The sequence below is a fragment of the Rhipicephalus sanguineus genome, chromosome 8, assembly GCF_013339695.2.
Source record: "Rhipicephalus sanguineus isolate Rsan-2018 chromosome 8, BIME_Rsan_1.4, whole genome shotgun sequence".
Classification (NCBI taxonomy): domain Eukaryota; kingdom Metazoa; phylum Arthropoda; class Arachnida; order Ixodida; family Ixodidae; genus Rhipicephalus; species Rhipicephalus sanguineus.
This window is the reverse complement of record NC_051183.1, coordinates 116630625-116774803: the sequence shown is the minus strand read 5'-3', so window position 1 is coordinate 116774803 and position 144179 is coordinate 116630625. Positions and strand designations below refer to the sequence as shown.

Here is a 144179-nt window from a genome sequence, read left to right as displayed (position 1 = left end):
GTTTATTCAACAGCCAGCAAATGCAGAGTCTCAATATGACGTGTCTCCGAGAAAATGCCGCAACGGCTTTATCGCGACTCGTGCTGATACTCCGTGTTGGCCAGTGCCCGACAATAGTTGAGACGAAAGACTTAATTATATGTCTCACGAGTCGACTTTCCGAGCCAATAGTTGTGACGACATCATGATGTCACATGGTGATGTCTTCACACGACACCAGCGCTTGCTCGAAGGCGGGCGAATATACTGGAGGTAGTGCGAAACAGTGTTGCCTGCAGGAAGATTAAGGGCAGGGGGAGGGATGGAGGATCAATAAAATCGAATAAAATGATGAAGAAGATGGTGGTCTTCGCCTTCGATAATGCTAAAACTTTAGCGCAAAACGAGCACAGCGGACAAAGAAACGACGAAGACAACCGCTAACTTCCAACTATCGTTTATTACAGCAACACACACATATATACCTGTCTCATGTGACAGGTACATATCGTCGTTTCTTTGTCCGCTGTGCTCGTTTTGCGCTAAAGTTTTAGCATTATGGAATACCAACTATACTCGCGGACAACATTTCTTGGCAATGAAGGGAAAGCTACGGGGGCGGAGCGTCTGCACATGTACTGCTACGCGAAGTAGTCCGGTTTGGCGCGCGTCTCGTAACGCCGTGGAAAGTGATGGCTAGCGTTGCATTTCGACGCAAACGCTGCTGAGCGTCTAACTTACGGGTAAAAGGCGCGACTTTTTCACGCACGCAAAAACGCAAAGCGACAACGTATAAAGTAAAACAAATACAAATATCTCGCTCGTGTGCGCTGCGTTCCGTCTCAAAAAAGCTACATGTAGAAAATGAAGGAGTATTTTATATATCCCACGCAGAAAATACGGACGCAATTGTGGGACTACATTCAATAGCGGTAGGATACGTGCATTGTGGCTCTGTAGCCTTCGCTTCATTGCCAAGAAAAGTTCCCACACCTTGCGTCGCCTTGGAGCTGTCTTAGGCGAATGCATAAACGGCGGCGTGAACATACACTCAGTGTGTGGATGAAAAAAACGCAAGTTTCGTTCAGCCGGATTGTGTTCAGATTCTTTTTTTTTTGTAGCTTTAGTTCCTGAGATTTTCTTGTCTAACGAATTTTATGGGTGGGTCAGCGCATCGCCATCTTCCACAAAGTTCAATGCATATCGCAAAAAACGTGCCGTTCTGTGCTATCTATATTGCTTCTGCACTTGTGCCACACATGTAGGCACGTTTCCCAAAGAAGCGTGGTTGCGATGGCGTTGTATAGGATGTCATGGTGACTCAAACTTTTCTGGTCCTCATTCGCTCGCTGGTTTCGCGCACGCCTGAAACTAGGGGCGTCTTGCTGCTCTCCCATAGGAGAGGACGTAGAGTACTATAAATCTTTCACTGTTTGTACTAAAAAGAGCATCCAATTTTTGACGTGTAATAAGTATAAAGGAATGCTTTGCGCTCTCCCGTAGTAGAGTGCACAGTGCTCTAATTCATGATGATGAAAGAACTTTATTTATAAAGTCCAGCGAATTTGATTCGGGGTGCGACTCAGCCCCGGTCTAGGCACATGCTACGAGCTCTTGGGCTGGGGCGGCTTCCTCGGCTCGCTGGACAGCCCACAGTTGTTATTCTAATGTGGAGCTGAGCAGAGCCTCCTCCCAGCGCGCCATGCAGTTCGATAATGCCTCCTCGTGGTTTCTGTGTGCTTTGACGTCAAGCGCGAGCACTCCCATAGTATGTGGCATAGTGCTGCCCTTGCGTCGCACATCTAACATTTGTTTGTCAAATTGAGATGAGGGTAACAAGGACGAAAGGTAAATAGGTTTGGGTAAGTGTGTGTTTGCAGCTGCCTCCACGCAACTGCCTGCTTTTTATTTATTCTGTTGCGTGGTGGTGGGTATTTGCGTCTTCCTAGCTTGTGGTACTCCGTCATTTCATTGTAGCTAGTCATGCGTTCCTCCACCTCCCTCTCTTCCTCTCGTGGGACCTCGGTTGAAGCGGCGTCGGCATTCGCAACAGCTCGGTTCGTGAGCTCTCGAGCAGCCGCGTATGGCGTCTCGTGGCAGGCCAGGGGGGTTTGTGTGCGTGCGGGGGTCCATATAACAAAAGTGTCATTTTGGCTTCCAACGTTTTGCTCGTTATTCGTGAGGATTTGCAGCGCCTCTTGGGAGCCTTGGCCGTTATTATAGTTGCGTATCACCGCTTGCGAGTCGCTAGTTACTACTTCGGCCTCGGTGGCGGCCACTTCGAGGGCGCTGGCCAACTCCACCGCCTTATCGGTGAATGGGGTTTGCACCAAAAAGCTCGTCTTGCATCTTCCTTCACAGTTTACTCTAAATCGTCAAAAATTATTGTAAGGCGAAAGCCGTAGATGAATAATCAAACACGAAAGGTAACAGTCAGCGTCAACAACAGTCAGGTGAAAATTATCACCACGTGATGGCGTAGCCATCAAAAACTAATCATGACTGCAAAGACCGCCAAACTTGTGGGGTCATCACGACGTCAATATTAAGTCACATAACGTGATACCACATGATGGCGCCATCACATGACATCGTCGCTCGTTCAAAGGTAGGCAGATCATGGAGGCATCGCAAAAGCAGGCGAGGTGCGCGAAGCTTCCAATACCTCTGATCCCTGGGGGATCAGAGGCATTTCAAGCTTCGTGAACCCTGAGGGATCAGAGGCATTGCAAACTTCTGCATCCAACATGGTTTTGCATACCCCCAGAGAGTGCGGAACCACGTTGGATGCAGAATGCTTATGACCAGGAAGAAGGAAGAAGAGGGCTTTCGCCTTCGAGTCGTCTTAGGCAAATGACCATGCAACCTTTAGCGACCGCTTACCGTCCTCTCATAGTCGATTACATATCACTCTAAATCTTCAGACATTTTTTTTTAATTTTAAATGCGAAGCATTCCTTAGCGAACCTCAGGTACTTTGGCCGTTTCTATCTACGTATCTATCTATCTATCTATCTGGCCGCCTACGTCTGGGCGCTCTCCAGGTCGTGTTCATAACTTGTAGTATACCAAATTTGGCATAGCAGGGGATTAGTGTATGACGAACACGGTTCACTGGTCATGACATGAATAACGCAAAATACCTGTCGCGTACGTCATGAAACCCTTTCTCTCAGTCACGTGTGGCACATACCCGCATACCAGAGTTTATGTTTTATGGGTATGTGCCACAGGTGATACATAGTCTCGACTAACACAGTAACCGCGAACACACACACATGCACACGCATAGAAAGTGATAATAATAATAATTGTTGGCTTTTCCGTCCGAAAACCTGGATATGATTGTGAGAGATGTCGTAGCGAAGGGCTCCGGAAATTTTGACCACCTGGTATTCTTTAACGTGTACCGAGATCACACAGTACACGGGCATCTAGCATTCGGCCTCCATCGAACTTTGATCGCCGCGGCCGGGATCGAACCCGCGACCTTCGGGTCAGCAGCCGAGCACCGTAACCGCTACACCACCACGGCGGACGCAAGGAAACTGAGGAAACTTAAGACAGAACAGTCCTGGAGGACGCTCAACTACCATTCACTCGTCCACATGATGCACGTGGTCCGCAACGTGGACGACGGGAATTACGCAAAAACCGGGATCAATGATCAAATAAATTTTCCGAGAGATTCAGACCTCTCATCATTACCGGTGACTTCAACATTGAATTATCAAGACCGCTCAACGCCTGGTCCTTATACTGCGTGAAAGACGGCTTGGATGTGGACAGGGCATCAAAAGACATCGCTGCCACGTCCAGGACAGGAGGCGTCATATACCATTTCATCGTAAGAGGCATCCGGGATTTCCACCAGCTGTACTCGCACCTAACTGCACTTCGACCGCTCTCAGCCGCGATCACGAACGGATGCGAATAACAAGTCCGGTCCATCTGCTGGGGCTCACTGATCACGGTAATGACGACCTTGTTCAAGAACTGTCAAGAACCCCTTCCACACATGCACACCGGTTCGTGCGTGCGTGTGTGCGATCTCCTTGCGTGCTTACTTTCTCCGTCCTAACGGACAAGTATAAGCATTACAACTGTAACAACTGCAACTGTGACTGTAGGGTGCATGCAGTGCGCCTGCGCTTGCCACTCGGCTGTGTATATATCTAGGGAAACTTTCCTGAATGAAGCTTAGTTGCGAGTAACGCCTGTGCTGCGCATCTCTGTTCGTTCTTTGTCTTTTCGGATTCGTGATATCCAGTATTGAAGAATATAAGCACTACATATCAGCTTACCGCTTCTGGTGTTGGTAGCACTCATGTTGCTCTTGGCATCGTTACGCAACTGTAAACAACTGGTTATATAATACGTATGAAACTCTTCGACATATAAATGTGCGTATACCACTTCCACATTTCTCTAGCGCCATTCCGTAACGTTTCGCTCAATGTGAAAAATTACGCCACAGTCACCATCCCACGCATGCTTCGCATATCATCGATTCCGACGGTACGTGTGATCTGCCGAATTTTTTAAACACTACAATATCGTGAATGTGACGTCGATAAAATATGTATTTACTGACAAAATCAAGGTGGGAATTTAGTGTTAGTGCGACATTCTCCTCCCTGTGATCGTTTCTTTGGAACTTGTTTCAGAGGAGTGCCCTAAGCAGCCCGTTCCTGCATTGAGCATCGGCGGGCCTCGCCTTAGCCAAAAGAAAGAGCACATTGAAAGATAAAAGGGTGAGGAGAAATGCCTCATGTCATGCGTAACATGCGCATCCACCAATTAGAATTCAGAACGCAGTCACGTGACGTAGCATAGTGCTTTCTTCCGACACCACCGAATGGCTCCGCCCTACGCGCATCTCGGCGGTGGAGGAGGAGAGCAAAGGACGCTATTTCTGCAACCCTAAATGCGAGCACGTCTCAGCGTCTGCAGGGAAGGAGGAGAGGGAATTGAAGCTGGAAGGAGGAAGGAAGAGGATAAGGACAGTGGCGTCTATGGATGAAGGCGTGGCGGGCGGGTCTTACAGCCGCTTGTGCAGTCCTATGCGCCTAGGCTGGAGTTGGAGGTAGCTTCATCTGAACCATTCAAAGACGCGTCGAAATATAAAACGCAAAACATTTGCTCGCGCATTACAGCTGTATTCATCACGCAGAGTCATTACATAAAATTTACTCGTCTCTGTAAAAGAACTATACACACGAGCAAGATCCTGCTTGGTATTAATTGGTTTACTGATATTTACGTCAGCAGATAAAGGACGGATTAGCCAATGATTCTTAATTCGTGTAGTTGTCTGATACACTGCTATTACTATCAATGGTAAGCCTGTCACAAAAAAATTAGGACGTAATTTCCAGTTCTTCACACCTCTTTGCACCTTGGGCTTCAAATTGCAGTTCTTCTGTTGCAGAAGAAAAAAGATTGCAGCCTCTTAGCCTGCCTAAATGGGGAAAGGGAGGGGGTCGGTGCTTGAGGGGTGGGGGATTGATACAGGTATGAAATATGGGCTTTGAACACTTGGTATAGAGATGTTAAAACTGTTCAGAGTTGTAAGCAAGGAAATGCGTCCTGTTTCTCTACCTCTATTTACCATACATTTTCTTGAAATTGGTGTTTGTATGCAACATAATTTTAATGATACAGAGAAATGAAATGAACGCACTTTCAGAAACAAAACACCACCTTAGCATAATATGGGACAGATGTCATTTTACTCGATGTGGAGGCATCTACCACTGGACTGTATTAACTTACGCAAGCAAGCTACTGTTAAGAACAACAATTATCCGGGTGAGACTGTCGATGACCCAAAATTTTGCCAACAGCTACACCCAGACATCTCCGACGTATGGCCTGAAGACGTGCGTACAACTGCATTTTTTTCAATGACTCCGATAATCTGATTTTATTAATCATATACACATTTTCGTGAACGTGCGGTTAACATACATTTTTACATTTTTTCCTTATGCCATTTTTGTTATTCTTGTATACAGTAGCTGGCTTTAGGCCGAGGTCTAGTCATTCAAACAAAACGATTTTTTTTCACGGTTTTGAAATAGTGTCTTCTTTATTGGTACTTATTACATATTGGCCTCGAGGCCCACCACTGGAAGCGCCGGCGCCACCGTCGGCGTGACGTACTTGGCAGGATCACGTGGTCTCCGCGGCCGCGTCGGCTGCTTGTGGCGCACTGCCGCGTGCTTTGAAAACGAGTTTCAAGTCCCACATGCGCTGCGGTCTGTTCAAATTCGGAAGTTTTTTCTCATTTTCTACTCAATTGAAACCATTTTAATAGAGTGGCTGCCTCCGAAGGCGACGAACATGGGGCTCTACCGCTCGGTGCCGCAGCGCCGCGCTTACGCAAAGGAGCCTAGTGTCAGCCTGCACTGGTAACCGCGGGACAAGAAACAGCGTGAAGCATGGGTTGTAAAGCTAAGAACCGGCAAGTAGCCATCCGCTACGAGTCCTGTGTGCAACAAGCACTTCCGCGACGAAGACATTTGTTACTGCGTCGGGCCTGCGATGTTCGGTGAGTAGCAGACAGCGCGCACTGAGATGATGGCTCGCGCGCGCTTCCCGCCGGCAAATGATGCTTATCTGCCACAGGATGGTAAAAGCGCTGCCTTTTACCACGTGCGATGCCATCTCAGAACCCTCCAATGCGACCTTGATCGTCGGCCCCGTGCTCAGCGTCCACAAAATCGGCTGCAGATGCGCAAGTCATTGTTTAGATATGTTGAATTAAAAAACGCACAGGGTCCCTTATGCATTCGTTAAAGATGACTAGAAGGCGAAAGCCATCTTCTTCTCGTCAGTCGATGCACTGATTCTCCCGCGTTACTGTATTTTCTTTCTTTTCCTAGGCGTCGCATGCTACTACATGCTCGGTCTCGTAGACTGGTTCTCCTTCCACCAGCAATCTCGAAGTGGTGAAACTTTGGTCTATGAATTTGTTGATCACAGAGAGCGGCAAGTTCACTGGAATGCAAACGGAACGATAATAAGGAGCATTAAAAAAAGGCGTCGCATTTGCTCACGTTTTGTGTGAGCACCAAACGAAACTAATGCGCTGAATAAAGAAACAGAAGCAGCGGCATTTGCCCGCTGAGAAGGCCGATCAATACGCAGTGCGAGACAACTTGTCAAATGACATTGAAACGTACCCGAATTTAGACCGAAAAAGAAAAAAAAAACACTGAATCGTCGGGACGGCAGATCACAAAGTTGTCATGCGCACCGAAGCCGCAGTTGTAAGGAAATTGTTTTTGAACTGCTCTGATAGCGTCCGCGCAACAGTAGTTGTTTGTTTACTCACAAATTCTCATGTTTTGAGGCCTAAAGTTCACAGCGCGGTGCCAAAACGCGCTCGTAGCAAAAGCGAAACCATCAGTACGAATATACATGCAGACGCTCATACATGTAGAGGCACCGTCAGTCGTCGCGAACCCGTGCGATCGCTGGCTTGAGGCTTCTTTCTGTTATGCTCCGTTTGGTTATACAGGCAGTCTACTCTAACGAGATATTAACACGAAAGTGTTTTATGCCGGGGTCCACCAAGTACATCCGTCACGGATATGACGTTGATAAAATGGACGCCAACGGGTAAGGAAGAAAAAACCAAGAAAAAGATACCCCGCTGGGAATCGAACTCACGACGTTGTGGCCGCGACGGAAAGCGCCCGACTCCTTACCGACCGAGCTAACTCGGGAGATGCTTGACACGGCGCGAACGCGCCTTATATCTTTCACACGTTCTCTTTCGCGGCGGGCGAAGCGGGGAGGTGCCGCCGTCTGTGAGATGTGAAAAGAAGTAATGCTTCACGATCGACACTTACTAGCGCTTACTCCAAGACTGCGCGCGATATTGGAGGCCATGGTTAAAGCGTCTCGATACCAGAGAGGTAGACTGGCCGCGCTGGCGTCGCCGAGGCACTGTTGACGCAGTTACGTTCTTTGCCTTTGGCTTCGTGTTAGCCTGCGTCGGCTCATCGTAGTAGTGGAGCTTCCGCGTGCACCAACGGGATTTCTCCGCCGCCGACTGCTTCAATTGCGAGAGCACCGACTAACGAAACCGCTGCAATATGCGTTGCAGAAAGCACGCGATTTCGACGGGCGAATGTCGTGCCTTGGTGGAGCGAGAGCAGCGCCTGCGAGACAGAGGCCAGCGGGACGCACGCGTTTGCGGCTCAGGCTACGAACCTCTACCTCCCTTGTTGCTGAAGCGCAGTGTGTGTTATGTATGCACGAGCACAGGCGTCGGCTACCCATTGCAAGAAAGCGCACACCGTGCCGTTTCTCTCCTTAATTGACGACGCGTTGAAGAAGTGCATACCGGGTACCACTGTTGATTATGAGCTTGTTGATATCATCCTTACGCGGGATTCACGATTCGCTGTGTCCAAATATATGTTCACACCGTCAGCTACCACAACAGTTTAATCATGATCATGGGCGTTAGTCGTCGCGATAGAGACATGCTGTCAACATGGGTGCATCCACGTCAAAACGGTGCTATAGCTGCCAAACACGAATAGACATTGCACAAGCTCTCATATATCACTACACAATAAGCACTACTACTGTGAAGACACGTTTCACTTTCGTGTTATACCGATTCCTATGACGGAGGGATCAGCCATGTTTTTTTTACATAGTTTGCACTCAGCAAGTGACTACCTTTCACGCAAGAAGCCGGTTCGGGGTCTCCAACGCGGTGACAGTGTGAAGCGGGTGCTCGGTTTTCTGCAAAGAGACAGCGACTGTAGGCTATCTTGTGCTTTCAGTTCGTCGAAAATGATTATATTGACAGTAAAGAACACAGTTCATTTCGAAAGTACTTACAGAAATGCCCTGGAGGGCTTCCGCGAGGTGTTTTTGTAGAGCGCCGACAGCAAAACCTATGGGGAGCGCGCCGGCGGCATCCTGCCTAGCACGCAATCGAGGCGCGTCCGATAGAGGGCGACTCCGTAACTCCTCGAGGCCAATAGTATGCCGAATGTGCAACATATGCACATATTTGGAAAACAAATGATAAGTCATTACTATGTTTTAGTTAGCTTACGTTGCATTAACCCTCAAGTTATTCTTTCTTCACAAAATGCAATGATGCGGAATTCATCTTGGCGCTTCATTCTACGCATTAAACAATGATCTCTCTACGTGCATGCGTTAAATCATGCCATTATTCAGTTGAGCACATGAAAGCCTGCAATTTCTTCGTAACAAACGCAGTACTCTGTGCCAACGGTCCAAACAGGAGCGCGATTTACCAGCAATATATTATTACAGAAGCAAGGTCTACATTCGCCGCTTTCATCGATGAAATGCTCCTTAAATTTCTGAACACAATCATGCCCATTAAAAAGCTCGTTAACTGAAACCTTTTGTAGCTACATTGAAACGATATCAAAGGAGGAAATTTATGTTATTCACACATACGTGAAACAACTAATGATTGTTTTTTGCGCGTACACAGACTCCTGGTGATGGCTATCAAAAGTGTACGATTCACTGCTGCTGGAATGAATATTACGAAGAATACGATTACCCATTAACGCACTGTGAAGCGCATAGTATGTTGGATGCAATGCCGTGCGGCCACAATAAGGTAAGCGCCCTTTCAATTATTAACATGTCATGATACCTTCTTGTCCTCATTATCAACATGCATCAAGTGCATGATGCACGCCTTTGACCGTGCAAAGATTTTGTGTGGTGACGTCATTACGTGACGTCCTCACGATGTGCAAGATAACGTGACGTCGATGGTTACGTGACGTCATAGTGACATCACGATGGCGTACTACTGATATGGCAAATATAGGCTAGCTATGTCGCAACGAGCCCGCTCTGATGGGTTTCCTCGACGTGACTGCTGTTTATAATAATTTTTACCTATCATACGAATGAAGTTTAATTTATGGCATACCTTAATGTCAGTATTATTATATACAACCTCTAGCATGACCATTCCATCCTTTATGTTTTTTTTGTTTTTATTTTTTATTACAGTTTTTAGACAACTTGCACCGGCGCTTGACAGGGTGGTCTGAAAAATACCTACGTGTCACTCAGTACTCGTGCAAAAAACAACAACAAAAAAACCCGCCAGGCTTGCGCGGAGCACAATCAGAGTGAAAGCTGGAAGAGCGCCCTCTGTAAACTCTTGGGAAAACTAATACAAGTGCACACGCAAGGTATCCACTAATCCACAAATCATAATTTTTTGTGAAGTAGGGAAGCGCCCACTGTGCCACTATTCGTCTTTGTGCGGATAAGCGAGGTAACCGCTACATATCTGTAAGGCATCTTGTGCATTTCGTTGATGCTTCATGTGGCTGATGACGTAGAAGAATTATGGTTGGCCACTTTGTAGTGGATGGGAAGCTTTAAACCACACACTTGTTGCTCAATTAGCGTTGTGTGACGCCGGGTTTGTATTTTACTCTTCTGCCACGCTATATTACACATGGTAACACGATTTCTTGCCCGAGACGACGTCTGTATAGGGTCGTGGAGTGCCTGTATAGATCCGTATAGACCGCGTAGATCTGTGGTAGAATACTCGACTGCCACGCAGAAGGCCTGGGTTCAAATGCCATCCAATCCTGGATACATTTTATTTAGTTCAGTCTTTTTTCTTATTTCGCACGATAGCGGTTACGGAGACCGGCAGCGGAGGACAACTGTCCCACTGCCGTTGTGATCTGATAAGAGCTTTCGCTGTAAGAAAGCATTTGTCGAGCCATTGTTGTAGTGCATCCAACATATAAGTTTAAATGGCAAGTTTCACTATTGTTTTTCAGGCGGGTGAGCCGCCAAAAAAAATCGCGAACAGAGAAAGGGGAGAAGCATACAAAGCGTTACTCACAAAACTGCTTTTATTGCACGAGAAGAGAAGCATATATAGTTTCACATTTCAAGCCACTGCGCATGCCTGAGAATAGGTGCGAAATGGTGCCCAATGTTCACCGCTTCACTGTTCTTAGTTATGTCATCACGTATTATTTTACTCTGATATCATGGTTTGTTGCTGCTTGTGTTGGCTTGTTTGTATTTTGCGTGCAGTAACGTCGTCCCCTCAAATCGCCTTGATGTCAGTCAGCAATCAAAATTGGGCACACTTTCTATTCTGCCCTCCCTCTGCGTGTGTTCTTGAGCTTCGCTTGCCTGAAAATGCTGCCGTGCCAACTGTGCTTGACCACAACGGTTGTAAACCCACTGCTGTTAGTTAACCGAAATATTTATTGGGAATACACTGGTTGTTATGCTTGCTCATATTTTTTACAACCCTTTGTTTATTTTACAGACATGCAGGTGGGGTGTTTGCGGAGCACACAAGTGGAATGACGTGTACAAGACATGGCGCACTTTTAACGCAACAACATAATGCCCTCATTTAAGGCGTACTGAGGAACAAAGAAGGTCACAAGTTTGGTGAAGATATGCTTCGGGCATCGGATATATTGTGATATAGAGAACGCCGTTCGAAGCTAAGCCTTACGGCTAGGCCGGGTGGATACTTTTAAGGAAAATTGTGCATATTCAGCAACTTTGAACCATCAGTTGTTGGTGCTAAGTTACTTTTTGACCTAATCAAAACACTAACAGAAATACGAGATCACATCAGCTTACAGACCGCCTGCAGGGCGGGTCGTTCTGGTGGTTGGAGAAAAATAAGTAAAATTAATAACCAAGAATATCTTGCGTGGTTCCGAATGGGCAAAATGTTGCTGGCGCTGTGTGTTTGCTGTGTATGCGATGGCCAGAACAACCGAAGAATCAATCAAACCAAACCTTTAGCAGTGCTGGTGAAATAGCGATAGAAGTGACTAACCCTACCGCAATTGCCGCCGGCGCTAGCAAGCACACGTTTTGCTGCAAGATGGGTTAATGTGGATAATCAGCCGCCGCCGTAGCATATCAGCTAAGTTGATGGGCTGCTAAGCTTGAGGGTGATAGGGGCTTTTAGTGCCTGATTTTGTGTGCGTGACTACCTTTGCTCACTATCTCCATCTTATCCCAACCGCGGCAATCGGTTCTTGCTTTTCTGAATAAAGCAAGTGATCATTATCACGATCGCCATTTCGGGCCTCGGTAGCTGCATTTAGATGTGGGCGCATAAGGAAAATCCTGTACACTTATATTTCGGTGGATACAAGCAAAGCGAAATTATTCAATATTATTGCGGGATCCCGCACTACGGCGTGTCTCAGAATCATATCAAGGTTGTGACACTTAAAACAACAGGAGTTTAATGTCGATAATGTAGTACTAGAAACGAGATGAGGCAAGATGAAGGAAACACAACAATATCCCTTGCTATCATCTGAAGGTTTCTTCTGAGCGGTATATATCAAGTGAAAAAACTCGAGATTCTTTTAGGTGATGGTCGGCGACCAAAAGTGCCGACAGGCGTTTTGTTCTGCGACCTTTCCGCGCACCTTTTACAAAATTTGCATATTTATGAACAAGCCTCCCTAGAAAGTTTTTCGAACATTCATGTACCTTCCCTGAAAAACTATTCGGCTGATTACGCTGAAGATTCGTTACATTATACTGCAACGCCCTCCAAAAAATATAAAAACTTTGAAAAACTATTTCAGTGATAACTCGGGAAAAGCAAGGTTGATTGGGAAGTCCCTCTTCCGCGTAACAAGGGAGGGCAATAGATTTTTTTCTTTTTTACGAAGCAGATGCAGCAGCAAAGTCTCTTTTTTAGGGCTTAAACCCACTGTTATGTGGAGTGTGCGAAATTTCACAATATTCTGTATTTTCTGAGAAACGGTACAATAAATATTACACCCGAGCCAAAAGTCTGGGTCTCTTCTACAATATGTTTCCTGACTCTGATATTAGCTGGGAACAATGCTGCATAAAATTCAGTTCCAAAACAGTACTAGAGTGTACTAGAACAGGGGAATGCTCGGAACGGCCGCAGCAGCAATGTACAGAAAGTGAAGCCCAAACAGGGTCAATCCACCTGCGGTGCTGCGATCGGTAGTCTGGAATGTGTCGTCGTTTAAGAGTTTCGCGCGGCTCTGCCAAGTGGTGCAGAGGTAGAATGTTCTCTTCCCACTCAAAAGGCCCGGGTTCGAATCGCAGCTGTAGATGGTGGGTTTTATTTTTAGTGTCACCTTTTATAGCTGTGTTGGTTTTCCATTGTTTCTTAAAACTAGCTTCTGTTGCTACGTATTGCTACAAAAAGTAACGTAAAGTGTGAAATCTCTTTTCAAATCTTGCATTCGCGAAAATCTCGGAGGCCATACATTACGTTTTTGTTCAATTCCGGGCGGTGGCGCTGCAAATAACTGCGCTCACTGTCAAATTTCTTCTTTTGTACTTCACATTTTGCGTTACTTTTTCAACTAACACGTAGCAACTGAAGCTGGCTTTAAGAAAGAAAGGAAAACCAATACCGCTATACAAGGTGACACTAAGAATAAAACCCGCCATCTACAGCTGTGATTCGAACCCGGGCCTTTTGAGTGGGAAGCGAGCATTCTGCCCCTGCACCACTTCGGCGGAGCAGCGCGCAACTCTTAAACGACGACACATAGCAGACTACCGATCGCAGCGCTGCAAGCGGATTAACCCTGTTTGGGCTTCACTTTTCGAAGCTCGTTCCGAGCACTCCCTGTTCTAGTACGCTCGAACAGTATCTAGGGAGCCTATGATTCAAATAGCTACCACCTTACGACAGTGGATTTAATCACTGCATTGATTTTGTGAGAGCAGTTACCTGCTCTACGGATAGGTGCCACCCGGCATCTGCCGTGCTATCGAACTCAGCGCGACCAAAGTTGTGAAATGGGACTGTGAAATAACTGGTCACGGCACTTGAAGAAACATGACTATATTTACATTATTTACACATAGCATTTCGAACAGTCCATGGCGGATGCTTTCTTCCTTCTCTTCTTTCTTGAGAGCTCACGCGTTCTTCTCGACAGCTTCTTCTTCTTCTTTATCTTCTCAACGAAAGGCAAATATTCAATATCCTCCGCCCACCGCAAAGCCGCGCACTTTGAATTCATTACAGCGAAGACAGTTCCATCGGGTAGAGAAGCTGGACAGGTCGTCGTATTACACAGCCTGTCGGCTAGTAGCTTTGGTCCCTTCTCGAGATGCTCATTAAGGGATGAGGAATCAGAATTGTGAGAGGATGCGTCAAAAACTACTCTTACCCGAGTTGTCGTGGACTCGGTTCGCACAACTGCATGATGTGGCATGTAGTATATCCGACCTGCTTGCTCCACAACTTGATGAGGTACTCTCTCGGCACGCGCCATCTTCATATAGTTCCTGATGGTGGCATCATGTTCCACAGCAAACTCCGGATTGTTCTTCATTCTTTTCCCCAGATACTTCAGCCGATTCATTGCTTGTATTCGGTTATCATCTAGTTGTCCACAACTTTCTTTCCACGGAAGCGCGACTTGGTAGCGACCATTGAAGAAAGTAACCTCCTGTTCAAATCTTTCCATCACCCTATTCTTTTCTTTGGTCGGAGTGTTCTCGGCTGGCATAATCCCGATGCTCTCCAAGTCCCAGAACCCCCGTAGAATCTCGTCAGTAGAGTCAGCAGACGTACTTAGTCGCAAGACGCATACGTTGAGAGCTGATTCCAAAGAGGTGTCAAAAGAAAGTGGCCCTTGCAACATCCATCCAAAGGCAGAACCCATCGCCACCAAGCTTTTCTGTCCATGGTATCGCTTCGTCTCTCCCGACATGAATTGCCCAAGCTGATCAGCACCGATTAACAGGCTGATTCCTGGAACTGCAGCCATGCCAGGTATCACCAACTTGTCAGCAAGGAGATGGCCTTCGATTTCGATGTCTCTGACAAAGTCATGGTCGACTGGTACTTGCACAACATCCTTGCAGACGAATGGTACTTCAATGGCGGTTAACAGGTACTCCTTGGTGTCATACTGACTGTGAAGTTTTAGTTCGACCACACGATGTTGTCTCGGAACGGAACTTGTCTGTCCAAATACATTTAGCTGTATATTGACCGATCCAAGTTCTTTCAATCCAAGCGTCTTGGATACATCTTCACGAATAAATGTACGCTGGCTTCCGCTGTCCACAATGCCACGAATATAGGCCTTTTGTGTTTTCCCCATGACCCATGCCCTAAATGTTTGCAATGAGACTTCAGAGTCCATGTACGAATGAGAGCTGGTATGCAGACTGTTTGCAGTTACTGAGCCTTCGTGTTCTTTCTTCTTAGGTCTCCACTTGGGATCGTACACTGAAGAAACGTGTCTACCTCCACATGTTCCGCACTTGACCTTTCTGTAACAGTCCTTGGCTAGATGCCCCCTTACGTTGCATCGATAACATCGCTTCTCGGCAGCCAATTTCTGCAACTTTTCTTCATGGGTAATACTGCTGTCACAAACTGGAGTCGCGTGCTTTGCAGACCCACAAAACAGACAGTCTTTATCCTTGGCTTTCAAGGAAGACTGCAAGACCGCTGCTGTTGGTAGAGTGGCCTTCAAGTTCCTTTTCTCTTCGGGTGGACGGGCGCCTTTCTTTCCTTTCAATTCATGAGCTTCACTTCTTTCGCGGCTTTCAACTTCCACGCGAAGATACTTCAGGAGTTCTTGCAACTCCTTCTCGGCTGTGTCTGTCGATGATGAGTCATGCTCTTGTTGTCCCGAGCTTGCATTATCTGTCGTAGACGGTGGTGACCTTAGGTTGGCTTCTTTCCGGTAATAGCCAACGACGATGTCTGTTGGCAATGCCTTCAACAAAATATCCGTCATCATAGTTGCATAGCTGGCCGGACTGACGTTTAATCCTTTCAGACCTCGGATGTGACACTGCACATAATCCAACAGCTTTCGAAGGTTGTAGACGTCTTCCGAAGAATCAATTGCTGGTAGAGCGCGCAGTCGGCGTAGATGGTCCTGTACGATACGCCGGTTATCTCCGAAACGACTCTTCAGAATCTCGATGGCATCGTCGAAGCACTCGGCCGTCGCTTGCAGACCAGAAATTGCGGCGGCTGCGTCCCCTTTCAGTAGAGTCTTTAGATATTGAAACTTTTCTCCTTTTGTCAGGTTTTCGTTTTCCTCCACAGAGGTCTTAAACTGCTCCCAAAAGGAAGGCCAGTGGCAGAGCTCTCCGTCAAATGTCTGCAGCTGGAGTGTGGGAAGCTTGCTTGCCTTGCGCGGTGTGCGATCCTCGGGCGTCTGGGATGGCCTTTCAGATAGAGACTGGGTTGTCGTAGAACAAGGGTTTTGACGCAATTGCCACTCCCGAGCCTTCAGCTGTCCCAGCATTTCTAGCGCAGCGTCTTGATATGTCAACACAGCTTCAAACTCTGTAGCGAACTCGTCCTCTGGAATAAGCTCTTCCAGCTCGGCGTTAACTTTATCCAGCTCTGCGTTGTTGCCTTGTAGCCGTTCAATCAAAGATGAAATCTTTGCACTGTCAGCACTTTCCATCACGGCTTTCGCTTCATTGATGAGACGCGTATTCATCTGTCGTCGCGCCGCTCGCTTCTCTTTCAGCGCTCTGACGCGATTCATGTTGCTTCAACAATGCGTGACCATGCTCACCTCAATCGACTGGTCAGTTTGCTGTCACGGCGAAAAGCAGCGGCATATGTCCCTTCAGGATTTCCTTTCTGGCTTTCTTCTAAGGTTGCCGCTGTCCTCACGACGTGCTGTCTTCCGTTCAAAAGTTCCCGATGAGCACTGGTAGCATGTATTGTCCCGGCGAGTACTCCGGATGGGTTTCGGCACCACTTTGTGAAATAACTGGCCACGGCACTTGAAGAAACATGACTATATTTACATTATTTACACATAGCAGTTCGAACAGTCCATGGCGGATGCTTTCTTCCTTCTCTTCTTTCTTGAGAGCTCACGCGTTCTTCTCGACAGCTTCTTCTTCTTCTTTATCTTCTCAACGAAAGGCAAATATTCAATAGGGACAACACTACCCTGCATCATAGGATTGCTTGGGCAGCGCTACAAAACGATGACAGATTAAAACGAGTACTTTGGCATCTGTGCGTTGCACACAGTTTTGGCTTTTCTTTATTCTTTTTCTGCGGCTGTTTGTTAACACGACAGCGTTAAGAGCCAGTGTCAGCAAGGAACAGAACGGAACAGAAAGCCTAGCAAGGAACAGAAAGCCATGATCATCTGATGTCCAATATGACGTCGATAGTTGTAAGAGCTAGGGCCGCAGGCATCGTGGTATTTCAATAATTAAAACAATAAAAATGACCCCTACTGTTTAGACGTTTGGCCCTCAAGGTGTTTTCTCGGCAGTTTTCATTATTTTAAAAAGTATTCTGTATTTCGAATGTGCATTTATCCATTCGTCATTAGAAATTTTCAAATATTCTCCCACCCCGAGCGATTTTTCTCTTGTACTGATTCAGTTTCAGATATCCAAAATATGGCTGTACTTCATAAGCACAGTATAGTTCAGGCTCCTAAAAACGTTCGTTTGTGTAACAATAAAGCTCACATAATCTTTAAGCAGTCATCGAAAGCTCTTCTCCCCATCAACACTTTTTAGAAATTTACGTCTGATCATTCAATCGGATACCCACTCCAGCATTTTTCAAGTAATATTGAATACGCTTGAGTACGTAAGGGCTAGGTGGCCCAATGCCTGGGCTCGCCAAACTATAGATATTCTATTTAGGAATTACTTGTTCAAATCACGCTTTTGCTTTTGTCGGTAATAGGCATGTATAGTATGAATAACTTTATTGATGTCCTGAGGATTCAGTCTGGGACTGATGCGGGCAGCTCCCACGTCGGGACAGAGAGGCCAATCTCCTCTGCCGCCACACGGGCGCTCTGGGCAGCCCTGAGTTGGTCCGCCAGCGCGTCACTGTGCAGCATTCGCTGCCACATCTGTTCACCTTGAGAACTATCACCAGCCAACACCGAGCAGTGTCAGAGCATGTGATCTAAATTGACCAAACCCCCACACTTACTACAATAGACTGAAATTCCACAGTCCGGATTAATTTTATTCATGACGACCGGGTTAGGGTACGTCCGTGTCTGCAGAAGCCTTAATGTAACCTTCTGTGGCCTGTTTAATCAAGAATGTGGCAAGGGGAATGCCCTGCGCCCTAGGTATTAGTGTTTGGTGATCTCGTTGTAGTGTTTACAGCTGGTCCCTAAACTCATGAGCGGGAGATCCGGCCTCCTCAGGGAGCGAACGGCACTCTGATCCTCGTACCTCTCTGTGCGCCACCTCGCTGAGGTTACGCGGGGCTCCCTCCACTGACCCCATGTGCGCCGGAAACCAAGTAACTGTATGCGAAGTGATGTCTCTACCCTGCAGCAGTCTGTAAGCTGGTTCTGCAACAACCCCCCTCGAGAAGGCTTTAATCGCAGATCGCGATCACTCAAGACTAACACTCTGCCTGAATCAATAAGTGCAAGAGCAATAGCCACCTGCTCAGCGACCCCCGGATTTTTTGTGTAAACGGAAGCACCATTGCAAGCGCTCCCTTTGCCATCTGTCATCACCACCGAGTAAATATCTTTAGCATTATTTCACGCCGCGTCAACAAACGCAGACTCCTCCTCCTGATCCTTTGCCTCTCGCAATAAAGCCCTATAGCTCTCGCCATTCGCCTCCCTACATTGTGCACAGGGTGCACATGCCACGGAAACGGACAAACCATGATATTAGCCCTAAGATTCACGTTCAACTCGTATAGCCGCGCCCAATCGCGCAACACAACCACCGATTCTCCAATGGACTCTAAGATATACCTACCCGCCGGTGCACCTAACAACCGCTCTTTCTGTGGCGTACGCTGAGCCTCGGCATAGGCATGACCTGCAAATATGACCGATAATCGAAACGCCAACAATATATTTGCTTAGCTTGATTATTTGTTAAAAGAAGATAATAAAAATTCTGGGGGTTTTCTTTCCCAAAACCACTATATGAATATGGGAGAAGCCGTAATGAAGGGCCCCGGAATAATCTAATAAGTTAAATGACAGTCTTCGACGCACATAAACTAAAGCTACGACACTGTGCAATTTTTTTAAAATTTACTCATACTGTTGGCTTGTAGGCCGTTACAGGGTAGGTGAAAAGCAGCATTTCTGCAAGTAGTACCTTACATGAAGTGCTTTGAACCCTATAATTAAATACGTGCATGTCCGGTCAAAACAGACATAACATTTACTTCTGCTACAATTTCCGTCTGAGGTGATCAATTTACGCTTCATGCGAAAATAACCAGCCTTTAATTACCTTGTTTCTACAAAAGTAATAAAAGCATTGAAAAATGGCGGCGGCAAACAGAAACTGAAGTACCTAGAGGCCTATATAAACGTGCCGCCAACAAAATTTGAGAAGCAATTCCATCAGTGGTTTACAAAACGAAGAACAACATCTGTAAACTCGACAATCGTAATGATATTAGCAAAGAATTAACGTTAGAAAATGGGCAAAACCTTCACGCCACTCGGCAGCTCATTGCTGAAGAGCTTTCACTGAACCCAAAGGCAGCATAAGATGATACGCATGAACCAACGCAAACTCTGAAAAATGGGGGTGACCCTGGACTGCGTGCTAGCTACCTTTAGAACAACAACCAAAGAACAAAACACTTCCGTTTACATGTGGGTTCTACCCTTTGTATTGCTTCGGGCGCAGCTTCACACACGCACGTTACGATGATAGTCACTAACACACCGAACCGTCGACCTTGCTGGACTCGCAACCCAACATTTTCTATAAAAAATATTTGCTGCAAACAGGAACTCCCAAACAGGATTTCATACTGAACAACAGTTTATAGCAGGGGTCTCAAACACGAGGCCCGCGGACCATTCACAGGTGGCCCGATCCGAACATGACTGCGTTCGTACCCATGCGATCACCATGTGTGAGAAAAATAACCGTGGAACACAAACTCTACTTCAGAATAGGCGTCGAGATTATAGTCATTGAATATAGGTGTCGATATTTTTCTCCAATTCTGACGCGAAATCTACTTCAGAAATGACCAGTACATGAGATATGCGAAAGGCCATCTTCCAAAAAGCAGCGTGACTTGACATTTTATTCAAACCCTCGCCCCTCCCCAATTTTTTCTTATAATTCCTTGCGTGTTTTGTGCATCCAAGAAGGAGGAGGAAGGAAAGGAATGAAAGGCTGGCCATCCAATTGAAATAATAATAATAGTACCATAAAACGGGCTGTCATGTACAGTCTTAGAACAAAGGGAGTGCCCAGACGCCCTTTGCGAGAGGTTTCGCTTGTCGCGCTGGGCGCTCCTTTTTCCAGGGTGAAACAACTCTCTTAGACAGAGAGTTCCCAGTTGCTTTTATGCACAATTTCTTCTCTTTTGTACCTGACTCCTCCTCTCCCGATGTAGGGTAGCAAACCGGACATTCGTCTGCTTGACATCTTTGTCTTTCCTTCTCGTCTTCTATCTTTCTCTTCTAATAGATTACAGTAATCTGTGCGAGAAACTGTGACCGTGTGGCACCGCGCGGCGCACCTAAGGGTTTTGTAGGTTGTCACTACAGTGTATATCGCAAAGTACCGCATTGACAGACCATATGTGACAGTGACGACAAAAAAAAATAACTGATAATTGCTCTTGTCAGCTTTCGAACTCACGTTCTCCAATTCAGGGTATAGCCAAGAGTATCGGCTTTCACTGTCGCTCTTGCTTTTCAGTTGTTTTTTAAATTTCTATTTCCCTGAGCACAGGGCTACGAAGTAGTGTCTTGGCCGTCTGGCACGTGGTCTGTCACGGAATGTTGTAGTCACGTTGCTCCTGAAGCAGGAGTTCTACGCTTGATTCCAAAGTTATCTCCCTCATCTCTCCATTCCTCGTTACCCTCTTGCAGATGAAGGGTGACAAACCTCGCTTCCTTGTCGTTCAGATCCGTGCCTTTCCTTCCGCGTTGTCTCTCTCTTCCTAAACGCAGCGCGACATTTTTAAAAGCGAAGGCTGCAGCGTAGACATAGGCATGGCGCTTTGATGACGTACCTCTATGCTGCACTAAATCTGTCTCTTGAGGCGTTTGCTTGAATCCAGAAAAAAAATGAGGTACACGAGCAGCTTGTCCGCCTTCGGGAAAGCGTCAACGAGGCAGTTAACGATTAAAAGATTTACTATTCAGCACACGAAGTACCATGAACATTAAAATACTAATTACAAAGGCCACGAACAAAGCGTTCGTGGGCTCTGTTGTTGAGTGTCTGAGGAGTAAGCTTTCGCTCCCAAGTCTAAGATTCCTACGGTTCAATTTAGCTCAAGATTATGCTGCCTTGGCGGGGATGTCTTGGACTTCGCAAGCATAGGCTCTCGTCCGCGGGCTTATAAGGCTTTCGCAAATAGTATTGCTTTTCTTTTCTCTCAAGCGCAACAGCGAGGCACAATTAATTTCTACAGGGAACCTGTATATGGCTAGAAGGTAGAAAATTGTGGCGGTCCGACAGTCCGTGAGTGCGCAGAAACTATTGTGAAGAAGCAATGGTAGCACATGCTGGCATGAAGAATCTGTGCGCTCGCAATAATTTCTCTTCACATTTTGTCGGCATATATAGCTAGACACGCTACCTGCCGCTGGACGAATACCTACCCACAAAGTCCTTTAGATGTTGTCAACATCCTTTAAGTTAACATCCGGAAACGCAAAGTTTGAATCGTCCATCTCTTAAATTTGGTGATTGCGAAATCGAAAGCCCCAGTAGAAAACATTCAGAGAGATCCTAGCTCGTGATAAACGCCAGGACCGGAAGTGTCAGTTTCGCTGGTGTACGGAGTGCTTGGTCGCGTTTTTTCTTCTATTTTAGTCGTCTAACAATAATCCTTCACCGTTTTAGCCATTAATCGGTGAGTCGTTAACGATTAGAGTTTTTTTGTTGGTTATTTGCCTTTTTTTGCCGCGCATTATTAAGAAGGGTGAGACAGCTTATACTCCAAAACTGTTTGCAAAGCTGCGACTTAAAAACAAGAAATTGGGGCAGTGTTCCATATATTTGTATGAAAGATGTGACTGAAATGAAAACAGACGTGCCTAACGGTTCGATAAATCATATTTATCTCGTTAATTAATAAATGGAATTTGTCCTAATGAATAGTCAAGCGATAAACAACCTATAATGTAAAACCAGACAAGATAAGACTTCAAGAAATGATGGGGATATCGAATTATAAAAATTCATCGACCGAGCAGTGCTGCTAGCGCAGTGGTTCTCAAATGGGGGCCCGCGGAACCCATCGGCGAAAAAGAAACCTAGTTTTTTGGAGGCACAGTGCCCCGTGACAGCGGCCCCTTCTGATTTTTCCTATGCTTCACCGCATACCGTTTTCGCACTACGGCGGAGCTGACTCATGTTTCCCCTCTCCATGGCATGGCTGTAAAGGTTTTGTTGCAGTTTTCTACGACATATGCATCCAAGCACACTTTTTCTAGGCTTGCATATTTGAAAAAAAAACATATCTAGAAATAGGTTGAATGAGGCTGCAGAATACACCACAACGTACTGACATGCCATTGATATTGAAATGGCGTGACACTTTAGTTCGACCATTCTTTGCCAGGGTTCATCCCGTGAAACCATCCGTCCTTCCCGGTGTTAACACCGGGATAGACGGATGGTTTTCACGTTGTGTTCTCGTAGGAAAGCTCGTGTATTTAAAATCCCTCTTTAGCAAACGATGGAAAGCCGACATGACGGAATGTATACATATATCAAAATGTCGTACTCTGCCAAACTTTAATGCCAAACATTCTTTCCGGTGGTAGCGAGATGCGGCTGTTGTGGGGCTCTTGAAGACGCTGACGAAGGCTGGGAAGAGGAGGAAAGACGCCATGCCGATGTCCCTCATTTTAGGGAAGGCTGCAACCTGCAATAAAGCTCTACGCGTACGTACCACTTAGAGAACTTGAAAATAGGAATATGCGTGGATTCTTTATGCATTCATTCATATCTTCAACTGTCGGTGATTCTTTTGATTGAATTCGGTGCTTGATTGGAGAGAAATCCATCGCAGATATTTAACCACATTATTTGAAGCAGCTGCTTTGTCTTCTAGGCGCTTGCTTACAGTATAGAAAGGAAAGTTGATTTCCTTTTCGCGATAATTCTTATTGCACAGCTGACTAGGAAACATATTGAGATAGGCACACAAGCTTCGAAATAATACCAGATCAAGCGCAGTGGTTTTAAAGGTTGACTTAAGTTAGGTATGCCTTTGTGTATTTGACTCCATCAGAAGTACTCGGACGTGGTTGCTGCCATTTTAGGCGTCCTATGTTATACTCGCGGAACACTTTTTTGGCAACCAAGCGAAGCCTACCGCTAATGAATGTAGCCCCCTCTCCCACTTGGTCCGTGTTTTCTGCGTGAGATATAAAAAATTATCCTTCATTTTCTACATGTAGCTCTTTGGGACTGGCCGCAGCTCACACCAGTGAGATATTTGTATTTGTTTTACTTCATTCGTTGTCACTTTGCGTTTTGGACGCGTGCGAAAATCGCGCTTTTACCAGCGAAGCTGTTTAGCAAATCGTTGCTTCTGAGTCGATCGCAGAAAACTGTCATTACCTTAACGGCTACGTGCCACTGTGCGGCCTACCGTAAATGAAGAAGGCGACAAAGCGACGGCGTGCTCAATAATAAGCGCTAGTGTATAGCTCGCGCCTAAATATACTCAGCTGTGGGTCATCCGAAGCCTAATCGCACTCCTGAGGAAGAAGCCGCAATACGAGAAGCGAGGCTTGCCGCTGCATGAGCATGAAATAGACGGCGCCCACCAGACCCGGAAAACATTTCCAGGGAATTGGAACAAAAGAGACTGCGTCGGCAAGATCTACAACACGGGGATCGTATACGCGATCACCGCTGGTTACATACGTGCTCCACGCAAGATCCAGCCTAGCGTGAAGAGAAGCGCGCCCGTGCTTCTACCGGTGGCGCCGCCGCAATGTTTCAGCGTGAGTTCCTGTCGTGGGAATTTGGTCATTCTTGCAAGTCTTTGGTGCAAGAGAAACTTGTCCACTCTTGGGATTGTGCGGTCAGCGGAGAAGCGTGGCCATGGCTCGCGTCTGCTTTAGGAGCTCTTCCTTGACAATTCGACCGAGCAGCTAGAAGATGCGCGGCTCTGTAGAACTTGCTGCGAGACCGTCCTTCGGTGGAGAGCGCCACAGTTCAACGTGAGCAACGGGTTCAAGCATTTCCCGAAGCCTGCGCACCTCCATCGCTTAAACGAGGTCGAGGAGCCTATGTTTTTTTTTACATACGATCTGGGGAAGGCAGCAATTAGCCGACGAAATTGCTATCATCACGGGTATGTGCCACAAAAATTGCGCAAATCATAGTACTTGCCACTGGGTCACTATAGGAGCGATAGTGAGAAAGGTATAGAAAGAGAGAGGAGGACAAAATAGGGAGAAATAATGGCAGTAAACACAAAAAAATAGAAAGACAGATAAAGATGTAGAAACAGAGAGAAAGACAAAGAAAAAGAGAGAAAGAAGCAGACAGAGAAAAGTATTGAGAATAAATGGAAAGATCAAGAGAGAAATAAAGAAAAAGAAACAGAGAAAAACAGCAGAGAGAAGCAAATGGAAAAAAGAGAAATAAACATAAAGATAGTGAGACAGAGAAAAAAAGAGAAACAAACAGATACACAATAGAGATACAAGAAACAAAGCTAAAGAAACAGAAAAAATCACGAATAAAAACGCCAGGCCTGCGCGGAAAGCGCAGCACAAACACAGCGAAAGCTGGAAGAGTGGCATTTCTAGAGCCTGTTCTAAACTCTCTTGGTGCTACTCATACAAGTACACTAGCAAGGTGCCCCTTACGCCATAAATCATAATATTTGTGAGCTCGGGAAGCACCCACTACCCCATTATTCGTCACTCTGCGGAGAAGCATGGTACCATGTACACATCTGCAATGCATTATGTACACTTTGTTGATGCGACGGCTGACGACAATGAAGAATTCGGGCTGAGCGTTTTGTAATGGGTTGGAATGCTTAAACGACCCTCTAGTTACGTAATTCGCATTCTATGACGCCCGGTTTATATCATATGTTAACGTGAGAAGAAGAGAGACAGAGAAAGAACTTTATTGAGACCCTGAGGAAATGGATCAAGGGAGCCTTAGGGGCTTCCTTCGCAAAAAATAGAAGTGCACTTGCGAGGAACCCACTACGCTATAAATCAGCATAATTTCTGTGAAGTAGGCAAGCAGTCACTGCAATTTTTCGTCATTCTGCAGAGAACCTGTAACCTGTAAGGCATTATGTGCACTTTGTTGATGCTGTGCCTGATGAGGATGACAAATTATAGCAGAGCCCTTTGCAATGGGTTGGATGCATTCAACAACCAACTTGTTCCGCAATTCGCAATGTGTGACGCGTGGTTACAGAATTCGCATTTTGTGACGCCTGGTTGGTATTTTACTCTGCTACCACGCCCCATTACATACGTTAATGTGGTTTCTTCCCGTCATGAAGCTTGCATAGGCTCTTTTTGCAAAGCAGATTCAAGCACCAGCATGGCTCTGAGATAGAATACTGGGCTCCCACGTAGAGGGCCCAGGTTCGAACCTCGCTCCATCCTTCTTATTTCGCGCGATGGCGGTTACGGACAGCGGCGGCGGCGGACAACTACTACGCAAAAACGGCTTTTGTTGTGCTCTCATAAGAGCTTTCACTGTCAAATGGGAAACAAAGAAGGCCATCCAGCGGCTCTTTTCCTTCAGACTTGGCACGAGTAGTGCGAAGCTGCCATACTAGGGAAATGGAACGGCTACTGTGAGAAGTTCTCGAATCGATGGAAGCCCTCCGCCAACGACGACGTGCCCGTAGATCTCTGAGTGGTGCGAACCGTCGGTTCTGAAGATTGGGCATCCGTGTCGTGGCTAACCTAGCTAAAACACACCAACAACCTAGCAGCAACGCGAGCAGACTTCAGAATCACCAAGTTTCTCTGTTTCAAGCCTTGCAGGACTTAGTGCAAGCTTCGACAATTTGAACACGGAAGTGTTTTATGCCGGGGTCCACCAAGACTTTGGTGACGTATCTCCGTGACGGATATGACGTTGATAAAATGGACGCTAACGAATGAGAGAAAAGAAATTGCAAGAAAAAGTTCCCCCGCCAGTTACCCCGCCGCAACGATAAGCGCCCGGCGCTCTACCGACAAAGCTACCGAGGCAGTTGCACGCCACTCCACAAACGCGCCTTTTATCTCTCACACATTCTCTCCCGCGCGGTGCTCTCTGTTGGCGGGGCTAGGCGGGGCAGGGTTTTGCCGTCTGTGAGCGGGGAAGTGAAGTAATGTGCCATGACACATACTATCGCCGATAGAGAACAATTCGGTGATGACGCAGTTAAAGCATGGCCTCGGATATTGCGCGCCGGCGTGCAATCTCACAGGCCATGCCTTAAGGGTCTCGATGCCAGCGGAAAACACTGGCCGCGCTAGCATCGGGGAGTCGCCCTAAACGCAGTTACGTTCTTTACCTTTCGCTTTGTGTAGTGTGTGAAGGCTCGTTATCGGAGTAGTGCAGCTTACACATGCACCAATGTGCTTCGCCGCCGACCGCTTCGAGTGCGCTGCGACCAAGTAATAAAACTGCTGCAATAAGCGCTGTAGAGAGGCAACGATGTCAACGACGAATGTCGTGCCTTGGTAGAGCGAGACAGAGGCCAGCGGGGCGTGCAACGCCTGCGCGTTTTCGCGGCTCAAGCTACGAATCTCTGCCTCCCGTTTCCTGAAGCGCAATGTGGTAGTGAATACATGAGCACAGGCGTGGTTGCCCTATTACTCGGGAGGGCACACCGTGCCGTTTCTCTCTATTGACCACGCTTTCAAGAAGTGCATATCGTGTATCAACCTTTAATATGTGCTTGTAGATGTAATCTTCGCGCGGGATTCACCATACGCTGTGTCCAGGTATGTGTTAAAAACTTGAAGTACCACAACAGTTAAATCATCATTATGGGTGCTAGTCGTCGCGACGGAGGTATGCCGCTGGGCGTCAGCGTGGGTGCATTCACGTGAAACGATGCTATAGCTGCGAATAGACACCAATAGACAGCGCACAAGCTCTCATATATCACTACACAATAAGCACTACTTCTGTGAAGACACCCCTTACTTTCATGTTATACCGGCTTCTATGACGGAGGGATCGCCATGTTTTTGTTTACGTAGTACCTCGAACTTAGGCGTCGATATGAAACACTGACGGCGCGCAGCTATCATTTTCCACACCGGTGCGAAACGCGCGCCATACCGGAATACTTTGCATAGGAGTGCATGAGCAGAAGCTCCGCCCCCATAGCTTTCCCTTCATTACCAAGAAAAGTTGTCCGAGAGTGAAGCAGGTGTAAGGATAAGCCAAGGGAATTACTTTTTGAACTGTCCTGGGAATACCTCTCATGGTTCCTTTTGGATCTGCCTCCAACTTTCACCAAAGGACAATGTCATACGGCGACGTGTCTAGTTTTGGGGATCTGTGACGCATAATGATGTCATCACGAGATGCTGATTTTTTGCATCAATCGTGTTGACGCCGACGGTCACCTTTTGCGGTTGACGAGGCGTCTAATACGTCGCCTTCAAATCACACATTCATTTGAAGCTTTGAGGCCCCTATGATGTAAGCCCTGTGTGGCATCAAATATGTTTGCCACATGTTCGACTAGGCATGTACCATCAAGTGCCATTGATTATAAGTTTAGGTCTTTAAGTTTGGTTGGTGTGTTTTTCCTACAGGTAAACTCATAAAGTACTATTAAGTGTTCCAAGTTGAGCATCGTTTTAATAAATACTGATATAGCAAATTATCGGCTATAGTCAACTAAATTTGAACTTTTCTTGTTAACTCTTCATTTCTGTGAGTTTTATTATTCTTTTATCGTAACCGAAAAGGCCAATGGTCTCGTGATACTCGCTAATACGAAGAAATATTTGTTTTGCGGGGTGCTCGCAACACTAGTATAAAAAGGAAAAGTGAATCCTAAAAGGCAATTCGCCACCACATTTATTTTGAGATTGTAACATAAAGAATTTCTTTGAAAACGTGGTGAAAAATGTTGCAAACATTGTGATGTCTCATGGACCTCACTCTCATAGAGGTGTTTATATTCTTGTTTATTTAGTTTGAAGTGGCAAAAGCAAGCACGTAGGAATAACCTCATTTGAAAGTCATGATACGCATATCATGACATTCAAGTTACCACCTGTCATTTATGTTTGCCATAGAGTCACGTCGCGCAATACCAGTTTTGGTGTATATCAATTGAGCTAAACGGCCGCGAATACGCCATGAGCGTGGAATGTAAATCATGCCATACATGACTTGCATGTCCTGATTTTCATGTTACCGCCTCCTATTTACGATCGTGATGCTGTCGTGTCGGGCAATACCTATTTTGGTGCATATCACGCGAGCGCAACGGCAGAGATCGGAAAATAAGCGTGGCACGTAAATCATGCCGTAAAATATATGCATATCATGATTTTCAAGTTACCACCACCGATTTACGTTCATCATACAGTATTGTCACACAAAACCAATTTTTTATGTACATCAAGCGAGCCAAATGGCTGCGAGGGCACCAAGAGCGTGGCATGTAAATTATGTCGTACATGACTTGCATGTCATGGTTTTCCAGTTATCACCACTGCTTCACGTTCATCACACATTATCGTCACGCAATACCAATGTTAGTGCATATCAAGCGAACCAAACGGTCTCGAGGGCACCATGAGCGTGGCGCGTCAATCATGTCGTACATGACTTGCATGTCATGATTTTCCCGTTACCACCAGTGTACATTCATCACACAGTATCGTCGCGCAATACCAATTTTGGTGTATATCAAGCGAGCGAAACGGCACCAATCGGACAATGAGCGCGGCATGTAAATCATGTCGTACATAACTTGCATGACATGCATGTCATGTTTTTTATCATTTATGTTCCTAATACGGTCATATTGTTTCGTACCAATTTTGGTATACATCCCGTTAACGAAACGGCCAGGAGAACACAAAGTTGTAAGCGGCTAGATAGATAGATAGATAGATAGATAGATAGATAGATAGATAGATAGATAGATAGATAGATAGATAGATAGATAGATAGATAGATAGATAGATAGATAGATAGATAGATAGATAGATAGATAGATAGCTGCGACGCAGCAAATCAACCCCGACCGACTGCTCCGTGCTTTGCGAGATACGTACTGAGTACGTATTTACCTTGAATATTGCTGGTATTATGAACAAGAACTTTAAAAATAATTTCTTCACGCTGAAAAAAGGGAGTTTTATAGTTCGCGTTTCGATCGCTTGGGCAGACTGAAATTTTGCAGCGATCACGCTATAAGTGTCAAGCGTGATGTGTTGCGTTTACTTAATTTATCGCGCGTTCTGAGCACGAGCTTGGGATGTTACCGTGATGTTGTGAGGGGAAGATTTATTTCGATATCGCAGGTTCGTGCCGCCGCGCCTCAGCTGCGGCAGTTACCTGGCATGTGTTGTACGTTATGTGGTCTGCGTTTCTGTGGCTGTCAACCTATGGTGTCATTTACCGCTGTGTTGCCGCTTGTGTACATGCTACAAGTTTCACGTTTATTCGCGCATGTAGGTTAATCCGCGCCTCTGTGCTAAGCGAATGTGCCTAGCGCTTTTTAGTCATGCACGTATAGTGCACGATGTCTGTGCTCGTGCAGGAAGTTCTTCCACTATAGCAAGGGGCCCTTATGTGCTCGATGAAGTTTCGTAATTAGGAAGTATAGAGCGCAAAGAAGTTGAGCAGAAAAATGATTTTGGTAAGTAAACCAACAGGATGTCCGCTATCAGAGTAGCCGAACGAGGTATTGTTTTTATTTAACACGCGCCTACTGGGGGCCCTGCACCTGCTCTGACGAAAACCTTAGACGCCTCAGCAAACGCGAAAATTGACCGCCGGCGTCCGCGGCGTCGGCGTCCCGCGTCGGCGGCGTCAACACGAGGGATGTCAAAAATCATCACGTAATGACGTGCCCATACGACCAAAGATTGTGACGTCATCATGACGTCGAATAACGTGACTTCACGCGACAGCACATGACCAGATGTGGTGTAGAAAGATCGCAGTGCCTGCGATGCAGTGCAAAACAATGTTAGGTCACAAAGCTTTCGAGGGGGGGTGGCGTGAGGAACAATACATCGACTGAAGAAAAGGAAGACGGCTTTCGCCTTCGAGTGGTCTTAGGCGAATGCATAAGGGACCCTGCGAGTTTTTAAAGACGATAGTCTTTCTTGGGGAACTTATACGCAGAAATTTTGGTCTGTCTGTCTTTCTGTCTGTCTTTCTGTTTGTCGGCACGTCCCTCAATTCAGCCACTCGGCCAAAGTTGAACCACTTGCCCAAGGGCCAGCCGTCTTGAACTGGTACGGCTGTTCATACTTGTGAACGTTGTCGATCAAAAAGTAAATATCATACATATCTGAGGTGCAACATCACTAGGTAAGTATTAGGTGGCGTATTCCTTTAATAGAAAATGCATACATACGTAATTTTAAGGACCCTAGTTTCTTAAGCTGCGCTGAAAATGCATAAGAATGGAAGCTTGCGCGAGTTGGTATGCGTTCACCTTTGTTGAAACAGCGCTCACTAGACGACGACGAAGTAAAAGAAGGCACAGGACAGGCAGCGCCTGTGCTGTGCCTTCTTTTACTTCGTCGTCGTCTAGTGAGCGCTGTTTCAACAAAGCTGAAAATGCGACTGCGCTGAAATTTGCCTTCCTCCGTGCCCTTCGCACGAGCTCATTGTTGTGTTTCGGTTTCGGTTCTGTTGCACTGTACGAATGCCATGGGTTGGTGTTGAAAAACTTTAGTTTTGAGAAGGCCAACAAGGTGAAAAAAAATATTTAAAAAATGACAAAGCAGTGTTGTGGGCGGCCTTCAGGCTGCCGGTTGTGGGCGCCGCTCTGTCGTTCCTGTTTTACCCAGGCGACGTGTAAATAAAAGAGCGTGTGGAGAGTACTCGTTGAGTGCGGACGTTTCTCTGCTTGAGCGCTTCGCGCCAAACCGCGTTTTCGGGCTGGCTGGCGTCCCCGCCGATCGCGTTGGTCACCGCCGGTCTTCGCCTGCTGCTGCGCCGGGACTACCAGCACGCAACACAGCACTCATGTTTCCCGACGTATTGCCAGATGGCGTCCATATCTCACACAGCGCCTCTTCTATCGTCTTTACACGACATTTGCCGCGAAGCACGCAGATATTTTTCTCTCTTATTAGAGAGTTTAGTGCCGGGGACTCCAAGCCGCTTCCTTATTCACCCTCTCACGTTCCCTTGTTCTCTCAGCCGCATCCATGGACTATACAAAGGAACGTAAGGGGCTTACGTACGCAAGGCACTTTGGGGTCCCGGCACTACAATTCTCTAAGAGGGAATTTTAGGGCTCGAGATCCCCAAGCCGCTTGTGTACGCCCGCTTTTGCGCTTTTGTGGCCTTAATACAATTACGTGCGCTGGCATCTCTGTTTCTTTTAAAAGCAGAGCTGTTTAAGCTTGGAGAATCCCCGTTAGTTTCGAATAAAAATTTTCATCATCATGAACCGGCACGCAATCCGTTCTCTTCTTTATCTTCTGCTTTGCTGCCGGAACACGTGCACATACTTTTCCGGCGTAGTATGCAATGATTGTCTCGTAACACTTGTCACGTGACATGTTCCAAAAATCACACCTGTTGTATATGCTCGTCACATAGTCACATCACGAAATACCAATTTTGGTGTATATCAATCTGGCGGAACGGCGGCCATCGCATCATGAGCCTGGCACGTAAGTTATTCTGTACGCGACACGCGTGTCATGATATTCACTTGAACTCCCGTTATTTATGTTCGTCATACTGTCATGTCACGCAATACCAATTTTGGTGTATATCAAGCTAGCGAAACGTCCGCCAGCGCACCATGAGCGTGGCACGTAAGTCATGCTGTACATGACACGGGTGTCATGATTTTCATACTAACTCCTGTTATTTATGTTCGCCATACACTCTTGTCGAGCCATACCAATTTTGGTATATATCAAATCAACGAAACGGCCGCAAGAGCACCAAGACTGGCATGTAAATCATGCTGTACGTGACATGCATATCATGATTTTCATGTTATGACCAGTCATTTTTGTTTGTCATACAGTCACATTATGCCATACCAATTTTGGTATACACCCCATTAAAGAAACTGCCAGGAGAGCACAAATTCGTAGGCGGCTAGATAGGTAGATAGACAGATACGCTCAAAGTGGCAGAAGTTCGCTAAGAAATGCTTCGCATTAAAAAAAAAACCAAGATAGACGCAAACCCACAGGCCTTCATAGCTCGAAAAGTCACCGATGGTCACGATACTCCCTCATGCGAATTCTGAGCGCAGCTTTGTGTTGAGGCAACGCGAACTGTGTTTGAATTTCTGGCTATCCGCATTGCAACATTCGTTACATATTGCCACAGAAACTGCCAGTGCTCGAGTGCGACGCACGCCACTCTGTGCATTGTAGGCGTCATCGACATCCCCGTCACGACAAGCGAGACAGTAGCAGCGCACCCACCAGCCCTGCATGTGCACGAGCTCCGACCGAAGGGCGAGCACGCATGGCGGAGAAAGAAAGCGATGTTAGTGGCCAGTGGCTCGTGATATCGACAGAATTCACGTCCGCTGTCTTTCGTCCTCGTTCGCTCTATCGGTTACGCCGACTACGCCAACGGCAATGCCGAACAACGCAGGAACAGACGCCTAAGAGCTGCGCTCTAAAAGCACAGCGCGTATCAAAGAACGTCGTGGACTCGAATCGGCGTGCACAACTCACTTTCACGTTGATTCGGACACGCCTAATTCACTCCATATTCTTCATTAAGTTTGTATAACAACGTTCTTGCACAATTTCGCTTTCGCAATTTGTTTAGGAGCGCTAGATTTCACGAATGAACAGCGCGTGAATAGCCTCAGCAGTGCGCCCGTCGCGCGGAAAGACTATTCGTAATGCCCCCGAACTATAGGTGGCGCGCCGTGCTTTTCAATATGGCGCCAGGAGGAGGGTCAACCCGTTTGTTAGCATAGGAACAGATAGGACGTGCGGACGTACGGACCATGCCACTTTCACCGGATGAAGTCATGAGCTGTGCTGAAATGGATATGAGACAAATACTTTCCCAAACCATGGAAAGTGCTAAGTACTCACCACCTAATTATTTGCTGCGAAGTGAAAGGTTATATTTCAGCTCCGTTACCGTGCATAACGATGCATTGCGAAATCCTGTGCGTGCTACATAAACCATGACATAAACCCGTATGAACTAGAATTGACGTATGAGCTGAACGGCACTCCGAGGTAGTCAAGGGAGGCGCCAGTGGGGGGTTTGGGGGGGGCCCCAGCCCCCCCCCCCCAAAATTTCCGCCTGCCCCCCCTTTGCCCCCCAAGAGCAAACATAGCCAAAATACAATGCATATGTTTCCAGCCTCTCTGCCCCCCCCCCCTGAAGGAACCCACTTGTCGTGGGTGCCCCCCCAGTAAAAAAATCCTGGCGCCGCCCCTGGAGGTAGTACGTACCGAGCCTGCCTGACGGATGTGCCGCAGTAGTAGGCCGCCAGCGAGTAGCGCCATCGCTGCTGCGCGTGATGATGGCTTGCAAACATAAAAGTGTTCTGTTATAATACCCCTTCGTCATTACTTGCACAGTCGGAAACGCGGAGTTACGTCTTCAACGGAACACAAGCATTTAACATGCCATTCAGTAGCGCTTGTGTCACAGCCATGCTGAGACTCTAGCCGTGTGTACTTCACTTGCATGTTGCAGGTTCGATCAGCACGATCGAAACATGAATATCGAAAAGAATGCACACGTATGCTTTTCGCAACGTCGAAGAAGTTCGCCGAGAGGCGTGGATTGTGACAGTGATTGCACGTTCCATCGCTCTAACCATTTCGCTTCGCTGGTCGAGCTCGAGCGTGTTGGCGGCATGCGGCGCTCCATAATATCCACAATTGTGATACATGCAATGCACAAGAGGAACTATGCTTTTATTTTGATCTCACTCAAGGATATTATACATTAAATACAATCAAAGTGACTTACGAGTTACGAGCGTGAAAGAACATTAACACACGAGGGGACGTGAAGTGCAACTCGCTCGTCGTGAGTTAGCAGCTGGTAGTTCATCGTCGCTATCACTCTCGGTGCTTTCACAGTCTTCTACGTCCAGTGAAAAATCCTCGTCGTCAAGATGGTTTCAACATCACTGCTGAAAGCAATCTGAAGAATTTCCTCCGCCGAACGACTTCGACCACTCCGCGTCACCACGTTGGGCGCGGAGAACGTTTTGCTCTCAGACCGGACAACAAGCAAATCGCTTGCAGTGTGCTGCCACCTATCAACAAACGTACAAAAACAAGCGGCGCAGCGGTGGCTATGAAACCCAACACACTGGCGAAGGACGGCGTGGATGGAAAGCGTTCGCTCCACGAAAGGCGTCGAGCAGACGCGTCCTCGAATGATTGAAACGTCGCTCGCACGATTCGTAACAGCGCTTTGCGGACAAAGGATAGAGGCCCTATTTTAATGTATCGCCAGCTTGAGATAGCTCAGTTGTACATGAGCACATCGCGAGCCCGCGCGACCTCCCTCCCGCGTACAGTGTTATGGGACTCATGCACTACAAGAAACATTGACCAATTATATATGCAAGTAAAACAGGGTGAGCTTGAACTGAATATGTCAGACGATAACATTTAACTTACCTACATGGCTACACAAAGCCTCGCGAAGCTGATAGTATGTGTACACTGTGGGCTAGCATTGAAAGCGCGAGTTGCCACGTATTTTCACGAAAACTTCGCGTCTCGCAAGAACGAATTAGATTTCTCGTGTCACGGAGGGCCCGGTTTGTTCACTGATGCAGGGAACATGCAAAGTAGTAGTGTTCCTTTCTTGCCAACGCGTTAACACTGAGGCTAGCGCAGCCGAACACGGGAGCGACTGCATAGTGCCGCCATTTTGTCGTCTACTAACCCTCCTCGAGAGGACGCTCCTGAATTCCGCTCGGTGGCGCGACAGTCTATGGGCATTGCGAATATACGGCGGACGCCGCCGGAGCGGAGGCGGGGCGGTGACGTGAACAGCGTGATCGCCGCGCCGCGGCGTCACTGCCCCGCCCATTCGCCAGGCTCTCCCCATCGACCGATCTGCTCCAGTGGCGCTCCTCGCGCCATATCGCTGGTAATGAAGAAACGCTTTTAAGCGCCTGCCGTCTCTGAGTCCTGCCAGCGGTGAAGGGTGTGTATACAGGGTGTTTCAAGAAATGTGTCCAACCTTCTAAAAAAATCAGGAAAATGCGATATTTGCTCGGGGCTTTCAGAATTGCTTTTTCTGTAGCGGCAGTAATCTTAAGGTAGTTAAGGACATCATTTAGGACAGTATTTGGAAAGTTATATTAATTAACTTTTTAATTAGTGGAGTTAGGTGATTGTGTCAAATGGGAAAATTAAAGTTCTTCATGCGAGGAATCCATCCGAGCTTTGAGATTTCGAAAAAGCGTCCTATAGTAATTGTTGCGGCGTAATGAAATTCAACCAAATGCAACGGCTTTCAATAGCGAAAGCCATCGAATTCGGTTGAATTTCATTACTTCGTGATTATTACTAGAGGCCGCTTTTTCGAAATCTCAATGTTGGAATGGGTTTCTGGCACGAAGAACTTCAATTCCCCAATTTGACATAGTCACCTAACTCCACTAATTAAAAAGCTCATTAATTTAACTTTTTTTATTACTGTATCAAGTCATGTCTCTAACCATCTTAAGATGCCCAGCGCTACAAAAAATGTCATTCCCTCATTTTGGACGTCTCAGAAGAATATGGTCGTTGCTTTCTTCCATGTTTCTGTTTAGGTTTCGCCATTGAATTTGGTTGAATTTCATTACTTCGTAACTATTACTAGAAGCCACTTTTTCAAAATCTCAAAGTTGGGTTGGTTTTCTGGTATGAAGAACTTCGATTCTCCCCTTTGACAAAACCACCTAACTCCAATAATTAAAAACTTAATTAATTTAACTTTTTTAATTACAGTCCCAAATAATTTCTTTAACCATCTTAAAATCCCTGCCACTACAGAAAAACCAATTCTGAAGGCAGCAATTAAATATCGCATTTTCCTGATTTTTTGAGAAGGCTGGACACATTTCTTGAAACACCCTGTATAACACTCGCCGTTAGCTAGCTGAGGATCTGCGCTTTCTGGCATAGTGGTTAGCGCCACGCGCTGCGGAACGAGAGGTCGCTTGTTCGATTCCGCGCTTATATACATACCTATATATACATACATATACGGTGCATGACGGCGGCGACGGCACAATCCAGCCGAGACTGTCCATATAATTGTTATCGCCATAAAGATTATCCTGCGGCCGCTCGCTCGTCAGCGCACCGCTTTAAACTCGGCCAAGAGCCACCGGATCTAAGAGGTGCTTCCGCGTGTGCGGTATCATCCGCGAGGTTGCTCGCTGGGTGCGCTTTAAAGCAATGATAGATTCTGCTTCTGTTGAAAACCCCTTGAGACGAGCACTAAAAAGTGGCCCATTTCTGTATCCACACGCGATGTGGAACATCGGGTAAACAATGCGTCGAACGCCACCGCGCGGCAGGTGACGCGGAGGGGCCACTCCACGCGCCGCAGTTTTCAAGAAAACAAAAATATCAAGAGCATTGGGTTGTAGCGCGCCGCTCAAACACGAATAACTAACTGGGCCAGTTGTTGGTTCGCGCTCGTTCTGTGTATACCTGCGCGCTTTTTTTTCGAGCGTCCTTCGTTGTGTTCGAGCAGCGCAGCGCGCTGCAAGTACCGAGCTATTACCGTTGTTAGTTCTTGGTCATCCTGTGCGTGATTTTTTCGTGAATCGTTTGCGATTGATGGGCGTGCTGCGAGTATCGAGTGGCTTGGCTTTCTTGTGACTTTGTAATTTGTTGCTATCGCATTCATTGCTTAGGCTTTGCGGCAAAACTGACTTTTTGTGCTATTGTAAGTGGCACGCATATCGAAAACTAAGGGTTTGGTATTCCTACCTAAAGTATGACTTTTGTCTAAGCAGCTACGTCACAATCTCGGATGAAATTCGCCAGCACATTTAAGTTTTCGACGTGAAACCAGCGAGACGAACACGAATTTGCATGGGAACACCAACTATCTGGAACGTGCGAAAGTGCTTGACGTAGCAAAACAGCCATTTGGGCTAGCTTGCTGGGGCCGTTCCTGACATCCAGTTTCGGAAATAAATGGATCGTTGTTACCGACTACCTCACCCGTTACGCCGAGACAAGGGCCCTGCCCGAAGGCAATGCTGCTGAGGTAGCCGGGTTCTCGGTTGATAACATCGTCCTGCGTCACGGCGCCCTAGATGTCCTCATTACTGACAGAGGTACGGCCTTTACTGCGGACCTAACTCAGGCTATCTTGGGATACAGCCAGACAAAGCACCGCCGGACCACCGCCTACCACCCATAGACCAATGGCCTCACCGAGTGTCTAAATAAGACCATCGCCGACATGCTGGCCATGTACGTCGACGACGCCCACGAGATGTGGGAATGCGTTTTTCCGTACGCGACCTTCGCATACAACACGGCCGTACAAGAAATGACGAAGATGACGCAATACAAGTTGGTATACGGAAGGAGCCCAGCAACGATGTTCGACGCAATGCTGTCAACTACCACCCACGATGACAATCTCGACGTTGCCGCTTATTTGCAACACGCCGAAGAAGCTCGAACGCTGCCCCGCCTGCGCATCAAGAACCAGCAGAGGGTCGACAGCCGTCACTATAATCTAAATACAAAAGGGATAACTGCGCTACCTGACACACACGTAACAATCATAGATACACACAGGCGCAGACTTGCAACTGAATTTTATTACACACATTCCTCCTATAAGTACACTTCGCAGAATTCAATACCGAGCATGCGCTTTTCCGAAAGGTGTCATCACAAAAATCCTATCAACCATAAGACGTCACCTTAACAGCGCTCATCGATGAATCTCATTTCTGTGCTATGTAAGAACACCGATGACTCACTGACGCATTCATTTCCCTTCTTCCTAATGTGGTATGCTTCGCAAATTTCCCTTGCTCTATTATCTCGGCAGCGGCTCAATATCTTCACATCTTTCAGCATCGGTTCGCACTTGCACTCAGAGCAGTGTGTGGGTAGGTGTCTGTTTGTATTGTTTTTGACTGACAATTCATGTTCACGCATGCGCACGTTCACACACCTTCCGGTCTGTCCTACATAAGTTTTTCCATATGACACGGGGATTTCAATAGACAACGCCAACATTGCACTCTGCATATGAATTTGCGTGCTTTTTCCCGCATCCTTGTAACCTGCTATGGCGGTCGCCTATGGACGCGCACAACCCTTTAAGCTTCTTAGAGGCCGAAAACACGACTTGAACTCCATGTCGCTTCCCAATCTTCTTTAGGTGTTGCGACGTTTTGTGCGCATAGGGCACAACTACGCACCTCCTATCGACCTTCGACCTTTCAGAAGGAACATCTGAGTTTTCGGCCTTGATTTTCTTCAGCACTGCCTCCGCTACTGCAGTTAGCACATATTGCAGGGAACCAGCCTCATGCAACCTAACCATCTGTGCTGCAAAGCTTTGCTGTACGGAGTGTATGCATGACTTCTTCAAGGCCGACACGACACACTGGGACGCTATGGCCCGCTTCACTGTTTTGGAAATACTGGAATCATAGGGCAACAAACTCTTTTGTGACCTCGGATTATATTTCCAGCAAACATGGTCGTCAAAGAAGGTTAGAGCGATGTCAAAAATTGAATTTTGCCATCTTTTTTTAGTTCATGAGTGAATGATAACTCTCTGCCATGGCGCTGAAAAAGGTGAAGTACATTACGCAATGGCATAGTCATAATTGGAAGTGTCACGCTTTTTTAGAAGCACAAGGAAATCGTCAACATAACGATACACACACACAACCTGGTCACGGTCGAGCCCTTCGTTGACCGCTTTGTCAAAACCTGATAAAAAAATATTGCATAGCAAAGGGGCTACGCAGGACCCAATGTAGATGCCCTGCTTCTGCACCTAGTAGCTGTCTTCAAACTGTATAAAAGTCGAGTTAAGATAAAACTCTAACAGCACTAAAAACTTGTCTACGGTCACACCAGCTGTGTTCTGAAACGCTACCTCGCCATTGGCTTCGATGCAACTGCGCACAGCCTGATACAGTGATGAATGAGGAATAGAATAATATAAATCTTCTAATCGATGGAAAAGGCACTGCCAATGGCGTTACTCGACTGCAACAAGCTAATAATATCTAGAGAGTTTTTGCCTCAAACGGGTCGTTCACAACAAGGGGATCTAAGCATTTCTGCAAAAATCTACTCACTTCATACTGCCACGTTTCTCGTTCACTCACGATAGATCGAAAAGGAACGTCGTCCTTGTGCGTCTTGGCCGAAAAGAGAATGTTCAAACAGTCACCCTTGCTTCTGTGGACAAGGGTAGCCAGTTTGTGCAGTTCAAGGTGCCTGCACATGGCGACAGCCTTCGCCTTTACCCTTGCGGCCTTCACTGACACTGGTTTGAAGTTCTTTCGAACAGCTGCAGTTGCCTTCTCGCGGAACAGCTCAGAAGGCATAACAGCAAACCCCCCTTCTTTGTCCTGCTGCAGCAACCTGAGGTCACTGTGTCTGAAATACCGGACGACACCTGAAGTAGGGTCCTTCCTGTCAGACGCATTGCTCGCGTGTTTGAGTGTCATGGAGAGACAGTGCACGCCATCCAACAGACACCTTTCTTGTTCCTCTGTACCCGCTTTCTTCGCGAGGTTCCTGTTGAGGGACAACCATTCATGGGCTTCCAGCGAAGTTTCAACGCTGTACTTGGGTCCTTTCCTGAGCGTGGCCATAACCGTCTCAGGTACCACAGCTCCTCCTACTAAGGTGACATCCCCCGCCGCACGAGTCCCACCTTTCTTTATCCTTCCCAAGGCATCGTTCAGACAGCAACGCCACCAATATTCCGTGGTCTGTGCCTCCAACCGTTTGGCTTCACGCAGTTTTATGTTAGCCAGCCACCCTGGGTAATGTGCGAGGAAGACGTGTCGAAGCACCAATCCAAATCTTCGAACCTGGTCCCTTATCTCGTCGCGTAGGTTTCTGCAGACTTGTCTTCCATGTTTCCAGGATGGCTTCATTCGTCCGTACAGACGCAGTACTTCGTCTGGGACCACATTTTTCCTTATGTAGAACCCATACAGGCGCGAACGGCACTTCGCAGTTACGATGTCGGCGATAATTTGCAGAACGCAACTTACAGGAGGGGGAACACCGGTACCGTAGCCCAAAGTAGAACAAATGTAGTTTAGAAGAACTTGTTGGTGGGTGAGTTGGTGCATCTTAATACAAAAGGGATAACTGTGCTACCTGACACACACGTAACAATCATAGACACGGACAGGCGCAAACTTGCAACTGAATTTTATTACACACATTCCTCCTATAAGTACACTTCGCAGAATTCAATACCGAGCATGGGCTTTTCCGTAAGGTGTCATCACAAAACTCCTATCCCCCATAAGACGTCATCTTAAGAGCGCTCATCGATGAATCTCATTTCTGTGCTATCTAAGAACACCGATGACTCACTGACGCATTCATTTCCCTTCTTCCTAATGTGGTATGCTTCGCAAATTTCCCTTGCTCTAGTATCTCGGCAGGGGCTCAATATTTTCACATCTTTCAGCATCGGTTCGCACTTGCACTCAGAGCAGTGTGTGGGTAGGTGTCCGTTTGTATTGTTTTTGACTGACAATTCATGTTCACGCATGCGCACGTTCACACACCTTCCGGTCTGTCCTACATAACTTTTTCCACATGACAAGGGGATTTCATAGACAACGCCAACATTGCACTCTGCATATGAATTTGCGTGCTTTTTCCCGCATCCTTGTAACCTGCTATGGCGGTCGCCTATGCGCGCGCACAACCCTTTAAGCTTCTTAGGAGCCGAAAACACGACTTGAACTCCATGTCGCTTCCCAACCTTCTTTAGGTGGTGCGACGTTTTGTGCACATCAGGTTTTTTATCAGGTTTTGACAAAGCGGTCAACGAAGGGCTCGACCGTGACCAGTTTGTGTGTGTGTATCGTTATGTTGACGATTTCCTTATGCTTCTAAAAACGCGTGACACTTCCAATTATGACTATGCCATTGCGGATGTACTTCACCTTTTTCAGCGCCATGGCAAAGAGTTATCATTCACTCCTGAACTAACAAAAGATCACCAAATTCAATTTTTAGACATCCCTCTAACCTTCTTTGACCACCATGTTTGCTGGAAATATAATCCGAGGTCACAAAAGAGTTTGTTGCCCTATGATTCCATTCATTCCAAAACAGTGAAGCGGGCCATAGCGTCCCAATGTGTCGTGTCGGCCTTGCAGAAGTCATGCATACACTCCGTACAGCAAAGCTTTTCAGCACAGATGGTTAGGTTGCATGAGGCTGGTTTCCCGCAATATGTGCTAACTGCAGTAGCGGAGGCAGTGCTGAAGAAAATCAAGCCCGAAAACTCAGATGTTCCTTCTCAAAGGTCGAAGGTCGATAGGAGGTGCGTAGTTGTGCCCTACACTCTTAAAAAAAGAGAGTCAAAAGGGAGTCACGTCTGCTTGACTCTCTTTGTGGCAGCCGATGACCACCTTTTTTTCTAAGGGGAGTCACAATGCTCTGGTCGACGCTCCTGAATGAAATAGATGACTCCCTTGCTCCAAGGGAGTCAGTGATGGTTCTGCATATACAGGGTGGGTTTTTTTAAAAAAGAAAGCTTCACTGGCTGCGACCAAGATACAGTTCGCTGCTTTGGCTTGTGGTATACCGAAAAATTTTGGTTGAGAATATATAACATGGATTCGTAAAATGTGGAATTACGCACGTATTGTGTTATGGCTTCAGTTACGATATTGCTGAAACGGCGCTTCGAAAACGTCTACAAGTAAACAGGGTTCTTAAAAAATCTTGCCCCCAAGCGAAACATTTAGAGTTATGACAACGTTTAACAATGGCAGCGCTGACAAATTTGCGAATCTTCGCACGTTTGCAAGCGAGGTTTGTAGATTCCTACGACAGCATGTATGGCAGAAAACATACATTTATTAGTGAAATGGACGTGCATGGTGTTGAACGCACTGGCGATCGGGAACACATCTAACTCGACGGCCGTTAAAACATGTGCCGCAAAGCTGGCATGATAACCGCGCAGACCGGTTATCAAGGCGACGCTTTACCGCGTCTCCTAAAGAGCGACAATACTACCAGAATTATAGCTCGCGTGGTCATCATTTCTGCCCGCCACAGCTAAACTATATCTTCACGATAATCCGCGCGGGCCACCAAATCGCTCAGCAAACGTTGAGCACAGCTAGGCACGCACACACGGCCTCACCGCACTCTCCCTAGCCCCTAGAGCAGGGGATGCACGTTCACCTGCGCCCCCTCCCACCGTACAGCCCTTACAGACACACACAGGGCACGCTTCGCCTCCTCCACACTGATATTATTCAATAGAGTTTAACTATGTATGGATGTGTGTTCTATAGCACAAAAACAAAACCAAAACCATTTAGGCGTTCGTGGAGGCTACTTTAATCCAAAGCCGAAGCCATCAATACGAGACAGCCATTTTGGCCTGGCGTCGTTAAACGGCATTGTTCGTGATCCGTCTCGTTGTGGTCGTTCTTTAGTCCGCCAGAATAATCTGTGTCGTCAGGCGTGATTGCAAGTGATTGTTTTGCGTGACTTTCTTCGTGCTATGCATTCGTGGCGTAGTATCGTATCGTCGGCTCGCTCTTGCCGTGTCTGGCTGATCGTTTTGCGTGACTTTCCTTCCGTGCTATGCATTCGTGGCGTAGTATCGTGTCGTCGGCTCACGCTTGCCGTGACTGGCTGAAGCAGTGTCACTCAGTGTTTGGGAAAAGCAGCCTCCGGACGGAGAAGTCCCTGCAGTAAGCTTCGTTTCGTCGTGAACTTGCCTGAGCAAGATGGCAGCGCATGACGTATCCCAGTGGCACCGACAGACGAAGCCTGTGGACGACGCTCCTACGGTCGTTATAGATTTCAGGTGAGTTCTGCCGGCTTCTGCCTACAACTCTTTTATTCGCTTCACACGTAGCTTTGCCACTTGTCTTTCTGATGTTCCAGTTGCACGGATTTTGCTATCGTGTTTCAATGGCTTGGCAACGACGAAAACCGCACTGGACTATCCAGTAGCGGGTAAAACGGAGTGGTGCGCGCCAATATCGTGTTTCCTTATTCCATACATGCCAGAAAAACATGAAATTGCGAGTTGAAATCTCGGTTGCAAGTCGAGTGTGGTGACACGTAGAGCAACGTTGCACCGATATATATTTGAAGGGTAAGTAAGATCAGCTGATCAAAATCAATCTAATGCACCCGGCCCGAACATGCCTGATATCCAGATCATGATTTTGGCTCGTGAAACTCTAGAATTTAGTGTTTCTTTCCTTTGCTACCCAGACGTTGAAACACGTTTAATACGTATTTATTCGCTGCATATTCGAACTTCTCGCCGTGTTTGCTTGTTTGTTTGTTTGTGTGTTTGTGTGTGTGTGTGCGTGTGCGTGCGTGCGTGCGTGCGTAACTGCTATAAAACTTTGATGCAATAGCTTTTGTAGCACAGTTTCATTTAATTGAAACAGTGGTGACTTGATCTTATGATGCTAAAAATTATCATGCAACAAAGGTAAATGTGAGTTCACTTCAAAGTTGTAGTTTTTTTTTTTTGTCCACAAACTGCATACGAGCATAACCTCATCCTCCTGTGATACTTGCTTTGTCTAATGTGGTGTGGTGCTAGTACCTAATAGTAAACACAACACCGGCTAGTAATAATGGCACTAAACATACTGCTCAAACGCTGTGTTTCGTGGATATTGGATGCCTTTGTTATACCAGCCGTGGTTCAGTTCGTTATTATTTTCAACACAAAGATACAGTCTACAGTGATGTTGTGGGCAGTGGACAAAAATCCTTTAAAATGGACTTGGAAGCGTTACGCTGCGAAGCCCAAGGACGCGGGTTCTATTCCTGACCCCGGCAGCTGCATTTAGAAGGGGGCGAGATATAGAAACTCCCATGCCCTCTGATTTGTGCACGTTGAAGAACTCCAGGTAGTTGAAATTAATCCGTGATCTCCCACTATGTAGCACCGCTTAATCGCATTGTGCTTTTCGCTCATAAATCTCTAGCAATTATTGCTTCGTCATTATACCTCGAAACACTCGCTGTATCCTATTTGAATTCTATTCGCCATAGTCTGCAATGAATATTTAGCACTTTTTACAGCAGGGTACCTCATTTGACATTCTTTTACAATGCACCTTAATTGTCCCAATTTCGTGCCATAATCAGCTGTTGTTTTTAATATGTATATAAGTCACTTCAGCACTGTTCCTTTTTGTTTGACCGCTTCTCATCACCTCGATTGTTTGAGGTTTGAGGTGATGTTTGTGCTGCACAGTTTGCCCGAGTTTGCTCCCAACCCTCTATACTGGTCAACGCTGGCTGGTGGGTTGTCCTTCCAGACAAACGGAAAAACGAGACCTTTGCCTGTTGATATAGATCTGAAGAAAAAATGGCACATTAGACCTTTAGAATAGCTGCACCTTCGTGCAGCTGTTCTGAAGCCAGGCACTAGAAGGGCACGCTCATAATGATGCGACAGAAAGAAGGCAGTGAAGGCAAGCCTAGTCTTGTCGTACATTCGCCATATTTCGTGTAGCTGTATGCACATTTTGCCGTTTTCTTCGTTAAACTAATAATAACATTTGGCGTTTAACATGCCAAAACCACGATATGATTGAGAGACGCCGTAGTAGAGGGCTCTGGAAATTTCGACTACCTGGGGTTCTTTAACGTGCAGCTAAATCTAAGTACACGGGCCTCAAACATTTTCGCCTCCAACGAAAATGCAGCCGCCGAGGCCGGGACTCGATCCCGCGACCTACAGGTCTTTGTTAAAATACTGCTAGTCTAGTGGTTATGGTGCTCTACTGCTGACCCGCAGGTTGCGGGATCGAATCCTGGCCGCCGCGGCCGCGTTTTCGATGGAGGCGAAAATGGTTTAGACCCGTGTGCTTAGATTTAGGTGCACGTTAAAGAACTCCAGGTGGTCGAAACTTCCGAAGCCCTCCACTACGGCGTCTCTCATAATCTTATCGTGGTTTTGGGACGTCAAACCCCAACAATTATTATTATTATTAAAATACTGCTGCCATGCTATACAGGGTGATTTTTTTTCAGACAGTACATATCTTTTATAAAAAAACTCTATGACAGTCACGCTCCAGTAGTACTCTAGTTCGAGGCGGAAATATTCTGCCGCAACAAAAAATGCGTTGACGGGACTAATTAACAAAAACCCGTTAACTAATTTTTATTTATTGACTTGAGGGCAGTTGTTTATATTAGAAATTTGTAGTGCGTGCCGCTTTATGGTATACCCATTTTTCAGAAATCATGAAAGTTTTACGTAAGTCGAGATATTTATTGTGAAATTTTAAGGGCTAAATCAAAACTGATCGTGTCCGGCACACAGAAAACGCGGTTTTTCTGTTACGTCAGACCGGAGCTGCCCGCGGCAAGGGAGTGACGAAATTTGAATGAAGGCGCGTCGTGATCGTACCTTTTCGTGAAAACTGGCAAGTCATCTAACTTGCGTCAGCGGATCGCCTTACCTCTGCATGTGGCGTTTGGTGCTCATTTGTTTCTTTCGAGATGCGCGCATCCGAAACGGCAGTAATATCAACCTTTTCTTTCTATGTTTACAGATAAGTACCACACATCGCACCCAAATAATAAGCTGTTTACTTGTGTATTTCTGAATGCTTGCAGATTTTCCTGATCACATTCTGCTTCGGCCCACCTTCATTAAACTATCATCACCTTCTTTTGACGTGTAGCTCCGAGCTTACGTAACAGAGAAGCGACGTTTCCTGCATGTCAGGCGCTATCAGTTTCGATTTCGTCCTTGAAATTCAAGGATGAATATCACGAATTACGTGTAACTTTCGCGATTAAAAAAAATGTGTATGCCATAAATTGGCACGTGATACAACTTTCTAATATAAACAACTACCTCCAGGTCAGGAATTAAAAGTTAATTAATGAGGTTTTGTTAATTAATCTCTTCATTGCCATTTTAGTTGCAGCAAACTATTTCCTTCCTGACATAGAGTGTGTGCGCGAAAACATCTTGAGCGTGACTATTATACAATTTTGATAAGAAATATGCGTTCTCTAAAAAAACATCCTTCTAATTGTACGGAGGTCACGCAGCGGAAACAGTTGCAGCTGGCTAAGGGAGTAACAGACCCTCAAAGTACAGCAAAGTTAATGAGTATCCCTGGTTTTGTTCATTGCCATGACACTTCATGGAATCTGGTGTGTGAGCGCTGCCCTTGTCAGATTAAAAGGTGATCGATCTGTCTGTCATCATGTGTTTATTTTTGTGCACTTGACTATTTCAGGTTGCCTCAAGACTGCACATTGAAGCTCTACAGCTGCATTTGACCAGGAAGCCTCCTTGGAAACTTCGTGTCTCGAGGTAGTCAAGACGTGTCCAAGAATTCGGAATAGCCACGCTTAAGGTCTGGCCGTGAGTGGTCTCGAATCAGTGCAACCTGCTGTCCTTTTCGCCAGAATGCCACCTGACCCTGACATGGTCTGGGAACACGACACTGCCAAGCTCATGCACGCAAGCTGTGTCACCTATTGGGGTCCTGTATCTCAGATGACTACATGAGAATCCTGTACTACATGAGAACTACACATGTTGCATGTTTTGCGCTGTATGCCACATAAAATATGTAATGGATGTCGCAAAGAAGTGCTTGATGGCTGGCCATTGATTCCTATTCATAAAACTGACTGCTGGCTATGCTAATGTTTATGCCAGGTCTAGTATATTGCCGCATTTGACAGTAATGAACGATGTTAGCGAAACTATTGCTTTTCATATCTCACTCATTCTGACAGTAATGTGTCTCGCTGTATTTCTGGACGGTGTTTCTGTATTTCAGTTCTGTACAGAACTCTCCATACCACCGCTAAATATATATATTTATATATATCATACCTTATATATATAAGGTACTTTACACACGACGTACGTTTTAGCATTAGCATAGTGCTAAAACGTACGTCGTGTGTCAAATGCCTTCCTACAGTATCAGGACCTTCGTGATCTTTCTGTAGCTCTTATATTTAAGGGTCATTCCATGCCAAGTGTCCCAGACGTGGCGCTCGCACATCGCAGCTTTTGCTGATAAAATTTGTGCCTTTTTCCTGTGCCACATGGAGTATTGTGGCAAAACATTCTTTCTCGAAAAAATTTTTGACGGTCCTGGCACCCCCTCGAATTTCGCTTCTATTTATTAAACTGTACCTATAGAAAAATGTGTATAAAATCTACTTTTGTGTGTTGAGCTTCTAAACTGCGCTTGCGCTATCGCAGAGGTTCTGTTTAGTTGTCCCATTCATTATTTCCGAATTTTTGTGTTTCACTACCAGCTACGTAGCTTCAAAAACTACAAAAATTTTCAAAGTTCGTGAATTTTTCTTGAGCTATCTGGAACTCACCCTAACCAATATTAATAATAGCCTGATTTCCAGGAAAGTGTATTTTAGTACAGAAATGTTTAGGGGTAAAATAGACTTCAGATCTTTCCGAAAAAAAATTGTGAAATTAGAGAAAATCTACGATTTGTTGCATGTTTGACCATATTTTTCATACTGATGCGGTCAAAGTAAAATCCTCGTCATGCGGCGTTTGATAAAAGACTTCATCGTTAAGTAATGAAAAAAGTCTTATCAAATCATTTTTTTCTTTTAAGGAAGAAAATAATTTTTGAATTTGGCCCTCCGAACGCGCAGTGCATTTCATTTTGTTGCCACTTCGCCGCAAAGCACGTGGTAGCCCTTGCAGCTGACACTCGTCACAGGCAACGGCCAGATGCGAGATGTATGTCAGTGGCTCGTGAGTGGTCGAAAGTCTTGTCACGTTGATGTCAGGGCGACGAGTAATGAATTCGCGTTACAATGTGAGCTTGCTTGGCGGGCCCAATGGGAAGTATGGACGCCCGAGAGCAGCCTATGGCGTCGTTGGCACATTGTGCTAGAGGCCGTCTGTACAACATGTATACCCTGAGAAAGAAGTGTGTACAGTGTGCATTATTTCTTTCAGTATGTGTATGCTAGTTGTGCAGACGTCCCTCTAGGACATTGTGCCAACGACTCCACATGCTGCTCTCGGGCGTCCATATTTCCCATTGGGCCCGCCTAGCAAATGCTCATTGTAACGCAAATTCATTACTCGTCGCCCTGACAGCGCGACAAGACTTTCGACCACTCACGAGCCGCTGACATACATCTCGCATCTGGCCGCTGCCTGTGACGAGTGTCAGCTGTAAGGGCGACCACGTGCTTTGCGGCGAAGTGGCAGCAAAATGAAATGCACTGCGCGATCGGAGGGCCAAATTCAAAAATTATTTTCTTCCTTAAAACAAAAAAAATGATTTGATTAGACTTTCTTCGTTACTTAACGATGAAGTCTTCTATCAAACGCCACATGACGAGGATTTTTACTTTGACCGCATCAGTATGAAAAATACGGTCAAACATGTGACAAATCGTACATTTTCTCAAATATCACAATTTTTTCGGAAAGATTTGAAGTCTATTTTAGCCCTAAACATTTCTGTACTAAAATACACGTTCCTGGAAATCAGGCTATTATTAATATTGGTTAGGGTGAGTTCCAGATAGCTCAAGAAAAATTCACGAACATTGAAGATATTTGTAGTTTTTGAAGCTACGTAGCTGGTAGTGAAACACAAAAAAATCGGAAATAACGAATGGGACAACTAAACAGAACCTCTGTGATAGCGCAAGCGCGGTTTCGTAGCTCAACACACAAAAATAGATTTTATACACATTTTTCTATTAGGTACAGTTTATAAATAGAAGCAAATTTCGAGGGGGTGCCATGATTGTCAAAATTTTTTTCGACCAAAAGTGTTTTGCCACAATACTCCATGTGGCACAGGAAAAAGGCACAAATTTTATCAGCAAAATCTGTGATGTGCGAGCGCCACGTCTGGGACACTTGGCATGGAATGACACACACACACACACACACACACACACACACACACACACACACACACACATATATATATATATATATATATATATATATAGATATTGAGAGAGCGTAGGCATCGGCAAGTTGGTAATTCATGTTTGACTTTTTGAGCGCGCAAAAGAACAGGGACGAAAAACGACGCAGACACAGCGCTGACTTCCAACATATGCTTTATTTTCTACAGTGGTACATATATATATAGACAACAAAAGCAACGCACGCAGGCGCATTGTACAGGAAGGCTTCATGTAAAACCACAAATAAGTATGCATGATAAGCAATCAAACAACCTGATACCGGATTTTTTTCTTCTTTAAGAGATCAAGCGGTCATTCCTGACTACCACTATCGTCTAATCACCCTGTGGGCCTTGCTTAGAAAGTCTAGTTCTTTTTGGATAGGTCAATTGAAGGTGCACTAATGCACATGTCTCCCAAACTTGCAATCTTCGCCGCTTCAATTATCTCGCGTGTTGTTTGTGCCTGGCTCCTTCCTGTCGCAGTGCACTGCGAATACATGGGATCGCACCCACACCTCCTGCAGTGGAAAGCCACATGTCCCACACCTCCAGTTCGCACGTTATTTGCGTGCTCACGCAGCCTGTCATTGGCACACCGTCCCGTCTGCCCTATGTATTTCTTGCCACAGGACAGCAGTAACTCATAAACGATGTTGTTCTCACATTTAGCAAAGCTTTCTTTGTGCTTTTTTTGGCACCTGGGTTTTTCAGAACCACTGTAGGAGGCCTTGCACAGATTATAAAGCTTGTTTGGTGCTGAAAGGACGACTCTTACGTTGGCGTTGTTTCCTATCTTTTTCAGCCTATGTGAGACATCGTGAAGGTACGGTATGACGGCGCATTTCTGCTTGACAGGCTCCGTTTCTGGTGAAGCCTGCTCCTCACCCTCGCGAGCATGTTTGACAGTCTTGAGAAGACCCTCCGCCACAGATGTGACGACATACTGAGGAAACCCCGCCTTTTTCAGGCAGTCAGCTTGCGCCTGGAAACTACACGAACACTTGTGAGGACATGAGCGGCGAAGCGCATTCATTAGGGTTAATTTTGCAATACCCCTTTTAACTAGCTTGGAGTGGCCCGAAGAAAACGGCAGAAGCGGCTTATTGGCCCTAGGCTCGTACGACCAGCAGACCTGGTCTCGCTCGAAGAACATTCGTAAGTCAAGGCGTTGTTTTGCGGCATTTCATGCGTGACTGCGAGCGGTTGCAGGAAACGCGTGAACAGATCAAGTACGTTTGAAGAATCATTGCCAAATTCGCCTGGACTTGATTCTAGAAAGACAACGTAGTCGTCTACATATCTAAACACCTTCTTTACATTTGTGCCTGTTACTAGAAACTAGAAACAGAGCTAACAGGCACAAATGTAAGAAGGTGTTTAGATATGTAGACGACTACGTTGTCTTTCTAGAATCAAGTCCAGGCGAATTTGGCAATGATTCTTCAAATGTACTTGATCTGTTCACGCGTTTCCTGCAACCGCTCGCAGTCACGCATGAAATGCCGCAAAACAACGCCTTGCGTTTTCTTGACTTACGAATGTTCTTCGAGCGAGACCAGGTCTGCTGGTCGTACGAGCCTAGGGCCAATAAGCCGCTTCTGCCGTTTTCTTCGGGCCACTCCAAGCTAGTTAAAAGGGGTATTGCAAAATTAACCCTAATGAATGCGCTTCGCCGCTCATGTCCTCACAAGTGTTCGTGTAGTTTCCAGGCGCAAGCTGACTGCCTGAAAAAGGCGGAGTTTCCTCAGTATGTCGTCACATCTGTGGCGGAGGGTCTTCTCAAGACTGTCAAACATGCTCGCGAGGGTGAGGAGCAGGCTTCACCAGAAACGGAGCCTGTCAAGCAGAAATGCGCCGTCATACCGTACCTTCACGATGTCTCACATAGGCTGAAAAAGATAGGAAACAACGCCAACGTAAGAGTCGTCCTTTCAGCACCAAACAAGCTTTATAATCTGTGCAAGGCCTCCTACAGTGGTTCTGAAAAACCCAGGTGCCAAAAAAAGCACAAAGAAAGCTTTGTTAAATGTGAGAACAACATCGTTTATGAGTTACTGCTGTCCTGTGGCAAGAAATACATAGGGCAGACGGGACGGTGTGCCAATGACAGGCTGCGTGAGCACGCAAATAACGTGCGAACTGGAGGTGTGGGACATGTGGCTTTCCACTGCAGGAAGTGTGGGTGCGATCACATGTATTCGCAGTGCACTGCGACAGGAAGGAGCCAGGCACAAACAACACGCGAGATAATTGAAGCGGCGAAGATTGCAAGTTTGGGAGACATGTGCATTAGTGCACCTTCAGTAGACCTATCCAAAAAGAACTAGACTTTCTAAGCAAGGCCCACAGGGTGACTAGACGATAGTGGTAGTCAGGAATGACCGCTTGATCTCTTAAAGAAGAAAAAAATCCGGTATCAGGTTGTTTGATTGCTTATCATGCATACTTATTTGTGGTTTTACATGAAGCCTTTCTGTACAATGCACCTGCGTGCGTTGCTTTTTGTTGTCTATATATATATATGTACCACTGTAGAAAATAAAGCATATGTTGGAAGTTAGCGCTGTGTCCGCGTCGTTTTTCGTCCCTGTTCTTTTGCGCGCTCAAAAATGTCAAACACACACACACACAGATATATATATATATATATATATATATATATATATATATATATATATATATATATATATATATATATATATATATATATATAAAATGCTTAACAATTGTGGTGACGTGGCTAAGGACTACGCATTATTCGCAGGATGTTGTGCCTATAGTTTAGGTGCTTACTGATAAAACAGTAGGTTGTCATTACAATGTGAACATGTATGAAATGGCATGAAGTGTTTAAAACCGATTCAAAGAATAATTTTACGAATCGCAGAAATTTCAGTTTGTTTATAGGATGAAGGCATGCAGACGTGAAAGAGAAGACACAGACAAACCAAACGCTAGCGTTTGAGCTGTCCGCATCTCTTCTGTTTCCGTGTTGCATGGCTTACTTTCTTCTAGAATCAACATTTTTTGTTGTTTTACGCGAGCGGAAATTGTTCTGAGACTCATCTATATAAACTTCGAGTAGTATTTTATTTCCCCCAGAGGAATCGAGTGCAGCACTGTAAAGTTGCTACAAAAACTTGTTGCGGCTGTCATGCATCCACCACAGTGTTCCTGTTTGAGTAAACCCGGTGGAAGTGCCTTGTTGAGTAACAAGAGGTAGCGGCACCAACTTTCGTCGATTGTCAGATAAAAACCCTAATGGTGTTCGCTCTGATTTGAAGTTCTTTTGAAATTCTTGATCAATCTCTATAAAACTTGTTTAGTTTATGTGTATTTGTACGCTGATTTTGAAAATGCAAATATTTTTCTACTATTATATGTCGTGTTAAGTATATCAAACATTTCATGTGCCATGTTAGGCCTGCACGAGTTACAAAGTAAGCATATCACAATAATATGAAATGGGAACTGTATGCAACATAACCAGAATGCATGTCCTAAACCCACTTAACAATAGTCATAGTATGCTGAACATTGACAAGTAAGTGTATGTCTAGCTGGTGATTCGCTCACGAGAGTTCAATATTACGGAACTTTTAACTCAAATGGGTTTAAAACGCGAGTTCGTATGTGGGCTAGCGGGTTCATGAACATTATGCCAGAACAGCGCAGTAAACTCCTTTAAAACTATTGCATACAGTTTTTATCCCCTAACTATAGCGATATGTCGATTTACTTTGTAACTCCAAGTTTGGAAAGGCTTGCTCATCAAGACACATGAAATTTTTATGTGTAAAAACTGCGTTTTCTTCCAGATAATTGCATATTTGAAATCGCCACATAAGTAAACCTAAACTCAGCAAGTTTCATCAATATCGACCAAGAAGAAAAATAAACGCATTATTTGTTGCAGAGTGTCTCATTGAGTACCACGAAGTGGTCACACTGACTCTTGCCAGGGGAGTCATGTACACCACTGTCCTTAAGGACAACGGAGTCAAAGGAACGCTCCAGTGGGGGTCAGCGTTACCATGGCAAAGGGGTCACCCTGACTACCTAGAGGTACTAGCGGGAAATAAAAGGTAGTCACGTAGACTCCTGCGTTGGGAGTAACGTAGACTCTCTGCTTGTGAAGAAGGGAGTCGTTGGTCTGAAGAACGAAGGGAGTCGTTTGACACCCCAAATTGTGAAGAAGGGAGTCGTTGGTCTGAAGAACGAAGGGAGTCGTTTGACACCCCAAAAGGTCATCATATGTGTAGCGAGGCGATTACCACCCAAAGGTAGTCAGTACAGACACCCTTTTTTTTAAGAGTGTATGTGCACAAAACGTCGCACCACCTAAAGAAGGTTGGGAAGCGACATGGAGTTCAAGTCGTGTTTTCGGCTCCTAAGAAGCTTAAAGGGTTGTGCGCGCGCATAGGCGACCGCCATAGCAGGTTACAAGGATGCGGGAAAAAGCACGCAAATTCATATGCAGAGTGCAATGTTGGCGTTGTCTATTGAAATCCCCGTGTCATGTGGAAAAAGTTATGTAGGACAGACCGGAAGGTGTGTGAACGAGCGCATGCGTGAACATGAATTGTCAGTCAAAAACAATACAAACGGACACCTACCCACACACTGCTCTGAGTGCAAGTGCGAACCGATGCTGAAAGATGTGAAGATATTGAGTCGCTGCCGAGATAATAGAGCAAGGGAAATTTGCGAAGCATACCACATTAGGAAGAAGGGAAATGAATGCGTCAGTGAGTCATCGGTGTTCTTACATAGCACAGAAATGAGATTCATCGATGAGCGCAGTTAAGATGACGTCTTATGGTTGATAGGATTTTTGTGATGACACCTTTCGGAAAAGCGCATGCTCGGTATTGAATTCTGCGAAGTGTACTTATAGGAGGAATGTGTGTAATAAAATTCAGTTGCAAGTCTGCGCCTGTGTGTGTCTATGGTTGTTACGTGTGTGTCAGGTAGCGCAGTTATCCCTTTTGTATTAAGATGCACCAACTCGCCCACCAACAAGTTCTTCTGTCACTATAATCTTCGACGACGCCACTTGGAATACCAACCCGGTTGCTGTGTCTGAGTCTGGACGCCGATACGCTGACGGGGACTTAGCGAGAAGCTACTTCGACGATACTTTGGGCCATACAAGGTGCTCCGACGTCTCGGCTAGCTAGACTACGAGGTTATCCCGGACGGCATTACAAACTCTCAACGGCGTCACGCACGACCTGAAGTAGTCCATGTCGTGCGCCTTAATCCGTGTTTTGCACGTTAGCGAACCTGAGGACTGTACTTTTGCTTTATTATTGCACTTTTTTTTTGTATACACTTCCATCTTCTCTTTAATCATCGGGGCGATACCTTTTCAGAGGGGGGCAATGCCACACACTCTCCTTTCTTTCTGTGTTTTACGTTACCGCCCCCTTACACTTGTTACTACTGCCTTGCGCAAGCCGCGCAAGTATGTATGGGAACGTTCCAGATTATTTCAGGATCACCTGATGAGATTAAGCGGGAAAACACGAACAGCTGAGTCTATTCTGGAACTAACCCGGCCACCAGCGATAAAGCTAGAATATTCAATGCCGCATGCATAAATGCCGACGCGCCTTACCTCAGAGCAGTTTATCGACGGCCGACGCTGTGTTTGTTGCTATCAGTGTACATTGTGTATTGCTGTAGTTTGACTTTACGTTTCCCGGCTACAAGTTCGGCCAAATGAATAGTTTAATCTTGGACACGCCGACTGCTGCCTTCGTCGACGTCACGACCCCGCGACAATACCTGCCTTTCATTTATATCGCTTAATCGATCGAGCCTGTTTAATCGCTTGCTTTCCCTATAGTGACAACAATGACGAAAAACTTTTAAAGTGGTACTAAGATACTGAGGCCGGGCATCTTAGGTTGGCCCTGAGCATGACATGTTGAACGTGACGTCCCTAAATTCATAGCTATATCCGAGCAAAACATGTTATTTCTTTGTGAGTCGCACCTTAGCGGCTTGAAGACGCAATTACCGTACTTCGACGTCTTCATTCCCGTGAATGTCTCCATATTTTTTACTTGTGGCTTTTACTTGTAGTCATTTAGCTTTGGTGTAGTAATGATGATGTAAGTGTAAAGAAATTAAAGTGGACGAAAAGAGAACTTGCCGCTGGTAGGGACGGAACCTACACCTTCCAGAGAACGCGTCCCATGCTCTACCACTTTAGCTAGGGCCGCGGTCGTCCTCCCGTCCACTTTGTTAAAGCGGTAGCGTTAAAGAGCTCGTTTCGCCGAGATTTCGGTGTTGGCGTCGTTGGTTGTGAGCGAAAAGTTAGCGTTGTCCGTTACCGAGAATTCGAGGTAGATACAATGAAAAAGATAAAAAAATCTTCGGTTCGATTGGGACCGCGGATTCGAAACTGTGACTCCTCGCTCCGTGGCGCGATGCGTGTAGCCGCTCGGCCACCGCGCATAGATCGTCTAGCATACTAACGGCGAGCTATTTATATTCACCATTTACCGTTAGCGGTACGCACATATCTCGGAGGCGCTTCAGCGTGGCAGAGGCTTGACTATCACCCGCGAGATGGCGCAAAGAGCCCACGGGTGCGCTTTAAACGGCATCGTCCGCTGTGTTTCAGCGCTCCACATGCATGGAGATATTGGAGCCAGAGGGCGCCCGCACTTTGGCTTTCCTTGCGTCGCTGTTTACGTGTCCAAAGTGAAGCGAAGCTAGGCTAGCGATTTGGAGGCCGATACGAACAAGGTAGGATTACGTTATTGTGTTCTTCTCTCGAAAAAAAGCTCAAGCGTCCTCCACGTTTTTGTGCATTTCTATCTATCGAGGGCAGGCATCGTCTGCGCGTCGTATGTAGTGTGCACGAACTAATGAGAAGCTATTTATGTAACAGACAGCAGGCTGTTCCAACATTTCTTGAACAGTTAAACCCAGTTACAAATGGGTTCCAAAAGGTTCCATGCACGGCTCCATTCGATTCATAATTTATATTTTTGACCCGATAGCTAACTTATCGTTCCATAACTTTTCTTCTATGCTGATGATACGACTGTAGTTACTAGAAAAATCTATCGACGCAGTATCAAATTATGAGCTAACTTCACGAATATTCATGACTCATGGAAAGCTAATGCTTTAATAATTAATGCCAAATAACGCTTTCTTGCGTACGCCTGTCATTAATATGAACAGCCACCATCTTTTCAGTACTTCTCAGTGCATATTTTTAATGCTAATCTCAGTTTTGCCCATCACTTTTCACATATGAAGCGCTTTTTTGGGAACTCGAGAACCTGGTAATCACAGAAACGACAGACACGCCTGCTGAAACAAGCAAGACCATGATACTTTTCGATAAAATCATTAGCTTTCTCAATGAAAGATATGCGAATTGGAAGTTTGGACGATGATTTCGAGCTTCCAGGCCACAAGCAATTCGCCGTCATTCGACTCTAGAAGCTTGTCAACCGTCTCAGCGCTAATAAGGGACTGATCGAAACGCATGACAGTACCATAAGAGAGTACGTGCGAGCAGTGCACGCTGAAATCATCAATGATGTACCTTCCGACGTGACAAAGGTATATTATATGCCGCGCATGGAAGTCATACGTGAACATGTGCTGACGAGGAACATTCGAGTAGTTTTTAGCGCTACGGAAGCAGGTTACACGTTGTGTTACGTCGCAACTTTCTCGTGCACCGTATCTAGAGCCGTACAACACGAGCACGTCGCGAAAATCACATCCGAGACTCTCCTGCTGTGCCTACGGTGATTTACAGCTAGAAAAGGATTACCTAGCAGTATGTACTCTGACAACGCACGAACCTTTCAGAAATCATCGGTAGACATGATTCGACTACATCGTATGGTCTCTGAAGAGGAAGCTACTGGTCACCTCAGCACCAACGGCATTTTGTGGAACTTTATAGCGCGAAATGCCCCTTGGTGGGATGGGTGGTGCGAGCGCCTCGTACGATCAGCGAAGCTTTCGCTGCGAAACATTGTCGGAAAAGCTCGCCTGAACTTCTAGAAAATATCCAGGCTGAGGTCGAGGCAGTGATAAACTCTTGGCCTTTGACTTCAATTGAGGCAGGTGCGAAAGAACCTTACACGTTGACTCCATGAGAACTTCTTGTTGGACGAAGGTTGACTTGAATTCGGTATGCGACCGTCGATGAAGTTACCGGTGATTACAAGCGAGCAGATTCCATACGCAGGCATGCCTACAGAAAGCTACTCATTTCCATCTAACAACACTTTACTACGTCCATGCTACTTTTGCGGTTATTCAGTTTTGGAATACTGAACTGCTAGGTATTAAACAATTAACATTAGTGGTGCCTAGAAATTAGCATGTTCATTGTATTCTGCACTCATATAGCATCTACATTTCCCTTATGTTTAGCTGTCCGTTTTCGAATTATTCATCTATATTCTATTGTTATGACATTTATTACTCCTTGGCGTTTTTGTTTCCATTATCACTTCTTTCTCAATGCTGTTTTGCTGTCATATTTCTGTACTTATCACAATGTTTTTTTTTTACTGGAGGGCTCCTTTCGGCATTGTGGTATGGGACCTCTTACAGTGTACGTACCCGCACGTGCATATTCGTTATTTTCATTTATAGAATTACCAAATTGTCCAGCAACTAATAGTCCGAAGGCCCTTAAGACGGTTACTGCGCAGCCTGTGTCAGCCACGCTAGTGCTCTGAATAGCAAGCTATACAGCTGCAAATAATGAATCGCTTACGTTGTAAATTTTACAGAGTACGCTGTAGTCAGTCAACTCGTAGTACTTACCATCGTTCTTACCTTTATTTTTAGTACATAAATGGTAATAGCGCGTTAGAAGCGCTCGCAATACATTGATAGCGAATGTTCCCAAAAATTGATTTTAGAATGATAATAGTGCCGGCACACATGTGAGGTTGTTGAAAGGGTCGGACGATCGCGTGTTAATGTGGGGGAAATTTCTGCCGCTAGCTGATACATCCTCTGCCGCTTTAGATACACAGATTTATGTACGAATAAACGTAAATGATCGATTGGAGGCATATCATCAGTAGGGATGAAGACGGTGTAATGCGTTTAAAATTAGGAAGTAACTAATAGTCTCAGCCAAGACCTCGCCTTATAGTGTGTAAGAAAAAGTTAATTTTTGGGTTGCGAAAGCTTCAGAAATGACTTTATTGCCTGAAATTGCCCGTTTGAAGTAAGATGCCTTATGCTTGTTAGAGACCAGCCCGAATAGAATATGGATACTGAAATTACTCTAAGATCTTTATTTTCTTTCCAATTTTTGAATTGTCACTTCAGTATTGAAAACAGTAGTACTGTCTCAGTTGAGCCATTGGTGATAGTCACAGACGCCTCTCTTGCAAGTCTGCAAAAAAAAAGTAAATACGCAGCCGTTTAGTTGCAAAGACAGGATTAGAGCAAATTCAAACCACATGTTATAATGATAAATAATCATTTTCGAAACTTCTTTTCGAAAACTAAGTATTACGCCTTTCGTAGTACTGACGAAAAGAAATAGGATCGCTGATAACCTTGGCTATAATAAGATCAAACCGGTTTCTAAGTAGGGCTGCCTCGAGCAATCCAATGAGAGCATACTTTATTAGTTTTACTTAAAGGGCGAGTAAGCTGTATAGCGTGGCCCATGTAGAACATCGCCGGACTGCAAGCGGATTTAATTTGCGTGACATCAATATTTATATCAAGCGCAAGACAAGCAGGAGAAATTATACAAAGAAAGCTAAAGAAAAAAAATTCGGCAGATCCCACGTACCGTGGGAGTCGATGTTATGCGAAGCATGCGGCAGGAAGGTGACTGTGGCGTAATTTTTTTAGTGAGCGAAACGCTACAAAATGACGCTAAAGATTTCTATAAATTTTATACGCACACATATATGTTGAAGAGCCGGATATTAGGGGTGTGCGAATATTCGAAAGTTGCGAATATTCGTCGAATATTACATTCGAAATATTCGTATTCGATTCGAAAATTGTGTATTCGAAAAGTTTTGAATATTCAATTACATCGAATATTCGAAAAATTCGAATATGCGATTCGATGATCATGCATAAAATAACTCGTCTTCCACATTTCTGCTGCGTTCGTATCGCTAAAAACGTTGCCGAGTGGAGCGATAAACATCGTAAGTACACGGAGGCAAGATATCTGCCTGCGACGAGCGCCCTAATACGTATGATTTATTGCTGGTGGATCTCCGACGAGCAGCGCTGTTGGCGATCATGTAACCGTACATTTTCAATATTATGCGGCCGTAACGTGCCGCACTACCACTCGTTCACTATGCGGGACCACCTCTGAAGAAAGACAGTGACCCACGTGACTGGTGGCGGACTGTAGGCACCTTCAGGTACCCCAGTCTGGCAAAGCTTTGCCCCATGTAACTCCCTATAGCAGCCACTTCTGTTCCAAGCGAGCGTGCCTTTTCAGTGGCGGGGGGGGGGGGGTTGTCTGCGTTACAAGGCAGCGCCTGCTGCCTGACCATGTGGAGCAACTCCTATTTCTTCGTGATAACGTGTACGTAATTACTTTCATTGTGCCGTGATATTTGCTTGTGTTGTGATGTGCATTGTGCTAGCCTGGACATTGTGTTCTGGAGATAGCAGTGTATGTTGTGTTGCCAGTGAGCCTGTTAATGTTTTTTTTTCTTCAAATAGCTACATGTTAAATAAAATATAGTTACTGTGGAGGCATTTTTCCTTTGATATTCGATATTCGATTCGATATCCGAAGGTGGATATTCATATTCGATTCGTATTCGAAAAAATTGATGTTCGCACACCCCTACCGGATATGTGTTATATAACCGTTTGTTTACAGTTGGGTAACGCTGCCAATGGCAACGTGGGTATTACCATCACCCGAAGCCTTAAGCTGATATGTAATGCTTATACTTGTCGCTTATGATGGAGAACGCACGCACGTTTCGCGAACCCGTGTACTTGTGTGGAAGAAGTTCTTGACAGTTCTTGAACAAGGCCATCATCATCGTGATCAGTGAGCGCCGGCAGCTGGTCATGACTTGTTATTGGATCTGGTCGAGATCGCGGTGACGAGGGGTCCATGGGTAGTGAAGTATGAGGTATAGTACAGCTGTTGGAATTCGTGGATGCCTCGGTCATTTCGTCGACAAATTGTCTGTCGATAGAGCCGGTAACATGTCGGAACCTAAAGTCACCCTTCGCGTTGGGGAGGTATATACCTTATGCAAAATCTGCTGCCATCTAGCGGCCGCCGTGCGCATTTCCGCCATGTTGAAGGCTAAGCGCGCTCCAAAGATGCACCACGGAGCGTGCGTATAGACGTGTGGCGGCTGATGGGAACGGCAGTGTCGACATATCTTCGTGTGCCGCGTTGCTGAGATTGAGGAAATTGGGATGCTGAAAAAAGGTTTGCAGGCAACTAGCCTCCATATTTTCGTAGGACTGGGAGCTGTCCTTGTGCAACGGCAGGAGGACGCTGAAAGAGTAATCGCCTATGCAAGCAGAACGCTAACACGCACAGAGGCTAATTACTCCACGACTGAGAAGGAATGCCTCGCCGTGATATGGGCGGTTACGAAATTTCGCCCGTATTTGTATGGCCGGCCCTTCAAAGTTATTAGCGACCATCATTCTTTGTGCTGGTTGACAAACCTTAAAGATCCTACCGGGCGATTAGCGCGTTGGAGTCTGCGGCTCCAGGAGTTCGATATGACGGTCGTGCACAAGTCGGGGAAGCGACATATGGACGCTGACTGTCTGTGCCGGTCACCGATTGAGTCGGCTGTTCTACCCGATGATGAGGAAACAGCATTCCTTCGTGTTCTCGACACGTCCGCCATTGCGCAGCAGCAACGTGACGACCCTGAGTTGCTGGGTCTAATTAATTACTTAGACGGAAGATCTCAGAAAGCACCTAGGGTTTTCGCAAGAATATTGTCATCGTTTTGTTTTCGAGACAGAGTACTCTACAAAAGAAACTTTTCGTCGACCGGATCGACCTATTTGCTCGTCATCCCGGCATCACTTCGCACCGAAGTACTTCAAGCATGCCACAACGAGGTGACTTCTGGCCACTTAGGCTACACGCGAACATTGGCCAGAGTACAGCAAAGGTACTACTGGCCACGACTCACCACATCCGTGAAGCACCACGTTCGTACTTGCCTCGACTGCCAGCGACGCAAGTCACCCCCCACTAAGCCAGCTGGCCTCCTGCAACCCGTTCAGGTCCCACGAACACCGTTTGACCAAATTGGAATGGATATTTTGGGTCCACTTCCAACTTCAAGTGCAGGAAACCGCTGGGTTATCGTCGCGACCGACTACCTCACTCGTTATGCTGAAACAAAGGCTATTCAGAGAAACACAGCAGCGGAGGTTGCACGATTTTTCGTCGAGAACGTTGTACTGAGGCATGGTGCACCAACTGTCGTTATCACAGACAGAGGAACCGCATTTACGGCAGCTCTTTTGGATCACGTCTTGATTCTGAGTGGAACAACTCATCGTAAAACCACCGCCTACCACCCGCAAACGAACGGATTAACAGAGCGTCTAAACAAAACGATTGAAGACCTGCTTTCAATGTACGTTGACGTTGAACATAAAAATTGGGACGAAATCTTGCCTTATATCACGTTTGCGTACAACACGGCCAAGCAAGAAACGACTCGCATGACTCCGTTCAGCCTCGTTCACGGACGGGAGGTGCGGACTATGCTTGACGCGATGCTACCGCACGAATGTGACGACACTGACACCGACGCCGATGTGTTTACGCAACGCGCGGAAGAAGCTAGGCAACTTGCCCGCTTGCGGATCCGCCAGCAACAAGGCTACGACGCAGGCCGCTACAATGCTCACCGCAGAACAGTTGTTTACCAAGCCGACGACAGAGTATGGGTTTGGACGCCCATACGGAAACGAGGACTATCTGAAAAGCTGTTAAGGCGATACTTCGGACCATACCGAGTATTGCGACGCCTGAGTGATGTCACCTACGAAGTCGTCCCCGACAGTCCCCATTGTACGAGGCGTACTCAGCACCGTCCTGAACTTGTGCATGTTACGCGCATGAAGCCATATGTCAGCGAGTGACTGTGCGATACCTGCATTTCTGAGTTAGCATCGGGACGATGCTCCTTTAGGGAGAGGCAAATGACGCGTGTATACTACATGTGGACGACGACGACGATGGGGGGCTTTAACGGACACCATCTAGTGGGGCTGTGATTAGTTGAAGACGAAGAAGACGTTCCGCCTGTTCAGCTGATTTTCAACACGCTGTTTCGCTGCCGAAAGGTCTTCTTGTCTTTTCCTCGCGTTGCATCGCGACAATATGTTATTAGATTTCCTTGCGGCCGACTAGATACGGCAGATCGTTACCTTGCTCCGGCTACTGCTAATGACTAACGCCGTGTTTACGTTCGCCGTTCCTAATAAATGCGATATGTGACAGCATCGGCACTCATCAGAGAACACTCTTTCGTGTCATGCCGGAACGAGGCAGTTTCGGCGCCGTGTACTTGCAGGCATAGACAAACCGGCTTCGTGTGAGCGCTCCAAAGCTGCGTCGCGGCTACTCGCGCATGCCTGCGCAGTTGGTGACACCATTACTTTGTTTATCCCATTGCGATAACAGTTGCATGTTAGGTATCTCGTGCGTGTCATCGATTCTCAGCGCACGGACCGATTGTGCTGGGGCGTGTTGTTCGTAGTTTGTTTTCGACTGTGAAGGTTAACAAGGCAGCCTTTATTTGGTGGGTTGCTTTGCCCGCGTACTGCTTCCCTATGCGTATTTCAAGCATTTCATGCGCTAATACTGCCTAATGCAGAGGGGCGGCCCGGATCATTTGACTCCACCCCATTTTTTTTATTTGTACCCCAAGAAGAGCACATATCAGGTTCTCCCAGCTGACGCTGATCCCCCTTCGGAAAAATCCTGCATCCACCCCTGTGTGCTATGAAATCTTAACAGATGCTTGTGTGTGGCTTAAAGAAATGCTGTTCCCGCAGATGCGTTACATTCGACCGTGGGTGCGCTACCGTTGGTTACGCGCTGAGATGGTTTCGCAAGCGTTCATTCGGCGACGCGAAAATGTCTTGCTGCAACGGGCTGCAATTTTAAGGCGCCAGTAGGCCCCGAAAGCGACGATGGGAACGCGAGTATTCTTAGTGGATCGTGTCATTTACGCGTACATGTCGGACGGATATTCGATAAAATGCCAGCTAATCGGTGCCTACTTCTCGGAGCAACTAACGCATTTCATGTTCACTTGTCACGTGCGTGAGAAGCGGACCTGTCTTACATTTTAACCGTGCGGCAATTCTATGCAAAACATACGTCGGTGACTACAGCAGTGAAATATTTCTTGTTTCAAAAATAACAAACAGGACAATGTTTTATTTAAAATAAGATGCTCAATACATTACGTCGACGTAGGCTGTCCCTTGTGAAATACGCTTTGAAATGGGTCCACAGCACTCTCTTACCATGATCGTTGTGCTTAGCCGCGCCGCGCGCTAATGCCTCCTCCCAACCATCCTACACTGCACGCATGATATCCCGATAGCTAACAACGCTTCGATCGCTATACTGAAAACCGACAAAATTTATAACCAAGCGCAAAGCTTCATTCGCAATGACGACAGGCTTGCATGTGACTCGGTGACAAACTTGTACTTTTTTCTTGTGCGAGGCAGTACTTCACACGTAATGATTGTCAGCGTAAAAACTAAACAAAATGCGGCTAGCGTGTACAGGCTCGTCTGACGTTTTTATGCCCCGAATGCCGACGATCAAATCAGGTACAAGCAAGAATAAAAGCAGCGACAGCAATACGATTCGGATGCAAGCCTCCAACATGGCGCCGAATCGGTACCTTCGACAAAGCTCCGACAGATGGCAGCAATTTTACATAAGGTCTAGAGTTACTGCATATGCTACCTTTAGGTAGCAGAGTTGCGCATCTGTTTTCCAACGCCGCTAGCAACCATGCATTGCGGAGAAGCTGACGCTCGGGCCAATTTGTGTATTTCTAGACGCCGCCGCTGCAGCTCACTCAATTAACTCTAGTCATCGACAGCCAATGTTTATCGCCGGCCTTCGACAAGCCAGACATGTTTATCGGCGACGCGGTAGGCATGTCGCCTGCAAAAATGGAGTGCGACTTCACCGCATAGCTGTGGTTGCTAGCCGGACCTATGCGCTACTCTGCTACCTAAAGGTAGCATATACAGTGACTCTAATAAGGTCTAGGCCGTCGAGGCTGGTACAGCTGGATAGTGCTACGTAGACCAACATCAGCGGATGGCGCTTGCCGTATTCGTAAACTACCTGGGCGTATGTGGCCTACGTAGCCTAGCCTACAAAGCGGCTGTCAATCAATCTAGCATCATCCTCGGTCAGCATGAGGCCATCGCCCAGCCTCGTAAGAAATCAAATGGACACTGCGTCGTTCTGGCGCACTAAGTGCACTTTACGGTGCGGTGCGTGAATATCATACGTAACTTTCGTTAATGTATTCCTCAGGGGTCGATCAATGTCTCAATATAGCTTTCTGAATCATAGGAATACAAACGTAATGTTTATTACACTGCTATAAAAGCGGAGCCAACACTGGAACCACAGACGGTAATCTGATATGACGCCTCTATCGCAGGAGTACACATCGTAGGAGAATGATGTAGTGTTTATTGTTTTCTTGTAATATTAGATAGCAAGCCCTACAACCACGATTGATTTTGGATCTATATCATAGCCGCGTATGCTATTTTTCCAAACCAATTTATAGACCTGGCGTGGCTCTGTGGTAGAATACTTGATCTACACGCAGAATGCTTGGGTTCTATTCCTACTGGGATCCTAATTTTCTTTCTTTCCATTCATCGGGTCAACGCTGCCGATATCGGTTTTTCTTACCGCTCTCGCATTTAAGTTACCAATGTCTGTTCTCGCCGTTCCTGGGTAAATATAAACTGTCAATCAGGTGTGGCGCATACCCGTACACCGTGGCCCGTGGTAAATGGGTATGTGCCCCACGTGTCTAGAGGAAAGGGTTTGACGATGCACACGAAAGGATGGTCACGTTATGAATGTTAGCCGTGGGAGGAGGCCCCACTCACCGCTTGATCAGGTACAGATTGCGCTAACCACAAGGGACGGGCAAGCGATTCCCAGAGTGAACTGCATTCGGATATTAGGTTTCCTTCTTGAATGCAACGGCAGAAACACACAGGTTCTGGCCCGCATCACCTCCAAGACGGAGAACATGATTCGGCTTAGTTTACGGGTTTCAAACCGCAGGGGAGGGCTGAGGGAAAGTAATCTCCTTCGGCTCTACCACGCGTTCCTCATGAGCCATATTATTTACGTCGCATCATCTCTAAATTGGTCTAAACGCGAGGAGGATAAACTCGACACTTTAATGCGGAAAAGTATTAAAAGGGTGCTAGGACTCCCCATGAGTACCGGCACGGACAGGCTGATGAACCTGGGCATGCACAACACCCTCTCGGAGGTGATTGAGGCACAGCAACTAGCTCAGGTCGCGCGGCTCTCCTCCACCAAGGCTGGGCAGCGTCTCCTACAGTCGCTTGGATGTCATCATACGGGCAGTGCGGAACAGAAGATATTTTTATCACAAACAATGAAGGGTACTTATGAGGTGGAACCCTTCCCGCGTAATGTACATCCGCGGTACAATGTTGGCCGGCGAACGGCACGGGCCAAGTCTCTGCTTGACTTCGTAGGTAAATCCGCGGGAAAGGTGGCTTTCGTCGATGCGGCGCAGTATGGCCGCTCGGACAGCTTTGCGGCCGTGGTTGTTGATCATCGCGGTCGCGTACTAAACTCAGCTTCCGTTAGGAAGGTGTCTGCCTCCGTAGCAGAGCAGGTAGCGATAGCTCTAGCTATGAAGGACCCTTCGCGTCCTGAGATATTCACCGACTCTAGGGCTGCCCTCCGGGCCTTCGCTTCGGGTGTGGTCTCAAGAGAGGCTGCCGCTATTCTCAGTTCGAGGGCTGTAGGAGGCTTTCACACAATTACCTGGTTCCCGGCCCACATGGGCTCAGGGGTTCATCCGACAGTTCCCAACGTCAACGAACTTGCCCATAACCGTGCGCGAGAAATCACGTGCCGCGGCGGTGCGGGCGGGTCCGGAGGCGGCTTCACGGAGAGCTTCAGGGATCCACTTGGCACCTTCAACGAAGTTACTTCGCACTATCAACTGTCAAGGCGGCGATACCCCCTCCCGCATTCCAAGCTTACTAGGCCGCAGTCGTCGGTTCTCCGGATGCTGCAGGCAGGTTCCTTCCCGTCTCGCAGCACGTTTAGCCACTTTGCTGAAGGCATAAATCCAGGATGTCCTAGCTGTGGGGCGGATAATTGCACACTCGCTCATATGCTCTGGCAGTGCCCGGCGTTACTTAGCGCAAAGTTCAGCACAGAAGAGGACTGGGAGAGGGCTCTTAAAAGCAACGAGCTCTCAGTCCAGCTGTCGGCAGTCCAGGAGGCCTGCGAACGGGCGGAGGGCCACGGTCTTCCAGTACCGGCGTGGGCGCGGCCAGCAACTGCGGCGGACCCCCCTTCGGGGGTTGTCTGATCGGGGTTCTCCAGGACCAAATAAAGTTCATTTCATCATCATCATGAATGTCATGACCCGACAGTCATATTCGTCAAATCTTCTTACCCTCCCATGCCAGTTTTGGTCTGCACCAAGTTAAGGAGGTGATGAGAACACCCAGACGTAGGCGGCTAGATAGATAGATAGATAGATAGATAGATAGATAGATAGATAGATAGATAGATAGATAGATAGATAGATAGATAGATAGATAGATAGATAGATAGATAGATAGATAGATAGATAGATAGATAGATAGATAGATAGATAGATAGATAGATAGATAGATAGATAGACAGAAATGCTCAAAGTGTCTTTGGCTCGCTAAGAAATGCTTCGCATTTAAAACTGACATAATTGTAAACGCGAAGCATTTCTTAGCTAACTTCTGCGAATTTGAGCGTACCTATGTATCTATCTAGCAGCTTACGACCCTGTTCTCAGTGGCCTTTTCATTACTAGAATGTATACCAGAATAAGTACGGCATGACATGACTGTATAACCAACCTAAATGACCGTTCATAACTCGAAAATAATGACATGCATGTCATGAACGGCACGATTTACAAGCCACGCAGTTGGTGCTCTTGCCACGGTTTCGTTAACTCGATATATACCAAAATTAGTGTGGCGTGACAAGAGTGTACGTATCATGAACATAATCGACAGGTCCTAATGAGGAAATCATGACATGCATGTCATGCTTGGCATGATTTACATCACATGGTCTCGAGGTGCTCGAGGCCGTTTAATTGAATTGATGTATACCAAGATTGTTAGGACGACACATTTCTGTATGACGAACGTAAGTGAGTGGTGGTAACATCACAACCATGACATGCATCTTTGTAGCGAATGACTTACATGCGACGCTCATGGTGCGCTGGCGGCCGTTTCGCTAGCTTGATATACATTAAAACTGGTAGTGCGTTACGTGACCGTATGACGAACAGAAATAACAGGTGGTAACGTGAAAACAATGGCATGCATGCCATTTAGGGCATGACTCACATGACACGCTCATGGTACGCTGGCTCCCGTTTCGCTAGCTTCATGTGCACCAAAATTGGTATCGCTTGACGTGATTGCATGAAGAACATAATTTACAGGTTGCAACATTAAAATATTGACATGCATGTCATATACGGAATGATTTACATGCCGCGCTCATGGTGTGTTCGCGACCGTTTCGCTAGGTTTATTTACACGAAAATTGGTGTTGCGTGACGAGAATGTATGAGGGACACAAAGGGCAGGTGGGATTAAGAAAATACTTATATGTATGTCACGTATGGCATGACTTAATTGCCACGCTCATGGTGCATTCGCGGCGGTTTCGGTAATTTGATTTACACCAAAGTTGGTGCTGCGGGACGTGACTGTATGACGAACATAATGGGCAAGTGATAACGTGGATATCATGACATGCATGTCATACACGGCATAATTGACATGCAACCCTCATGATGTGCTCGAGGTTGGTTCGCTGGCTAATTATATGTAGCGTACTCGCCCCAAGGAGGAGCGAAAAGCAAACACCTACACTCCTTGGAGTTTGGCCAAGAGCTACTTTATTCTCTAAGAAAAACAGGCTTCGAAAGCGACACACAAAAGGGGCGCGGCTGCGCATCTCTCGCGGAACGCCGGAGATTACGTGAGGCATGTTGGCCGCGTATGTGCCGGGCGCCTCTGTGTAAGAATTGGTATGCGCACACAAATAAATATTATCACGATCACCGAAGTCAGCGTCCGCTACAAGCCCCCCCCCCCCTAGACCGTGGAGGAAGGAAAAAAAAACAGGCAAAAGTGTGACTTATTCTCCGAGGTGAGCTGGTTTCACGCGGTCAAGAGAAACGACGTCCTCTTTGTCGCGAACAGAAATGGTCAGTTTGTGGGAAAAGGTTTGTGGGACCGCGACAGCACACGGAAGGGCCCCTCGTACGCAGGAGTCAACGGCGCTTTCACTGTGTCCCGTCGCACGAACACATGGGTTGCCGCATTCATGTCTGGAAACGAAGACACCCATAATTTAAACTTTTTTAGCGCGCACAAAAGACAAGAACAAGCAAGAGACACACAAGCGCTAACTCTCAACTGTTTATTTTTTCAAAGGAACGACACATATAAATACCCAAAAACCAGCATAGGGCATGTGCGGCGCAAGTCATGTAACACACTGTCAGAAGGGCTAAACAGAATTTAAAAAAACAAACTCTTTATCTGTTAGAGCCACCGAAGGGTGACTGATGCATTTCTCTGCACACCTATTGATATGAAATGCTTCCGTAACTTCCCGTGTTAGTTTGTCTTTATCTGCAAACAAGATATCTGTATCATGAAAAACGAGTTCACAATGGCATGATTTACAATGATCAGACAAGTGTGAAAATGTTCCTTTCCCTAGTGAGTTAGCAGGCTCTTTAAGCCGTGTGTTGATACAGCGGCCAGTCTGTCCTATGTACATACTTCCACAGGTTAAAGGTATCCGATATACCACCCCTTTTCGGCATTTTGTTAACTTCGATTCCTCCTTTAAGCCACAGCTGCATTTATTTCCCCCCACTCTGAACGTTTTTGCAACGGCCTCGCACAAATGTTGCGCCTTAATGGGGGCGCTGAAAACAACTTCAGTTCCATATCTTCCGCCAACTTTTTTTAACCCGTGAGAAAATTTATGAACGTATGGCAAAACCGCACAGTGCCTTTTACCTTCACTGAAGCGTTTCCTTGAAGGTGATGCCTGCACACCCTTCACTATCCTTATAACTTTATCAACAGCTCTGTTGATAGCCTGCTCCGGGAAGTCTACTGAGGATAGCCTTGCAACTTGTTTTGAAAAGCTCTCTTTCATTGCATGATAGCAAGACTTCACCATGACCCCCGAAGGCAAGACACTGCTATTCCATTTTTTACAATCTTCGAATGCCCCGACTTTTACTGGAGCAGGGGCTTTTCCGATCTAGGGCTGTACATCCAGCACATGTGGCTAGGCAAAATTCTTAGTGAAAGGTCTAAAAACTGCAGTTATTTGTCTTTTGCTAACTCATGGGTGAACTTGAGTCCCAGGCCACATTCACGAAATACTTTCAGTATATTCACAGCATTGTACCCATAGTCAGCCGCATCAAATATAATCAAAAAATCATCAAATCATCAAAAATCATAGGACAGACTGGCCGCTGTATCAGCACACGGCTTAAAGAGCATGCTAACTCACTCGGGAAAGAAACATTTTCACACTTGTCTGATCATTGTAAATCATGCCATTGTGAACCCGTTTTCCATGATACAGATATCTTGTTTGCAGATAAAGACAAACTAACACGGGAAGTTACGGAAGCATTTTATATCAATAGGTGTGCAGAGAAATGCATCAGTCACCCTTCGGTGGCTCTAACAGATAAAGAGTTTGTTTTTTTTAATTCTGTTTAGCCCTTCTGACAGTGTGTCACATGACTTGCGCCGCACATGCTCTATGCTGGTTTTTGGGTATTTATATGTATCGTTCCTTTGAAAAAATAAACAGTTGAGAGTTAGCGCTCGTGTGTCTCTTGCTTGTCCTTGTCTTTTGTGCGCGCTAAAAAAGTTTAAGTTATGGATCCATACCAACTTGTCCAGTTATCTGTCTTACTGAACGAAGACACTCTTTGGTTGCGGCTGACGTGTGGCGTGTTGGGTTGCAGGTGCTCCAACCAGGAATGTAGCCTTTCCATATGTTCTGAAGGTGTCGGCGTAGGGCTTGGTTTCTCACCAAACATTTCTCCCGGTAGTCGGATGGTAGAGCCGTGCAACATTTCTGCTGCACTGAATCCGAGGTCTTCTTTATCGCGGTACGCAGGCCCAGAAGAACGAGAGCGAGCTTCTCCAGCCAGTGCTCTCTATCCAATTTGGCCGTTAAAGATGCCTTCAGTTGACGGTGTAGACGCTCCACCATTCCATTGCTCGCTGGGTGGTAAGCCGTGGTGTACTGGAGCCGTGTTCCCAGGAGCCTTGCCAGCGCAGAGAGTAGGTTGCTCTGGAATTGTCGTCCACGGTCGGTCGTTATGCCTAGTGGGCAGCCATAGCGTGAAAGCCATGTGGCCACAAAGGCCTGTGCGACGGTCCCGGCTGCGATGTCCAGAATCGGCGTCGCCTCAGGCCACCGTGAGCAGCGGTCGACACATGTGAGCAGGTATCTGTAACCCTGGGTAGGAGGAAGAGGTCCCAACAAGTCCAAGTGGACGTGGTCGAAACGACACTCTTGTGGCCGAAATGCTTGGAGTGCTGTGCGCGTGTGACGAGTCGCCGTGACTGCTTGACATGTTCGGCACGTCTTCGCCCAGCGTCGAACGTCGGCGTTAATGCCTGGCCACACAAAGCGGTCCGTGACAAGCCTCTGCGTCGCGCGGATTCCTGGGTGGCTGAGTTCATGAAGGCCGTCAAACACTACCCGCCGAAACTGGACGGGGACGAAGGGTCTTGGAGATTTCTGTGATGTGTCGCATGTGACCATAGTCGTTGTGTATGGTAGTGGGATCTCTGCGAGCACAAGTGACCGTGGATTCTGCCTCATCACGGTTAGCTCTGGGTCTTCCCGCCGGGCGGCGGCTAATGCCTCAAAGTCGACGGACGCTGAAACGGCGTCCACACGGGAGAGTGCATCGGCTGCTTTATTTTCTATCCCCGCTATGTAGTGGATGTCCGTCGAAAATTCGGACATGAAAGAAATTTGGCGCAGTTCTCTTTCTGAATATGAGGAACTGTTGTTCTTGAACGCATATGTCAGCGGCTTGTGGTCCGTTAAAATGTGGAATGTGTGACCTTCGAGGAAGAAATGGAAGTGCTTTATGGAGCAATAAGTGGCCAGCATCTCTCTTCCAAAGGTGCTGTAGCGCACTTCCGCCTGTTTCAGCCGTTTCAAAAAGAAACCTATCCGTTTGCACTCCTTGCCGTCGTATTGTTGCGACACTGCTCCCACTGCCGTCGTCGAAGCGTCAACCATGAGCCGCGTTGCCGAGTCGGAAAGCGGGTGCGTCAGAAGTGTTGCGGAGGCAAGCTCAGTTTTGGCGTCCTGGAAGGCTTTTTCGTGCTCCTCTGACCAGTGAAACTCGGGTGTTTTCTTGGTGTCCCGGCGCAGCAAGTCAGTTAGCGGCTGTAGAATGTGTGCACAGGATGGGATGAAGCGCCTATGGAAGTTGATCAGCCCGAGAAGCTCGCGGAACTTGCGGAAAGAGGTAGGCGTGGGAAACTCCCTAACTGCTTGTACCCGTGATTTGAGCGGCAAGATGCCCTGCGGGGTGATTCGATGACCTAGGAAATCTAGTGCTTCAACACCAAACATGTGCACTTTTGGGGCTTCAAAACCAGACCGTGCTCGTCAAGACGTTTGAAGAGGAGCCGCAGGTGATTTTCGTGCTCTTCCGGCGTTTTGCTGGCGACCAAAATGTCGTCTAAGTAGACGAAGACGAAGAGCAGTCCGCGAGTGACCTCATTCATGAAACGCTGGAACGTTTGTGCCGCGTTCTTCAGTCCGTACGGCATACGAACAAATTCAAAGAGGCCGAAAGGTGTTGTCACGGCCGTATTTGGGATGTCGCTTGGTTCCACAGGAATCTGGTGATTAAGCGGCCATCAGATCCAGCTTAGTGACGATGGTCGTTCCCGCGAGACGAGCGCTGAAATCATGGAAGTGAGGGAGAGGATATTGGTCTGCCGTTGTCGCAGCATTGAGAGCCCGATAATCACCGCAAGGCCGCTAGTCACCAGGCTCTTGTTTTGGCACCATGTGCAGCGCCGAAGACCAGTTGCTGGAAGAAGGTCGAATAATGCCGAGCTGGAGCATGTGACCGAACTCAAGACGGGCGAATTCGTGTCTTTGTACAGCGAGCCTCCTAGGTCTAGCGGTGACGGGCGGTCCGGTGGTGACAATGTGATGCGTCACCTTGTGCTTGATTGGCAGTTCGGTGTTCCGAGGTTTGGTGATTTCAGGGAATTCAGCCAGTATCTTTTGAAAGTTTGACTCTGGGTGGAAAGTGCAAATGCCGCATGAGGACAGGTCAGACTTCAGTCCGACAACAGCGAGCGAAGTGACGTTGTCCTTGAGACGACGATGGCGAACGCTAACGTCAAGATTGAAGTGGCTCAGAAAGTCCGCTCCCAGGATGGCCATTCTGACGTCGGCCACAACGGAGAGCCATCGATATGTGCGCCTTAGTCTGATGTCTATCGTCATTGACTGAGCTCCATATGATGAAATAGCAGTATTATTGACTGCAATTAGGCTGGAAATGGACTTGCCGCGTCGGCGGTGTTGAGCTGTTGCTGGTAGGTTATATATCTCAGCTCCGGTATCAACAAGGAGGCGTGTGGCGGTGATGCGGTCGACAACGTAGAAGAGGCGGCTTGGGCGATGCCCCTTGTCGCATTCCGCCGTTAGCGACTGGCCGGTGCGTTTCCCGTCCACGAGCTTCGTTGGGTGCAGCGAGTGGCTTGCTCTCTAAAACGGCGGTGGTACCAGCAGATGCTCTGCTCTGCCTCGCTTGAGTGTCTGCGGTGCTACGGGCTTCGAGCACGGGACGACGAACGATGCCGTGCAGGACGGTGTTTGTTGGACAGGGCGAGGTTTTCCACTGCTGCAGCCAGTCGGTCAACTCTCTCCTCTAAGCGACCTAACCGGCCTCCATGTTCGGACATTCCCGCTGCATTAATAGGCATTTTTTATGGCTCGGTGCAGTCGGTGAGGCGGTCGGCGAGTTGAGCCAGACGCTCGAGAGCCACGTCGTCCGAGCCAGCGAGTATCATCCATGTTGACTGTGGCAGTCTCTGCAAAAAGAACTCGCGAAGCAATGGCTGTCGACGCTCCTTTGACGCTTGTTGGCCCAGCAGCTGACGCATTCGGTGGAGAAGTTGCGAGGGACGCTTGTCGCCGAGCTCTTCATGAGACAGGACTTGTTGCAGCCTGCTCTGTTCGGACACCTCAAGACGTTTCAGGACGGTGATTTTTAGTTCGTCGTAGGCCTTCTCCGATGGAAGGGAGGCGAGCTCATCGTCTATGGCATCAGCGATGTCAGGTGGCAGTGCTGCAACGACGTGGAAGTATTTCGACTCCTGCGATGTGATGCGTCGATGCTGGAAGCGGGCCTCGACTTGGCTGAACCACACCCTGGGGTGTTTGGGCCAGAAATGAGGAAGCTTTCAATCTGAGGCGTTGGTTGTGGATGAGCTTGAAGTGCTTTCGTCGTCTGACATGGCTACTGTTTTTCCAAACGTCGCGGGTCACCACTTTGTAGCGTACTCGCCCCAAGGAGGAGCGAAAAGCAAACACCCACACTTCTTGAAGTTAGGGCAAGAACTACTTTATTCTCTAAGAAAAACAGGCTTCGAAGGCGACACACAAAAGGGGCGTGGCTGCGTATCTCTCGCGGCACGCCGGAGATAACGTGATGCATGTTGGCCGCGTATGCGCCGTGCGCCTCTGTGTAAGAATTGGTATGCGCACACAAATAAAAATTATCACGATTACCGGCGTCAGCGTCCGCTACATATACACCGAAATTGGTATTGCGTGACGTGATTTTATGAGGAATATATATGACAGGTGGTGACATGGAAAACGTGACATGCATGTCATGTATGGCATGACTTATATGCCGTCCTCATGGTGCGCTCGCGGCTGTTTCGCTAGCTTGATATACACCAAAATTGGTATTGCGTGACGCGACTGATTGACGAGCATAAATAACAAGTGGAAACATGAAAAATTGAATAGCATGTTATATACGGCATAATTTATACGACATTGAATTAGAGCGCTTTCGGCCGTTTTTTAAACTGGGTACGTGCGAAAATTGGCATGGCACGACATGAGCGCTTGACAAACCTAACTGACATGCCATACATTGTATATACGTTGGCCATACATTGTCAATACGTTTCAGTGGCGTGCTATATGCCTGATTGTACATGCATGCACCTCAACTGCATGTACATGATTGTACCTCAACTACAAACAAGGCAATGTATTTAACTCCTTGCAGGCTCCTTCGCATTACGTTGATTCCCACAGTGCGTAGGATCTGCCGAATATTTTTTTCCTTGCCAGTTTTGCAATATGTTTCACACTGCAGTTTTTCACGGCATATAACGGAATTTTTAGGGTCATGGCACCGCTGGGATCTGTTTGACACAGCGTCGTCGCACCGTTGTGTTCTTCATTAACGAGCCACCAGTGCTCAACGTTTAGTCCAGGTTGAAGTATACGATAATGGTGCAAAATAAATTAAAACCTATTTAAGCTGGATGCGTCCCAGTCGAAAAACCCACCAGAGTGGGTTTGATGCGTGCAGGTGTGTTTTGGTTTTCAAACGAGTCTAATAGCCTGTCCTGAGGCGCACAACAGCCTGGCGTGGTCTGGTCTCGTGGGCACATCAGCCTGATGTGATTTGTAGCAGGGACGCCGCCCGGTGTGGTGACTTCTGGTAGGGACGCGTGCCTGGTATGGAGAGTTCTGGTGGGGACACCAGTCTCACGTGTTTTGTAAGTACAAAACACGGCAGGTTGGTGTGGATATGTACATCTCCAAATCTGGTATGCACAATGTGTTTGTTGATGTCTTTTGTCTAAATGTTTCGCACTAACTAATATTGAGTATGCAGACACAACTTCGGCATGGCAACGCTATCCCGTTCAACTACAACGAGCTCACCACAACAAGGTCCACAGTACGGTTACGCTATTTCCTTTACCTGCGCTATCACACTAACACTAAACTAAAACTGTGAAATAATAAAAAATAATCGCAGGAGGCCTTGCTGTCTATGCAAAGAACAAAACATATGTACTCTACACACTTAATTGGCAAGAGGATAATGCCACTGACTGTGGCGTTGTCTGTGCCCTACAAATGAAAGATTGAATTGTGATCTCGATTTTGTCCACTGACGTCTGTAATGGTGCACAGATTGATTTGGTAAGTCTCGGGCAGACATACGCATTACAAAAAAATATTTCTGTTAGACACTTTTCGAGTACATCTGTTGCACGCCTTTGGCAGCAGATGCATCGATTAATATATCCGTATATGTATATACATGTAAAAATCTTTCATGGTACGAGATATTAAAAGAGAACTACCCATGCACGTGCTGTATGAAATCTGCGTGCAAAGTAAAGCTGACAGTACCTTATTAGGAACACATAACAAAGACAAAGAAGACTTAGTGTCACATCTCAGCATTGCATTTTATTCAACACATCAGCACACAACAAACTTGGGAGCGAAGCTGCTTAGGCCCGCACCCCGCCGTCACCGTTGAAGCTCCCTTCTCTTAAGCATCGCTTTGGGTTGCAGTGGCCGGTGATTTAAGAGGGAATGTTTAGGCCTTGAGCAGTTTGGTTCTAGCGCACCAGCTATTCGAGGTTAAAAGAAATAAGCTCCGTGCACAACTGGTTATATTGGTCGTCTTCACTTTCGCCACCTTTACCGTAGATTGTGAAATGAAAACCATCATTTTAGCGCAGTGAGGAAGCTTTGTCAAAGGTAGTAGCAGACGGTCTCACCTCCCGGCTTCGGCGCAGGAATAAAATGAAACGGTGCGCGCGCCGAACGCGCGCGGCATTCCGTCGCCGCCGTCGAAGGTCCCCGCCGTATCACCGCTCGCACCCCTCTCCCACCTGCCTCCCTCTTCCTGCGCTCCACTCGCCCACTCTCACTCGCTCAGTCGTTCTTGCCACCAAGCGCAACAGACGCTCTGAAGGACCTTATGTATCGTAATTTCTAGTGTAAAAGTCGCACTTCTGTATAAGATACACCTCTACTTTATAAGAATTTCTATGTGAAAATGGTTATAACACGCACCAGTGGGAAAGACGCACTCATTTTTAACTCTGTCGCCATTATGCAATTGCGTGCCCTTGTAAATATGTTCGTCGCGAAATGTCGTAGCCCAGCATGCAATTGAATTTCTTTAAATACGCTGTGGATATTTCATGGGTTTTTATTGTGAACAAGGTTCCGGTATGGGGAGCCGAAACGACAATAAAGTTTCACTTTTCATTTTGGTCAGTGAACAGTTTAATGACTGTTCTGCATTGTGCATTTCACGGTTATTCACCTCACATCATTTACTTACAGCCATCTAACGATGAATTGCCGTTCTAGTCTTTTTCAGGACACTATGGTGCTGCAGGGGGCCTTTCCGAAGAGGAGGCAAAGCACGCCGGAAAGAATATATGGATGTGGTGGTCTCAAGTGATATCGGAATTCAGGCGATGGCAGCAAAAAAAAATTAATAAACGTAGGTCTCTTATCATTTCAAAACAGCGTCATCCCTGCTGTTCTCAGCTAGCCATGTAAAAATGAATGCTTTGATTCGTAAGCATTAAAACATACCCTGCTCATACCTGGTATCTACTCTATTTTGACCCTTTTATTCCATTCTGCATCATGAAACGTGCATAACTGACTCAACGTCTAGCAACGGGGCTGATCCCCATGAAATTACGGCTAGGCCAACGACAAATTGCACCAGGAACCGCCATGCCAAAACACGCCTGTGTGGTCCCACCAAACAACGCCTGCCCAGTTCACACAGGAATCCGCCAAACCGGTCGTATGCGGCAGAACCACCAGAAATTATGTCTCAATTGCCGCTTTGTCGTAAACTGCAATAACATTCCAGACACGCGCTGTGTATTTTTCGACTGGGTTTGCGGGACCCATGCATGCAGAAAGAACAAGTGAGATCCAGGATCAGATATATGAAAAAAAAAACAAAGCATGGGAAGGTAGGCTACATTACAACCGGCTATCCGATCAACATGATAGTAGTATTGAAGAAACGTACGAAAGAAGAAAAACTAGAAAGAATAAAAGAATAAGAAAGAAACTAAAATAATCAGAAGCACTATGTACATTGTTCTCTCGGACGTCTCGGCTGATTTTTGACGTCGCCGTCGCCGCCATCATGCAAAGTATGTGTATATTTGTATGTATATATAGAAAAGCCACAAAGAAAAATGATTCAGAAATACTTTCCGACGCGCGGAATCGAGCGGCCGACTTCTCGCTCTGAAACGCGCGGCGTTAGACGGCTAACCCACGGAGAGTAACGTCTTTCTAACGGCGAGCTATTTATATACACCATTTACTTGAGTGTGCTTTCTTACTCACCAGTGAGATGGCGCGATGTGCGCGCTGGGCGTGCTTTAAAGGTCGTAGCCCCGCGCCTGCGAACGCCGAGGCTTTTCGCCCTACAGGGCGTGGTCGCCTTCGTGCGCTCATCTCAAGGAAAGAAGGGGGCGGGCGGGGGGGTGGTGGATCGGGGGTTGTATGTCTTGGGCTTTCCCTGCAATGTCCGCGCTGAAGTCACAGAGCGTACGAAGGTCACTTCGCTCGCTGCAGCGGCCGCGTTTACGGAAGGAGCGCGCTGTTCAAACAGAAATAACTAACAACTGCGACATTTAGTTCGCGCTCGTCCTGTGTGTACCTGTTCGTTCGTTTCGTGCGTCCTGCTTTATGTTTCAGTAGTGCGCTTCTAGTATCGGGCTGTGACGCACGATAGTTTGCGCTTGTTCTGTGTGCGTTCTTTTCGTGCGTCCTTTGGGCTCGAGCGACGCGCTGGCAATTTCGAGCTGCTTTCAGTTCTTCGCGTTACATTCCAGTTTGTTGCTATCGCATGCATTGTGTCGCCGTTGCGGCGAAACTGTGACTTTTTTGACGCAATTATCGTTGTGAACTCTTGCTGCATGTATAGTGCAATAATACATAGCTGGTACGTTAACACGATCATGACCTGCGTTTCGGGAACTGTTTTTTTACGTTTACACTGTGTACGTTTACACTGTGAAAATAAGCTTCATGCGTAGTTGTGGGATGTTGATAACATCACCACGTGATAATGGGGGGCATGAATGACTCATTCTTTACGCAAGAAAACAGGACTGAGTGTTTTTTTTTTTACGATATGGTTGTCGAAGTAAAGAGTAGTCATGCTAAAGCATAGTTCGAGGAGAACAATACTCACCTTGCCATGCTCGCACGCCATGCCGTCCAGCTTATGGTATTTATAACAAGTCACATAACCGGGGCCACGGAAGCAGCAGCTTATATCACAACCACCACTCTGCAACAGAATAAATCAACATTGCACATAAGTGCCTGCCATGAAATTTTTTTGGACTGATTTCTTTGTTCAGCACATGCGAGGAGAGTCACTACTTGAAATAAAAAATATGAAATTGTGAGCATTGGTAAAAATTTACGCGCTTTATTCTGGCTAGTAATACAAAACGTTAGTGTTAAAAATTCATCAATAATGACTGTTTCCTGACATTTGTCTAGGACAACGTTGGACACGCATGCTACAACAACCCCATTGAACGAATAATATATAGTATACTGTAGAGCGGTACAGATCGTGTTTGGATTTGGTATTGGCAAACAATGAATGAGAAATAGTCGCAGAACCCAGCGACCACAAAGATATTGTCATTACCATTATTCTAAAGCAATGAAGCGTCGTAAAGACCCCACCCGCCCCCCTCGTTTTCGAGAAGTTGGGGGGTGCAAAAGCTTCACTTAAAATCCACGTTTGCAGGGCTGGGATGGCGAGTTAATTTTTTGCAATGCGCTATTGAATGTGGCTGCACGTTTTGGGCGCAGAAGGAAATAGACGCCTCGTGCTGTCTTTTCCTTTTTTCCTTGCGCATTCTGTAGTTTCCTGCTTTCGCTATGTAACAATACCAAACATTCCCCCATACACGATCTTGACATTCGTTTTGTGCATTGCCTACACTCAGTTTATTTACATGATTAATGGAGCACAATGAGGTTGACTTTTAATGGCAATAAATAAGTGCATGGTGATTTTGCTCGGCGCAGACATACCTCCTTGCTCAGCATAAATGCAACGCATTTCTCTTCTATTTGCAGCTAAATTGACCTAATGACTTGTGATGCATCTTCATATGAGATCAGTGCACACCTGCGAGCAAAAGTTCTGCTGCTTTTTTTTACCCGCCGTACTAGCATAGCAGGCTGAAGTGTTGAGCTGCGAAGCATGAGGTCGCAGGTTCGATTCGATAACATCCGTGTACCTAGATTTCGGTTTAGGTTAAGGAACTTCAGTCCGTGGTCCCCCACCAAGGCCTGCATCATAATCATATGTTCGCTTCGGAAAGTAAACACCGAAAATTATAAGATCAATATTACCAATTTTTCCGATTTTTCAGCTCACGGATGTTACCGAACTTCCGTTTTTCGCAAATCAATATAGATGAACAATTTGTAAATTATGAATACACAAAAGAGTACCGTTAAACATTGCCGTGCCGAGAGTATTTCTTGAGAAAACTTCCTGTTTAGATATCTCACCTTACCCACAAAGATTGTTTTCCCTTTCGCTTTTTCCTTCACTTTTTGCGTACAATAATACGACTCGCGAACAGTCTGCCCTGGGAATTTCTTCTGGTTCTTCATGTAGTTCTGCTGGTTCAGAACTTTGATGCATTCCTCCGTCTGCTTCCTGAAAAAAATTGTCGTGGCGTTGTATATCTGCAATAATATAAATGAATATAAGGATTTTACGACATCTATGTGATCCTCTCAATGCGCGCTTACAGGTACAGCATTCTAACAGCCGATGACCTCCAACGCAAAGGCTGTCTAAGTAGTGCAGGAGGTTACAACCGATTAGGTGAACTTGGATAGGTAGGAATGTTTGGCACATACCCTGTCTTAGCTGCACTGAGCTAGTGGTCCACCAAGCCCTCATTGCGCGGGCAAAGCAGCGGTATCATCCAATGACGTCCCGGACTGAGGATGTCCCTAGTCTGTAAGGCCCTTTCAGGGGCTGATACGCACTCTATCGTAGTAAAAGCTTGCACCCCCAGCACCACCTGGCCTTAAATTAAATATGGGGTGTGACCTGATAGTAGACACACTGTTAGGCTACATGGACTCTTATTTGCAGCAGATTAATCTTCACAGGAGGGTTCGCAACGCGTTTAACAATTGTCGTATCCCACATGAAGTGGTTTTTCATTCTTTAAGCGTGCTAGCTTTCTTTATTGAGCCATGTATAGTGCAGGGAGCTAAAGGTTCGCATTTTTTTCTTGGGCAAAAACGCAATTTACAAGACCAGATATTAAACCCTTTTGTAAGGCATGTATTACAGCTTAAATAATCTGGCTATCCCACTGAGTAGGCATATATACGAATACATTCATAGCATTTTCGTTACGTGAGGCAGTGACAGCGTGCTCAGCTTCGTTTGCACGCCCAACTAGTTTCTTCTTGTGTGCAAAGTTGCTAAAAAGTTTCCATATTGCATTGTGGTTATGTTGTTTATGTAAAGTTTTTTATTGTAATGAAGCTTAGCTGTTTCTTTATTTTCTTGCACTCCCTCAGAAATTCATTATCATGACGCTGAATAATATTGTGAGTGTAAGTAAAGATCCTTGAGTGCTAGTTAGTCATCCACCGCGGCTGTGCTTTATTGAAATATGTTCCACAGTCCGGTAAATTAGAGTCTTTATAATACCATCTTGTAATTTCATTGAAATATATAATGTTTGCAGAAGTTTCCTTATTTTTGTTCCCTTTTGTCACAACACATTTCTTCTCTACAAGGTTACTGCAATTTTGTGAAGTATAATCCCTTGGTATCCTGTGAAAGGCTTTTGCTATCATTTTATTTGGTGTATTCCATATCAGCAATATGTATTTGTCATACCTGTTTTCATAAAACCTGATTGAAAACTTGGAGGACGCTTGAGATTCGCCTTGAAGAGTAGAACGCGATAACGTGATCGGGCTCCGTGCTCATTTCCCTCTGAACGGCTAGCCTCGATTCGGTCCGCGGTGGGTGCCTCATCCGTGCCACAAGGAAACGATCGGCTGTGGACGTAACACTGGCCGCTTCAAACAATCCTAGAACGCCTACTGCAAGTAAAGTTGCGAAGTGCCCACTATGCCACAATTATCCTTTTTGCGAATCAGCGAAAGGCCACTGCGCTTCCTTAAGGAAACATGAGACCCTACCCAGCTGCCCGCTTTGTTGCTTTTTTTGCTGCTGATGATTAAGTACGTCTGAGCATTTTGTAACGGGCGGTCCTTTAAAACAACATCTCGTTGCGTAAATCACACATTTTGATACCTGGCACGATTGTACGCTTCTGCCAAGCGATATTACATGCGTTAACAAGGCGCCTCCCACTGCATTACATTCATATAGTGTTATAGTGTTTTTTCCCGATGCAGTTTCAAGCAATCACATGTCTCTGTGGTAGAACGCCCGCTTGCCATGCAGACGGCCTGGGTCCGTTTCTCACTCGAAGCGAAGATATTTGTTATTGTATATGATTTGAATCTTTCTCGACTTCTCGCTCACGGACAAGATGATGATTTTTTGCTCACAACCAAGGACGCCGACGCCGACACCAACGCAGACACCGAAATTTCTGCGAAACGAGCTCTTTGACGCCATAGCGCTAAAGTATCGTCTTGCTTTGCATTACAATAATGCCAGTTAAGCCGTCCCTATGCGCAGCAGCATAAGAAAGGCTTGGCGTTTCAAATACATGAAACACTCTAGTAAGGGTGATTGTTCAGATATTGTTTTACTGTAATACATCATCAGCCTGTCTACGCCCACTGCAGGGCAAAGGCCTCTCCCAATTTCCGCCAATCAACCCAGTCCTGTGCTTTCTGCTGCCACGTTATACCTACAAACCTCTTAATCTCATCTACCCACCTAATTTTCTGTCTCCCCCTCACGCGTTTGCCACCTCTTGGAATCCAGTCAGGTACCCTTAACGACCACCGGTTATCCTGCCGACGTGCTGCGTGCCCAGCCCATATCCATTTCTTCTTCCTGATTTCAACTATGACATCCTTAACCCCCGTTTGTTCCCTGACCCACTCTGCTCTCTTCCTGTCTCTTAAGGTTACACCTAGCATTTTCCTTTCCATCGCTCGCTGCGTCGTCCTCAATTTAAGTTGAACCCTCTTTGTAAGTCTCCAGGTTTCTGCCCCGTAGGTAAGTACCGGTAAGGTGCAGCTGTTATATACCTTCCTCTTGAGAGAGAGCGGTTGACTACCATTCATGATTTCATAATGCTTGCCGAATGAGTCCCATCCCATCCTTATTCTTCTAGTTATTTCACTCTCATGGTTCGGCTCCGCGGTTACTACCTGTCCTAAATAGACGTACTCCTTTACAACTTCCAGTGTCTTGCCACCTATCGCAAAGCACTGTTCTCTGCCACCATTGTTCCACATGACTTTAGATTTATGCATAATAATTTTCAGACCTACTCTTCTACTTTCCGTATCCAGTTCAGTAATCATGAGCTGTAATTCGTGTCTTGCGTTACTCATCAATGCCATGTCATCAGCTGATGACTGTAATAGCTGTTCATTTATTCTTTTCGTAATAGGTTAAAACCACTATCTCCATTGCGTATCGTGAACGCTTGCCTAGCTTTAGGAAGTCCGCCTGTATAAAAAATTGACACGGTTGTGCTTACCGCACGTATTCCCTAATCTTCCTCTGACTGCATCTGGAGAGCCGGTACTTCCTCAATCCTCCGTCCACGTAACTCATGAGATATCCGTCGGACCATGGACATTCTGGGGTTTCATCATGAAGAGACCCCAACCTGCATAAAGCGAGGCATGACATTCCCAATTTGCAAATCAGATCAACATTTTTGCTTAGAAATGTACATACGAGTGGGCCATTTCATGGGCCAGCGTATTTACGCCATCGTAGGTATGAGCTTTATCTTCCCCCTCACCAATTCCAGTACTCGAGCAGGCTGCTCCGATATTTGCATATCCTGAAATTCAATCGAGAATGTCGCTGTCTTACAAAACTACGAACAACATAGAGTTGGGCTGGTTGGCACGGGATCACGATAAAGGACGGTAGGCGTGTAGACACCGACACTGACTATCAGTTGATAGTTGGCGTTTGTCTTGTCCTGATGTGTCGGTGTCTCCACGCCTACCATCTTTTATTACAAAGACACCCCGCTGCTGACCACGAAAAGTGCGCAGATTACAACTGCTTTGAAGGCGAAATTTTGTCTTCTAGATCATTCGCTAAAAGGACGAGGTTCCTGATTTTGCTGGAGCCGTTATTAAATATCTGTACATCCGAGCCGTTCGAGCCGAGAAGCCGACGGACCAATAGGGTACTTAATGGAGTGACGTCCCAAAACCACACACAGAGAGAAATAAAAAGGGGAGACGTCAGCACATCAAACATGTACACAAAGAAGCACCAATTAAAATCCTAATGAAAATGTCCCGACGGCGAGACTTCAACTCTGGCCTGCAGTGACGCTGCCCCAGGCTCTAAAAACTAGGCTACAGGCATTTCTTTACAAATTTTATTGCAAATAGGACTTGCACATACATGCCAGACCTTGTCGGCTATGTTGCTGATAAGAGTATCCTTGTGAGGGGACCCATCATTAAAGCGGCCCTGCAAAACTTTTTCAGCACGGTCAGAAAACGCTCCTGATCGATAGTCAAGGCTCCTGAGAACACGCGAGCTTAACTGGAACTACTAATTAATACTCAAAGTGAGCTAGAAATCGTTCCCTCGTCTTTCTACAAATGATGTAACCAAATGACCGCACCATATACACAAGTTCACGGCTATTCGCTGATTTGAGCATCGTGAGCTGCACAGTTACCGCCACTGCAGCGCGACGCCACACTACCTTGCGTGCTTGCTTGCTATCACAGTGAAAGTAAGCCGTGCGTTAGAAGAAAAAAAGTGCTGAAGGCCATGACGCGCGCCTCACTCCTCTTCTTTCCCCCAGGCCATCCGTCTCTGCTTAGCTTCCAGCGCGCACATATGGACAAGAGAAGACAGAAAGCAATTACACGGCGCGACAGATCTCTAACTCGGTTCGTGCTTGACGGATTCTAAAAGCATTTGTGGGTGAGGCAATAAACTCCTTTGATGAAGTCATTCGATGGCTACAATAAAAAAGTTGCAGGGCCCCTTTAGGTTGTTGCAAACAATGACAGAGCTTTTAGTATCCTTGTCAGTTCACATAAACCAATGTAAAGTGTAATAATCAAACTGAGTGTCTTCCTTTCCACAAAGCTGCAGGCAAGTGTGAGTACGGCAGAATTGGATCATTAGACTTAATTATAAAAGTCAGTTGTGTGCTCTTGACTCTGTCCTTTCTTGACTGCAAGCTTCAGTAAAATGAGATAGGCATTGGGAGTCTCTTGCTGAATGTGAAAGCTCTGACAGATCACCATGAACAGAACTATGCTTGGTGAAAGGATGGAAGAAGCATACCAAGTGCCAATAGTATTCCACCGTTTATTGTTTTTTGTAGTGCTTGTCCACCGCACAGTTAGTTGGTACCCTTTAATCATTCATTCCCATAGGAAGCATCATAACACATTCAATAAGATGAGAAATAACTGAAATTTGTAACATAGTAGAAAATTTGCATACACCACACGAAGACACGACGAGAAAAGTTCATAAGGACTGCGCTGGTTGTTGTGAACGTTTTTTATTGTGTCTTCATGTGTTGAGCGCAAATTTCCCTGTATGCAGCCAAACCAACCAGCCCGGCTTTCCGACCTATTGCAGATTTGTAACTCTGGTGGAGTGACATTTGCTTCATTTTCCGGTCCAGAACAGAAAAAAAAGATAGACTCGGGGCGAAGCAAATGGCTACAGAAAAAATGTTTGAGGAGATGTCTGAGGAAACGACATTTCAGCTCCGTACGGACTCAAAGAAAAGAATCGCAAGTTACGATCCATCGTTACCAAGCTGCAAGAAGACCAGCTGAACAACCTGTCAGTAGCACGTAGGTTGCAGTTTTGTAATCTACCTAAATTATAAAAAAGAACTTAGTAGTCTGAGCTAAACCTTGGAATAAGCAAACAAATTGGGGTATGTTATCGCATGCGCCGTCCATGCGACGGAGATGGGCCGGCTCGTTCTAACTCTGCTTCAGCCGCGTTCGTCGCCCCCACACGTGTGCCTTCACGCGCGGGTAGAACCTACAATACCCGGGGGAATGTTATCGATTTAGACTTTATATGGAGCGTGACGGCAATGACGACAGGGGTGGCGACGGCAAACACCCGTCGAGAGTGTCTATACCATTGATATGGCAATAAAAGGGTGACGGTACGTGCATGCTCATGAAGTAGAAGCTCACAATTTTTTTTGCAATTTCATTCCATCATATGGCGCTAACACACAGAAATGTCGCCCGTGCGCAAGTTCGTTATAGATTTGGGCGGCTGCACGATTCTTACGCTCCAGGATGAGTACGATGCGCTCGTGCATTTTCACCCAAAGAGAGAAGGAATCACACCGCTACATAATGACCACTACATAAGCCCGCGACAGACAATGCCGACGCAGGCAGTGTCTGCTAGCGAGTATATTGCTCGAAAAAATCGACTGCTCGTGCTGCACCACCGTTCACTTGCCACCTCGTTTATATAAGCACTGGATTTTGACCTGCAATGTAGTGCCTGTAGTAGATTTCTCTTGTGTGTAGTTGAACAATAAAGATTCGCTGCGTGCACGTTGACTAAAAGCGGACGGCGGGTCACTGTGTCTAATTTTTCGTCTGTCTCTTATTGCCATTCGCAGTGATCTTGCAGTGGAAAACAGTGGCGCACACTGCATGCTTCGCCCCTCCAAAGGTTTCACGTTAGTGGAGATGAATTTTCGTTCACCCTTTCCGCCAAGCCTCGCCCACGCCCATCTTGGCGCGATGCAGCCCTTCCTCTCCTACCGTGTCCCACTCTCCTCACGCCGCAAGACCCCGTGACAAGCGTTACGCCATAGAACAGGCAAGCCTCGACTAAGAAGAGCTTCGCTGTTGAAAAAAGAGGTCCAAGGAATCCATCGTTTCTGAGTTATTTTACTGTAAAAAAGTCACACGCTTCCTTATGCACTTGCCTAAGAAAAGTGGAAGTCGAAAGCCATCTTGTTTTTCTGCTCAGTCGATTGTATTGCTCTCGCCCTGAAGCTTTCCGCACCGAACTGGTATAGGATTAAAAGAATGGGAAGCATTTCGCACTTAACTGGGTTTTGCAGTGCATTGGTGATATGCTCACTTTTGACCAAGCGACGATATTAAGTGATGACGTCATCACGTGACATCACCCGATGTAAACTATGGCGACTTATGACGTCGTGATGAGGTAAATGGTGATGTATTTGCCTCGCCCGTGTTGATGCTCTCGAGAAAAGGACAAGCCGCCGTCCCCATGGTGTAGCGCCCCGTCGACCTCGTCTTCATTCGAACATACTGATTCTATCCTAATGATGATGTCGCCGCTCCTCGTCTTCTACACAATTTGCAACATTCTCCGCGCCCTCAAGTGATGCCTTACGATGAACACTAACGCATATGGATTATAAGTAGACCATATTTGTTCATCGGTATTTGTATCCAGTCCAACTCAGTCCAGGCAGGATCATCCGGGTTTTCTTCTGCACCTGGTCTTCCAGCGGTGCTTCCAACGCTTGTTGTATAGCCGTGCTTTTGAACGCGTCGCCTGTGGTGAACTTGTGCTCTCGATGAGTGGTTTTCGTTGGCATGAACATCCATATGTAGACACATCCAAGAGGGTCTGGTGTAGCTATTTCAGAGAAATTTTCTTGATTTCTTCGTCTTGCCTACGTTCGCCACGGAAGCATCAGCCTTCTTTCTCCGCCTTGGTCTGGACTGTCTCATTCGTGGCCTTGACGCCTTCTCGGTATTTTGCGTCTTAGCCTAAATAAGCTCCATCATCGGCATTGCCCTCGATCTTGCCGTCTGCAGCTTTCTCGAACAGCCGTAGCTATGAGCAGTACAAGAGACTTGCTTTTTTGTCGTCATGGTCTTCTTTCTATTTCTTTTCGCGTATGAACCGGCCTTGATTTGCTTCCGCTAGGCATTTGTACGCACGGGGGTGAGGACTTAATATCTGACTATGTCGGCTTTGGACAGCATGCATCCTTAATATCTCGTCGTCGATCTTTTGGAATTACAAAGGCTTCCCGCTTTTCGATTATAGAAATCTCTTGCACAACGAACACCTGTGTTGTTGCAGCTGTCTTGTCATTAGTTTCTTCAGTGTTGCACGTTGACAAGAGTTCCGAGCGCATGCAAGAAATCTTTAGAAGCTGAGGTTGTCCTTCTGTGTGGTTTTCTCGAATGGTCTTTTCTGTAGTAGAAGCGCTCATTTGTCGGCGTTCAGTACGTTCAGCTATTGGTTGGGAGGCCGACTCGTCTGGCTTCTGTGCGACAAGACTGCTCTTCAATACGCATTGGCTAGATGGTGGTGCGTAGACGGACAAAGTATCTTGCCCTGTACTTCTGCTTTAATTTGTTGCCTTACTGATTCAAAGTGTACCTGCCAAGTTTTTAATGTGTCCGCGATTTAAATTCTGCTCTAACCTTTGCTCGAAGAACCTGGCGCACATAAATGTCAGCCTCCTCCATCTCCACTTGCAAATGATCAATGTCAACTGTCTAATACCTCGTTATCAATTCCTCTGAGAAGCTCGTACTAGTCAGTCAACATTCACTGAATATTCCTCAACTCACTTACTGATGGGCGCTCCACGTGTAAAAGGCTTTCGATGTTTGTGATGGCTTGCGTGACGGCCTTGCCTACTTGACTCCGCCTTTCGAATAGGGCCTCCATGATCCGATGCATTGTCGGAACCATAACGAATTACTGGCCGGCAGAGTTGCGAGGCGAAGTCAGAGTCCGCGTGGCATCCATCACAAAAGTTTTGCACGGCGAAGATCCGTCAGGTGTCCGGCTTACATTGTTCACGATCTGGGTCTCGGGGATGGTTAGGCCTCGTATGTCAACTTCAGCCAACGGCGGCGTCGCGACAGTCCTCCAGGCTACCGATGCGGTCGAGAGATCGTAAAGGCTGCTCGGTGTCACCTATTAAGGTCCTTTCTCCTGGGTTTCACGGCACCAGATAACGGCAACCAGTAGTGTTCCGCCTTGTGAAGCTTCGCTGCTGTTAATGGTCCGGCAGTGCAACATTGCTTCGCCAGCGCATTTTCAACAAAGCAGTAGACCCAACCAGTGACTCTTAACAGTCTGTTCAGGGTGCTGTAGCTGCTAAAGGGTACTATAGTGTTTGAAATAAGCACTGCAGAAGGACACACTGACGCTTCTTCTGGCCTCTCTACGAAGACTTCAAATCGTTCTCCCAATTCAGTGTACTCAGTAGGAACTGGGTCTTGGTGATTATGTAGCCAGGTCGGACCATGTCACCACAGTGTTGACGCAGAAAGATGAGGCGATGACACACCTCGTGTAACCAAGTCATCTGGGTTCTTTTCTGGCACGATGATGCCACTGGGTTGGTGATGTCAGGCTATGAATCTCGGAGCTTCGATGACGTACAAACAGCTCTCTTTTGGTCGGTGTACGCCGAATTCAATTCAGTGCAACGAGTGAGTGAGAAGGACGCAGATAGCGGGGACAAATAGTCGGACGCTGAGGACAAAACAAACAGGCAGAACGAGCCCAAGAATCGGAGGTCGCCAAACTTAACGACTACCACGTGGAGGAGTGGCCGCCACCCAGACGCGAATGGTCCGGGCGGCTACAACGGCAAAACACGACGCAGCAAAACGTCTACGACAACGGTGCCATGCAACGTCACCGCCAGGTCTACTGTGACTACCATGGTCCCACTAGCTCGGGGGGACCAGTGCTGCACCAGGAGCATCGGTGTTCCGTCATGCTCTCGCCGATGACCGTGGTCATCAACCTGAGCGAGTGCGGTGCGCCTCCGTCTTCTGGCGGCGGCAGAGTTGGTACCCCTGCGCGAGTTAGCCGTCACGACATCCGGCAGCCCATGAGGTCCCACAAGGAGTTGTGGATGGACAGCGCTGACATGTGGTCGTGTGTGCCACGTGAGATCCGCCGTAGCCAGGGCTAGTAGCTCCATCTCCGTGGCACCTCCTCCTTCCCACTTTCGCCGGAGGGGGGGGGGGTAGTATAGGCTTCCCAAGCAACGCTTAGCGGCGCTGCTGCTCTTGACAGGCAGCGCTATCTCTGGCAGAAAAAGAGAAACTGGGGTGTTAGCAGCGCGCGTTTTCCCTTCTCTCCACCGCGTTGCTGCTCGCTTCTGTACACGTACAGAGCTCTCGCGGTGCACTTTCGGCGCCTCGCAATGTACCGCTTGCAGTGCGGCTTCAAAAGGATTTTCAAGCTTGACTGGCACTTCCGAAAAGCGAACTTGATAAAATGAGAAAGGCTCGTCAATCACGTTAACGGTGAAGAGCAGACGATCGACGACAACCACGTCCGACTCAAAGCGAAATGCATTTCCCAAGTCGTGATTACACCGTGTAGGACGTATACCTCGAGGTAAGTCTCATTCTGTCAGGTTAAAGATGAATAATGGTCCACATGCACTCCAAAATGAAGCCGTACACGCTATCGATGTTCTGGGGCATGGACTACGAATCATATGATTCTTGTTTTGATATGGCATGCTTACAGTAGCAGCCGTGTACTTTCGTGAACAAACGTTTGCGGCGTGCGAAAAAAAGATTTTACGGCCATGGCACTGCTTCCTGAGAAGGTTAGAGTCAAGTCCTCCGTGCCGCTGGAAAATCACCCGCCGATTAAGATCGCGAGGCAGCTAGCTGAGCTTCAACCACTGTGTAGCAAGATGAACTGCTCGCCTCGTTTTTTCGGCTCTCGCGTCATGCTTGCAGTCTCTTTTTATGATATTGACATGACAGGCGTATAAAACCTGTTGCGTGAACGCGGCTAGAATATCGCTCAGTCAGAAGGTAGTTACTTCAAGGTTGCAGATGCAATTGCAAAGCATGTATTAAGTACCAGTTATATTTAGCGGCTTAAATATATATCACCCCAATAAAGTGACAAAAACAAAGCAAACCTGCAGAACGACGTCAAAGCTTGCTGAAAATGCGCACACGTCCGTTCCGGCGTGATAAAGCAGCCTTCCCGATGCGTGAAATGCAGGCGCTGAACTTCTGACAATGTGCGGAGTTCAGTTGAATTCAACCAACCGCGCAACGCTAACGGTATAACGCGAATGTGAACGTTCAACAACGACGGGTAGGTCTCACGAGCACGGGGAATCAACACACAAAGTTGCTTCACCTACAACCGTAACTGGACTTTAGCAATGCGAGAAGACAGCGAGTAATCATTACTGCAGTCGCTGCGTGCATGCGCCCCGTTACTTACCGATTCAGATAGTCGGAACGAAAGAAAGCGATGAACTCACACAGCCAAAATAGAAGGCGAGACAGCGCTGTCAGCTATCCACGCTTGCCGCCTTTATTTCTCGTGCGACACGCCCGGGAACCGATACAGTTTAACACATGAATCGTGTGCCTTGTCTGCACTGTTGTGGCTGGCCACTAAACCGCAATACTTCGGACCACGCTTGCGCTTCCGCGGGGTCGCTTCTGTCATCGTGGAAATGCGCAGCTTCGCACAGCTGCGCATCTCTCGGTTCAACGTACGCAGCTGACGGCCTCCCAGTTACCCGCACCGAGAGAAGAACGCGTGCGCACGTGCGCTACCGCTACCGTGAAAGGGGCTGAGTCGGCCGCGCAGAAGGTTCAGAGCTTTCCGACAGAGCTGCAGCGCGGCTGGCGCGGCGCTGTCGTCGCACCGCAAACTTGAGCTTGGGTTCCCTATAGGAGCAGCGGCTGCGAGCGCGTCGACCGTAGAAGAAGAGAACGTGAATAATGCCGCGTTCGCAGCTCGCGCTCAGCAGCCGCTGGCAGCGGGAGTCGCGGCCGGGGTTTGGACGAGTGATGACGTGTCCCTTTGTGTCTCGGCCTCGTCTCTAAGGGGTTCCGTGCCAGCCGCCACCAAGAACCCTACATCTGGCGCCCAACGGGAAGGACCCCGCCCCGAGATGTTCTGCCCAATGTTCGTGCGACGGATCCCTCCGGCTCCTGACTTCGGCTCCTGCTAGGCGATATCGCGTTCGAAGAGCCCTGGATGCTGAAGCGGGCTTTCCTGGATCTGGCCGCTTACGGGAAATATGACCTGCTCCTGCTACAACGGCCGGTCGAGACCCTCCCGCGCCTTTATCTCTCCGGGAATATGACCCTCGACGTGCAGATGCGTGTCATCATAGCCCTTGAGCGCCTTTGTTCATAATTCGGCGTCCCGCTGCCAGCGCAGGCCATGGAGGGCGTGGCGAGCTCGTGCGGCGGGCCGGTACCGCGGGACGACAAGCAACGCGGTGGTGACGCATCGTCCGCCAACGATGGTGCAGAGAACGTGAACGACGAGGAGTAACGGCGACATAGAGTGCGAGGGAGAACACATCGAGGTCGGCGCCGAAGAGAACGCGCATGGCGCGTCCACTTCAGAGGGTGCGTGTCATGACACGGCACCGAAGACGGACGAGGAGATTGACGCGGAAGGAGACCAGCAAGCTGACGACAAGGTGGGCGCTGGTTTCGTGCTGGTGGATGTGGATTTCCGGGATGACGACGATGGCATCAGGGATCTTGACCGTGCGGAGAAGGATCTTGGAGGGTACGAGGAAAAGGATGGAGGCGCGGAGGGATACAGGAAGAAAAAGGAAAAGAAGAAAAAGAAAGGCCACGGCGAACGGCGCGGTGATGTTGAGGCTGCGGAGAACGTAAGCGACGAGAAATACAAGGACGTGGACGAGGGTATCGTTCAGGACGCCGATGGTGACTGCCAGGACGGCGAGGAAGAGATCGGCGAGTGTCAGCACTGTGAAGAGCAGGTTGGAGAGTCGCAGCCTGGCGACGCAAAGGTCGAGAAGTCCCGGTATGATAAAGCGGTGGCCGTGAAGGAAGAGAAGACGAGGAATAAGAGGGGGGAAACAGAAGCAAAACGAGCACAGGGACAAACGGCTAGTTGGGATGGACGCGTCGGGCGAGGAGGGGGAGCCGTCCGGGAACCGAAGGGTCGCCGGCGAGAACGAAGACGATAAGGACGACGCCAACGCCCGCGAGGCCGACCGTGAAAGTGACGACACCGAGAAGGACAACGGCAAAAGGGACCACGACTGCGGCTGGAACTGAGACCGCCAGGGGCACCGATGGACTGAAGTGACTGCTGGCGTCGTCTGGAGGTTCGCGATACGGGAGCCCTCACTCCTATTGCGGCTGCGTACTGACTCGCCCTTCCCGACGACGGCCCTATGTTCGCAAGGCAAGACAGTCCATGGAGCCCAGCCACGTGAAAGCAGGCATCGTCTGGAGGCTCGCGAGACGGGAGCCCACACGTCTACTTTGGCTCCATACTGACTTGCCCTTCACGACGACAGCCTGACGTTTGCAAGGCTTGGACGTGTACATAGAGAGGAACATCTCGACAGCCCTGCACTCCGACCATTCAACGGTACTCTGCCCATCACAAATTTTCTCATCAATGAGAACTTCGAGGCGTGCGAGACCAGGGCGACGAATTTCTGTCTCGACACCCGTCCTGTAGGCCCAGCCTTCGAGGTAGCAGGAACATGAAGTGTAGGTGCAAACTACCATAACGAAGGCGGCTTAGATACTCAAGGTGATTAATAAGATGAATCCTGATCACGCAAGATTGGCCCTTGAAATCACTTGCTGTGCACCTACCTGCCTGATGAAACTTTGGCATAACGGTCTATTGAAGATTCGCGAGGCCAGAATGCCGAGTTCCTTTGGTAGTGTCTGCCCAGGAAGCTTTAAGAGCGACAGGGGAAGTGAAAGCTGGACATCGCCAGCAGATGCATCGCAGCAAATGCTCCACCAAATGCAGCAACCTTAGTGACCACGTGAACCTCTAACTAGTGAACTCGATGCAAGCCAGTTGACGAAGTTTCTAAGTGCTGAGAGAAAATACTCGTCTTTTGATTCAGCGTGTTCATTTGGCGCCGGTGGGAATGTGTTGAAAATAGAAGAAAATGACTGCCGCATCTGGGGCATACGTATCATCACCTTGGGATTAGGGTGTTGCATTAAAGAGAAGAAGACGGAGCAGCTATGGCGTCGGTCTCATTTCTTTACAGACGCCACTGACGCCGACGGTCACTTTTGCGTTTGATGAGGCATCTAAGGCTTTCGCCTTAAAAATTTTAATGTCGAAAGTGCGCTGTATTTCTGCAGCAGAACCACACTTGCTACAGCAATGCTGGATATGGGCAGATAGCACACTACACAAAAAAAAAATCCGGACTAATTTGCAGCAATACTTCAACATGGACGATCACAAGTAGAAACGTCTACCCTCTTTACCAGGTAATTGGAAGACACTTGTAAACATCAGAGTGCAGCTCATCTACTCGAGATTTTTGTAGTGGAGGGGGAAAAGGCACATCTGTGGTGTTGAAGTACAGTGTCTTCTGTCTTAGATTTTTTGAAGTAATAAGCCAACTGTGTGCTTCGCGTCCCCGTACAATGTTGAGGTGCGCGTCCTTGAAACTTCTTGGACGCCGTGAGCTTAGTCCCTAATAAAGCACTGCTGGACTGTATTGATGGCTTCTTCAGTAAGAATATGACGCTTTTTGAAATTTATCAACAACAGTAAAACAAGTGTATTCTGCGGCATGAGCATAGGACGTACCAGACACAAAGAATATTATTCAGGATTTTTCGGGCTGTCTATCAGTTTTACCGCGCATGTCGAATTGCGAGCATAGCCTAATGAAATGTTCAAGCGACTCAGTGGGGAAGCACGTCATTCAGTTTTGGAATAACTAAGAAGGTCTTCACGCAGAGTGGGTCTTCATGTGGTACAAAAGCATCGCTTCGCGAGTAAGTCCATGGACCACACAAACTTTGATGTGTAATTTTGGGAGTCAGCTAAAATTATTATTATTTATTGCGTTAATTATTTGCATTTTAAGTATTTTTACGTTTCTTTCCAGGACAGTCCACTTACCACTATTATCTTTGTCTTTGCTTCCATTGTCAAATTTGATCATGTCAAGCCTGCAATAAAATTTGAAATTTTATATAAGAATACAAGGAGTAGCATTCATAGCGAGGGTCGTTTTGGCAGACTTGATGCTTTCAGGTAGTAAGCGAGGGATCATTGGTCAGCTTCCAGCTTGTGAAAAGATCACGTGCTACGTGACGCGAACAGGCAGGAAAAAGTGTTCCGCACTCGTCATCATCACTGCTATTGGCGCTGACTAGCACTCCTAGGTTTATATGCACATATATATACCCCATAAAGTGGACGGGAGGATGGCCGCCACAGTAGCTCAGTGGTAGAGCACCAGACACGTTATTGGAAGGTCGCAGGTTCGGGCCCTGCGGGCAGCAAATTATCTTTTCGTCCACTTATCAATAATATTGTGTTTAACAAAGAAAAACGAGCCCTTCAGAGTCACCTCCTTTCCTTCATTCATAGCGAGGGTCACGTTCTGGCAGACTTGATGCCTTCAGGTATTATGCGAGAGAGTATTGGTCAGCTTCCAGCTCGTAAAAAGATCACGTGCTACGTGACGCCAACAGACAGGAAAAATAGTGTTCCCCACTCGCCGCCGTGGCTGCGATGGGCGCTGACTAACACTCCTAGGTTTAAATGCACATACATATACCCCATAAAGTGGACGGGAGGATGACCGCCGCCGTAGCTCAGTGATAGAGCATAGGACGCGTTATTCGAAGTTCGCAGGTTCGGTCCCTGCCGGCGGCAAGTTATCTTTTCGTCCATTTTACGTTCCTTACATTTATATTAGGTTTGTGCGAATATTCGAAATTTCGAATATTTTTCGAATAGTGTTTGCTATTCGATACGATTCGCACTGGAATTCGAACTTCCCGAGAACAAATACAGTCAACGTCCGATTGAAAGTGACCCCTTCATATTTTTATTATGCTTCACCTCAGTACAGCTCAGTATTGCGGCAAAGCTGTCTTACGAGCTCCGTTACGGTCGCACGTTGCCAAGAGAGAGTGAACGTCCGATTGGAAGTGGTGCCTAGATTTTTCTATATGCTTCTCCTCATCATACCCCGGTATTGCGGCAAAGCTGCCTTTCAAGCTCTGCTACGGTCGCAAGTGTACCAGCTCAAGAAAACGCTGGTTCCATCATGGAGATGAAAGATGTGGCAGAGGTGGGGGCTCAATTAATGCTGTTTTGGACCTGAAATTTGGGCAGGAAGTCCGACAAATTGGAAGCCGAAGCTTTTTAGCACCCAAAATTTCAGATGTTCTTGTGTATAGACGTCTACGAAGCAGATTTGGAACTCCGGACTTGAAGGGAGCACACCCTTGTCTGCCACATCAGTTGGGCTTCTACAGAAGTTGAAAGAGGAGGAGAGGGTGAGGAAATGGCATCTTTGCCTATCACGTGTAAAGTGTTGTCGGCAACACTTTGGTTGCACCAAATCATGTACATAAATACAATTCGGCCTCTACATTGCCTCATTCATGATAAGACAACTATGAAACACCACCCCGCCAGTGCTTCATCAACCTAGCGAAAAGAAACACTTTCATGTTGCTATCTCGTAAGGATATGCTTAGGAATCTTCTCCAACTTTTTTTTCTCCAATTTCACTTCGAAGTATTCGAGAAACATTCTAGACATACTCGAGAAATATTCGAAAAATATTCGATTCGATTCGCATTCACACTTCAAAATTCGAATTCGCTTCGCACCCAAAATTTTTCTATTCGCACAGCTCTAATTTATATTCTAAATACTACAGATAACACCCCCTATACTTTCCTTGGCGTTATTGTCTGTTAGTTCTCAGTAATATTGCGTATTACAAGAAAAAACGAGCCCTTGAGAGTCCCCTCCTTTCCTTCACAAATACTTTAGGTGCGATTATTCTAAAGCAGTGCGCTCTTCCTTTTCTTTTCTACAATGTGCACGCAGAAATATGGCACTTGGAATGGCCGCCACATTTTTCCTCCAGCACGGACCCATGGCGCACGGACACACCAAGTGGTATTAACTTCCTAATGCCTTCAGAATTAATCTCATTTGCTCTGTGCCACATGAGGAAACCTAACTGCCATTTGCCTTAATTCCACTCGCTGCTTAATGTGTTTGCCCGTATTAATTCGGCTACGATATATATAGTGTGGACCTTAAAGCTAGCACAGTGCAGTTTAGATGAAACTTTTGAGGTAGCGTCTATGGTGCAAGAAACGTTTTATACTTGACGTTTCACAAATCTCATTTCATTACGGCGTTCAAATTAGTGAAATTGAATGCGACGGCTTCGACACCACAAGCGTCATGTTTCTTGTGGTTTAAGGATTCTAGTGTGGTTTAAGTATTTTAGTGTGGTCGGTTGCAACGTTGCAAAATATAGCAAGGAGATCAAGCTAATAGTTGCACCGAATGCCTATTTTCTCATATTTCTGCCTTTGAACTCTCAGAGTTTCACGAAACGCATCTGTATACCTTATTATTACCCTTAAGTTGCTTACTTCAGAGGTCACTGCTATCGACATCATCAGCTGCAATGAAATTAAGTTCGAACGTGTGACAAATTAAGCAGACTTAATGTACTAACTACTAGATATAATGTATTGTGCAAAGAGCGGTACGGGTATATTTTTACATGAAAGTAAAAAGCAAAGCACCGCTGTTTCTTACCCTGTCATAAGGTACACAACGTCATGTTTCCCTGCTACCCTTCCTTGGTTTTTGTAAGCTTGTAGTCCACTCAGCATCTCTAAGGCTTCAATCTCACCGTGGTTGTTTCTACCGAAGTCATGGTCCTTTTTTCAAAAAAGGCAAAAAACAGGCACATGAAGCGATAACACCGACTCACTATTCAGTGGGTCAGTTTTCAGTAGGGCCTGCAACATGTTTAAGTCAGATTTTTGTTGTACATGTGATGTATGCTGTAGAAAGGTGTTATACTGTAATGGTAATTATTGCAAAACTGCAATACTGTATGCCCAGAGACAATAATAATGTTATTATCAATAATCATCATCTGCCAATACGCAATATCCGCCCATCATTTGCACAATGCCCACCATCGATCCATCACCCCCATAATCCACCGAAATGATGGATCGTGGGTCCCATCATGCCCAACATCGGGCAAACATTCAATAGGGAGGGTAGCATTTAAGCGGCAACCTCTTGCTAGTGCTTGTCTGCGTAAATCCGAAACCTCTGGAATATAAACAGCAGAACCTATTGGCAACAGGGTGAGTCATGTGCCTAGTGTAATAAATGTACGGAAACTATTCGTACCGGTATACCAAGAACTTCGAGGGCGCTTCAGCTTCGCTTTCAAGAGTAGAACGCGATAACATAATAGAACCGTGCTCCTATCGACTTCCCAATCGCTAGCCTCGCTTCGCTTTATGGTCGCCACCTCAACCGTGCTGCCGCTGCACGAAAAACGCGCCCGTGGGCCCTTTGGTCCATCTCGCGGGATTTCTGCCAAGCCACCGAAGAACCTCCGAGATGTGCCTACCACCAGCGCTAAATGGTATATATAAATAGTGCGCTGTTTGTTCGCTAGAGGTATCTATGGTGACCGAGCGGCTAAACGTGTCACGCCACGGAACGAGGGGTCACAGGTTTGAATCCGTGGGTCCCCTCAAACCGAGCATTCTTTATTTTTTTATTTGCATCTACCTCGAATTTCCACTCACGGACAATGCTGATTTTCTTCAAAACCAAAGAAGCCGACACCGACACGGGAATTTCTGCGAAACGAACTCTTTCACCCTATCACGTTAATAGCCTCCCCGTAGGAGCTGTAGGAGGCGTTCAGCGTAATGGTTAGCTACATGACTGAAGAGTCTTATTGCAATAACATTTACATGAACACTCTCGGTGGGTTCTGGCCGTCAACGCCATGTCCCGGATATGTATATGTATGTATTTATAAATAAAAGTCAGAAGGAAAAATAGATCAGAAGACAAAATTTCCGAAGCGCGCCACCGAGATTCGAACCTGCGACCCTTCGCTCTGCAGCACAACGCGTTATACAACTAGCGCACGCAACATCCGTTCTTGGGAATGCTAATGGCAAGCCATTAATATGCACCATTTACATTTGGCGGTACGCAGAGCTCGGATGTGCTTCAGCGTGTGCAGTACCACACGCGAGATTGCCCCAAGGGCGAACTCCTACATTTTGCTTCAGTTAGAAAACTGCCCTTGAGATGCGCACTAAAATGTGCCCATTTCTGTACCAGGGGCTGAAACTCCCTATACCTCCCATGGGACGTGCTCTCGCAGGCTCATACGCTGCGGCAGCGCCGCTTCCACCACTGGCGGCTGCCGGGTGTCCAACTAGAAAAAATTCACAAACAAAACATTTCATTCATGACGTCAATTGTGAGTTCAGGAAATACAGAGAGGGTGCGAAACCGAGAGGAGGAGGGTTGCCGCGCAAGACCTCCTTTCCCACTTCACATGCAAGCGGAATGTGTTCGTGCTATCTTTCGGGACCGCTTGCCGCTCGGGCGACGCGGTCATTCGTTAAATTTAGTTAACCATCTTTTTAATTTTGTTCGTGTGTTGTGCACACGAACAAAAGCAAAATATAAATATTTCCTTTTAATCACGTCTTTCGTTGTAAAAAGCAGAGGCATATACGTAGTGTGAAAGTGTCAATCAGCAAAAGCAGCTTCAATTCACAAGTGAAATATGCACATAATGAGCAAACATTGAACCCAGAATATCCTAACCAATGCGAAAATTATTAACAATCACGAGCTGGCCACGTCTTACTTGACTCAATCACGTCTGTTGTGACGGCGAACATATTTTTCTTACAGAAGTTGGTACCGAACAAGGCAGAAGTTCAGGTGAAGATGGAGGCTTGAAGCGATGAGAAATCGTTGAACAGGGATTGCCGCTGGAGACAACGTTTCCACAAGTTGACTTGTCTTCGTAAAGGCGGCAGCATTGCCTTGACGAAGAAAAGACCACTTGTAGAAACGTCGCCTCCAGCGACATTCCGTGTTAAACGATTTCTCAAGTATCAGTGAGTACATTACATGTATTTCAGTGACAGTATTATAAGGCCCACAAAGTTTCAAACTGGCTACATGCATTTCCATGAACAGGAAGGAGTCTATCATTGCTTCACATCATTTGAGCCACATGAGAAACGTAAAAGATGAAGAAACTGTCACCGAACAAACACGAATTCATGCCTTCCATTAAACGTATTTTGCCAGCAACAGGTAGGCTGCCGTCATGACGAATTAGTCTACAGACACTGCGCTTATGTCAGTCCCGTCAGGCTTACAGAGAACTGGATTTACTGATGTACTCACGCAAAATGAATATCTGCTCAAATAATGAACCCATATACTTGTGCTCACCCGTTGTCACTAGGAAACCTCAAAAATCTTCGCGGAGCTGCATGAAAATCTCTGGGTTAACACACCACGGAGCCGCGCAAAACGTGTGATGCTCCGATTTAGCCATCTTCGTCTAATACGCGGTTGGCCCCGTTCACGTGGCTCCCTGCGGCTTCCGTTCGCTGCACGCCCCATGAATGTCTTATCTTTCCCGTATTCATACTTGGTACGTCAACCGAGCAAGATAACCGTGCGCGATCCAACTTGTGATATCGTTGAGCGAGTGGAAGGGTGAGCGGAGGTAAGCGCTACGAACACAAGTCAACCAGTTACCGCGCTTCACTCGATTTAAAATTCAAAATATAAGAAAACAAAAAAATCACAGCATATCCACGCGGTGAATGATGATGAGTGGGGCGAAGCGAACTCGCGCTGCAGCACGGCGATGGCATTGGCGTGAGCGTGGTCCTTCTTGATGGAAGATATTGTGACTAGATTGTTTGAGAACCACAATCTGTTGCACACACCGCAACTATGGCCGAAACTGTTATCAAGGAAGTCCCGCTGGAACCGCGCGTCAGCGCCTTCGGGCAGAGCCCGCCTGATGCGTTTTGCAGCCACTTCACGTGCTCGCACAGCCTCGGGCTCTGCCTGCCGGTACGCGCGCTTTCTCGCCGCTTCACGGTCCTTCACATTATGAAGACGCGATTCGCGCCGCAGCCGTGCAGCTTTGGCCTCGCGGGCTCGAACGGCGGGGTCTTTGCGCCGCAGCCGTGCAGCTTGTCGAGCAGCTTCGGCCTCGCAGGCTCGAACGGCGGGGCCTTCTCGCCGCAGCCGTGCAGCTTGTCGAGCAGCTTCGGCTTCGCGGGCTCAAACGGCGGAATCTGCTTCGCGGCGTCGACGTGCAGCTTCGGCCTCGCGGGCTCTCATCTCAGGCTTCTGTCTGCGAGCGCGCGCTGCCGCCGGCTTCCGTGCCTTCCGTTCCGCAGCCTTGTCTTCCATTTGGCGACTCCGAGCTAAAGAGAAAGCGTGCCAAGAGGGAACCTCATGGTGCGTTACTTGTGAAATGTTGTCTTCGGGTGTCGTTGAAAACACGAGACGTAGTAAAGAAGAAAGAATGCCACACAAACGGAGGATGGACAGACCCGCGACATAAGGAGCTTCGCTTCTAAAGCGCAAATAAACAAAAGAACAGTTCTTTACAGTTCAGTCAAATTTCTTTATTTCTGAAAACTCATGAAAGACAATAAATGCGAACATCCACATCAACCTCACGTCGTTCAAACAGATCTTAGGATGCCTGGCAACCGCTTGGAGCGCGCATGTTCCTTGAAACCGAAACTGACGCTCAGTTTCCGTGGCCGGCCTATAGGCATTCGCGACGTGGGATGGCGGATAAACAAAGCTTCGGACGCCACCGCGCGGCAGGAGACGCGGAAGGGTCACTCTACGCACCGCACTTTTCAAGAAAACGATATCTAAGTGCGTTGGGTTGTAGCGCGCTGCTCAATCAGGGAGAAGTAACTGTGACAGTTTTTTTTTTGTGTGGGCGCTCATCCCGCGTATACCTGTGCGTTTCTTTCGAGCGTCATTCTTTGTGTTTGAGCAGGGCACAGAAAGTGTTGAGCTGGTTCCTGTTCTTCGTGTGACATTCTAATTTGCTACAATCGCATTCATTGCTTCGCCCTTGCGGCGAAACTGCGACCTTTTGATGAAGCCAAAGTACTTGTTTTTTACGTTTACAAAAAAATACGTAAGTCTTCTGGCTGAATAAAGAAGTATACATATGTGCCAACGGCTTCAGTTTCGTTCAGATAATTTTAGTGCGAAATCATGTGAACGTAGTGAGTAAGTTTTTACATTCCTATTTTCCATCTGAAATGCTGTAATTGGAGGTGGATCTTACCTTAGCCATTGTCACTCCGACAAGAAGGAAGCTGATTTTAGGTTTTTCCATGTCCATGTACCTTAAGTTTACCTGGAAGAAATGCGAATGTTTAACAGCGCTGTGAGATTAGGTTTTCAATCAACCGAAGAATAATGCTACAGATAAAGCAAACATGAAATATGGGCAACATCCATAGACTGGACTTCCTTGTTACTCCGACCTAAAAACGCGTTGTTGTTGGTTTCCTTTTCTGAACCCTTCCACCACCTTGTGGGTTCTGCAGAACCGGCTTGCAATACTGTGTGTCTATGCGCTTCAAGTTGTCGATTAATTCACCCTCGCACTACCAATGGTTAGCATCCTGATTAGCTCCATCGGCGTTGGTTCCGGGTTCAATCCACGGACGAAGACGAATTTTTCGGCAACTAAAGAGCTTTATACCTGAGAAATCCGTTGGATTTCTTTGTGGCTTCACGCTACAAACGGGTGGTTGTGAGTTTCCGTTTGTTAACCCTTCCGCCACCTTGCGGGATTCCGCAGAACCAGCTTGCACATTTCACACTACAGCCGCTACATTCGGTTGCCTCATACATTTTTATATCGTCATATTTGGTTGGACACATACGTTCGGAAATCTCAGTACCATAGTGCATAAGCTTCTGCGCAGTTTGGTCTAAATGAGGCTCGGATTCCTTGAGGCGGCAAACTTATTTTCAGAAGAGCTGGGCTACAAGATTTATGTATTAACTATACAACAGGCAATGAGAAGTTACTGATAATTATCTCAATCATTTCAGGACTCACCCTCATAAGGCTTTTTCGAGCATGTTTTTAAACCATCCTAGAGGTTGTTTTTTTGAGTATGTGCGTCAGCCAGAGAGTCCTGGGTAATATTCATTACCGTTCCTAAAGGACGTAACAATGAGGGTAGCTTGAATATGTAGTTTGCAGGAGATGTCATGAGCATTGTCGGGGCTCGCTCAAGATGCTGACGAGTGCAATAATAAACACGCAATGCCGATGCTTCTCGAAAACAGCGTTCTAGGGAGGCCAGAACCTACATTAATACTCTACACAAACATCTCTTAGACAACTACCAGATACAATTCCGCTGATCACCCGCCTTCACATAGTGAAATAGTCTCGATGTCAAATTTTACACGGATGGCTTGACAACTGTTGGGGCATCTGCAGGAGCTGTTATCTTCCCAGCAAAAGCCGAAACCTATCATTTTAGAACATCTCATAGGGCTACGTCGACTGCAGTGGGAATGCGGCACTGCCTGCTGCACTGGTAAGGATTCAACCAGAGTCACCACTGGAATGGAAGATATTTACACATTTACAGACTCGAAGTCAGCCCTGCAGTCTCTGTCGGCAGCTTTACATCGTGGTGCACAAGACCAACTAGTATTCAAAATAAGAAAAACCAATCAGCAAATAAAATACAAAGGGCATGACATAACTTTCCAGTGGCTTCAAGGCAACTGTGGCATCGACGGCAACGAACATGCCGATAATGGTGGAAGGAACGCTCATGAAAGTTATGAGCAGGAAGTCATTCCACTTTCAAGAATCGATGCAACATCAAAGAGTCGCTCGCTCACGCCTGATGTAACACATTCAATGTTGAATACGGCCGGTTTTCTGGATACCCGCCTTCACCTACTGGATCCGTCACTTCAACTTCAAATTGCATCCGGACTATCCCGATCCGAAACAACAGTCCTCTGCTGCCTCTGACTTGTAGTGTCATTCACGAACAACTTTGCATACCGAAGCGGAATAGCACACTGTGGTGCCTGTGATTACTGTAGCAGAGAGGAAACCATTGCACACGTCCTTTGTGATTGTACTCACTACAGCTCCCAGAGACAACAGCTCTCAGCAACGTTAGCATACCTAGATGAACGGCCCTTTTCCGAGCAATCAGTTTTGGAGTGCCGGAACATTTTAGCTTCCAACCAAAAAGCGATGAAGGCGCTGCTGAAATTTCTGCGGTCAACCGGACTCGCTAAACGACTACGACACCCCAGTGCTTGTGTGTGTGTGTGCGTTTTTTCTTTATATTTCTCTCCTTTTTTCTTTTTTTCGTTCCTTCACTGTCTCTTCCTCCTTACCCCTTCCCTAGTGCAGCGTAGCAAACCGGAAAATTTTCAGTTAACCTCCTTGCATTTTGCTTAACTTTTCCCTCTCTCTAGTTTCAAGCTTTAAAGTTTCTCAAACTTTTGACGTTCTGTGCAACTGTTTGGCAAGGCCATAATGCCACACTGCGTATGCTCATATTGATATTTTACTCGACCCCACGTGGCTACACGCTTATTCAAGTGGTTCTCTGAGGCCATCGCACAGGTCATCTGCATGCAGTGATTCCGGTACGAGCTGACAACCCCCCATTGCTGCAGCATTTCTTTCTGCTCCTTGCCCGAGGCTGGCATGTTCTTTCCAATGATGTAGCAGTCAACCGCGATTTGCCTGTAGTTTAGCGGCTTGAAAACTGGCAGCCCAGAAGCTGACTCATCCACATCGTGATTAACACCTCCATAGATATGGTCATTTCCATGTTGCCCACCCCACAATGGTCCCGCCAGCTCCTTTGAGTTCTCAATAAAAGAATAAGGGAATAAACGAATAAATGAATATTACCACAAATAAACAAATATCAAGGCGCGAATCATTACCCACACCCCGGCGTTCCCTGACGTAGGAAAATGTCTTCTGGACTCGAAATGTTTAGCCAAAAAACGCCAGGCCTGCGCTGAAACCGCAGCACAGTCACAGCGAAAGCAGGAAGAGCGGCGTTTCTAGAGCCCGTTAAGCTCTCTTGGGGCTACAATACAAGTACACTAGAAAGGTACCCACTATGCCATAAATCAAAATTTTTGTGAAGTTGGGAAGCACCTATTAAGCCATTATTCGTCATTCTGCGGAGAAGCGAGGCACCATCTACACGTCTGCAAGGCATTATGAGCACTTTGTTGACACGACGACTGATAACGATGAAGAATTATGGCTCAGCCCTTTGTAATGGGTTGGAATCTTTAAACGGCCCACCAGTTATGTAAGGAGTGAAGTGAATTCTCTTGTTATCAATGCTGCTAAAACAAAGGCTGTTCTATTCAAACCACCTAATAAAAAATGTATAATAGCTTACACTTACACCTCGGTAACAGAGAGATAGGTATTGTACAAGACGTTAAAATATTGGGGGTCACTTTCAGTGAAGACTTAAACTGGGATTCGCATGTGTATGATGTTGCCAAAAAGCTTGCCAAGGCATGTGGAGTGCTTTCAAAATTCCGAGATATAGTTTCTCCAAAAGTTAAACTCCTTATTTATAATGCCTTATTTCACTCGCACATCAATTACTGTACCCTCGTGTGGGGAAACACCACGCAAAAGAACAAACTAAAATTGATCAGGCTACAGAAGAAGGCAATACGACATATCGCAGGTGTTCCATACGACGCTCATACGTCAACATTATTCACAACATTTAACGTGCTCCAAGTAGAACAACTGTACAATTTCAATCTTCTTGCTAAATACAAACATGGTTTGAAAAGTAAAAACAATTTTCTGACACTGTGTCAGCTAAAAGAGTCATCCGCAACACCTTACAACATAAGAAAAAGAGACACATGGCACATACCGTTTTCGCGAACGAATTATGGCCTTAAAAGTCTTAAGCATATAATGCCAAACTTTTTGAATTATCTGAACAACAAAGGCATTACGCCTGATACGCTGACAAACAAGCAGTGGAAAGAATATTTAATTAGTAGCCCCAGACACTGTCTCTGAATGTTATTTCAGAGACAGTTCATTGCACTATGTATTATGTGATAGTACCATATTCCATTTGATATTTTGTTTGATTAGAAGTGCATATTTTTCTTTTCATATGTACATCTACAAACATGAGCTGTTTCATGTACTTGTGTTTTCGGTATGCATACCGTTTCAATGTAGTGTTTCTTGTATATATATATATATATATAGTTGTGTTCATTTCAATTTTTTCTCACATTATTCTCCCATATTTATACCGTATTCTTCAGTGTTTGTCGATTTTTTTTTACACTATCTCTGCAGTTGAAATGTGGTGCTAATTTTACTGATATTTTGCTTGCTTGTGTTATGCTTCCTTGTACTTTTCCTGTTTACCTGCTTGTATTTTTTTTTTCTACATGACCACATGTCTGCGGTCAATCTGCTTAGGGTCAGGAATCCCGTCAAGCTGCATTTTAGCAGCTTTTAATTCCTGTCCTTGCATCTTTTTTTTTCACTTTTTTAATCTGATTTGCATTTTGTTTTGTGTTGACCATTACTATTGTATGACAATATTGAATTCATTGTACCTTAACATTGTGCTTTAACATGATTGCTGAAAAAAAAAAAAAAAAAGAAGATTGCTAAATAAACTGAAACTGAAACTGAAACTGAAACTAATTTGCATTGGGTGACGCCCGCTCGCTATTTCCCTCTCCCGTCATGATGTATAACATACGTTGACGTGGGAGAGAGATGGGGGGGGGGGGAGGCGAAGAACTTTACTGAGACCCCGCGGAAATGGATCATGCGCTTATGGGCTTCTTTGGCAACCGATACAAGTGCACTTGCGAGGAACCCACTACGCTATAAGTCATTGTAATTTGACTGAGACCCTGAGGAAGTGGATCATGCGCTTATGTGCTTCCTTGGCAACCAATACAAGTGCACTTGCGAGGAACCCACTACGCTATAAATCATTGTAATTTTTTAGAAGTAGGGTAGCAGGCACTGTACCATTTCTCGTCATTCTACGGAGAGCGTTGGTACCTGCTAAACGCCTGTAAGGCATTATGCGCACTTTGTTGATGCTGTGCCTGATGACGATGAAGAATTATGGCAGAGCCCTTTGTAATGGGTTGGAAGCATTCAACAACCTACTCGTTGCGCATTTCGCATTGTGTGATGCCTGGTTACAGAATTTGCGTTGTGCGACGCTTGGTGCTTATTTTACTCTTCTGCCACGCTATATTGCTAATGCTAATGTGGTTCCTTATCGACATGAAGCCTGTATAGGACCTTTTTGCAAAGCAGTTTCAAGCACCGGCATGGCTCAGAGGTTGAATACTGGGCTCCCACGCAGAGGGCCCAGGTTCGAACCTCGTTCCATCCTGGAATTTTTTTCTTATTTCGTTTTTATCCTATTTCGAGCGATATTGGTTACGGACACCGGCTATGGCGGCGGCGGACAACTGCGGCGCCAAAAACGGCCGGTGAAATGATCTCATAACAGCTTTCGCTGTAAAAGAAAGGGAGAGAGGCTTTTATTGGAACAATAATGAGCGATATTCCTCCTAGGGTATAGAAGCTATTTTCTCTAGAGAACGTTCGATAAGGAATGTGGCAGCCATGATATCAGCCTTCTATGTTTATATGAACATTTCCATATATTCTTGACTTGCAGCTCTTTCAAAGAAGTACACAAAAAGAAATACAAAGTAGCCTTACCGCATTAGCCATGATTGCCAAGTATGCAATCAATTCCTGATTTTTCTTGAAATATTGGTGGTGCGCTTTATCGGAAATGATATGCAGCTCGACAGTAAACTTGTCAACGCCCGCAGCCGGTGATTGCGTAGCTAGAAAGGATGGTAGTTAATTAGCGCATTTTCTTTTATCTTTCACTGGCTCTATAAATAAGCCTTGTGCGTATAAGCCGCTACAATACCTGGTATATGCGTTTATTAACACATAATTTACATTGACCTACAGTGTACAGCTTCAAATGAAAAATGTGTTCGTACATGCTCTCTGGCGCTATACATAGACGCTTCCCGGGATTATGCAAAGAAATCCAAAAAGCGAACACTGTTCTATTTGTCCGCGAAACTGGAACTATCGTCCTGATTTTGATGTGTCATTGGCGAAGCCAAAGGTATCAAGATTACTTCATGCTGTTTTAAGTGCAATGCTTTGTTCAGTTAATTATATGTTTGATCATTTGAATTCCTAGACTTACACACACGCTCTTCCTCAGCGGTTTAACGCACCCCAAATGCCCGTTTGAATAACGCTCGGCATTGTAATTAGACATGCTTGTTAAAGAACTCCGAATTCGAATCAAATCCATAAGGCAGCATATGCCGTATTCAGTACAATTTTCTTCAACTTATAAAGCTGATAATGGCTACTGGTAATTGTTATATGCAGGATATGACGAAATGAAGTTTTTTCTGACTGTGAGAAAAGTCAGCCATTTTATTTTACATTTCCCTTGGTGCTGCTTACGACAAGAGTCATAGATCTGAAACAGGTAATATAACAACTTATGGAATTTTAAACTGCCTGCTTCGTTTACATTAGGTCAGGTATGGAGAAAAGTAGTAAGGTAGACAGATGGGCAACGTAGAATCTATGCGTATTTGGAAAACCAGCGCGAAAGAATGCTAGGCACGCACGGTGTTAGTTTCTCGCCTTTTCAGCTTCGCTCAATAAGTTTCATTTTTTTGACAGCGCTCGTCCTGCGTCCTTCTTTTCTTGTGTTTCACCGTCGTTTTCGCACTTCTTTTCCATGTATGTATAAAGAAAAGCTACGCTTCAAAAGTTATACTCACAGTGAGAGCCTTTGTGACTACCGTTGCTGTTCTTGCGGTTCTGTCTTTCCCTCAGGCGTAGAATTTCGGGCTCTTAAAATACATACGAATGTATACAATGAGACTCTGGGAATCGTTTCGAACTATATTTATTATTGTTGCACTGTCATTTACCAAACACAGTCCTATATTGATGTAGATATATCAATGTATATTTCATGCTGCTGGAAAATATGTAGTAAAATGATCTAATTACGAGTCTAAACAAAGATTACAAAGGCTGCAGTGTGTTTCATGCTGATGAATTTGCAGCCACTAAAGCACTAGATCCGCTGTGGGTGGCATTTAGAGCTATAGCAGTACAGCAGGTGAAATTCCGCGCCTCAATCAAAGCTTACTGATAACTCTCCGCAAAGCTGCATACTATGTTCCTTGGCCATGAAGTCACACAAGTTCATCTCGAGAAACGAGCAAGTTAAGCCCTCTGGTATTTATACATAGTAACTAAACAAAACAAATGTTGTTATAGCAGTTAAATGTAGCGTATATTTCGCGAATTTGACAATAAGCTTTAAAAGAAAGTGAATGCTGTTTTAGTCTTTTTCGTGATGAACGTGTCTCCTTGAGCTGTTAGCTACTGCATACTTTGCCTATGGTAGTTTTCAATCAGACGTCCTGATAATACCCTCTGTAGTTTGCACCCTCTGTAGTTTAGTGGTTCAGTAGTCAATTGCAAAGCTTAGACGTACGGCGCATGAATGAACGAATGGATGAAGGAATGGATGAATGAATGATTGAACAGCTTAATTAAACCTTTTTTTAAAGTGAAGGGGGAATGGGACAGAGAGGGGTGTGACTACGTAAACTAAGCCTCCTCCACCCTCACAGCCCACTCCACGATGGCCTGCCGGTGGTCGGCCCTCGACCTCCGCCAGCCTGCCGCCCGCTGCTCCTCTATAAATATGTTTCAGGAAAAGGGCAAAGGGTGCTAGGGCACACGCACATGATAAGATTTAAAGATGCCCTGCAACATTTTTCCAAGTAGCCATCGAATAGCTTTATAAATGAGTTTATTGCCTCAAGATTTGACCGCCGCAATTTTTTTTAGAATTCCTCAAGTACGAGCGGAGTTACAAAGATTTATCACACTCTGTAATCGCTTTCTCTCTTCTCTCGTCCCGAAAGCACGCTGGAAGCTAAAAGGGAGGCATGGAGCATGAGAAAGTTTACGTCACGCACGCGTCATGACCTTGAGCACCTTTTTTTGTTACAAACGCGCGGCTTACTTTCAGTGTTCGCGAGTGCGGGCACGTCGCGGCCTCCTGTGGCGGTCGCGGTAACTATGCAGCTCACGATGGTCAAATAAGCCAATGGCCGTGAATTTTGGTTATATGGCGCGGTGATTTGGTTATATGGTATCCTTTGTTGAGGGAATAGGAAAAGATTTCTAGCTGACTTTGAGAATTACTCGTAAATTCGAGGCCGCGTGCTGTGCTGTAATGTTTGGCTCGCGTGTTTTCAGAAGCCTCGACTACTGATCGGCATCGTTTTCTGACAATGTTGAAAAACTGTTGCAGGGCCCCTTTAAGTGCGGCATGGAAGAGGCGCGAAATTTACAGAGGGCGAAGAGTAACTGGAGGAGTAAAGGCGGTGGGGGATGTAAGGCAATGGAAAGGGGCGATTCTGCAGCTGTCGCCATAGAAGTTCGCACCTGCGCGGGGATTTGCGTATGAGTGGCGGGAAGGTTAAACGTTGTACCTGTAGTGCATGCAAATTTCGTGGCATGTAACAACCTGACCCCGCGCAATAAATTTCGTCACCTGTCGTACTGAATAGTTCACACCTGTTTACTGTATAAGAAACTTTTATATCGTACAGTTGCTTCAGCATTGTAGGATCTATTTTCGAATACACCAGTAGTCTGTACGGTATAAGAAGTACTTAAAAAGCGATTTAATTCACCGCCACATAAAAGCATTTATTTTACACACATTGGTGCTTTCTGCTTCGATGAAATAGAGCAATGAAAAATTGAAAGGTTCCTCCAAGATACTGAGCAAACCAAATTCACTGCTGGTACTGTTCATGAAAATTTAAAAATAATGCAGAAAACATTCTTAGTATAAACACACGTAAGGTACAAACATCAACAGTTAAGAGCATGCTAATCTTTATTTATTGATCTTCATTCTTTATTCCTCAGATACCCCACTGCGCCCAAAGGGGGTGTACAACAATGAATGATATACATCTTCATTCGCACTTATAATACAACTTCATTCACACATTAATACATCGTTGTTCACATAACAGTAGAGGTTTCAGCATTGAATAAAACATATCTTCGTTCCCACAATGTGCATTCTTTTCAGTTAGCTGATTCGACTGTTTAATTTTTCTAGGCAAAAAAATGAGTTAATGTAGAAGTTCGTCTTAGCTGGATATTCCAGAATTCTTTAACTATGATCAAGATGTTTTGAAGAATAATGAGGTTTATGTAGGTAAATTTCTCTGGTAATTTCACTTTTATTATTGGAAATAACATAAAAAAATTTTAATCTCTGTTTATAGCGGCGGTCACAAAGTCATTCGCACCCTAGCTCAACCTTCATAGCAGTGCAGCCCTCGCTCCTTCCGTACCATCCCACGACGAACCTGGCAGCCCGCTTTTGTATTTCTTCAAGAGCAGCAATTAAGGTTACCTCGACAAGGTCCCACACGACACAACCGTATTCTAAGATTAGTCTAATGCAACTAGTGTATGCCATACGTATCGAGTTCACATGCGAACATCGCAGGTTTCTTTGAATGAAATTTAAAGCTTCACCAGCTTTGGCTATGAGAGTGTCTACCTGAGGTTTGTACGAACATTCAGGCGATGGTACCTCACCTACGTACTTCAGCGTGCTGCGTTGTGTCAGCTGCACATTGTTCAGGTGGCATCGCGACTGAAATGGTTTCATGCTTTTAATAAATAAAAGATGTACAGGGGCGGTCAAAAGTTCCCAGGCCGCGACGCCCGGCCGCGGAGCAGTGGCTCACTACTATCGGGGCGCTGCCATCGCAATCACGCCTTGGCGCACGCTGGCGTCCACGGTGGGCGTGGAAGGGGAGGGGTGTGTGTCCCTCTCTCCTTCTGTTGCTCTCTCCTTCATAAGGAACCTAGGTATAAACTACTACTGTGCAGCGCTGCTTATTCCACTAAGATGTTCCAACCAGCCCCAACACAAGCTCTTCTGAATACATTTCGGGCTCCGACCAAGCCCGTATGCAGCGAGATGGCCTGCGAAGACGGCTGATAGAACCACCGCAGTGCCAATGGAAAGTTAAACGCACGTTATTGTTTTCCAGAAAGCCGAAAACCATGGTGATGTATATGGTGCCTAGCTAAATGTGGCCGCAGTCATGATGCGTCAGTTTTCCGGAAGGCTGCCGCCTCGCTACACGCTGCACAGTAGTAAAACATCGACGAGCGGACAGTGAGGGAACATGACGCACCAAGTTTATACGTCGCTTTCTTATCAAGGAGAGCAAGAAATGGAGAGGGGTGCCCCTCCCCCTTCACGCACACGCTCGACGCCAGCGTGCGACAAGGCGCGATTGCGATAACAGTGACCCGATAGCAGCGAGCTGCTCTCCTCACCTGGGCGTTGCGGCCTGGGAACTTTTGACCACCCCTGTACCTTGCAATATTGAAATTGATTTTCCAGTTGGTACACCAGTTAGGAATGAGCGATAAGTCGTTCTGAAGTTTGATGCATCATTGTGATCGAAAATCTTTTTTGTAAACAACACAATCATCAGCAAGCAACCATATAGAAGATGAAATTCCTGCAGAGATATAACTAATATTAGTGAAAAGCAATAGCGGGCCTAGAAGGGATCCTTGTGGGATTCCTGAGGTGACAACTGCATATGCGGAGCAGTTTTCACTCAGCGCTACACGTCGTCTTCTTTGAGAAAGGCAACACTCGATCTATTTAAAAACAATTTTATTAATGTTCAGGGTGGTAAGTTTAAACAATAGGAGTGAATATGCAATCGAGTCAAAGGCTTTCCGAAAATCCAAGAACACACCGTCAACCTGTCCTACTGTATCCACGCCCGATATTACATCATGATAAATCTCCACTCGTTGTGTTGTACATACAGTCCTTTACGAAATCAATGGTGCTCGTTGATTAGTGTCTTATGCTAATTGAAATGATTTATTTTTTCTTTATATATAACGTGCTCGAGAATTTTACACGGGGTAGACATGAGTGCTATTGGTCTATAGTTAAAAACACCACTTTTGGAACCTCTTTTATGTATCGGTACAACGTGCGATATTTTCCAGTCATGTGCTAAGATACCTGTCGCTAAAGATTTTTCAAGAATTGCCTATAGGTACGTAGAAATTGGCCCCGCGCAACGTTTGAACACACGCGGAGAAATTCATCTGGACCACTTGGTTTATTGACATGAATGTCGTTCAATAATTTTTCAATTCCACTAACACTAAAGTCAGCAGGAAGCACCGGCGAAATGTTCATAGTAGGTGGATGATAATTACAGCTGTGTTTGGGTAAGAATGCGAAATCTAAAAAGTTGTTTAGGCATGCAGCGTTATTTACGCTATCCGTAATTACCTTACCATTATATTTTATCTCCTGTATTCTAAAAAAAAATCAGCCACAATGTTTTAATTCCAAAACATTTTAGGATTAGATTTATCATATGGCGCCCCCAGATTCTGTGTATTATTATGTTTGTCTCTTCATGGGAGAAATCTTTCTGCCTTGAAATAGGTAGACAGCGAAATTATGCGGCTCCAGAAAAATACAACCGAACAATTGCTTACCTCCTTTGATGAAGTTTCCTTTGATTGGATCTACCTCAAATATCTTGTGTAGCATCTGACCTTGCATTGAACGTTCGCGTTCTGGGAGAGGCTTAATTCGTAAGTTGTCATTGATGATACCTTCCTACAGTAAAACGAAAATAGCGTAACAATTTGTGCATGGCACTCAGTTTTTTAGAAGTACATATATAAATTATAACAAACCAAGCAGATTATTCAGTAGTGTGTTTGGTTGAAAGAATGTTACAAAGGTCGGAAATGCGAGCACAAATTGTGAAAGAGAGCTTGAGGCTGGCACCTACGTTGACTGTTCCACCAACGCATTGTCTGCTCGTGCAGGCTCTGTCGCTACTGCCCAGTTGCACATACACTCCATCAGCATGCTAGCATTGCAGCCGCATGCATCATATATCGACTGCTACAGGTTTTAAGAGAGATCACAAGAGTCAGGGCAAATACAGGCACTGTGTGCCCAGCTGCCACGTCTCGACAGCGTTGAACGCTCATCTAGTAAACCTGGCCGGACGGGAGTCATGTGCACTGCTTATAAACGGGACACTGCATCCGTACTGCCGCATTCCGTCAGGCCACCACAAACATCACTGTCACAAGCATTTTCTCCCGGTGACGCAGTTTGGTAATTATTCATTTGAAGGTTTCACCTTTCACGCGTCTGTGGTGCCGGTTCCTGTCTCAGATCTTAGTGTTGATTAAAAGTGCCCTGCTGTGCGCTGCCCATTTGTGCTGTTTGGCAGGTAAACATCGTACAATTTTTTGCGTTTTGTCTGTGTGTATAGGCAAACCTGAATCTCGTAGCTCTAAAAGAATTGAAGAGACGAACTTATTCAACGTATTTGGCGGTAGCACAGTTTCAACACTTCATTATGCTGTTACTAAATAAAAAAACACGAATGATTCGCATATTGTGGTAAGGATTTATTGGCTACGAGTGAAGATTGTGAAATCCACACGGCCTTTGAGAAGAAAGTGCCAGAGGCTGTGTGAGCTCCAAAGGATAAAGTATCTCCGTAGTGAGAGGGCACACATGCACGTGGAAAGTACCGCATCTATAAATATTGGTTACTCATTGTAACGTCTTGAATGTTTCCAAAAGAAATCTGAAAAGATGCTATATTTGTGCTGTAAAAGATTTTTCGAAACACTCCGCGCCGAAAGGAACGTTCTATTAGGAAAGCAGAGAAAAGAAATGACTGATGGTGCATGTGTTTATTCAAAGCACTCTATAAGCTGCTCGCAAGCTGCAAAATACATGCATATGTTGAAGGTAGTGAACAATCTCTACAAACAACATAACTTACGACTTCCACATTGCCGTTTTTCTGTCGCACCATCAGGGAGGACTGGTAATGTGTGTCATGGTATATATTCTGTTGAATGTGAGACGTATCTACCTGCAGCATACAAAGAACGTCAGCACTGATAACTGTACATGTCACATGAAAAAGTCGTTATTGAAGCTTTTGTGGAGGAAGTCATCGATTACCCTTTTCCAGAACACATGCATCTAAACTCTACAAATAATGGAGAGATTTAGACTATCACTATTGCAGGATTTCTCAGGTATTCCCCGAGGACCTCAATAATTATTGTGAAGTCGATTCACGTCAATATTCATTCAGGCGAAAACCTTATTTGTATCATACGAACGGGATCTTGATCGAGAAGCTGGCGCCGATACGAAATTGTACAAAAGCTCACTCGACCACAAGCGCGCCTCGAGCATCGTGGCGCGTGCTGCGTGTTCACCTCTTCGCTGTGGCGTTCGCGTTATGAAACAAAGCAAATAAAATAAAAGTGGCCTTTGTGCGACTCGGCCTAAAGTCACGTGGCTACCAACGCGCGCCGTAGTTTGAGGCACGCGAGCTACAAGTTCTCTTCGAGTTTACAGCGTTGGCGTGACGTGAAAAAAATTGGCGCGTATCTGCGTGCTTCGCTGCAAATGTCGTCTAAAGACGATAGAAGAGGCGCTGCGTGAGATATGGACGCCATCTGGCAATACGTCGGGAAACTTGAGTGCTGTGTTGCGGGCTGGTAGTCCCGGCGCAGCGGCAGGCGAAGACCGGCGGTGACCAACGCGACCGGTGGGGACGCCGGCCAGCCCGAACACGCTGTTTGACGCGATGCGCCGAAGGAGTAGAAACGTCCGCACTCAACGAGTACTCTCCACGAACTCTCTTATTTACACGTCGCCTGGGTAAAACAGGAATGCCAGAGCGGCGCCCCCTGTCATTCGTACAATGCAATACGGAACCAAAACCGAAACACAACGTCAGCTTGTGCAGAGGGCACAGAGGAAGACAAGTTTCAGCGCAGTCTCATTTTCGGCGCAGCTTAAGAAGCTAGGGCCTTTAAAATTGCGTATCTATGTATTTTCTATTAAAGGGACCCTGAAACGGTTTTGACGATTTTGTACGAACACATTGAGCCGGTAGAGCAATCCTAAGTATCATTTACAGACCGATTTAAGCTCTGTGCGTAAACTGTGTAATATATTACAAAGCTTTAAAGCTGCGAATCGCCACCGATCACAGCGGCTCGGCCAAACGCGTTTTCAAACCGCCCACTTCCAGTGTGCGTCGTATTGGAAGCGCGACGTCACGCAGGCGGATGATCTGATTGGATACGTCCAGTACACGTCACTGAACCTCCTGTGGGCAGCGAGCGTCGTCTGCCTATGTTACAACGTACTCCGTGTTGATGTGAGCTGAGCGACAGTGTTTATGTCTAGGTTTCCTTTCTTGGACATAATTAATTGCCCTAGCCGGGTTGTGTACCACATATCTAGCAATGTCTAGCAATTGGTGACTTCTAAAGCTGCGACATCGTGCAATGTTCGTTAGGCATCTGGCGAGCGGAATCCCTTGAGCTCGTCGCTGCAATGAGCGTCGCGCTCTCGCTATCCGTTCAACACCACGATCGACGTTTTTTGTGGCTGTAACTTCACCCCTGAAGACACAACCACATTCCCCGAGTTTACGCTTATCGGTGATCGTTCTCGAATTATTTTTGTTTGTCCGCATGCTTTTGCAAATTGTCGCCGTACAGGAGAATAAAATAAGATCTGCTGCTAGTGTGGCGGCACCTCTCGGAGCGTATATCAACCACTCCGCGAGCTTCGTCTTTGTTGGGCCTCCGAGATTGCGCGCAACCCGTCGGCGCACAATATCTGAGGCCATGACTGGGCGAAGCTCAAACCGTCGAGTGCGCTCATGAGAGCGCTGCGATCGCCGGCGATGTCAGGGTGTCTGTGAGTTGAGGGTGCAAGGCAGTGGTGAGGACGAGGGTATAGATATAAATTCCGTAGCGGCCTTAGTACACAGTGCGTCGCTTATTTTCTGGTGCGAATGATTTGGGGATGCTCCTGCCTAAACGCTCACAAAACTTCAAAAAACCGTTTCAGGGTCCCTTTAAAGTAACACACCACCTAATACTTACCTAATGATGTTGCGCCTCAGATATGCGTAATATTTACTTTTTGATCGACAACGTTCACAAGTATGAACAGCCGTACCAGTTCAAGATGGGTGGGCGGTAAGCAAGTGGTTAAAATTTGGCCGGGTGGCTGAATCGGGTGACGTGCCGACAAACAGAAAGACAGACCAAAATTTCTGCGTTTAAGTTCCCCAAGAAAGACTATCGTCTTTAAAAATAAAAAAAGAAGCCCTTGTCCTGTCAAGAAAATGGGGTCAAGTTAAGCTTGGCGTATGCGTGCTCACTTTTCTTCCTTGCAATCGCCTTGTGTAATGTTCAATCCTGACTTTGTCTTTCCTCCAATCCGTAAATTGAACCCGCGTGCTTAGCAGCGCAACTCTTCTGTTGCTACAGGGAAAAACGACGTGCATGGTAAACGAAGTGCATGACAAAATAGCCACAGCTGATGACTGTCCCGTTGGTGTCATCTTATGCGAATTCATTAGGGTTCCTATGAGTTTTTTTTTCTCTTAATGACTGCAAGTTCGCCAATGGCGTCCCAATTGGGTATTCTATTGAGATATATTGTTTGTCAAAAATATGCCCGCACTAGAATTCCAAACAAATGTTACGCGAAACATTTGTTTTCTGGGAATGGAGGTAAACTGTTGTTTCCTCCACCTTCTCCTCCCTCCACAGTCTGTACATTAATTTGACTAGAACTCCCTGCTGCGCTTTCAGTTAGTGTCCGCAGTGGTGTAAGACACACCACTTAAATTACGCAACTTAAGTTGCAGCCTTGAAAATGTCAAGTCTGTTTGTCGAAACGTCAGCTCCAGCACAGAAACTCTGTTTACGAATTTTTCATCGCGAGCTTCCGTCATCCCCTGACTTTTGCCCTTTTTTGGAACGCACCACTTAGTAACAAAGGTAGTGCAATGGACTTACCTTAATAATTTCTTTCTACTAACGTAATATTATCAAACACTTTAAGAGTGGGATACATGTGAGATATGGGAAGTTGTAAAAAAGTGTTTTTTTTTTCCTCGTTTTGATAAAAGCGATGTTGGTGTTGTAAAGCGAGTTCCTACTTTGCGTTGCACCATGCACTACTATTACATGCCATTGTGGTCGATTAGCCTGGGAAGACCACTTGGGAAGGTCGGAATATTTGTGCTGCATTTTCTTTTTGTAGCGCTAGCTACACTGGCCTAGCCGAGCCAGTTTCGCGCGCCTCCTCGAAAACCGTGCTGCGCATGCGCGAGTATCATTGATGTCACACAGGCGGCGCACCGGAGCCGGCACCTCCCGCGCTCTCCGCCGCCGCTGGTCTGCGCTTTCCAGAGGAGTGACGTCAGAGCCGTGCCAGACGTACTGGCGCCGGCGCGCGCGCAGCTATTCGCCTTCGCTGTGCAGTCGCCGTCTGACACTGCGCTGGAGCTGCTTGATAACGCCTCTGACTGGCGTTTGCCAGTGTGGTATAGCCATGGAGAAGGAGAGCGCAAATGCTGCTCCACGGCGCAGAACAGCGGGGAAGCTTAACTCATGGGATCACGAAGTAGTCGCCTGACAAAATAAATATACATGTGCCACATAATACGTATACCTTGTGTGGGTCATTGGAGCAGCAGTAAGCATGATAATCAAGCTAATCCTAGACAATCAGGAAACCTAAGAATAATCAGCTGAACCTTTGCTAACGCTACGTGATCATGGCATAGCCGAGCTAAGCCACTGCAACATTCATTTAATCTTTATGAATGCAGTTCCATGACAATTCCTTGAACTAATGCATATCTCAAATTCACGGATTCGATTTTCTTCCGCCAAGGCCGAAATTGGTATCGAAATAAAAAAGAATACTCGCATACTTTGGTTTTAGAGCGAGTTAGTTTTAGGCAGATGACTATTTTGTTCCTTTTAGGCACAGTTCATTTTAGGCAAATGCCTAATATGTTCATTTTAGGCGCATGCCCACTTTGTTCCTTGCGCTGCTATCGCGCCATTTTGATATATCAGCACGAATTAGACGTTAAAAAGGGCTTTGATAGAGCTCTTATAGTGCCTATAAATGTCTATTTTTGGCGTTCGTGCTTAATTGCTTACAAATGCCTATAAATGACTAGATTCAAAATTGGCGCTTATATGAACGCTATTTCGCCTCAAGCTTCGCTCCCAGGTGAAGTTTGATACCGTTATGTTACCGCACCACATTGACTGTTCGGAACTACGGGTTTCAGCCTACTGCTCTAGTTCAGCCCCCGGATACAACCGCTAGAAGCAGTGAAGTGGGACACGTCGGCGACCATTCGCCATCGCGCTTACATGGCGCGAGCGGTGGGAGAATGCTAAAGCGCGGACAGCCGTCAGTGGAAAGGGGAGAGAAGGGCAAAAAAAAAGAAAAATGTAACGTGCACGAGACTTTTGTGGTGTTTTTAATGTACTTTAAAAGGTGTTCACTGCAGTAGCGTAGCCAGAAATTTTTTTCGGGCGGAGTGGGGTTCAGCCATACTGTATGTTTGTTCATGTGTGCGTTTGTATGTGCGCGTATACAGGGTGTCCCAGCTATCACGCAGCACGATTTAAAAAAACAGGAACGGCGTTACGCGAAGCAAACCTACTGCATATTTTTCCTAGCACACTGGAGTAGCCACTGCTATTTTTAGATGCGAAGCATGTTATAGCGGAGTTCGAACCGGTGGTGGTGTGCGGCGTGACCACCCTTACTGCGCATGCGCATACCTTCTCCCCTTCCGCTCTCCCTTTTCCCATCTTCCCTCACCGTCTGCCCTTTCCCCCTCTCCACTTGATGTTTTTCCTATCCACCTTCCCTCCCCTCTCTCCTACCCCTCTCCACTCTTCCTATGAAACGCGTGCTAGACATGCCGAAATTCTCTGCTGCGCAACGCCGCGATGAGCGCCAGCGCATGCGCGTCCCCTCCGCCCTCTCTCTTCTCTCCTACGCTGCCCCCCTCTCGCGCGCCTGTCGACCGCGTTCCCCGCTCGCCCTGTGAGAATTAACGGCCAGGCTATAGAGGGAAGACAGGACGCGCGTATCGTTCCACTTCGCGTTCCATGACACGAGGTCGGTTGCATTCCCAACGAACGCCAACGAAACGCGATCGTGCAAGTGCTCCGGCTTCGGATCGCCTCATGGTCCCATTTAGCGGGAAATGGTGTAATTGTTTTCGTTAATGAGGTTTGATTAATTAGTCATAATTATATTTGTAACTTGACAAGTGCTCACCTAATTGTCAAAATATCAATGAGGTGTATGTAGGCATGTTCAAATGGCATCTAACTGCGCTACTTTCAACAACGTGCTGATTGCGCGCTCATTTTTTCCCGGTTGATCAAGAAAGCCCGCGAAATATGAAAAGTGACATGTGACTAGACTGTTGCGCGCGTCGGGAACCAGCGCCCTCAGACATGCTCCAATTAGGTAGACAGTATCAAGGAAAAAATGCAGAAAGAAAACAAAATGCATCGTCATATCTGTCACTCTCCTGCCTAAGAAACGCACCGCTTGGTTTTAGAGTCAGGACATAATCAGAACACCTGCCGCGTTATCAATGAGAACAGTCGGCCGTGAGATATGGATAACGATTTTGGCGCACTGTGGAACGGAATGAATCTCAGCGAAATTGCACGCATATCGTTGGCGCCTGACCTGTACCCTTGCCAAAATGCGGAACGCTGTCTCTCGCAACGGACAACAGGCAAAGCGTGTGCTTGCAGTAAGCTTATTTGAGGGCGCTGGTTTCCTTTGAGGGGGGGGGGGTCAGCGTTGTGACGTGTTATTTTTATATTTCGCGGGCTTTCTTTATCAGCCGGAATAAATGAGCACATCATTAGTACGTTGTTATAAGCTGCACAGTTGGGTGCCCTTTGAACATGCCTACATTCGCCTCATCGACATTTTGACAATTAGGTGAGTACTTGTCGAGTTACAAATATGGTTATGACTAATTATTTAAACCGCATTAACGAAAAGAAAAAGCAGTGCCTACTCCAGTGTAGTAGGAATAATATGCAGCAGGTTCGCTTCGCGTAACGCCGTTCCTCTTTTTTTTAAATCGGGCTGCTTGAGAGCTGGGAGACCCTGTATATATTGCCGCGCGTATATGCCAATGGCGACGACAACGAAGCCGCGCGAATGTCCTTGCCCCAATGCGGCGATGAAGAAGACGTTGCAGTTTTTTCTCCGATTGATAAAGGGTGTGTGTTTGTCGTTCTTCACGTCCTCGTCGATACGACATCGTTAAAATATACAGACCTGCAAAATTGAAAAGTATGGGAAAGGGGAGTTGAACCCCACCCACCACCAGGCTTCTCCAGTTGTTCCCTGCCAGGGGAGAAATTGTCTGCACGCGATCAGACCCGGCCAATAGGACGAAGCCCTCCCTTCTGGTCTTTTAGCGATCTGGATATTTGCACTTGCTCTGGCCTTCATAGTCATGCCGAAAAGACACCCATGAGTGCGTTGATTCGACAATGGACACTGGACTCACCATGCAGGACACGGCACAAACCGTGTTCTGCGAACCATGGGGAACAAAGCATAATTGTACGGATATATTTACCTGTTGGTGCCTTTGTGCCATCTTAAGCAATAACACTCTTGTTTTCCTGTTGCAGATAGAGGTCGCGCACGTCTTCCTTTCAAGTTATTGGCATTGATGTGAAAATTTATTGTGCCTATATTTACGCTATTGAAGGCTTGTAACGTTGTTTTACCTGCCTATTTTTGGCGCCTAAAAACCCGGCCTCTAGTAATAACTATCCTTGCACCCTCATGAACTAAGGGTCACATAAAACATTCAGTAATTTACAAAACTCCACATTCAGACGGCTACAGCAACATATGTGCCAGCTATAGCTATTACCAGTTCCTTGTCAGTGCGCTAGACAGTCTGTTGTAAGGTGCGGTCACAAAGTTTGCTTTATTATATACAGCAATTTCAAGCGCCTCGCTACGCCCGTGTTCTTCACATGTAAATTTTGCCAGAACAACTGAAATGCTCATTAAAGGTGATAACAGTAACTACGATTGCAGTTCACAAATATTGTGATGGGGCCACACTGCCTCTAAATTCGGAAACAATTCACGTCACAAAGGCTGTATCTTACAAATCCATTTAGGTATTTCAATTTACCAAAAAGAATACGTTATGCAAAAGTACGTAAGGGGATATTTGAAAAATGAATAAACAATGCGTTGTTTTCTGCCAGGCGGAGTTGAACTATTGCGTAAACCATTGGACACTAATCCAAATTTACTGGATGACACAGCCGTGCCACAGTTGGTAGTAACATATAATATGAAATACCAGAAGGATTTATGCTTTAGCATGTATTTGTAATGACAAAAAATTACCGAACATAGAGCGAGCACAAGTGTTATTTGTGAAAATGAAAAAGTCACAGTTTGGCCTCAAGGGCGAAGCAATGAATGCGATAGGAAGCAATTGGAAAGTCACAGGAAGAACGGCAAGCAGCTAGGAACTAGTTGCACCCTGCTAAAGAACGAAGGACGCAGGAAAAAAAAAACAAAGAAGGCGAGCGCGAACTAGCAACTGTCACAGCTCGACACTTGAAGCGTGCTGTTCAAACACAAAGAACGACGCTCGAAAAGAACGCACAGGTATACAAAGGATGAGAGCGAACTGCCACAGTTATGACTTCAACTAGCTCCTACTTTGGCTCTTCTAGCTAGCAGGTCACTCCTTTCGCAAACGCGGCCGCTGCAGCGAGTAAAGTGACCTTCGTGTGGTCTATAACTTCAACACAAAGTTTGGGGTGAAAGCACAAGACATACAGAACACCCCCTCAAGAAATAAGCACGCGAGGATGGTCGACCACGCCCTGTATGTCAAAGTACAAGTCGGAGGCGCACATCCCAACTCCGGTGAAACACTAGAATTTTAGAATTGGGGACCAAAGAAAGTTGCGAGCTGCCAGGGCGCATGCGCTGAAGGCAAGCCACTCTCGGGCTCTTGCGCTCGCGTTGTCCCAATGTTCCAAGACACTGAGCACCCTTCGGCGAACAAAACCGGAGAGCGCGCGACCTCACGAGAAGAGAATAAAGACGGAGCTTGGCCAAGCTTGGCAGTGGCACGTGAGACCAGGGCTCGCGTTCTCTGCTGGCGTCGATTCTGGTCGCTCAAATAAAACTTCATTCGGGTTTAGTTGGTACATATTCCTGGGGCTAAAACTACAGCGCAAACGCTCTTCTTTGTCCTCCTTACCTTTTCTTTACTTTTTAGGGGCGAAGCTTCTTAGGGCGTGGGTTCCCTCCTCTGTTAAGTGCGGCAAGTTGGGCAGGTTGGTAAAGTTGCATAACTTCGACTGGGTAGCGCAAAAACACGGAACAAAAGATAGAGACGTAGACAGCACAAGCGCTAACTTCAAACCACGTTTATTTTGGAACACGCAAGAATATATACACATCACTAATCACAACGATCTCAACTATCGGCTCATGATACGACAGCTCTTTAGAGTAACAAGAAAAAACCATTCGTACTACTGCGCAGAATACCACATGCGTCGGACGTCGAACACTCGCAAAAAAACAACAAATGATCCACTCATTTAGAAAAACAAAAATTTTTCATACACTCTTTTCGATTCCAAGCGCGACATCAGGTACTGACGCGATATTAGGACGCTATACTAAGGAATGATAGTTCCTTATTGTGTAGGTGTACAGACGGCTGGCTTACGCATGAGGTGCCTTGCCTCTGGATGATGTAAGCTTCAGTTATCTCACGAGTTAATTGTACCTTGTGGCGGAATAAAACGGAGGTTAATTCAAACTGCGGATCGCAACCACACTGACGGCAATGTAAGGCCAAATTTGACGACGGAGCACATTTTAAGGAGCTGTGGTGCTCGCGCAGACGGATGTTCAGGCAGCGGCCAGTCTGGCCCACGTACGTTTTGCCACATGAAAGGGGGATCTGGTACACAACCCCCTTTACACAAGACACAAAGCGAAGGCCATGCTTCATGGTGCACTGTCCTCTTGCTTCTTCTTTTCTTTTCTGCCGATACTGCAGTCTCGGACAAATCCCTTTTAGCTTGTTTGTGGCTGAAAAAACAACATTCACGTTGAACCGTGCCGCCACTCTCTTGAAGCGGTGGGACACTCCGTGAATGTAAGGGATCACGGAGATCACGGGAGCGGACACTTTCCCTGCATTTCACCGATCACAAAGCGGTGATAATGAAGGGACCACGTAAACCAACAATACAATAAAAGTTTGATGTTTAATATATACACGGTGTTTCACACTCCATATATCATGTACTGGGCGAAGTTCACGGAAGGGTTTCATGGTTTACCGATGATTGCCTCCGGAGCTTAGCCCCACTCATCATCATTCACCGCGTGGATATGCTGTGATTTTTTTTCCCCTGCACCCATCTGAATATGTTTCATGTCTTCGGGAATCTAAGACACTATCATCCTTGTTGCACATTTCGGTTTAGGACTATTGTTAAGTGCGCGTGTGCAGTAAGGTTGGCTTGGGCTTATCTATGCATTGGTGTGTGAAAGAATACGGCAGTTAGAGCTTATGTCGTACGTTTCTTTTCTTCGTGGGTGTCTTGTGCGTGTGCGCTGTAATTTAGGCCTCAGGATTCTGGTCACGGTGTATGATATATACCGTGATTCTGGTTCAGCCGTCTCGTTTCTTCCCTCCTGTGGCATAAGCGTGCACAAGAGCCAAAGCGTTTCCACTAGCTCGCGCCACCACGAGCCACGGGACGCTTTTCCTTTTCCCTGGCCGACTGCCCACGTGTGGCGTGGCGCTACAACCCCAAAATAGAAAACTAGCGCGGGTCGCCACCGATACGACGCAAACGCAGCGAGGGCAACGATGCAGCATGGCCCGCGTCTCGCATAATTTTTTTTCGCCACGTGTGGGGTCCCATGCATTTACCCAGTGCCACGTGCGCTTGTATTTTGCCGCTAGTGTTGTGGAGAACGAATAACGCATGACGTAATTGTGTACGGCCGCGTGCTGAGGAGCGAGAGGTCACAGGTTCGAATCCCTAGTTGCGCGCTTCTGAATGTTTTTCTTCTGAATTTTTATTTGTGGTTTTGATTTATCTATACATATATATACATATCCGGCACATCACGGCCACGGCGACAGCGATGGCGACGGGAAAAGTCCCCCCTGAGTGTCCAAAAAATTGCAGTCGCAATAAAAGCTAGCCCGCTGCTGTTGCAACGGGTTATTTTGAAATTATAAAGTGTAGGATGCAAAGGGTTGTGCACTTACTGTTTCCACGTCGTTCAGGTCTTTTGTACTCGTAACAAAGATAAGGTTGTCAGCGATTACACTGCTCTTTTCGAGATTGAGTGCTATCTTATCACTCAGCTGGAGTACCAAATTTCCGGCTGTGCTGCGCTTCTCCAAAATCAGTGGATATACAGTATATTCTTTCGATGCTTCAGGAGACAGTTCAATGAAAAAGAGACAATGTACATATGAACACGCACTTCAGCGTTTTACAAAAAACTAACCTCGCCTATTCATTAAGTTTATGGATTGTTAATGTATCAATTAGGAAGTACGGAAAGATGAACTCGGTGGATGGTTTGGATGGTAGAATGACTACGATCGAAATATGTCGGTCCCGTGTATCATGCAGCTTTCGTAGCATACAAAATCAATTTCCTTTTGAAGCTTGAGATCGAAAGGTACCGCAGTTGTCTCTGTGAGAGTTTCATCTTAATAAATACGACATTTACAAAAAGCTAAAATAAAAAGATCTGTTAGGATTCTCGCACCTTTGTAGTGTGGTAACCAGTCTGCAGTTCAAGTTAACAGCTAGATTTTGTTAAGCTGCAATTTTAGCCTTGCATGCTTAGCAGGAACTCTCGCATATACATCCAATACAAGTGCGGCTTAGCTTAAAATGGTGGCGGCTTGGGCTAGTTGGTAGCTCATGACAACTGTTATAGCGCGAACTCTGGACAAGGGCAAAAGGTACACGAAATTGTGGATTAGCCCAAATTTCATGCATAGAAACACCTTTGTCGAAATCGGTGTACAGCCGAGTGCGTTAATTAAAAAAGCTGCTCTCGAACACTGCACAGAGTGATTCATGTCATTCCAGAAGTCCAATACCGGAAATAGTACTGCGGTACTCCAGTAATTCGCATTGGTGTCGTGAGTCCTTAGGCATTAAAATCGTTGGATCACCAACGATGCAAAGCTTACCGTAAAATTTTGAAATGTGTATTTGTTCACTCACCTGCATAGCATGACAGTATAACCTGCAAGAGGTGAATTATCAGAAGTATGTTTTGCTCAGTGTTTTGCATGATAGACTTTCAGAGCGCTGCGGGACAGTGCTATATCTGCAGGTTCTGCTGTCGTACCGACGACTTAATATTGAACACGTCTTACTAAACCTTTCTCATGTGCAGCCGTGTCAGAACGGTGAGGATAGCAACGGTTGACAGAGATCATGTGGCTGACACGCTTGCTACATGCAATGTGAATGTTACGGGTGCAAAGGTGCGGCGTTGTTTACGGGTGAGCTTTGAAGAAAGACGTGAAGTAGGTCACTCAGATATCATTTTGCGGTTGTCTGTTGCACACGTCTTTTGAGTGCTGACAATGGGCGTCTTGATAGCCTGTTGTAAGTCAGCGCCTATGTGTTACGACGAATTGTCTGAGCGCCCACTGTATGTTTTGCTTCTCGTCACGGATCCACTTGAAGGTGGCCCCCGATATAACGCTTTCAAACGGTCTGTTTTCAAGTGAAACAACACCATGCTTTCATTTTCATGCTTAAACGTCATTACAAGGAACTGTATTAGATTATTTATATGTTTAGTATTAAAAGTGACATGATAAACTAACTAATGTTTTGTATGCTGACCAACAATGCTATTAAACAGATGTATAGAAATATTAGATGTATTAATTATGTTCAGTATGCAAACCAAAAACCAGTTCAACTGCTGTGTATAAGTTATATGTTTTTCAATGTGTTCTTTATCTGTGTATAAGTTATATGTGTTTCAAAATTATCCATATCTTAAACTAAAATGTCGTTCATTGTATAACTTTGTCTCCTGCCTGTACTTTATGTATACTATAGTTGCATGGATCCAAACTAGCATTCTGCTAAGGATCCAGATGTTGCTAACATGTTTTTGTTTTACTGTATTTCATTTAATGATAATAAAGTTCAAAGTTCAAAGTTCAAAGAAATTGTGTAAAGGCAGTGAGTCATCAGCACACACTTCGCAGTAACACTCCTCATACCACGTATTACTGTTAAGTATGACGCAGGTTGATTTCTCACTACTTGCAAGGTTACGGGATAAATTGTGTGTTTTGGCAAAGTAGGCCGTTAAAGCTCTACAACGTTTGGATGCGTAATTATTAGACTGCACGGAAATTAATTGGCCAACATTGACCGCGCCGATTCCGGGCAACGGCTTGGTAACAACGAGGTTGCGGAGAACAGGGACGCGCCTGCCACGTACAACGAAATAACGAAACATTTTTACCTCGCGCGAAGAGTGTACCCACTCCCTCACCCCAAACTTAATATGCCTCAGGCCCTTACGCTCAGACTACTGCAGACGGAGACGTACCCTAATCCGAGCTCCTTACACGCCATTTATCCCGAGGTATTCCCCAGTGACGCTTGCCCCGCATGCGGAGACGTAGCCACGCTAGCGCATATGCTCTGGGAGTGCAAGGCAACGCACACTAACCCCGATACTGCTTCGGCCAGGTGGGAGGCGGCCCTCTGCAGCTCCCTCCTGGCTGACCAGCTCTGGGCCGTCCAGCAGGCCCGCGGAGCGGCCGGCAGGCTTGGTCTGACGGTCCCGACGTGGGAGTCGCCCGCTGCGTGCTGACGCGCGCCTTGCAGGACCCAAATGAAGTTTTTCAACCAACCAACATTATTTTCCTGAACATCAGGGATTAAAAGGGTGTTATTTTCACCACAAATAAAGAAACTCAAGAGCCTTTCCTCTACCGTGAAATTAGGGGCAAACGAAGCATGGCGTGTGCGTGCCTTACGTACTACTTCTTTCTTTCTTTCTTTCTTTCTTTCTTTCTTTCTTTCTTTCTTTCTTTCTTTCTTTCTTTCTTTCTTTCTTTCTTTCTTTCTTTCTTTCTTCCTTTCTTTCTTTCTTTCTTTCCTTCTCTCTCTCTTTCTTTCTATTTTTCTTTCTACATTTCTTTCCTTCTGTCTTTTTTTCTTCCTACAACATTGCGCAATGCTCCCTCCTAACGTTTTCTTTGCTCCACATTGGAACTATGACCTTCATCCTCGTGCTCAGCCGTGATGAGAATTCATAGCAGTGCAGCTCCCACAGTTGCCACCAAATGTAACGAAACACTCTTCTCACACAATAAAATTCACGCTAGACAGTTCTTCTTTCCGGAAGCCACTGCCGTCATCTTTTACCTTTCACACACTTCGTCTTCCTCGTCCACTATAATGAGCCAAGACTGGATTCAAAGACTGGAGTAACGACTGGATTCCAATAGAAGGCAAGCGAGCGAGCGCAAGCAGAAAGCTACTTGGGCATGGGAGATTAAGAAGCTTGCGGGGACAGCGTGGCCGCTGCAAGCACCGGACCGGGTTGATTTGCGAAACATGGGAGAGGCCTTTGCCCTGCAGTGGGTGCCGTCAGGCTGATGATGACGATCCTTAGCCCGTGTCTCTCCGGCACATCCTTTACCACGTGAAAGTATGCTGAATTTCTGTAGATGCCGGCTTTCAAGTGTCTGCGGAGAACCAAATTCAGTGTGCTGTTTGTCGCAGGAGCATTTTATTACACCTCTAAAATTACCAAAAGCTGCAAACCGGAGAGAGCGCATCTTTCGCATGGCAATAAATCAAGTTTCACTCAATTGCAAAACGAAGATTGTGGATAAGATTTTATCGATGTCTACGCGTGAAATTGAAAGACATAGAGTGGTAGGCTTTGTGGTATTGCAGTCTGAGGTATAAAGAAACGATGCAGGACCAAAGGAAATATTAGCAGACAAAGCTGCAACGAAATTATCATGATTTGCCTGAAATTTTAAGGAATTACAAGAATGTTGGGCGACCATCACGGATGGAGAAGTAGCTTCTACAGAATCTGTCGATATTGAACCGTTCTAATAAAGAACGGCGGCCCACGTGTTTGGCATTTCAGCTTCTATTACGCAGCAGGCCTTTATTTAGACAATCGTGTTCATGCATCTCCTAGAAGCACTCGCTCACGCGTGTTATCCGTCATGGGCTTGTAAGGTTGCTGTTGAACGAGCGAAGAGTTTACGGGCATTAGGGTGCCTTTCTGCCAAGTGGTAGAGCAGCCTAGATCAGAAAGTCACGCCATATCTACGAAGTGAATGATGTTAGAGGAGCTTTCTCGGAGATGATCGGGTAACCCGTGAATACTCCGTACAAATTCCCCTCGTCAGAACCGTTTCAACGTTTCGAGAAGTCGTTCCCAGCGCAGTTCCGCGGCAGAAAGCGCCAAGAATGAGCGGGGCTTATCCAACTGGTGAAGCATAGCGAAGTGTTCTTTTCGACGGTCTTGCCAGTACTGAACCGTGTTGGGCATGCCCCGCATGAGCGCCAGGTTTCTGTTGAGTACGTCGTCGAGGAAATCGCGTCCACCCGTCTCGAACTGCTGTCACATGAATGCACTGGGGGCGGCGATGGTTTCGAACGTCATGGTCTTCTCGGAAACGTTGAGCCTCATTATTTTCATCGCCATATAGAGCATGTGCTCCGGTCTCACTCTACGGCGATCGGTCCGGCGGATCTCGCTGCTCGCCTTGGTTAATGGTATTGGTCGAGGCCCGGTGGTTTGACGAGGTATGTCGAAGAAGGTTTGTGGGAAGGACAGTTCTTCGGCGTACTCGTGAAAGAGCAGCGAGATTGGCGTTTGACCTTCTCCGGGTGCCAGGTGGAGCATGTGAGTGCCTGTCATTAACCCGCTCAGTTGTTGTTCTTCTTCGGCGCCAAGAGCACGCGCCGAGTGTGCAGCGAAGTGTGCCTCCCAGCGGGATCAATGAGAACTAGCGCATACGGCGCGATGGACAATGCGCGAGCATAAGGAGCAAGCTCCTAAAAGTATGAAATGTCTCATTGGCGCAATATTCAGAAGTTCAATGTTGGCAAACGGATTCGTTTTTGACATCACACAGGGTAAATGCGCAGAAGACAAAAGCAAAGAAGAGGCTTGACACACGCGCGCTGATTTACAACCCTATTTTATTTTGAAATAGGCAAGCACGCACAGCGTTTGTCGGAAAAGTAATGCCAATGAATTAAACGTAAAGTGTCTATAACTCGCAACAGGCTAGGACTGCTTGATATTGGTGGAGCGGGAGTTAGCCGCACGTGTGGTCGTACTGTCGTATGCTGCCATCTGGAGAGTAGGGACAGATTTCTCCGTAAAACTCGTTTTCGTTTCCCGCGCAAGCCTCAATGCAGCGATGCAGCGTTCGTTGGGACAATGGATTGCCATCAAGTTTTGAGTGATACGCGACAACTCCGAAATGAAAACTTTGCCTGTGATAAACACCTTTGGTGGCAATTGTTAGTCATAACGTCAAGTGCACCGGTGGCATAAGGCCTTTTTAAAAGGTCGTGAAGAGGTCAGCGAAAAAACCAGCGCAGCACGGTCGTCAACGGCCATCACCGATGGCAACGCGTCAGTGCACACCGCCTTCACCTTGACCCGCTTCCTTGTCGACTCAATGGTGCCGAGGGTCGCCCAGCCGGCCTACAGTCCTGACATGACTCCTCCAGTCTTCCTTTTGTTTCTGCGCTTGTAAACTCCCATGAAAAGGCATCGTTTCGGCACTGTTGATAAAGTCAAAGAGGTTTGCGCCTAAGCTTTAAAGGGCATTCCGGAGGAGGCCTACCGTGGCGCCTTCGATGCTTGGAAATGTCTCTGGAAGCTATGTGTCGTCCCAGGAGGAGCCAATTTTGAAACTTTTAGCTGTGCCTTACAGATCTAATCAATACATCTTCTTTAATCGCCTCACTGACATTACTTTTTGGACATACCCTGTTGATTCATTAAAAAACTTAAGCCAGCTTCCCTCTAGGGGTGTCAAGCTCAAGACAGGGCGAAGCTGGGCGGCCTTCTTTGTTTCTCTTTATTTTTCTGTCTTTTTTCCTTTGTTTTTTTGTTTTTCTCTCATCTCTTTGTGTTTTCTGTCTTTTTATGTCTGTTTATTTCTCTTTTTCTCTCTCTTCTCTTCTTTGTATTTCTTTCTCGTTCATTTTTTTTTGTTTTTCATTCCTACATTTGCATCTCTCTCTTTCTCGCTTACTTCCTCTTTCTTTCTATCTCTTTGAAATGCGAAGCATTTCTGAGCGAACCCTAGGCACTTTGAGCGTTTCTTTCTATCTATCTATCTATCTATCTATCTATCTATCTATCTATCTATCTATCTATCTATCTATCTATCTATCTATCTATCTATCTATCTATCTATGTAGCCGCCTACGTCTGGGTGCTCTCGTGATCGCCTCCTTAACTTGGTGCACACCAAAATTGGCAAAGGAGGGTTAGAGGATTTGGCGGATACGACTGTCTGTTCATGACATGAATAGCGTGAAAACCTTGTCGCACTGCATGGAAATTTCGCACGTAATTTCCAGGCCTCGATTACAGAAGTACAAAGCAGTTGGAGAGGCAGCTCTCTGTACCCTCGGTCGCAACTGCAGGCGAGTTACCGCCGATGTGCAGATTCAGATGTCATCTGCGCATGTTGAGAGACAAACAGTGTTTGGGAGGTACGTGTGGAGAGCAATCAGTGTTCGACTCAATAGCACAGGGCTCAGTACACCACCCCGAGGAACACCATGATAGCTGAATTGTAGGGAGGTGTGCCCTTCGTCCGTGCTCACAAAAAGGATGGCATGCAGAAATAGCTGCGTATCCGTTTAAGCATTCGGCCACCAGCTACAACTATCCCACAGAACTGGTTTTTGAAATACGTTTTTTAGTACCGACGTAAGCTTCCGGAGGATCAAACTAAGCCTTGATAATATGAAAAGAAAAAAATCTTTTTGCGGAGTAGCAAGGTACCCACTACGTATCTGTAAAGCAATATACAAACTTTCATAGCTTAACACTTTGTTCATGCTGTGGCTGAAGGTCCTGAAGAATGATGAATAGCTCAACCATTTCTAATGGGAGGGATGTTTTAAAGCACCCACTCATCCAGAGTTCACATTGTGTGACGCGTGGTGTTATTTTACCCTTCTGCCACGCACTATTACACCTGTTGACTTGATTCCTCGCCCGATATGGCACCTGTATAGGTTATTTTTGCGAGGAAAATTGAAGGCCACACTAAGCAGCAACAAAAAAAAAACCTACGTCGCTCTGTAGCAGAATATTTGACTGCCGCGCAGAGTGCCTGCATTCAAATACCGCTTGGACCTGGTTTTTGTTTTCATTGTGTGCGATAGCTGCTACGGACAGCGACGGCGCAAACACTGCCATCGCGGACAACTACGCCAACAAAATAGGCTGTTGCTGTGAGCTCACAACAGTTGTCGCGGTAAAAGCGGTAATTAACTGATTGCAGTGACAGCATACTTACGACTTTAATAGACAGAGTAATGATAGAATGTAGCCCATATAGAACACTAGTGGTCTGGTTAACTTTGCTCGGAATCAATCTATATATAAAGCTCAAGACAAACAGGAGATATAATAGAGATAAAGGTAAAAAAAAACAGGTATACTTTTGTTTCTTGCCGGTTTTGCATTGCCGTTTTTCACTGCATAAAAAGTCACTTGCTTTTTGTGGCCTGGTCAATTCTACCGTGTCATCGCACCACTGTTTGCGTTGTTTAAGAGCCACTAGTGGTTTACACTTAGTGCAGATTTAGAGATACGATTAGTTACGATTAGAAAATAAATTATATAGATTTGTGCCTAACTCCGACGCTGGCGTTTCGCTGTCGCTTCGCTGGCTCGGACACACAAATTAGCTCTTTGCCGACGCTGGCGTTCACGAGCAACCAAGCGCTCGCGTTGCAAACTTGCAGCCTGCTCGGCTTATGCATATCAAACGTGGGAAATGCGTGACGCCCTCGCAAGATATACGACTGCGTAACACCAACGCGTGACATGAGACGACGACAGAGCGGTCCTTCGAACTGCTCCGAATGCAGAATGGACTATGCGACGCCTGCACAAGCAGAACTTTTGGTCATACGGATCGCGCTGCGGGATAACATAGCGCCATGCACTATCTACATGACTCATTTGAAGCATTAAAGGAGTTAGAGTACCTGAATACCGAAAATGTGACAGTTTTAGGTATCCGCAAAATTCTCCTGCCCAAACAGAAGATTGGCATTGACACTATAGCCGCCTAAACACCGGGTCACATGGGGATCCAAGGAGGAGGTAACGAGACGGTACACAGTCTTGCCTCTTCAAGTGCTGGAAATATCATCTCGAAACTCTCCTACGTGGATCTTCCTATCTCGGTGGCTACCACTACGTAAATTGCAACCGAGACATAACTTTGAGATGGCGAGACTGAGGCGCTTCCTGATGTGCATTACCCGGGAGAGACTCAAAGTTGTCGCCCCTCCTGGTATTTTTATAAACCTCGCCGTCAGCCGGTCTCTATAAACAATAACAAGGTATTTGAAAACACAGCCACCACTCCACACACGGTTCATAAATGGCAGACTTGCTCACAAGAAGAGGGGCTTTGACACCTCTGCCTCCTCCGAATGTACCTTTCCACTCTTATTGCCTAGCCAACATGGAGACCTCCTTATTACACTGCTCTGCCCTACGTTCTCTTCAATGGCACAACGCCATTTTATTGCGAGAGCAGCTATATGGACACTATCGGCGGATTGTTCCGTCCCGTATATATATATATATATATATATATATATATATATATATATATATATATATATATATATATATATATATATATATATATATATATATATATAAATACATACACATACCCGTCCTGTTTTGACCTATTTTGGTTCTTTGAGCGTGACGACATGAGACATAAGATGGCAGCCCGGGCCCCTAAAGTGTGCAGTACCTAGAGGCCATATGACTTAACGCGCACCTTATGTATCGACGTGCGCGAGCTGCGCGTTCAGTCCGTCGTTGCGGCGTTCGCGGGATTGAAAGAATATAAAATAGCGGCGCCAGCGTGGTACTGTGTGCGCACTAAACAGCCACACCCGGTGACTTCGCTTTCGAGTCGTCTTAGGCGAGTACGTATGGGGTTCTGTGACGTCTACTGTTTTTCTTTTATCTACAGCGCCTCACTTGGCGCTTGCGCCACTATAGGAGGCGCACCATTTAACTGAGAAAGGCTATGAAATAACTTTTCAATGGCTTCCAAAACACTGTGGGATTATCGGCAATGAACGGGCCAGTCGAGCTGCCCGTTCTGCCCATACAGAGAAATATCAAATATTAATACCGCTATCCAGGACTGACTCTGCGCGGAAGCTCCACGTGCTTGCTCACCAGTGCACCGCATAGCAAATGGAATGAGCCGCCCTTCAAGCAAGCACGACTATATTCCTCAGACCAAAGATTCAGCTATCGAATTCCTCCAGGACTTCACCGAGGTGACGCTACCATTCTGTGCAGGTTATGGTTGGGCGTCGCATTTACCTATGCCTACCGTTCCGCATAAGAATGGCCGACACCGCAGCCTGTGACCACTGCGGCAGTGATGAAACGACTCAGCATATTCTGTGCGATTGCCCACACTACTGTTCGCAGAGACAGTCGTTTTGCAACGCGTTCGATAAATTGGACGACCGGGTTCTTAAGGAAGAAGGAATCCTGCGGCATCGAAACAACTTATTGACACACAACAGGGCTGTACAAGCGCTACTGCGATTTCTGCGTTCAAGCGGTCTATCACAACGACACTGATTGCAACTTCCTGCATGTGTGTGCTTGTACGCGCTTTTCTCGTGTTTTATATATATATATATATATATATATATATATATATATATATATATATATATATATATATACATTTATATATATATATATATATATATATATGTGTGTGTGTGTGTGTGTGTGTGTATTTCCTCTTTCTTTACCCTACCTCCCCAACCCTGTGCAGGGCAGCAAACCGGCTGCTTCTGCCAGGTTCACCTCCCTGCCTTTTCATTTTCATCTAGTTCCATCTCCCGATGTGTACGCCTCTAAAGAGTACACACCCTCGTCATTATTTTCGCTACATTGTTAAATAACACTTACTGAAACTTGCTATGTTTTGCCCTAGGCTCCATTACTACACATGTGATCTATTTTTGCGGTTAAAGAAATGTGTAGTGCTTAGCAGACGCCATTGAGATTTCTGATGTCATTGAGAGTTGGTTCAGGAACCTAAAACCGAGCGTCGCCACCTATATTATTTTGTGTTTCCTTCGGGCGTACCAAGCATCTCTTCGCTGAACGAGTGGTGCTTTTGGTATTGTGAACGGGCCACTTCCTATTGCGAGAGAAACCACTTGATTGTTTAATGTCCCCTTAATGTAAGTTTTGCATTTGATGTTAAGATAAAATTTAGCTAGTATATGCCGACAATGTGAATTAAGGAAATGTTCATAACAACACGGCAAAGCGCCGACCGGAAGAATAACTTACACTATACAACAGAACTAACATTTTTAGGTTCACGTTTCTCCCGCGCAGATGTATCATTAGTAGATATGCCTGGCACTCAATAATACTTAGTTGAAAAATAATTGAAGGTCTTCATGGTTGACAGATTTTTCATATTTCTTTTTGTTAGTTTATTGACCGGTTCATTCTATTTTATTCTTGCGTATTTAACTGTATAGTGGCATTGCGTCTGGATTGTTTGCGTATGCTAAGAAATAATCTCCTGTTTTCTGACCATATTGGTTTCAATTTTTTTGTAGTGTGCCCTGGACATATTTTGACGTCCTCCTACAGAAACTCCATACGGGGCATGTGATATGTTTCCAAGTAAATAAATAAATAAATTAATAAAAGCAGGTAAGCGATATTGAAAAGAGGTCAAGGTGGCGTAGCCCGATCATTATGACGAAGGTGGTCTGAATTGAAAATGTCGAAGACGCCGAAACATGTGAGGTAGCCAGTTCTCATAAATTTCCCACGTAAAGTCGCACCACATGTTAGCGTTGTAGACAAGAACGAATGAAGAACGCGTAAATATGGGATTGTAATGCTTGATTATTTATTTTTTGTCCAGGGCAGGGAGTCTCGCCTTAATGTTTCTCAGATATATTCTTTCTTAGTTCACCCATGTGTGTATTCCACAGACTCTTCTTTTGCAAGTCTGCAATAAAGTAAAAATTGCAGTAATTCAACCACAAAATTTTATTGCATACTGAGAACAGCTTTACTGGGATGCACTTTTGCTAGCGGAGTGAAACGATTTTATAAAAGGTTAGTCTTCAGCGCTTGTCGAGGAAGTAGCTTTCTAGTATTTCGGAAGCAATTGCTCGAAGCACAAATTTTCGTAGGCGGTTGAGCGAAAGGACAATACTGCAGCTTTCAAAGCTTTGTTCAAACGAAATGCACAATCAAGTAATGGTGTGTATAGATTTTTAATGAGCAGAAAAGGAATCTAGCATGATATGTGAAAGTGAAAGCTGAAGGAAGCTCCCGTATGTTTCGTAAAATCAGCGCCACTCCGAGCAAAATGAGGGGCTACACAGATAACAAAAAGACATGAGATATGATTCACATCACACGCTTCTCGCGGCTCCTTATCTTCCATGTTTCTCTCTTTCGGAGTGGCGCTAATTCTAGAAAAAACAGGTTGAATGAAGACATTGTGAAACTGCCACCATTTTGAACTGTAGTGTCATCCCTTCTTCTAGTATTTGTCAATTTTGTCTAATGATTTCACGATCCGTAAATATTTCTTCCACTCGCAGAGCCTATTTGCTTTTTTTTAAATCAGGAAGTTGATCACTTTTAAGGACATCTGAAATAACTCTGTAGAACAGCTTTAAATTACGTAAATATGCTGAAAAGAATATTGTCTCATAGACAAATGTGACATGTATACAGGTAATGCTTGAGTGATAACAACAAAGACGTAAACATTCCTGATGAAGACCTTGGTTTGGTGAGGAAACTGAACAGCAAGCTGCGGTACTGTCAAGGCGTTTAGTGGTTTTCGAGGACTTGGAGGGCGCTTAAGCTTTGTCTTTAGGAGTGGCATGCAATACAGTTATCGGCACCCATTAGCACCACATTGCCATTCGCTTGTCATGCTCTTGAATCACACAACGGCGTTATTCTCATCAGTAGGCCCTAGCCCTGACGTCAACGCTGCACATGGCAGCTTCAGCGAGCAGTATAAACTTTCTGCACCTGTCTGTCTTCAGGAAGGCACTCTTTTAGAAATTGTCGTCACTCCCGTTATTTGAATCATGTGCAGGCATAATGAAATACATACCTTGCCCTTTGCGCATGACATACCATCTAGCATCGGGTATGTCCTGCAAGGTGTCCCACCCAAACTTCCTCGATTGCAGCACTTCATTTTACAATTGGCACTTTACAAGAGCAAAATTGCGGACATAATAATAATATCTGGGGTTTAACGTCCCAAAACCACGATATGATTACGAGAGACGCCGTAGTGGAGGGCTCCGGAAATCTCGACCACCTGGGGTTCTTCAACGTGCACCTAAATCGAAGTACACGGGCCTCAAACATTTTCGCCTCCACCGAAAGTGCAGCCGCCGCGGCTGGGATTCGATCCCGCGACCTAGGGGTCAGCAGTCGAGCGCCATAACCACTAGACCACCGTGGCGGGCAAAATTGCGGACAGTCCGCACTAAGTCGCGCAAAGCTTGGCACAGCAGAGCGCGGACCCCTCGCCCCTCGTACTCGCCGTAGACCGACGCGTCCACCTTCGAGATGCGCTGGTTCCTCCTCTGGAGTACGAAGCCGGACTATGCACTCTAGAGAGGAGGTTGCGCGCGATGTCTCACTCGGTGGGCGTGGTTTAGCTACTGCGCATGCGCGGCTTGGCAAGGTGGTACAGGGTCTTGTCGCTAGACAACGTGATGCGTGTTCCCCTTTTCTTTCTATATATTTTCTCTCTCTATTTCTCTCACTCTCTTTCGTTGATGATCTCTCTGTCTCTTTTTGTTTTTCTTCCTGCACTTCTTTCTTTCTATTCTCTCTTTCTCATTCTTTCTGAGCTACGCTTTACTTTCTCCTCTCTTCTTTTCTCTCCTCCTCAGCATGCCATCTCTCCTCCTCATAATCACTTCCCTTTCCCACCCACTGGCTACACTATACTACAGAATGCTGCGCTATGCTCTGCTAGCGTGCCTGGATAGACGACTGGTTAGGACGCTCACTTTCGGATCGAGTATACGCGGGTTCGAATCCCGCCTCATGAAAACATGTTTTCGGCAAGATTTTTTTTTATATCTTTCTTTCTGTCTCTCTGTTTGTATCTCTCTTTCTCTCTCTCTCTGTACTCGTTCGGAGGTAGCCGCACAGTGGCACATACCCGTTAAGATGATGATACTCGTAGTTTTCTGCGATGAACTCTCAAGGAAAATTTGCTAAACAACTTCACTGGTAAAAACATCACATGTTATGTACGATCCTCGACCATTCCTGCGGTGCCGATATAGAAATAAGAGAACGCGGACATGCGTTCTTGGTAAAAATAGCATATTAATTATTATTTGCTGGGGTTTAACGTCCAAAAATCACGGTATGTTTATCAGAGACGCCGTAGTGGAGGGTTCCGCAAATTTCGACCACCTGGGGTTCTTTAACGTACACCTAAGTCTAAGCACACGGGCCTCAAGCATTTTCCCCTCCATCGAAAATGCAGCCGCTGCGGACGGGATTCAATCTCGCCACCTGCGCGCCAGCAGTCGAGCACCATAACCACTAGAACACCATGGCGGGTCAAACAGCATATTGCACTTCACGTGTCTTCACATGTAGAGAAATCTAATCGGATCCTTTGGCACGACTACACGCAGAGTGCGGACATCAGCTCCGACAGAAGGGCTACAAAAACTATAGCTTGATATCTGTGGCGCAGTCGTCGCTAGTTGCGAGAAGTCACTTGATTAAGCATTCTTTGTTGTATTGAAAAGCTTAAAATTGGCATAACAGGCGAATTATTTTCCCATATTTTCGGTGAATTTCTTGTTAACTCTACTTTTTATGCCGCTATGCCTGGGCACAGTTTGTTACAGAACTGAAATCAGCCTGATTTTTAGTATGATGCATATCAATAGGTCAGGGTCTGTAATTGCGCATGAGCAAGCCCCGTCTACAAACAGCGGGGCGCTTTTCAATCACCTATGCAGAGAGCCTTGCATGGCGGTCTCCATTCGGGCCGTTAGTAATTTTCTTTGTTAATTACAAAAGAAGCCAAATTACCCGACGGCGCTTGGTTTCTGCATTATATACAACTAATGAAACCGACAGACAATTAAGCCAAGGAAAGCATAAGGGACATTATTTGTGGTTTCTTTACTGTAGTGTAATCATTCTCACATAAATTGAAAGGAATTAAAGTGTGCGAAAAATCATCCTTTCCGTTGGTGGGATCCGAACCCACAACCTTAGAATTACGCGTCCGATCCTGTGGTAGAGCATGATACAGTATATTTAGATGTGCAAGCGTCCTCTGTTTGCTTACCTCTTTCGCGGTGACTTTCTTTCCTTGAGCCACTCTTAGCAATTTCGTACAAAGATACTGTGCACGCATAGATTGTCCTGGAAATTTTCTGTGTTCGCGGTTGTAGTTCTTGCTATTCTGGACTCTAATGCACTGATCTGACTGAGGCCTGCGAGCAAGAAGGACCCGTTAGAAGGTATATGTAGGCAATAACACAAATCATATCGATTAATCTGCGTTATAAAATTGAAGGGCCTCAGTGCGGTTATAAGACAGCAATAGCAACATGGTGAACCTTGTAATACAAACGTTGCTATGATTGCTAGCGTCTAGAGAAATTCTGTATGTATAGGTAGATTTAAATCAGGTGTCAATGCCTTAGCATTTTTCTATATCAATGCCCGCTATTATCTGATGATAGATGAACTGAAACGTAAGACCCGCTCTTATCAGTGATTTCCGTTAGCTATCCGTAATAATTTATTCCTAACACAGCGATATGATTAATGTACATTGTGCAACAGCACATGTTCTCTTTATTTCACGCTTGAAGTTAGACATTGAGCTGACAGTGGTGTCGTTAACTGAGCAATAAAATAAACATGCGATTTGAAGCAGTGTAAAATATATCTCTCTTACAACGTTCATCTCGTCACATATCAAAATTTTGTTTGGTGTGTGGCTCACGTTTGACTTTAGTTTCAGATGCAGTTTTATCAACGATATGAACATGGACTAGAGATGACACCTTGTTCAATGCAACTGTAGGGAGCAAACGTAGTAGTCAGGATGGTGAAGGTATGTTTGTGTGGTCACGAATCAGAACTGATGATGGCTGAGAAGAGAATGGATATTGGAAATTTTCCTGGCGAAACTTTCACGACTGAGGTTACAGTGGGAATGACTGTTAACAATATCGCGTCCGCACTGATTCTAATGCTAGTGAAGCTATTGAAATGAGAGAAGAAAAAGTCACGTGGTCTCATGCATTTGCCTAAGACAAATGAAAGGCGAAAGCCATCTTCTTTTCTTCTCAGTCGGTTGTATAGATCCCACGAGAAACCTCTCAGCACTCAACGTGGTTTTGCGCTGCCTCCGGGCTCGGAGGCATTAGCAGCTTTCTGCACCTCACGTGGTTTTACAGTGCCTCCGTGATCGGCCCACTTTTGACCAAGCAACGCTGTCTTGTGATGACGTCATGATGATGTAACAGCGTTACATCATCACTTGATGATATTTTTAATTTCTCATGTTGACGCCACCGACACCGACATTCACTTTACGCATTTGATGACGCATCTTTTTACCTTAAAGGCCAACTCCGGCGATTTTTTGGCCATGTCAAAGTAATGGTGCTTTTATGTTCCTGAGACGCTCCTGTTACGGGCCCGATAGCAGAAATACTCGGCAAATTGGAGAATAATTTTAAATAAGCAAAAAAGCGCAACACCTAAACCGAAACCCAACCGAGTGTACTGTCTACGTATGACGTAGACGTTGTTACGAACGAACCGGAAGTCGTGCAAGGCATGCCGGTCACGCCGGCGTGGAGTATGAAAACTGTGACAGCCGGGACGACCAGTGAAGCACCGGCCAAACCAACGCTGTCTGTCGCCTTGTGCACAGCAGACGCTCGCTGTAGCGGCCGAAGCACCGAAGTTAGCGGTGCCCTCGGCTGCGTCACTTCCGCTGCCTTACCAACACTGACGTCACAGACGCAATGTTGCCAATAATTGTGGGAAGCCAGGAGGGCGTTTGCAGACAATCTTTAAAATTCATTTGCAAACAATCTGCGCATGTCTCAAGCCTGTAATTTGGCCTAAATGACGGAAACGTGCAAATGAACGTACCCAGCGAATTTCATTGAGATCCATCGACCTCGAAAAATCGCCGGAGTTGGCCTTTAAAAGTAACAGCTCCGCTACTGGTGCTAAGGTGATCAGGAGTGCTTCAAAAAACGTGAATATGATGAACTCTCGAAAGAAGCGTACTGAGTTACAAGCAAATAGAGAAGTTACTTAGGCAGCTTGTTGCATGGGAAATTATTTTTATTTATTTTACCCTCAGGGTCAACAGACATACACAGGGGGGTGGTGAAAATAATAACGAACAAGTTTGTAAGTACAAAGAGGCAATACAATGTTCCTGAATATACAACAGATTATGATAGGCAAAAAATACAAAATAGCAAATATCAAAATGGCGAAGAGGAAAATAGGAAATGGAAGAATACATTCTGGTAAAAAAATAAGAGGAATGTTTCTCAATATACAATAATCGCTGTTACAATTCAATACAACAGGTAACAGTGCAATGTTCTTACTTATAGAGATACAAACATGGCATATCAGACGAAAACTACTACAAGGTATTAAAAGAATTGGCTAATACAGTCACAAATGTGTCATGATCTGAAATTGTTACAAGCGATGCGGGAAGGCAATTCCAATCATTTGATGTGCGCAGTAGGTACGATTGTCGAAATGATTCAGTTTTACACGATGTGATGCCAACCTTATGAGCATGATTCAAACGTTGAGAAACATAATGCGGCGAAAGTATTAGCAAATCACGTAAGTATGAATGGTGGTAAAGTTTGTGAAAAAGGGTTAAGCGGAGCATTGTACGACGAGAAGCAAGTGAAGGTAATTTAAGGTTAGATTTCATTAGTGTGATACTCGCGTTTCGATTGTAATTAGAAGTTATAAAGCGACCAGAGTAATTTTCTACCATTTCTAATGAATGCACCAAGTTATTGGGACATGGATCCTAAACCGATGCGGCATATTCGAGTTTAGTGCGAACGAGTGTTTTATACAGCATTAGTTTGACAGAAGAAGGTGATTTTGTGAAGTATGGCGAAGATATCCCAGCGTGCGATTAGCGTTACAAACAACATAGGTAATATGAGTATGCCATGTTAGGTTGTTACTGATATGAACTCCGAGGTACTTGTATGAGGTGACACTGTCTAATTGTTTGTTATCTAAGTTGTAAACAGGTAAACTAGTGATTTTCCTTGACACACGCATGAATTTACATTTTTTACTGTTTAATTCCATGAGCCATGTGTTACACCAGTTAAGGACAGCAGTAAGGACAGATTGAAGAAAGGCGACGTCGTTAGGACCAGTTATTTAACGAAAAATTTCACAATCATCGGCAAACAGATGAACATATGAGGAGACGCAAGATGGCATATCCTTAATATAGATTACGAAAAGAAGCGGACCAAGGACGGAGCCCTGTGGTACACCAGAATGTACCGCACATTCTTCGGAATTAGTTCCATTAGCTGAGACAAATTGTGAGCGGTTAGTAAGGAAGTTTTCAATCCATGTTACAAGGCAGGAATCAAGTTTAAGTAGTCGTAATTTATAAATGAGCAGTTTGTGACACACCTTGTCAAAAGCTTTAGAAAAATCGAGGAACATACAGTCGGCTAAGGAGCTGTTGTCAAGAATGGTGTTTAGTTTATGTACGAAAAGTGTGAATTGAGTTTAGCAAGAGTAGGATTTGCGAAATCCATGCTGCGAATGATTGAAAAATGAGTGCGACCATAAAAGGTTTGCGAGGTGAGAAGCCAAAATGTGTTCTAATATTTTGCATGGTATACTAGTGAGAGAAATGGGTCTGTAGTTTAAAGGAGAGTGCTTATTACCTGATTTATGGATAGGAACTACCTTCCCGACTTTCCACTAAGATGGGAGAACACGATCGTTGAGAGACTGTTGAAAAATTTTCGTTAGTATTATGGATGAATAACAGACAGTACTTTGGAGGAACGTGACATTTATTTGACCGCTACCCGGTGGCAAGGACGGTTTTAGTGACTTAATAACGCTTGCGACACCATCGTAACTGAAAATGACAGGAAACATATCGTCGTGGTCATATGGTTGCACATGGGGAGCAGTGGCGGTAGCGGGTAAAGAAAAATTTTTTGAGAAACATTATTAAGTATGTTGGAGCATTGGTCGGTCGGTACAGCGTCACCGTTAAGATCGTTAGGTACTATTACATCGTTGTCTTGGGGGTTGATCGCGAACCAAAATTTTTTAGGGTTAGTCTTCAACATCCTAGGTAAGGTATTGGCTTGAAAACTATCTTTGGCAACTTTTACGGGCTCCACGTATTCATCAGCGCTCTGTTTGTAAGCTGACCAACGAGCCTCGCTATTACTAAGTTTAGCCGATTTGAAGAGACGCTTCTTTTTGTTAGACAAGCGTTTTAGCTGATCATTATACCACGGTTTTTTTAGGTTGGAGGAGATCGCGTAAGCAGGGATGCTCTTATCTGTTAATTCCACAACCTTAGAAAGAAAGATACTCCAGTTCGACTGAACGTTGCGATAGTCGAAATCACTTAAGTAATCATCAAGACATACAGCATGTTCATTGTTCATACAGCAAGTTCATCGAGCTCGGAGCAAACTCGTGTGCCCGAGAAGCTCAGGCCACCCTGCATAGCACCCTTGGTTTGCTGCCGTCCCGGCGATA

At 46.1% G+C, this 144179-nt stretch overlaps 1 protein-coding gene across 1 annotated transcript; it reads right to left on the bottom strand.

The window, feature by feature from the left end:
- Positions 1-58546: 58546 nt before the first annotated feature.
- Positions 58547-126354, bottom strand: LOC119402329 (venom metalloproteinase antarease-like TtrivMP_A). Its single transcript, XM_037669472.2, has 14 exons — positions 126260-126354; positions 125281-125450; positions 114877-114969; positions 113558-113681; positions 108736-108807; positions 107630-107760; positions 102149-102220; positions 97558-97682; positions 94876-94925; positions 83692-83800; positions 83489-83620; positions 80334-80484; positions 78985-79083; positions 58547-58721 (listed from the first exon to the last, which is right to left on the bottom strand). The coding sequence occupies exons 1-14, from the start codon at positions 126327-126329 to the stop codon at positions 58677-58679; spliced, it is 1443 nt and encodes a 480-aa protein (XP_037525400.1). The 5' UTR covers positions 126330-126354; the 3' UTR covers positions 58547-58676.
- Between the last annotated feature and the right edge of the window lie 17825 nt (positions 126355-144179).

What these genes read in the sequence shown, in the direction of transcription:
- LOC119402329 (XM_037669472.2), bottom strand. Translation starts at nt 126,329, where the DNA reads ATGCAAAACACTGAGCAAAACATACTTCTGATAATTCACCTCTTGCAG. An exon ending in CAAAGACAAAGATAATAGTG is followed by an intron (nt 83,801 to 94,875) that starts GTAAGTGGACTG and finishes ATTGAATTTCAG; the next exon opens with GATATGCAAATATCGGAGCA. An exon ending in TGGCGTGCGAGCATGGCAAG is followed by an intron (nt 58,722 to 78,984) that starts GTGAGTATTGTT and finishes TTTTTTTTGCAG; the next exon opens with ACTTGCAAGAGAGGCGTCTG.